The 140898-nt window shown below is 44.5% G+C and overlaps 1 protein-coding gene across 1 annotated transcript; it reads right to left on the bottom strand.

The window, feature by feature from the left end:
• Positions 1–25786: 25786 nt before the first annotated feature.
• LOC146354120 (alpha-1,6-mannosylglycoprotein 6-beta-N-acetylglucosaminyltransferase B-like) lies at positions 25787–92535 on the bottom strand. Its single transcript, XM_084829785.1, has 8 exons — positions 92487–92535; positions 88234–88378; positions 49392–49504; positions 37472–37545; positions 30481–30651; positions 28321–28485; positions 27980–28149; positions 25787–25877 (listed from the first exon to the last, which is right to left on the bottom strand). Exons 1-8 carry the CDS (start codon positions 92533–92535, stop codon positions 25787–25789), a joined length of 978 nt encoding a protein of 325 aa, XP_084685911.1.
• Between the last annotated feature and the right edge of the window lie 48363 nt (positions 92536–140898).

Genomic DNA, 140898 nt, shown 5'->3' with positions numbered 1-140898 from the left:
TCGAACTGCTGACCTGCCGACCTTCCAGTCTGCAGTTCAGCGTCTTAACCACCCCCCAACTAGATCCAAAATCTGTAATCTTCATCTGTAACCTGCCCAGCAATATACAATGAACTGGAAGTAGTTAGAGGTAGGAGAACTAAGTTGATGATAGGAGATAAAATGAAGGGGTGGAAATGAGCAATAGAGAGAAAGGGGAGAGAGAAGAACAGAAGATAAAATGGGGGTGGAGGCTAGCAACAAGTTCACGATTCATGAGGCAATGAGTCCTAGAAGCCAAACAAAAACAAACACTTAAACTATCTTGGTGACAAACATTTGACTCTTATGGGAGTCCATTACCAAAATCAAAGTGCTGTGAAATTTGAAGAAGTTCGATATATGCAGGTTAGTTTGAACATATGAGTTGTCAGACTTCCCCAACCTGGCACCCTCCAAATGTGTTGGAGCTATAGCTCCCATCATCCTTCTCCAGCAGGGCTAATGGGGTGATGGGAATTGTAGTCCAAAACATCTTGAGGGCACCAGGTTGGCTGAGTTTCGTATTTAAAACTGATTTTATATCTAGTTCCACAAGAGTCCTGTTTTCTCGTTCAGCAGATACTTTCCCCAAAGTCCTAGCCATCCTGAAACTGGCTTGTAACAGTAATGGGGAAAAAGAGAGAAAAACAGAAACACAGCAAGTATAAAGCAAGCTCAGGAATACCAACTCCTCTCCTCCAACCAAGCTGAATGCAGAGAGAAAATTGATTTATAATAAAAACAATAACACTGCTTGCCATCTTTCTCCATCATAAAACTGTGTAGGGTAATGGGAGGGATAGGGAAAAGGGGTAATGAATAGCAGGACAATCAGTGCTAAATTAAATCACACAATTTTGCTAGCTGCTGATCTGGCAAGATCTGTGTGTTGTTGTGGTTTCTGTCTCTGTGCAGAAGAGGAGGGACAAAATTGGCACAGGGGTGTCCTGGGATGATCTGTCCCCTCCACCTGGCTCGTTCTCTCCTCTTGTGATTCTTGCAGAACACACCTCCAGAGGACTGATATATTATTTACCCTTGGTCTCTCTCTCTCTCGCTCTCTCTCACACACACACACACACACAAAATCCAGCCCCCAAGAGTCTTTGCAGTCTCCAAAGAATGGGATATTGTTATTATTTTATTTAAGAGTGAGGTACGTGAGATTGCTCTTTCGCCTTTGAGAACACACCCCAGCATGTGGCAATGGCAGCCAGGAAACAGCATGGAGGCCATTTGCTGGGCAATTTACCAGCTGTCAGAGCCATGAGATAAACAAAGCAGAGGGAAGTCTAAATCTTGAGGATGCGCTGGAAATTTACTGTGGGCTGCCTGGCTTGAAGGATAAGGAAAGGCTAAAAGTTCAAGGGAGTTTTGGTCTTGATTCTATTCAGATTTTGGAATAAATGTGAATAGCTCCATCTTTGGGGGGGGCGGGGGGGAATAGCACCCTGCATTTTTGCTCTTTTGAATAGGCAAACAAAAAGCAAACAAAACCAAGCTATTAAGAGGAAATCCATTTAGATAAAAACTTTGTAATGCCTACCGTCGATATGTTCAAGTACTATGCATACCCATAATTTCAAAGGGATAGAAAAAGAATGGAAATGATACTGAAAAGGTCAATTTGAAAGACTCAGGGTATTGTATGCTATTCACCCACTCTGCCAAATTGACTAAAAAGCAGACGAATATTTAGAAAAGCACTGATAAGTGAACCTCATCATGAATTGTTTAGAAATTTAAAATGTGTCAGTTTCTTATGGTGGTGTAGCTATGCTGTGGCCACTGGGAAAGGACCAAAGAAGTTGGAGAGAGACAGGAATGTGGGAGAAATAGGGGAGAAGGCCCTTCTGACTTGCCTGCCACCAAGGACAGTTAGGTTAGTGAGTACAAGATAGGGGGCCTTCTCAGTGGTGGCCCCTGGAATCAGCTTCTGCCAGGGGTTCATCAGGCCCCCTCTCTGAAGATCTTCAGGAAAGCTCTGAAGACCCACATATTTCCATTGGCCTTCCCTTTAGTCAGGGCCATTGGTTTTTATTGGTAAGTTTTGTTTTTATTTAGTTTAATTAGCAATCTCAGTTTTTTAATGGATTTTATTGAAACATGTTTTTATGGACCTTTTATTGTATTCATTTGGGATGGTTTTTACCTTGTATGCCAACTTAAAGAGGATTCCCCCCTTAAAGGTGTCCTAAAAATAATTTGATAGATGGAAGAAGTAAGCAGAAGCTGGGAGTGACTGGAGAAGAAATGTGAAGTGGTCCATTGCTGGAAGCCTTTGGCATCAAGTTGACATTGATTCCAATAAGATACTGAAGCTGAAGAATACCCACAGGAGCCCAGCAAAGTATTTGAGATCCTGACCACCTTTCAGGAATTAGGTCCCATGGCCTTTTGAATTGCAACAGAGAAAAGACTTGCATGCAGCAAAACTATGGAAGTAGTTAGAGAATGTGCAGGATGTCTTTCAAGTGCAATGCATGCAGGAATTCTCCTTTAATTTTTCTATAATTATTATTAGACCAGAGGTGGGGTGGGGTTATTGTGTGTACACCCTCATTCTTAAAATATTATATGGGGACAATTAGGGAAGACAAGTTTAATACTGAAGGATTAGGGATTCATGGTTCAGGGCTGTGACTGACTTTTCACAGGACCGTTACACCAGGGATGGGCCAAAGGTAGGTCTCCAGATGTTTTGGACTTTAACTCCGAGAAGCCCCTGCCAGAATGGCCAATGGTCAGGAATGCTGGGAGCTGAAGTCCAAAACAATTGGCGGCGATTGACTTTCTGCCGACTTGTCCTGCAGTAGCTGGGCAAGTCTCTATGCAAGGCAAATACAAGGACAAATCCAATAGGTAAGTCAGGCAAATAGTCAAGCACAAAGGTTTCAGTCCAGTATGGGATCAGGCTAAGGCAGGAGTGGTCAAGAGACAGGCAATGGTCAAAGCACAGTATTACCAGGCAAGTAGGTGATTTCCAGAAGAGAGGTCCGAGGCACAGCCAAGGTCAAAACACAGAAGAGTAATCAAGCATAAATGCAGTTGACAAAGCAGAGTCAAGCAGGAGTCCAGAGGTCAGTAGCACAGAGGTTCAAACACAAGGCAAGGTCAGGGAAACAGAATACAAGGCACTAGGAGCTAAGGTAAGGTCTTGTTCCAACAGCTAGTAGGTATCCATTGAGAGCTTATACGCTGGAGCTTCCAGAGCTCCACTCAAGACTCAGTTGTATCAGATCAGAGGCTAGTATAAGAAATCATCCTCATGAGGAGGGTCCTACTCACAAGGAGCCCTTTCCTCACAAGGCACACTCTTCAGCAAGTGGGCATTCCTTTGCCTGGCCACTCTCCTAGCCTGAAACCTAGGGTGCTGGCATTCTTGGAGGCTAGGTAGTGGTTGGTTTGGCTTCCCCCTCTGTCATGGAAGCTGAGCTCTCTGCTTCTCGAGGAGGCAGACCTGAAGGCATCAACCCTGAGAGGCCAGGAACATCTTGTGCCAGGGTCCTCTGAGGCACCTGTTCCCTGGGGACATCTAGCTCTGAAGGTTCAAGCTCTTCCTCTGATGAGGAGTCCCTCAGGGGAGTGATGGTGCCACCCCTGTATTACACCACTGAACCACCAAAACCAAGACTGATGGAAAATGTCTGCCCAGACAGAAAGTGAGTGGTTAGCACAATGGCCCTAGTTCATGCAAATCACTCCTCAGCCTTGAAGATCCTAGGTAGGGGGCCATTTTTTTTTTTTTAAAGCCCTTTATTTTGATGCCTTTCCAAGCAGACACCATACCCTCCTCTTGGCCAGGAAACAAGTGGCTGACAAATATATCCAAATACTATTGGAACTGGCTCTGGCTGAGCCTCAAGCTTTACATGACCCCATCCATACCTTTCTCCCCATGGATGAGAAATCAGCTTGGAAGGAGGTGATTTTGAACAGGCCAGGAAAGGGAAAGCGTTTTCCATTGCCATGACTCCATCTCAGTCTCCAAGGTTGCTTTGCATGAAAACCCTGATGAGGGAAAAAATCACTCAGCTGAATGGCACCTCTACTTTGAGCCTGGAAGGCACCATAGGACAGTGAAGGGCTGGGTGCTTTGATGGCTAGAAGGATACGAGAGACGGTAAAGAAGGACTCCAGTGTACTGCAGGGCTAGCGGGGTGCTGTCTGATGTCTGGAACAGTCAGCTTTGCTACACTTTGTACAGCACCAGCAAAGATGTAGTGAATAAAATTGCACGCCAATCCCATAACTGTCATTCCACCTACTGCCTTTTAAAAAGGTACAAAAGATGAAAAGAAAGAAAAAACCCAGCCCGGGTCTTCTTACCTGTATTTTTTAAAGGAGAGGCCCATGTGTTGCTTCATTTGCTGTAGCCCATGGTAGTCTGTATAAATGAGGTCGAAGGGCAAAGGGACTGTCAGGGGGCAATTGCCCCGGCCAGGAGGGACTCCTAAGTGACTGGAGAGAAGAAGAAAGAGGTGATCTGTATTTCAGTGCAAAGGGAGGGAAGGCTGACCACAGGTTCGACATCATTGCTGCAGGGAAACGGAATGGGGAACTGTTTGCATGAAAGAAACAGGGAGCCTCAGTATAATTCAAAAGCAGCAGCCCCAAGTAAACAACAAAGGATCCTCCCCTGCATCCCCAAACACACACACACACACACTATGTCAACAGTTGGATACAAGCTTACTCAGAAGTCGGGCCTCTTTCCGTCTGAGGGCCGAATTCAGTTTTGGAGAAGCTCTCGGGGGCCACATTGCAGCAGTGGGAGGGGCTGAAGGGAAAATGGGGCAGGGACAAAGGAGAAGGAGACGGGACCAAAACAGAAGCATATTGTGGCTAAAAGCTCTTCCTGCCAGCAGCTAAGCCTTAGGAGAGGCATTTCAACCTTTTAGAATGGGGGAAAGACTGTGTAAAAGCTGGGAACCCACCACACAGTCAGAAGCAGAGGGAACGGGGTTTTGGCCAGGTGGCATGGCCATCTGGGGAACCCAGGAGAGCTGCACTGGGATCCTAGGTGGGCTGGATTTGGCTCCCTAGGCATTCGTGGCATTTCAGACTCCCGCAGTGGTCACTCTGTAGGTCCCCTAAAGTGACTAGAAAGGTGTATGAGACCAGTGTGGGCTGTGCCATCCGCAGTGCACGTTCCCCATGCTGAATTGCAGGGCTAAGCAACCTGGCGCCCTCCAGGTATTTTGGACTCCAACTCCCATAAGCCCCAGACAGCCTGACTGATGGCCAGAGAGCATAGTCAAAAACATCTGGTGGACACCAGGATGCCTACCCCTCATGTAACGAGTATTCCAGAGTCAAAAAGATACTAGCCTTTCCCTGAGACACTTCCCATACTCTAAGATGAATGTAGAAATGAAATAAATAATAGCAACCAACCAACTGAGAAAGAAACAAGCGTCTGCATGGATGAGCCCTCAGAACTACACATTTCCTCATCTTCTGGAGCTCACGGAGCAGCAGTTTTCAAGGGGATTCTTAGTTGTGGTGATCACACAGGATGGCTGCAGCACATTCAGGCTACCCATAGTAGGCTAACACAGTGTTTGCACAACATGACAAGCCAGACTATGGGTTGAATGTGGGTTGTCATTGAACCACAGGTTGTCACTGAACTGTGGGTTGTTGTGTTGTGTAAACCCAGCCATGCTAACAAGCCATGGTTTGTTAACCACAAACAACCAACAAAGTTGGGTTGTGAACTGTGGGTTGTTCATGGTTAACAAACCATGGTTTGTTAGCATGGCATGATTCAACAACCCATGGTTCAATGACAACCCACACTCAACCTGTACTCTGGCTTGTCGTGTTGTGTGAATGGGGTCTAAGTCTCACAGGCTGCCTTGGAAGGGTTACAAATAGAAGACCGCAGAGACAGGATGCGCCCATAAAATTATGTGAATCAGGTAGGGTGATTACACAATAAAAACCTTGTCCAGAAGCACCCCTAGTCTCAGAGGCTGAAGACCGTATCAGTTACAGCTTTTCACTGCTCCCTGCCTTTCACCCCTTCTCATTGATTCCTGCCCCCTTTTCACTTTTCCCTCTCTTTTACTATTGCCCACTGCTCCTTCTTACTCCTCATGGAACAGGCCTCACACAGTACTTCCCACCTTACCACTTCCTGCCTCTTAGCTCTGCCTCTTCTTTCTTCTTTTCTGCCCTTCATCCCCACCTCTGTCCTTTAGCAGCCACATCACAATCCTCTGATAGTCACATGTGGGGTAGTGACTGAAGTTCTCCTATACTCATGTCCTGCTGCTGTCAGCCAGGACTGATAGCCAATAAAAAATGGCAAAGCTGAGTTCAGCCACCTCTTCTCCTCCTCCTCACATTGTCTCCTTTTGGCTTATGAGACAACTGCTGGTTTATTTATACATTCATGCGCACATAGCCCTCCCTATCCATAAGCTCAAGGTGGAGGAAGATATACAGTCATTGCTTCCCCAACCTCAGGGACCCTAGCCCAGCTCATGCAGAAGGAAATGAAAAATAGAAGCAAAGTGGCTCATTTATCATTTTGGAAAGACAATCTTATTTAATGTATAGTCAGTATTATATTATCTGAAAGGCTGATTTTGATGTACTGTTGTCTTGACTTTGCTTCTTCTCACCAAATGTTGGAAACATTCTTCTGACTTGCTGTTTTCTATTTTGGTGTGTAAATTACATTCTTTATTCTAAAAAATAGAACTAAAATCCTCCTTTTCACTGTAGATTTGCACCCCAAGTCAGGGAGTACTAAGAAAAAGAAGAAAGAGAATCCTCAAATTCTGTCCAGGTACAGTGCAGGCCTGAGGTTTTGAGGTCTCTCACCAAAGAAGCCCACTAAGCTTTCACCGTTTCCCTCTGGAACCAGTCTCCACTGACACCCAGAGAGGAAGGACAAGCAAGTGAGAGGGTGGAAGCTACTCCCATCACCACCCACTGAGAGAGGGCAGGAGAGTGCCCAGTAATGGCCTGGAGGGGCAGCAGGGTTCCCCCTGCTGAGGCATGGGCCTCAGCAAGTTCCTGATGATGCCAGCCACTGGCACTGGCCCTGAACAGGTATTGTCATTGGGCTTGTCCATTGTGAAGGGGTCTGTGTGTGGAGGGGGTGGTGAGATAAGGAAGGTCTGTTTCATCTTCTCCACCTCAATCTTCCTCTAAGGGCCCACATTTAGCATTCGCTCAGGGGCAAGGGGTCAAGCACTGCCCAGTGGAACTGTTCTGCTGACACTAAGAAATGCTGAGAAGAAAACTAATGAAGGGCCTCACTACATTCTGAAACAAGCAAAAAAACAAGGATTTTCAATTTATGGCAACTTAGCTGGGGATAAGTGCTTGCAGCTGCTTCATTGCTCTTGTCACAAAGAATGTCAGCTCCAGCAACCTGTAGAACAGAAAAGGCTGGCAGCGGCTAGGATAGGCTGTGGCTTTATCACTTGTAATTTAAGTTCACTTTTATGGGCAATTTTATGCTAAGTGGCTGGCTGGGGCTGGCTGGGAAGATGACATGGACAGAAAGTCTCTTGTGTCTGACAGCCACCTTAAAAAAAACATAAATAAAAGGAAGCAATGCCGAAGGGGTTAGGTGCCCATTATGGAGTAGCAGATCAGCTTGTGAGAGCTTTCCTGGTGCTTTGTGAGAATCTGGCAAATACTAGCAGTTCAACACTAAAGAGTTAAGGTGCAAAATCAAGGAGGAAAGGGCCCCTTACATCCAGATCTTCAACTCAGAGCAGCTTTAAGCACACTTAGGGAGTAGCAGAGGGAAAGAGGAGCACAAGCATTGCACAAATGAACCACATATTGTGTTCCACAGGCATAAGCGGAAGCACCGCAAATTCTCCTGCATGCATCTGTTGGATGTACCATAGCACTGGTGGCAGTGACAGGATGCGACTGAGGAGATGGGATGCAGCAATGAGAGGGGTCAAAGGAGCAAATCGACCCTCATCTCTTTCCTGCATGATGTAATGGAATCACAAGGACATTCTGCAACAGGAAGGGCAGAACTACCTGCAATGCTAACAATGTGATCTGCAACCATGTTGTTGTTTTAAATTAAAATACCAATCCCACCTCACACGCACCCATGGCTATTAACATTAGGGGGGGAAATTCCCATCGGTGCCTCCAGTGTTGATGCCATTTAGGGAGGTTGGACAGCAGCTGGCACACCTTCTGTTTCAAATCCTTTTTTTTTTTTTAATTATCCTTCAAGAGTGGCCATATCTGTAATAACCAGGGCTCACTCTACTCCCAGGGTGAGTGAAGTTGTTTTCCAGCTGAGAACAACAGCACTAGAATAATTTAAGAACATGGGATAATTCTTCCAGAAACAGACCAGTTCCCATGTGGAAAAGATGCACATAGACAGTTGTCTCCAGGGCTCCCAATATAACCACTTGGCCTTTGGCAGGAGAAAGCTGCCCCATGAGAGACAGAGAGAGAGAGAGCTATCCCCATTGACTCTGGAGCTTTAAAGGACATGTACTGTCAACAGAGCCATGGTGGCTTAGTGGTTAAGACGCTGAACTGCAGACTGGAAGGTTGGCAGGACAGCAGTTTGAGACCCGAGTGCTGCATGACGGAGTGAGCTCCTGTCTTCAGTCCCAGCTTCTGCCAACCTAGCAGTTTGAAAGCAAGAAATTGCAAGTAGATAAATAGGTACCGCCTCGGCGGGAAAGGTAACAGCGTTCCGTGCACCTCAGTGTTCAGTCATGCTGGCCACATGACCACGGAAGCGTCTTCAGACAGCGCTGGCTCTTCGGCTTAGAAACGGGGATGAGCACCGCACCCTAGAGTCGGACACGACTGGTTGGGGACACCTTTACCTTTACCTTTTTACTGTCAACAGTAGCCTACAGGTGGCAGTAGAGTGTTATCAGCCATTTAGGGACTTTTTTTTGGTCATCCATCCATCCATCTCCAATTATAAATGGGAAATCTCTATGCCCAGTTTTTCAGGAAAATATGCCCTAACCAAAAGTTGGATTTGGGGAATATTCAAATGACAATGAAGGCATGACTATAGTCAGCAGGATTATAAGAAAAAGACACAAAGGTTGTTGTGAAGGTACTGGGATTGGTGTGTGTATATGTGTGTGTATCTGGATTCTGAATGGGTATAGTGCAATAGGTCATCAGAGACTTTAAAAAGCAGACTTATCAACTGGATGCTTTATCACAATGTCATTGAAATGCCCACAAGAGCTGCTGCCGGATCAGCCAGGAGGAAAGTGACTGGTGGTGGTGGCACTGATCATTGAGACATTTCCACATGTGAAGAGAAGAATGAGAATGGACCTCCTCTGCACTTGTTATTTAAAACACCCCCTTTGGAACCAGTCAACGTGCCTAGTTCAGCTTGCTTCCTGGTAAGCCGTGGCAGATGGTATCTTCTTTTTTTCCCCGTCACCCTAGGGACTTCCAATAGGGTGGGCTACATACTGAATAGGACATAGGTCATAGCAGGATGAGCAGGTTAGTTGTGGGAAGAAGCAGGGTGGGATAGAAATATTCATTCCTTCATCTACTATACATAACTTCTCCAGTCCTTTGCTTGAGAATGTTAATGACTTCTGACCTTGCTGGAAAGTTTTGTTCAAATACAGGGTCCTTACTATTTAGATGATAGAACTGAGGCCATTTGCCTGGGGTGGGGGGAGGTCTGCATACAGCATAGGAAGGTAGCACAATGGCAGGTGTGTGTGTGTGTGTGTGTGTTATACATACATACAGAGAGAGAGAGAGAGAGTTGCATAAAGCTGATAGCAGGGTCTCAGCTGAATAACACAGACATGAACCACTGTGCATACACTTTACAGGCTTCAGGCTTTATTGCCTGTGGAGAGTACAATTTTGTTACAAAGACGTGCAGTTCATTCATTCATTCTGGAGGGAAAAGTCCTATTGGGCTGTAGTGACAGTAGATGCAATTCAAGATCGCACAGGGGAAGACAGGAAGGTTAGCACTACCAAGGAGAAGTGTGATAACATTTATCTCTGTGTTTCCAGGAGTGCAAGGGTAATCGCCTAGCAGCACCATGACCTACAAGGCAAAGAAATTTCAGCCACTCAGGGTTTTGAAATACACAGAGGATAACTAAAAGTGGGAATCACAGAAGCTCGGCTTGCATTTTTTTTCTTCTCGATAGTGAAGAAAAGTGACAATCATGCACCTGATTCAAGTGACAGGGCAAGCTTGTATTATGCAGCCACTGAAATGGGGAACCTCTTTCAGCTGGAGTACCAAATTCAATTTTGGAGACACTCTGAGAAGCCACATTCCAGTGGTGGGTGGGGCCAGAGGCAAAAGGGTCAGGGCCAGAAATACACACGCACGCACATGCACACGCCAAGCATATTGTAGCTTCAAGCTCTTGCTGACAGCAACTAAACCTTAGGAGAATATTTCAACCTTTTAGCATGGGGAAAAACTGCACAAAAGCCAAATAACCAGTGGTCCAGGAAAAGGGGGCAAGGTCCTCTGGGGAACCCCACAGGGCTGGATCAGGATCCCAGAAAGGCCAGATTTGGCCCCCAGGCCTGAGTTTCCCCACCCCTGGTCACATGGGTTTATCATAGCCAATCAGTAAAATATATTGTCATCTCCACCCTTATTTTGCTCCAATTCTTATTTATTCCAACACCAGCAACTTGGTATGGTCCTGTGGATAGGTAAATGTGAGAGGGTTCTTCCTGAATTTAAATCATGATCTTGCTAAGTAGTATTTGGCAAGGCATCCTCCCTCAAAGCATCAGTTCCTTTCCTTGCAAACAAGAATGCTGATAGGTCTGACTATTATCAGGAAGCAAGGCCAGTTGCTCCTTAATAAAATGTGAAAATAACAGTGACCTACTTTACAAGGTTGTTGTGAGGATGAATAAGACAAAGCTGATGAAGCACTTTGCAAATTAAAGGTATGAGATAAATGAATGAATGGACTGAATGGACGACAGTCCGACTGTAAAAAGGGGTTCCTTCAAATATCAATCTGTTTTGCCATTCTTAATTTGGACAGTGCTGTCTGGTTGCAGAATTCATAAGAACCCACTGCGCTGTGGTTCATATTACATGAATTACTCAAGAAAGATAAAGGTACAGGCTTGAGATAGAGTTTCTGTACCATGACGGTGCATACAAATTATGGTCTGCCATCACAATATGTGCTTTTCTCACAAGAGCAAAGGCCAGCTCATCAGCTGGAGTAAAATCAGTATCACTTCCATACCATCGATGGAGCTATATTGATTGAACTGTGCCATTGGGCAATCTGGCCCCATGAGTCTTCTTGAGATAAAAACTCTGCATTCACTAGCAGCTCCCATTTATCTTTCACGTCAACTAACACAGTCTAACTTGAGTGCTGATCTCAATTCAGCCAGCACCTTCACGTTCCTTTCAGCAATCTCCCCTTTTTTTAAACATTCTCAATTCAAGCTTTCATCATCTGCCAGTTAAGTCAACTAATTTTCTACTAAACCCAATTTCACTCATGGTTGGAGTGAAATCTTGGTAATTTTTCCTCATGCCATGTACTATTAATGGTGCTTGAAATTATGCAAATAAAATTGAACACAAATGCTTTCTTCGCTGAGAGCTTAACAGATTTGTTTAGAGGGGAAAGCGATCTTTGCATCCGGGGCCAACCTCTTCTGAAAACCTAATCTTAAAAAATGAAGTATTGACTATTAAAATCTGCCTTTGATTCAATTCCCACAAAACTCCTTTCCTCATAAGAGGCTACAAACCTCTTATGAGGATATCATTAATTAACAGTGCTCTGGAACATGCTACAACAAAGCAGACGAGCAGGCAAGAGTCTGCGCAAGAAGACTGGGTTGCATTTATTAGATAAGAGCTAACATGAGTGATGGCTGACATTGTTTCCCCTTTAATTAAATTGGTTAGAGGCATCCTGTTCACCTATACAGCAAAGCCTTGAGCGTTGGTTTTGGACATCTGTCTTGAACAGCTGCACGTCTCCCAGAATAAATTTGCAGCAGGCTTTTCTCCCACCATTTCCCCCTTATAGGTAATTTAACCAACCAGGGGAGCCATTTAGCTCATACAAGAGATTCAGAGTACAGTGGATTATCTTCACATCCCATTGACCTATTTCCAAATTAACTTGAATTTTGCTTCCAAGTTATTGGTCCCTGAGCTGAAATGCCCAACACACAACTGATCTTGGCGGACCTCTGCTTCCTTACAGAGGACAGACCAATATACTAAGATCAGCATTAATTGCATCCCTGCTGCTAGCCCTTCTTAACTATCAGTTATGGTAACTTTGGAAAGGAGAGGAAGAAAAGGCTTCATACATTGATGACACAGAGTGTCTGTTTAAAAAATGCATTGGGGTAGGTTGTTTCAAGTCTTCCCATGAAAGCTGAGGCAGTTCTCCCAAATCTGACTCCTCTGACTTTCTATTTGTCACTTCCTCCAGTTAATCTTATTTGGTTCTTCTTGTGGTCCAGTCATCTTATTACTTTCACCCCAGTTACCAGGTCCTTCACTGCTTTCTGGGCCTCCACAGCAGACTGACAGTGCAATCTGAAACACCAGCAACAAAGAGCAGGAGTGCCAATTCAAGAAACCTCCTTTCCTCCTTTTTTATTTTTGTGGGGGGTGCAGAACTGTGTGATTTGGGTGCTCCTCCTGTTGGTCCTGGAAGTCAAACTCCTTCCTACATGAAGCCATGTGTGCCATGGATGGGAAGAGGAAGCACTTGCTCTCCCACCGTACAAAGAGGAGGGCTGCAGAAAGCAATATGCAGAACCAGGCTGCATTTATCATTCCTTCCTGGGAAGTGCAGAAGTGTGCAAGCCATCACTCAGGATTGCTCGTCTGAGTAATGCGGGGAGAGTTATATTGATTGCATGGACCATGGTGGCTCTTCTGTCAACTGAAATGAAGGTTGCAGGTATAAGGAGATCTTTCTTCCCTGAAGCATGTTTGAAACAGCTTGACACTTTGCACAATGTAGCATATTCAGAAATTGCTGTCTGTGAACCCCAGAGATAAGTCATCTCTGACAGAGACAGATTATGTTATGGCATCCCAAGTGTGGAATGAAATCCACTAGAGAAGGTAGAGGTGGGGGACTAGGGCAGCTCTTCAGTGTGGCCATAGAATTTTAATAAAGGGCTTCCACCTCAACTGCCATCACCGCATGTCTGATTCACTTTTAACATCTGCTTTGCTGCTCTGCTTCTACTTCTCCTAGAGTGGACCCATGGTGTGTACCCATCCTGGTATGGACCCATTTCAAATGTACACAGGTGTCGAATGATGGCTGAGGACAGAGAAGAGGATGCTGTCTGCACTAAGCTCACATAACTGCCTATTTAAAATACAAGGCAATTATATAATGAGGCTCTAGTTAACATTTATAAGTAGAGGTCTTTTTCTTCTACTGCAAAGAACCCATTTAAGTAATCCTAATTTGGTAACAAAATAAACATATTTCACAAAGAAGGAAAATTTAACCACTCACTGATTCCTTCTTATTCCTCTTCTTGGAGAGCCCAACCCCAAAGATCAAAAGTTCATCCCTTCCAGAATTTACAATGGCATAAAGCTGAACATCCCTCACGCAAGAGCATTCAGTGACTCTAATCAGTGATGTCTTCCAAGAAAGGGAGTTGCCCCTTCCATTAAAGGTATAGCTTTTATAATAATCCTAAACTGGCAACAGCTGGGTTTAAACAGGCATTTTTACAGTTTTGACATATACCATGGAATGTCTTTTGCCATGGGGGTTCTGGACAATAGTCAACTGTGCCTGCCAGGAGAAAACCAAGAGGGGCCTGCCATGTACCAATGAAAGAGCCATGCAAGCTACTGCAGTGTCCTTCCACAGGGAAATATAATATTATCAGTTGCTCTGCTCAGGGCCAGATTAGATGTGACTGTGGCAGATGCTTGCTTCCTTCTACATGTCTGTCCCATTCACATATGTGGGGGGCATGGAGAGGGTCTTGCTTGGACAGTACAAGACCACACAGGAGTGGGTTGCTGAACATTTCTCCTTCCTTGCCTTACCTCCCCTCCCCTCAGTCCATGGCTCGAGGCTCTCTCCTCCTGCCCCAGCTTATTTTTGGAATGAGGGATGGGAAGGGTGAGAAGTACCTGCAGCAATGGACTGAGATGAAGTGAAGTCAGGTGAGGTAAGGGAGGGTCCCACATGTTCCTTTGGCTCACTCTTAACATGTGAACAGGGCAGAGGCATGTCACTTCTAACTTGGCCTCAGGGTCAGGCTAGATATAATGTTAAACATTGTCTTTAAATCCCATGCTTGGGATCCTCCTTCCTTTTTAAAAACTAACAACAGCCAGGGAGGGACCTGATCCAGATCAAGACCATGGCACAGGGAAAGAGTGGGGGGTTCCTCTATTCCAGTTTCCAATACCCACCTCCCACTGAAGCTGCTACTTGGGGGGGGGGTAGATTTTCTTTGCAAGAAAATGGCATGTGAAAAGGATTAACCACCCTCTACCCTATGCCATGGCCCCAGGCCCACAGTCCATTTTGGAGGGCCCACAGAAGATGGTACTTTAAACTACTTTTTTTTTTAACAAGTAATTGTTAAAAAATCCCAACCATGAGATTCAAAGATGTGTTTAATGTCATGTCTAACTTGAATGTTAGAGCTAAACAAGATGATCCAGTAAAAGCATAGGGTATAACAGATCCTATTTATTTTTTTTACTTTAGTGTAATGGTGTGGGGTATTGATCTGGATCAGGACCAGTATACATGGGTGGGCTGTGGGGTATGTGTTAAACCTTCCCACCAAGCTGTTCCCCCCAGTTCACCCCCCCCCCACCTTCCGTATGGGCATTAAAGAAAGAAAAATATCTCCACTGGCACCATTTCTTTCTTCAACCCCAAAAGTGACGGGGGCAAATATGAGGGGGAAGCAGCTGGGTGGGAAAGTGTAAACTTCCCCTACACACACACCCATGCACGGTGATCCCAATCAGGATCGGGCCCTAACCGCTTAGTGTTAAAAACACTTAGAAAACTACAGCTATTCAGGACCAACAGCCTTTGGACAGCTCCTCAGTGTGTCAGAGAGAAATCTAATCCAGGCCTTCCAAACCACAATACCCAAAGGGAGCATGAGACACCCCTTCTACCCCTGCCCCAAATATGGGCATGGGGATCTGTGTGTGAGGAACTCGGAGCCATAGGGGTTCATCACACAGAGCTTTTATCCTGCTATTGAGATGGCTCTCTCTCAGAAGTTTGCGTGCCGTTACCCCTCCAGATGCATCTGATCCCCCACCCCACCAAGCTCAGAAGCAACGTCCTCTGTTGTTTCAGAGCACCCTATTACATTCAATGGGGCTTACTCCCAAGTAAATGTGCCGAGGGCTGCAGAGGGTGATCTTATGTCTACTTGAAAGTAAGTCCCATTGAGTTCAATGCGGTTTACTCCCAAGTAAGTGTGCCTAGGATTGCAGACTTATAGTGTGGTATTATCTCTACTCAGAAGTAAGTCAGAGGTTTCCTGGGGGCTGCAAGAAAAGAGTACAGCAGAAGTTAAGCTACGAAAACAAGAACCACACTCCCCCCTCCTTTGCACACATGCCAGGGAGGGAGAAAGGCACTCCCTCAGTTCAAACCACGTGTCTGCCGTGTAAAGGAGCCCTGAAAGGATTGGGTTTTTGTGGGGGTTTTGCTTAATGTAGAGACACCCATAGAATCGCCCACATTTGGGGACAGAGGCAGCCATGCTGCTTGCCCCTATCCAGCCTTTCTCTGTGCCCAACTGCAGACCTGAGCAAACTGCACCTGTCAAACCTCACATCACTGAAAAGGAAGACATCAATATTAGGGCCAGTCCCTCATTTCAAACAGTGCACATCCTGCCAACCCTCTTTTTCTGGCTCTTTTACAGATGATTTACCAAAGGAAGAAGAGAGGAATTCTGTGCATGCCCAGTCTAAATTTGCTGCACATCTATGCAGAGTTTCCCACACCCTGGGCAGCCATTTAAAGCAGTCCAACTGCTAGAGCTAATATTATTAAATCTAAACAATAAATGCAACTGGCGCTGGAGACAAGAACCCACAAGGGGACTGTGATAGAATCACTAGAATGCAAAGGCAGGAAGGGACTCAAATTTCTGCTAGTCTTGTACCCCCTGCATGCTGTCAGGATTCTTCACACCCAAAGGCTTCTGACACACGACTCTATATGGCAGTCTATGATCATCCACATTTTAGTATGTCACAAGCAAAGGGCAGAGGAAGGCAGCACACTGCACTCGAGGGGCCATATGGTAGGAAATATGTTTCAAAAAACGAACACAAGCAGTTTAAAAACATTTTGTGGAGAGGCACAAAACACGGACTATGTGCCATTTATGCTTCGGAGCTTAAGCAATAGATACCTTATCTTTTACTATTTTCCAGTGTGTGTGTGTGTATATATATATATATATATATATATATATATATATATTCTGTCTGGGCTATAGTGTTTCAATTACTATATAACATTCCTTTCTGCTATACATTTTGCCAAAGACAAAAAGGAAACCATATCTTACACCTTTATACATTTTTACAAGAAAAATATCTGAAATCCCTGAAATACTGCATATCTGTTTAATAACCTAGGATGCAAAGGGACAATTCACCATATAATTTTTACATACACCAAATATTACCTGGCATGCTGACATAGAGAGAGGATATAATGTGTGAATTGGAGGGTAACAGATCTAGCCAGTAGCAAATCCCATTATTATGGCAGCAGGAAATAATTCCCACCCTTTGCTCTTTCATAAATGGGGGGGGGGGACACACACCCAAGCCTGGACTATCCAGATGCTCAGATGTCTCAAGGCAGTAGCACAAATGGGACTCATGCAGCCAACTGTCAATCACTCTAGGTGTTTGCTTGCTTGTTTGTTTGTCTGTCTCTGAGGACGCACAAGCACCCAACACATGCCATGCAGCCTGTCTTTCTTGCTCTCTCTTACACACACACATGCACCTCATATTTTCTCAATCACTTACTTCACTGTCACTTACCAACTTAAAAACTGATCAGCTCTGTTACAGAGTGCAATGCAAATGGATTTGCCTGTACATAATAAGCAGGCTAGAAGCAATTGCATTTAGGAGGAAATTTGAGTCCTGAGCATTAGCTGTTAATAAAGTTATGTAAATTTCCACTGACTAAGAATCTTGAGAGAGAGAGAGAGAGAGATGGAGATGTGGTCCCTTGGTAATATCTCCATTAAGAGTAAACAGGTGTAATTACACCATCAATACATCTTGAGGTCTTATATTTTCCTGGAAAACACACCATCCTTCATCTGTGCCAACTGGGAGGCATGCATTTATTGAGAGGCACTACATTGACAGTAACACTCATATTCTGCTCCCTCTGTCTCATCTTCTCATCAAGATCCTTAAGGTTTATCTACATTTGAAGCTTTCTCTCTGAATGGGTCTGCTACCCAGGGGGCCACCAGAATGGTGGATCCTAGTGGTACATGATCATTGCTCTTCCACTGTAAGCAAAATACAGAATTGCAGTTGATGCCCCATACTTTGGGTGTCATAGAACTTTTTGTGTACATAACATCCTGCTAAGTTTCATGCAAATTCATGAGCATGACCCACTTGAGCATGACCATTTTAAAACCTATTTTCCCAAACAATTCTTTTAAAAAAATCACTTAAAATGTTCAGTATAGTGCTAAACTGCAGGGTCATCCAATAAAGCTGAATGACAGGAGATTCAGGATGGACAAAAGGAAGTACTTCTTCACACAGCACATAGTTCAACTATGCTACGCAATTTGCTTTGCCAAGATGTAGCGATTGTCATCAGCTTAGGGTGCAATCCTATTCAGATAGGCGGCTGCCTCCGAACTCTTCAAATCCCCAAGTTCAAAAAGTAATTTGGTGCAAGAATAGTTTAAAGGGAAACATGAAAACCAAGACAACATGCATTCTGGTGGCAGCTGTGCCTTAAACTGCCCTTGCAAGGAATTCCAAAACTGCCGGCTGAATCAGGGGAATGTAAAGCAAGGGTGTGGAACCTATTCCAGCCTGAGGGCTGGATTCCATTTGAGAGATGCTCTCGGAGCAGCATTCCAGTGATGGATGAAACCCAAGGCAAAAGGGGCAGGGGCAAAAATGTCAGCATGTTTTAGCTTAAGAGAGCAATCCAATGTCCCCTAGATAGAGTCTGGGGGAGGTAGGATTTTGCAGTTTCCAAGCTCTGAGCTCAGAGACATTGCTATGAGCTCAGAGCTGGGAAACCATGCTCCCTGCCCTCCCCCCCTCATGGCTGGGGCAAGGAGAATCGCAGTGGCTGCCCCTCCATGTCTGTCCATGCTCGTAACATGGAGCCTGGACAGGGTGAAAAGGGGGCATTCCTGGTGCAGGGATGGGAGGGGACCTCGGAAACTGTTTTAGACAGCTTCCCATGTGGTCTTCAGCCCTGTTCCCACCCCCTCCCCAAAGTCTTGCTTAGACGCCCAAAATCAGGCATCTAAGGAAAACTGCAGGGCAGCAGGAACACGGAGAGAATCCTCCCCTCCATGCTTCAGCCACCCTGCACTGGACAGGTGGTTGCTTCCGACCTCAGAGGAAGTCAGAGGCAACTGTCTCTCTCAATAGGATTGCACCCTAAAGCTATTTCTGCCACTGATTTAGCCTTAGGAGAGGCATTTCAACATTCCCAAATGGGGAACAAGTAACACAGAAGCTGGGAAACCGCCAAACAATCTGTGGCCAGGGAAAGGGGGTGGGGCTGTTTGGGGAACCCTAGAGGGCTGGATTGGGGGCCCATGTAGGCTGGGTTCAACCCCCTGACCTGAGGCTATGCATCCCTGGTTATGAGTGAAGACCTTGCATATGTACCCTTTGGATCACAGCCATGTTTTAGAAGCCCAGCCAGCCATTTGGCAGGGTGGTGACAGTGGCATAATATTCATAGCTCAAAGATGTGGCCTAGGTTTGAGGCTTGTGTTGTTGTTCATTAGCACACACAACAGATTGATTTGTACGCATGATCTCAGTGCAGGTACATCCAGTAGGTAATGTCAAGTGATTTGAAATTCTGAGCCTCAACGCCTCTCTAGTTTTGTGGGGGGGGTGGGGGACAAACTACGGAAATAAAAAGCTTTCATCTGCCGAAAATAATTAAAATGCCTCGCTTTGAAAGTTTGGTGCTTGCCTATGAGCCATGCATTTCTGTAGCATAATAAGCCAAACGAACTGTCAAAAGCATAGACAAATGCCGCCTGTATAATTAAACAGTCCCCACGCAAAGGGAGGGTAGTCAAAGCTTTGTTTTGCACTTGTTTATTAAGTCTCCATAGACTGCGCTTTTTCTTGGTGACCTCTAGATGCATGGAATGGAACAGCATTGTTGGAACTGGGGATGCTTGAGGATTTCAATTGGTCTACCTTTTTAAGTGAATCAGCCAGATTTGTACTTCCCAGACTAATATGCCTATCAGAATGCATTTCTCTTTTGGTTTTTGCTCTTCTCCAAATGGTGTGCTACAGCTCTCAGCTCAAAGGCACAGGGGAGGGGGGGGGGACCACATACCAAAATGCGTATCAAAATGCACATTTTAGGATAAAATTCACACAGGAAGTGTATTTTAGGGTAAAATACATACAATAATGCTTGTTTTGTGGGGAAAATACATTAAAAATTATGTGAATTTTCATGTGGTTTTATTTTTAAAATGCAGATTGATGTGGAAACTAGGGCTGTGCATGGACCCCTTGCTTCACTTCAGATTCCACTTCGGACCATCCGACACAGCCCCACTTTGCTTCAGACCAACTCAGACCCAATCTGCTTCACTTTGGATTGGGATCCAAACCAAGATTCAGATATCCGAATCATTTGGATTTGAGGTTTTCCCATAGACTTGCATTGGAAAACAGAAATGGACATAACTTTTCAGTTTTCATGATACAGACATGAAATTTGGGGAACTCTCAGCCCCGTGGAGGTGATTCCACCTGCCATATTTCAGAACAGTTTGGCCTAGTAGCTTTTGTGGAAGGTGCAGGTGAAATTTGATTTTTTTCAACAAAAACTTTCAAAGAGCTATAACTTTTCATTGTTTCCACAGAAGTGCATGAAATTTGGGGACCTCTCAGCCCCCATGGAGGGGATTTTATCTGACAAAATTCAGATAGTTTGGCCCAGTAGTCTTTGTGCTAGGCACAGGTGAAATGTGCTGTTCTCAGAAACTCAAACCAAAGGTCATAAAGGGATAATCAGAGAAGTCTGGTGTTTAAGCGGTGACTAGGAGGAGGTCACTATTCCTAATCTCTGGTGTAGGTTTCTTTGAAGTGCAAATAACCCCTCTCCCCTTTCCTATTCAGCTTCACAGTGGATGACCTCAGGCTCTCTTTGACTGAATGGAATACAATACACATTACCTGGGAAAACAGGCTGGTAGGCAAGCTGTGCTGTTTTCCACAGAAACTCTCAAAGCAAGGAGCTATAACTTTTCACTGGTTGTACAGAAATGCATTAAATCTGGGCAATGGGCAGCCCCAATGCCAAGACCCTGAAGATGCCTCATATTGGGTTTGCTTTGCCACACAGAATTTAAATAATAGATATTATGTGTGTTGTGCTTTGCCCATTGTATTTTGAAATGTGGACATGTGTAGTGCTTTGCTTGACCACAACACACACACACACACACATACACACACACAGAGAGAGAGAGAGAGAGAGAAGAGCAAAAGAAAAGCAAATGCAGAACTACCTATAAGCAAAGAAAGGGGTAGAAAAAAGATATAGAGTTCAAATATGGAAAGGGAATGAATACAGGAAATGAGAAGAGGAGAGTGGAGCTAAGAACAATGAAAGGAAAGTACTTTTAAAAATATATATTTTATTTTAAGGTTCTAGCTGGAAAACTACAAAGAAAGAGTTGACTTGAGAACTGCAGTGGGGGGGGCAAAGAATAAGGCAAGGCAAGGCAAGTAAACTACCTTTTAAACATTTTCTTGTATTTTTTATAAAGAATCGAAAGAAAGAAAGAAAGAAAGAAAGAAAGAAAGAAAATGGTTGAATAATTCAGAAGGGGGCAAAGAACAAGGCAAGGAAAGGAGAAACTAAACTACTAAAGTACTAAATGTTTTTGGTTTTTTAAATAAATAATCTAGAAAAGAAAACAAGGGAATAGTTGAATTGAGAAGGGCTGGGTGGGAAAGAATAAGAACAAAGCTGCAGTACAACACTCATGCGCGTGCACGTGCATGTGCACGCGTGCACACACACATACACACACACACATCAGATCTAGCCAACTAACTAACCAACAGCTCTCTCCAGTAATCACCTCTCTCTCGCAATGAAACAAACACAGGCTTTTCTCTCCAATATATGCAGTATTTCCTCCCCCAGCCCCCAACACTGTTACTGACTGGAGACTGCTGGTTTAAGTTCAGCCCTAATTTGGCAACTAGAGTTGCCATTTGCCAAAGCTCCCTCCCTCCTCCTTCTCTCCCCCACCCTGATCTTTCACAAGTTGATACATTTGGAGACAGGCTGTCTGGGCTTCAGAAGGCATCAAAATATCTCCGAATCTCCGAGATGGGCCGAGGTGCTTTGGTGGTGACCTCCTTCATTCTGGAGCACCTCGATGCTGTTCTGATCCACTTTGGATCTCACTAAGGCACCCCTGAAGTGCCCCAATTCGCTTTGGTATTTGGATTCGGAACTGAAGTGATGCACAGCCCTAACGGAAACAGGGTGGAATGGATTTAAGAATGAAAGTGTGAAATTGGCATGGGCCAGATACACACAGAGCTGTCCAACCCTATTTGCAATTGTCTTCAAGATCAACATTTTCCACTTCACCCTAGCTGAAAAGAATTCTTATGGCTAATTTTTTTTTAAAGGCGAACATCCCAGAAAACAGTTCCCATTGAGGACTTATAAAATTTCTAGTCTTTCTCCAACCAAAGTGATTTGTAATTCTTGATTAGTCCTATTCACCTCTGTTTTCCCTCTACCAGCATTGCCAGAAATATTTCTGCAATAGTTTCAGGGGGTGGGGATCTGCACCCTAGACGCTCTGGACAAGAGGTGAAAAGACCCCTAATCTTCCACTGCTCCAAAAGGAAAGTTGGTGTCATTACAGATCCTTGCTGCAATTGTTCCCTTTAGAGTGGCAGAAGATGGTGCTGAAAGCCTCTGCAGAGCTGAGTATCACCCACGTTGTCTCCCACACTTCCTAATACAGGGAGGAAGCCAAAGTGTGAGTGACAATGTGAACGACAGTGGCTTTTAGCGTGATCAACAACGCTTGCCCAGGAGAACTCAGGGTCACAAAATCAGCTGCAATGAAGCTCTGCGTGTAAAGGGTAGATGGAGGGGAATAGCAAGGTTGATCTTCCTCTTTCTGAAGGCAATTGCAGATGTTCGGCTGATTCTACTGGCAGCAAAATAGGCTAGTTCTAAAAGACAAGCTCATACATTCAAGCACATCACGCACTGTATCACCAGCAGCTCGATGTGTGAACTGACTCCACGGAAAAGCATTGCACTTTGAGGCAATGTGAGAAGCTATGAGAATCCTGGCTGTGGTGTTCTGTCTGGGACGGCCCATTTGCACATGTAAACTCTGATACTGCAGTCATGAGGTGATGATGAAGAAGGTGTGAACCGACTCTAGTGTCAATTTATTTGCATCTTTGTTCCACTGGTGTGTGTGTGTGTGTGAGAGAGAGAGAGAGAGAGAGAGAGAGACAGAGAGAGAGACAGAGAGAGAGACAGAGAGAGAGAGAGAGAGAGAGAGAGAGACAGAGACAGAGAGACAGAGGGAGACAGAGGGAGAGGGAGAGAGCTTTGTCCTCCATTGTACAATGTACCATGTCCAGCACCCATTTCTGACTGTGAACTCTCCATACACTGCACAAAAGTTAGCAGCGCAGGAGTCTCCAACCAAACCCTAACAGATTCAGCTTGACACTCGCACTCTCTTTTCCGGGAGCTGCAAATTGCTGTTGATGTTACAACCTTCCTTAGCACGGTTTGCATCAGATAATCATGTACATTTCTCCCCTTGGCTGTCAGGATGCATAAAAGGAAAGCTAACAAGTTCACCAAGAAATGCAAGGGAATGGAAAAACAATGAAAAGCACGCATGGACTTAAACTCCAAGAACCAGAGGGCAGCCAGATGTTTTGTCCTCACATCACTAACTGAGATCAGGATTGCTAGACACACAAAACAAAAATGCTATCCCTTCCCGTATGACTCTGAAGCCAGGACCTTATGAAATTCACACAGAAGGAATATACCACATTCAAGTAAGCCATTGTGTTCTTTGACCAGAATTTATTGGGTAAATTAAGGCAGTTATGCAAATGTGTTTAAGCTGCAGCATTCAGGCTCTCAAAGCTTCTAGTGAAAGTGGACTTTGGGGAGTGGAATAAATCAAATAAAGGAATCAGCTGGAGTTTTGGAAAGCACACACACAACCCAGAAAGGAAACCTGACTGCCATATTTTGCGGTGGAATTATAATTCGGTGGTGGCAAATGCCCACAAATCCTTCCCTTTGAATGTTAATGTCCTTGACTCATGGGGAAGCTCCACTGCCTGCACAGGCCGGGTGGGGGGACTTTGACCCTCCTCAAAGGAAGGGAGGATGAGTGAGTCCCTATGGCTGGAGCTGGACCAGCAAGCAGCCCTGCGTTGCCCATTCAATAGGAAGCCCATGTGGATGCACAACCTTAAGTCAGCAGGGCCTCAGCCAGCTGCAGTAACCCACCCATCTGACACAAGATTAGCTAGTTGCCGGGGGGGGGGGGCAAAACTGATTTTTTTTTTTAGGAGGGGGAGTTGCCTCCTTGCCCCATGGAAATGATTTGGGGAGGGCTACTGTACAGTGCTGGAGGAGGGTCAGGAAGAACTTAACTGGCACATTGTATTTCATTGCATTCCACTTATAACCACCTTTCCTCGAAGGAGCTCAAGGCAGCGCATGTGGCCAGCTCCCCTCACAACAACAAGCGGGGAGGTAGGTTAGGCTGAGAAGCAATAGTTGAGCCACCCAGTGAGAATCTCCCCAGTCCTGGTCCAACACTCTAACCGCTACGCCACAGTGGCTAAGGCACCTCATGCTTTCATTCGCTCACAACTGGTAGGCTCTGTGCAGGTCAGCAAACAAGAGGAGAACAGTGTACACCGAAGCGCACCCCAGGGCATCGTGTGGTTCAAGGAAGCTTACCCCCAGACAACCTCGCACAGCTTGCAGGCTTGCAGGTGCTGGGATGAGGGTCTTGAAAGACTCACTCACCGGCCCCCAGGCTTACTACCAGGGGGATACTGACACTGCCAGGGCCTCCTCAGCGCACCATACTGATCCAGTGCTTTGAGCCAGAATGGGGTTGCACAATCAAGCCAGGCAGGAGGAGACACTGTTTCCGATCCCTTTCCTTTGGCAGCTGTAACCTGCACTAAGAAAGGGGAAGGGCAACATACATTCACCAACAAACTCTATGATGACTCAGCAAAGTTAATTCATAAAGTTGTGGCCCCCAATTCAAAGCATTTCCTTGGTCTCGTCTTCTCATTCCATCTGTAAAGGGCAACAGCAGGTTCAGAAATAGGTCTTTGGAGAGGGGGATGTCTAATTTAATGAAGAAATGAAACACTGGGGTGTGGCAAATGGAATAACCCACACTGGGGAATTAAGAGCTTGTATCTGTCTGTGCAAACCAAAAAGGCTTTAGGTACATAACAGAAGACAGCACTGTGCACCTCACCCCATTCGCATTAAGGATGGGGACAGGGCAAGGGGGTCATATCTCCAAGGAAGCACAGTTGGGTGGGAAGATACAAAGCAGCTGCTCAAGGCATGGTGTAGTACAGAACCAATTCACCACATCCTGGAGGGATCATCACTCAAAGGGCCTTTTAGCTTAGAAAACAGCAAGGGAGGGAAGGTTGTGACAGAGGTATGAAATTATGCTTAGTGTAGAGAAAGTGGATAGAGAGGCATTTTTTCTCCCTCTCACATAATACTAGAACTTGGGGTCATCCCATGAAGCTGATCGGTGGGAGTTTCAGGACAGATAAAAGGAAGTCCTTCTTCAGACAGTACATAGTGAAACTATGGGATTTGCTGCTACAAGATGCAGTGGTGGCCACCAACCTGGACAGCTTTAAAAGAGGCTTAGACAAATTCATGGAGGAGAAGGCTATCAATGGCTACTAGTCATGATGGCTTTATGTTACCTCCAGTATTGGAGGTAGTATGCCTCTGAATGCAACTTGCTGGGGAACGCGAGCAGGACGGTGCTATTATGTTCATGTCCTGCTTGTGGGCTTCCCCATGGGCATCTGATGGTTGGCCACTGTGGGAACAGAATGCTGGACTAGGTGGGCCTTTGGTCTGTTCAGGCACAGCTCTTCTTATATTCTTATGTTATGTTCAATATGCATTAAAAATTTCCCTTCCAAAGGCCTCATCGCTCCTTGCTCTGCCCAAGCTCCTGCCTCTAGGCTCTGTAGTGGTAATTAAGTACTTCACACTCTTAACCACTACTGCGATGTGTTACTCATCTTTTCTGCTGAAGTCCCTATTAGTGACATCACCGGATGGCCTCAGTCCTAACCATTCTGTAGATGTCATATACAGCAAGTGGAAATTATTTGCAAGGAAAATTCCACCTAGAGCTAGAAAGCAAATAAAATGCAATTAAATTAAAAGTTTTAAAAAATGGATTGCTGGCTTCACTTGAACAGGAGGCCCTTCTCCTGCTCTTTAAATGTTACAAAAGGAGATGCTTCGTGGGTTTGCTCCATGACAAAATCTGACAGGAAACTAAGAGAGGAGCAGAAGAAATTATGCTTTTCAGATTCTCTGCTCACAGGAAGCCACTTGCAACAATAGAACCCATGGTTAGGAGTGTGATTGGAAGAGGAAATTGAGTCCAAGTGGGGGAAACAGCTGCTGAAAGGGACTAGGGTCTCCTAGTGGTTGCATGGACTGCTGATGAAATTCTGAAGGACAGCTAAGCATCCCAGAGGCACCAGAGAGAAATGCCAAAGTGCGAAGGCCAAATCCCCTTCTACCTATAACTGTTCTATGAGAGGAGGCTTGAGTTGTGCCAGAAAGTATGAGAGCAAAGGCAGCCGCTGCACTTTTGCTAACACAAAATGGAACAAGAGACTGGTGTCATCGCAGATCTTGAATGCAGCACTTCATGCCTTTTTCATCTTCTCCCACTTTGTAACGACTGATCCCAGGTCCCAACATCATTCTGCGGTGTGTTGCTCCATACCAGCTCCACAACACTGTTGACAGGGGCAGGGCAGGAAAAGGTACAGTCAGTCCCACCAGACACTGGGGCTGGGGAGATTGACATGGGTCTCTCTCTTGTAACATCTCACTTTGTTTCTCGCAACATTTACTTTGGCAGTACGCTTTATTTTGCCTTGTTTTGTATTTTAGAATGGCAAAAAGCTAGGGCCAATAAGGGAGCATGCTATTCAGACTGAATCAGCAAATGTTAAGTACTAATCAGCACAGTCCTCCTGTGATCCTGTTTGCTCTTTCTTGTTCTTAACCCCCATCAGGAGCATTCCCCATTATTTAGGATAACTGCTTTCTGTAGCTCAGCTGGAACTGTAAGTAGTGCTGAGCTGAAAGTGGGGAGGGGAAAGAAATCTTCATGAAGACTGTAATCATGGGAGATCACTGCAGAAGAGACAAACATGCTTGCCTGTTCAAAAAGCAGTGCCCTGAATAGCCTTTATTTGCCCTCACATTTCTGATTGGCTATGATAAACCCATGTGACCAGTCCCAGGAAGCATTGTTTCCTCATGGTAAACCTCAGCAGTTATGAAGTATTGTTACATCATCACTTTCACTATGTGAACCCTGATTAGCTGGGATCACACTAGGAAGGAAAAAGAAACCCCTAACCAAGGCGCAAAAAAAAAAAATGTGCAGAAGCAGCAACAGACTAGGGAAAACAGAGACAGTGAACAAGCATGAAAAAGGCAAATGTTTTTAGTGGCCAGGGTTTGTTGTGGGAAATATTTCAGGGCCCCTTAAAACAAGACTTTTGCCTCCCCCCAATTGAAATCGATGAACACTTGGCACAGCCTTAGTGATGAGCAGGTGGTGAAGGTATTTGAGAAGCTACTGTGCCCTGTATTGAGAAGGGGAACATCAGTTGTGGCTTTAAACACATCTCAGCTCCTTGCTGGGGGGTGTTGTTGTTGTTGTTGTTGTTAGCCACATAAGCATATAAACGTTCTGCCAGTTTGCATGAGTTGAATGAAAGGGGTGGGAGGAGGTGTGTGGATAGTGTCATTATATAGTTTAGTCACTAGGTGGCACTGGACCTGGAGTCAGGCATTCCCTGTTCCTGTTCTATTCTTATTGGAGAGAAACAAGAAAGTTCTTGCCTAGCTACCTCTACACCTTCAATGACAGGCGGGATTGAGCAAAATGTTCCAAACCTCCTGTCTCTAACTCTGTGAGAGCTAAACACAGTGAAACAGAAAGACCTTCAGTGCTCTTCAGACTGGTTAATAATGTGTTGTTGTTGTTGTTGTTGCTGCTGCTGTTTCTGCTGCTTCTGCTGCTTCTGCTGCTGAAAAAGAAGCCTTCTCTGCTCATCAAACATGATTTTCGTGCCACTGATACAGTGCTCAAATTATGAGAGTAAAGGTTGGGGGCCCTTTAATTAAATCCGCAAACCACCCCTGATTCCCCAATTTTAACTAGATCATACCCCTCTGTATCCTTCTAAAATGAGTAGCTATGGGTGCTGACACTAAAATTAAGGGAGCTGATCCCCTTCTAGCCACCCTGTAAGTCAAGCACTGTACTCATGAGGGCAAACAATGACGGACCTGGGATTTCTTTCCAACCCCAAATCATTTTCCAACTCATGTTTCATCAGCAAACCCACCTCTGGAGCTCTTTCAAAGAGACTGTGATTTTCAGGCTATGGCCCAGAATGAAAAGGACAGCTAAAATATCTGCCCATTGGACCATCTCCCCAAGTGGGCCCCCCTTTAACACACGGGGGCTGAAAACATCTCCTGATTCTTCTGTCAGAAAGCCAATGTGGATCAAAATCTAGAGAAGGAAAGAGAGAGGGGGAATGAGGTCTTAACATTGATGTACAAGGGAGAGGGCTGCTAAGGAAACAGAACAAACTCACAGAGCAGCCCAAATTCTCAGCCTTACCCTGATAATGCCGCACACAATAGACAACTTGGTTCAGAAGGTGCTGATGTGATTTTGTACCTGCTTCTGGTCTCTCTGTTTGCCCTCCAGCTTCTCTTCCAGTTTATGTGAGGCCTGCAGCCACTGCGCAGCCAAATGCCGGATCCGTTTCTTCATGAAGATCAAAGACTCTTTGCCACTGCCTATCAGCTCGAGGAGGTTGGAGAAGTCTCTCTGAAAAGCTGCCTAGGGAAAGAAAAAGAAAAGCAACAGACCCTTCCTTTGAATGCAAGGCCCAGGGACCGCAGAGAGACCATCCAAGCAAGGAGCTCTCTGGGCCCCTGTAGATCACACGGGAACAACAGTGTTTTTGTTCTCTCCATTGCCTGGGTGGTACCTTGGACAAAGCTGAAGATGCCTCTGGACTGGAGCTCTCTCATGCAAACAGTGAACGTAGGACAGAGGCAGGCAATACATTGAGGCCCATCGTGGAAATGAATTGTAAGATGGAGGCCACAGTTAATTTGGATATGAAATATACATGTATACACTGTAGAGCCAGTGTGGCGTAGTGGCTGGGGTGCTGGACTGAGACTCCGGAGATCTGGGTTCTAGTCCCCACTTGGCCATGAAACTCACTGGGTGACTTTGGGGCAGTCACTGACTCTCAGCCTCACAGGGGTGTTGTGTGGATAAAACGGAGATGAGGGGGACCATGTGAGCCACCTTGTGTTTCTTGCAAGAGGAAAAAAGGCGGGACATAAATGTAATAATAATAAATAATACAAATGGGACCTGCAACAAAGTATCGCAGTGTTGAGTGCTTCTGTTCAGGGTTCCAGCCAATCATGCCCTTCTCCTGGAGACTCCATTCCATCCCCCCCCCGCACCCCCTGGTTTTTATCTTTCCCACCCTGAACAGACACACAGCATTCTGTGGCCACTCCAGTCCACACTGGGCTGCCCGAGGGTCCCGAGCATGCTGACACTCTTCTTTCTCAATAGCCCCATTTTGGCTACAATTCTGCGCTCACCAGCTGAGTTTGCTATTAGAGGGAGTGATCATTCAACATGCCCAGTGGCAAGCAATTCGAATGTAATATGGTATCAGTAGATATAGTCAAGCACTTTCAAATATGCCAAAACTGTGCATGTACTTCTAAGTCACAGCTGGTCAATACTTTACATGTCCTCTGTAGTGCTCCATAAGCCGTAATTCTTTGGCTCATATAGAATTTCACTTTTTGGAAGCAAAGCCACAATAATGGCCAAATTCCATCAAAATGTCTGAGACTGGAGATCTGTAGCATTCACTGGGATTATATCCAGATATTAGTGCATTTCTCTTTAATCTAAGAAGGTAGGGGCTGCAGGACAAAGGAAGGCTGAAATTAAGCCTCACAGTGATTATACACCAGAGGACTTTCTAAGGGGGAATTTCTAAGGTGGGTGGAATGGGTTCATACACTGTTTGCACTGGTTTTGTTCATGCTATTTTTTGTTCATTGATATCTTTCCAAAATCTCAATAAAGGCTGCTTGAAAAACTGAGGATAGCCTTCTCCCCATGTCCACTTCCCCCCTTCAGATAGATGGTAGAGACTCCTGGGACCAACTCCCTGAAGCCACAGCTGCCACTTGAGGAAGTGAGACCCCTAAACCCCATCCCCGACTCCCCACCCTTGGCATTCTGCCAAGAGTAGTGATGGGTTGGCACCAACACCAATCCACCACAACAGCAGGAGAAGGGTGGCTGGAGGGCAAGAAGTCTATGTATTATTGCACAAGGTCAGTCGATCATGACTCATGACCTCCTGACTTGTGCTTAGTTCTGACTGGAGCACCCCGGTATGAGTGCAGATGGGAGACCATGTCCCGACCAGCCCCTGAGGCATAACCAAGACACAGCATAATTTCTCTCTTGCCCTTCTGATATTCAGCCTGGAGCAGTAACTTTCCTATTACTTAGCGTGCAATCCTATACATGTATAGACAGAAAAACATCCTACAAACCCCAGCATTCTCCAGCCAGCATGCCCTTCTCCTGGAGAATGCTGGAAGTTGTAGGATTTTTTTCTGTCTAAACATGCATAGGATTTCTGCACAGGTGCTCTCCTGTACTCCTGCGGTCTATTGCTTTTGTCTGAGAACATGTGAACCCACTAGTTTGAGAAGAAAACATCTTTGACAAACAGTTGAGAATGTCACCTGTTCAGCACAAGCATAGGCCTGAAGGGCTCACCTGCACCCTGGGAGGTGGCTTTGTGGAAGGTGCAGCTGCCGTCTGATTTCGCCAAGACAGCACAGGGCAAAACCATTCAACTTCACTGAGGTAGATGAGGAATGAGCATTCTGTGCCATCCACACCAAAAAATGCATAGCAGGGGTCCGATGTCCACCTGGCCCTCATCCACTGCAAGGCAAAGCAAATATTTAAAAAATGTAGGAGTCAAAGGAGCTTTTTACCAGCAAAAACAATATCAAGAGATCTTTGGCTTAAGACTAAGGTGTCCATTGAGAAGAGGCTGTTTGGATTTCCATCATGGGAAATGATGTGCTATTACTGGCAAATTATTGTTTCATAGGAAAAGCTAGTGTCACAAAAGAAGTGTTGCAAGACAGGTATGGCTGTTGTTTAAGGGAAGAAATTAAAAGGGTGTAGTGAAAAGGCAAACTTTTGGACTAGAAAACTGTGGCCAACGAAAGGTCTCTTGAATCTTTTTTCAGAGGAGCACATTTTGCTCAATAGAAACTGTAAAACCAATTCTGAGTAACCAATGAATTGATGAAATTCTAATAAAATTTGCTGGTGGCACCAATCTAAAATCCCTACAGATAAAGGTCAGGCATACTTGTATACATTTATGCATGATGGTATAGTAAACATATTTTCCCCCCCCTTCCTACATGTAAGGAAAATGCACTGTGTGAAGCAGCCTTAAGAAAATGAGTGAACAAAGTTACTGTTAACCTCTGCAAAGCCTTTTATCTAGAATGCAGAATGAATCTTGCCAAGGAGGTCAGATTGGATCTATCAGTTCACCTCTCACAAAGCTTATCTTGCTTCTCATTGTGGTCAGTCATCACAAGCTGCAGAAGAAATAAACAGCTTCATAGCACTTAAGATGAATACTGCCAGAACAAAAGCAAGCTGGCTGATAAATGTCAAAGCAGCAAGGGGAGAGATCCATACTAACACAGGCATTCTTTTGCCCAGAAAGGTAGAGCTAGCATCCCTGTGCTAAAGAAGCAGAAATTTAGCAAGGTGCTAAGGCGGTGATTTTGCATGCAAAGCAATAACCCCAGGCTTCTCCATGTAAATCTATCATCCTCAGTAATTGCTGGTGCCAGCGTCTTCCAAACTTAACTACACAAACAAACCCACTCAGGAGACAGCCCTCCACTCTCAATATGTAAAACACACCAATCATCCAGACAGGAGATCGAATTACTGCCTTCAACAATTAAATTTCACTTAAAATTTAAACCAGCCATGGAAGAAGATGGCAGAAAATGACCGCTATGTAGCTGGGACAATCTAAGTAATGCAATGGTTGTGTCTTGTTAATCTGGCAGTTAATTTGTTGTGTCAAGTAGCTGGATCAGTAGCATGCAGGTTTAAATAATGGCTGAAGTTTCTTGGGGAAGGAGTAATTAATTCATGTTCACCTTATAGTTAAAATACACAGGTACATGCAGATACAGGGCTCAACACAACACATAACACCCAATCCGGTGCTTCTGTTGTGTTCAAGCCAAGGCAATGTGCCACGCTAAGTAAAATGTGGTACTTGGAACTAACATGAGGTTACAATGCTTAGCTTATTCCCCAGGCCAGAGATAACACTTCAGATTAAAAACAAGCAAGACAATAAATCCATGGGTGCTTCCTTTGCATTGCTTGCATATGAATAATTAACATCAATATAAATGCTACGTTAGAACATTCATCATGCAAGGCAGGGCAACTGAGTTGCTAAGGCTTTATACAAAGAAGGTATGCATCTGCCTTGCTCCCTCTCAATGCATAGTTGTTTTTCTTTTTCATTATCCTAACCTGCTCCATTACTTGATCCATCTGAATAGGAAACATAAACTACTCTCCTGCTTCAGCAACACACGTACCAACAAAAAGACTGCATCCTGCTAGATTTGTCTGTTAATCATCTGCTTCTTTGGAAAGCCAGTAGTTTCACCCTAAGATGTAACTTTTTTTTTCATTAAGAAAAAAGCTTCTTAAAGTTCATGAACAACAATGGCATTTCAAGTCCTGTTGAAGAATCTTCAACATTATGATTTCTAGTATGGCTGAGATGAAATGCCCTAACCCCAATTTCGTCATCCTGTTTGCAGGCAGCAAAGTTCAAGGTGGGGCATTCTTTCAGCAATTTTGGGGTCGGAGTAAGAGAACAAACCTACAGCTTGCAATGGCTATTACATGTCCTGGCATCTTGGCAGCTAGCGGCAGCCATTTTTTTTCCTCCAGCAGGCAATGTGAGGGTGGGAAGACTGTTTTCTGGATGATGCTACATCATCATTTAGCGAATCAAAGTGAGGACAATGCTTTCCAATGCAGAGGGATGGAGGAATCAGCAAAAATCACCACCTGCCCCTTTCCTCCAGGGGGGAACCTCTATTGGATCCTGGTTCCCTCAATGAACAGAAAGAGCTCTTTCATTTGTGGAGGGGCAAGTCTGGATCCAACCCATTATTTTGAAGTTCAGAAGCTTTTACCCGCATATAATGAGCACCTTCCTTAAATAAGCTGGAACTCCCTTAAGCTATCCCACACCCTCTTTAAGCACCCTGCCGTGTTTCACAGTCATAGTAACTAAAGGGGGACTTCAGGATTGATTAGGCAAGATAAGGATCTTGAAAAGTCCATCCTGAGCCATGGGGAATCTTGAGTGGGCAGAGCTGAGCAGGTCAAGTAGCTTTTGTCAGTTTGTAGCACAATCACTCCCCTTCATTGATCACTGCCTTGTTGTGGTGAAGGGGCTTGCGTAACTCAGTGAAGCCATAAGCTATGCCATGCAGGGCCACCCAAGATGGACAGGTCATGGTGGAGAGTTCTGACAAAATGTGGTCCACTGGAGAAGGAAATGGCAACCCACTCCAGTATTCTTGCCAAGAAAACCCCATGGAACGTATCATAAGGCTAAAAGATATGACGCCAGAAGATTAGCCCCTCAGGTCGGAAGGTGTCCAATGTACTACTGGGGAAGAGCAGAGGGAATTTCCAAGTAGTGCCAGAAAGAGTGAAGTGGCTGGGCCAAAGCCGAAAGGACACTCAGCTGTGGATATGTCTAGTGGTGAAAAGAAAGTCCGATGCTGTAAAGAACAATATTGTTTAGGAACCTGGAATGTAAGATCAATGAATCAAGGTAAGCTGGAGGTGGTCGAACATGAGATGGCAAGATTGAACATCGACATCTTGGGAATCAGCGAACTAAAATGGACAGGCATGGGCAAATCTAATTCAGGTGACCATCATATCTACTACTGTGGGCAAGAATCCCTTAGAAGAAATGGAGTAGCACTCATAGTCAACAAAAGAAAAGCAGTATTGGGGTACAATCTCAAAAACGATAGAATGTTCTCAGTACGAATCCAAGGCAAACCATTCAACACCACAGTAATTCAAGTCTATGCCCCAACCACTGATGCCGAAGAAGCTGAGGTTGATGGGTTCTATGAAGACCTACAACACCTTCTAGAACTAACACCAAACAAAGATGTCCTCTTCATCATAGGGGATTGGAATGCTAAAGTAGGAAGTCAAGAAATCACTGGGATAACAGGCAAGCATGGCCTTGGTGTACAAAATGAAGCAGGACAAAGGCTAATAGAGTTCTGCCAAGAGAACATGCTGATCAGAGCAAACACACTTTTCCAACAGCACAAGAGGTGACTCTACACATGGACATCACCAGATGGTCAATATCGAAATCAGATTGATTATGTCCTTTGCAGCCCAAGATGGAGAAGCTCTATACAGTCAGTCAAAACAAGACCTGGAGCTGACTGTGGCTCAGAGCATGAGCTTCTTATCGCAAAATTTTGGCTTAAATTGAAGAATGTAGGGAAAACCACTAAACCATTCAGGTATGACCTAAATCATATCCCTTATGAATATACAGTGGAAGTGATGAATAGATTTAAGGGATTAGACCTGATAGACAGAGTGCCTGAGGAACTATGGACAGAGGTCCGTACCATAAATCCATCCCAAAGAAAAAGAAATGCAAGAAAGCAAAGTGGCTGTCTGATGAGCTTTACAAGTAGCTGAGGAAAGAAAGGAAGCAAAAAGCAAGGGAGAAAGGGGAAGATATACCCAACAGAATGCAGAGTTCCAGAGAATAGCAAGGAGAGACAAGAAGGCCTTCTTAAATGAACAATGCAAAGAAATCGAGGAAAACAACAGAATGGGAAAGACTAGAGATCTTTTCAAGAAAATCGGAGATCTCAAGGGAACGTTTTGTGCAAAGATGAGCATGATAAAGGACAAAGAAGGCAGGGACCTAACAGAAACAGATGAGATTAAGAAGAGGTGGAAAGAATACACAGAAGAACTATACAGGAAAGATCGTAATGCCCCTGATAGCCTTGATAATGCGCTCACTGAACTTGAGCCGGACATCCTCGAGAGTGAAGTCAAGTGGGACTTAGGAAGCATTACTAACAACAAAGCTAGCGGAGATGACAGTATTCCAGCTGAGCTATTTAAAATCCTAAAAGATGATGCTGTTAAAGTGCTGCATTCAATATGCCAACAAATTTGGAACACTCAATAGTGGCCACAAGACTGGAAAAGGTCAGTTTACATTCCAACTCCAAAGAAGGGCAACGCCAAAGAGTGTTCAAACTACTGCACAATTGCACTCATTTCACATGCCAGCAAGGTTATGCTCCAAATCCTACAAGCTAGGCTTCAGCAGCATGTGAACCAAGAACTACTGGAAGTACAAGCTGGGTTTCGAAGAGGCAGAGAAACTAGAGATCAAATCGCCAACATTCACTGGATCATGGAGAAAGCAAGAGAATTCCAGAAAAATGTCTATTTCTGCTTCATTGACTACGCTAAAGCCTTTGATTGTGTGGATCACAACAAACTGAGGCAAATTCTGAAAGAGATGGGAGTACCAGACCACCTTACCTGTCTCCTGAGAAACCTGTACGAGGGTCAAGAAGCAACAGTAAGAACCGGACATGGAACAACCGATTGTTTCAAAGTTGGGAAAGGAGTACAACAAGGCTGTATATTGTTGCCCTGCTTATTTAATTTATATGCAGAGTACATCATGAGAAACACCGGGTTGGATGAATCACAGGTTGGAATTAAGATTGCCGGGAGAATTATCAACAACCTCAGATACGCAGATGATACTACCGTAATGGCAGAAAGCAAAGAGGATCTCAAGAGCCTCTTGTTGAGGGTGAAAGTGGAGAGTGCAAAAGCTGGTTTGAAACTCAACATTAAAAAAACTAAGATCTTGGCATCTGGCCCCATCACTTCCTGGCATATAAAAGGGGAAGAAATGGAAGCAGTGATAGATTTTACCTTTTGGGGCTCCAAGATCACCACAGATGGTGACTGTACCATGAAATTAAAAGATGCTTGCTCCTTGGGAGGAAAGCTATGGCAAACCTAGACAGCATAGTAAGAAGCAGAGACATCCACCTTGCTGACAAAGGTTCATATAATCAAAGCTATGGTTTTCCCAGTAGTAATGTATGGCTGTGAGAGCTGGACTATGAGGAAAGCTGAGCGCTGAAGAACTGATGCTTTCGAACTGTGGTGCTGGAGAACACACTTAGGAGTCCCCTGGACTGCAAGGAGGTCAAATCAATCAATCCTAAAGGAAATCAACCCTGACTGCTCATTGGAAGGACAGATACTGAAGCTGAAGCTCAAATATTTTGGCCACCTAATGCGAAGAGAAAACTCCCTGGAAAAGACCCTGATGCTGGGAAAGATTGGAGGCAAAAGGAGAAGGGGACGGCAGAGGGTAAGATGGCTAGATAGCATCACCGATGCAATGAATATGAACTTGAGCACGCTCCGGGAGACAGCAGAGGACAGGAAGGCCTGGCGTGCTATGGTCCATGGGGTCACGAAGAGTCGTACATGACTTACCAACTCAACAACAACAACAACAAGCACAATCACTTGAAGGAAAGTTAACACCAGGTGCCCCTGGTTAATACTTGGTCAGAAATTTCCCAGTTCGAAAAATAAGTCGTCATTTTGTCACAAGACTAAGTCTGTTTTTTTGGGGGGGGAATTAGGTTGGGTGAATCCTTATCCCATTGCCCCCATGCTGGCTCATGAATGTCTTGGCTTAATAAGCCAAGATACATACTGTATGTCTGAAATGAACCAAGTACCATCCTTTGTTAGGATAGTGGATTGGAGGGAGATATATAGGATTGCATTAGTAAACTGAGATATGCACAAGACTTGCGATTGCATGGTCTCTCTTCACACTGCCCCTTTCATCCTCCTTTCTTGGCATGACATAACTGGAAGTTTTCGGGGGTTATGAGCTACAATTTCCCATTATGTCTGAACTAGGGAACTATGGTTGCTAGAATCAGAAAATACTAGAAGCTTAAACTGACTTCAAACCAATGTATCAGATCCTGATTTGTTACAGACCTGGACATCATGGTTTCCCTGTTCTGATGTAATGGGAAACTGTGGTTAATTAAGTCAAGAAATCTTCAGTCATGCCATGCTGAAAATGGAGGAGGGAATGGGTGGTGCAATGATGGAGAGTGAGGACACAAGACCTGTGCATATCTTGGCTTAATAAGTGGAGATGCATATATCCAAATTGGGCCTGTAGCTCCTCCTAACCTGACACTGTAGTCCTGGACATGAAAAGTCTGTACCTTTTACATCTCCTTGGTACTGCTAGCTAAATTGTTCAGGGCTTAAGATGTAATTCAGTTGTATTTCAGTTGGGCAGTGAGGTTCTAGTAATCTTTGAAAGACTGTATGTGCACCTAACTCCCTTTACATCTCACAGATTTGCTAGTAATCAGAGAAAAAGCTCCCAAATACTGATAGCAGTCTAGTTCAGTCTATTGCTGTTTTCATTGCTGGAAAAGTGTGTGAATGCAAAAGTGTCAGACTTTTTTTAAGTTGTCTTTCAATAAGAGACATTCTCTTGACTTCTACATTTATTCTGATTGGACCACGCATTTGAATCTTGCTTACTCTTACTCACCTCCACTTTTCCAGAGCAATCAGGATACTTGGGGTCTCTGGGCACCTCACACTGGTCTCGTCTGCCTTCTATTGCTGTTGAATACAAATATATAAAGGGTGTACATAACAGAGAGGGTAGTTAATCCAGGATTTGGATTCTAGTACAAAAGGTGGCTTCCTAAGAAAGTCAGCTTTCTTTCTTTGTAAAGGTAAAATTTAGTCCTCACATTATTGAAATAAGCAACCTGGCTGCTCTTTGCAATTGCTTGTGCCCACCACCGCCACCCCACATACAATTTGGATTACCAGCTGACCAGAAAAAAAACCCAGCCTGGCCCACTGTGGGCCCACCCAAAAAGTACTGGGTTCTAGTTCTAGAAATCCACACCTGGGCCCATTCTGGACTCCTCCCCATCTCTGAGAGGCCTCCACCCCTGGTCCTGCCTAGATACCAGATTTTTAAAATTTTATTTTAAGGGCTGCCAACCCTACCCCCTTTAAACAAAATTATTTGTGATCTTGGGAACTGTAACTATCAGGAACTCAGCTCTGGACTCTGGACTGGCGTATTTAAAAAAACACAAGACTATTCCTATGGGCAAGTTTTTCTTTTAACGTATATGGTATAGCTCCACAACATTTTCATGAGTTTTGAGTGTCTTTATTTAAATTATTTATAAGCCATTTAACATTCCAAAATACCTACGCAGTGAACCAAGTAAACATCAACTGAGTAAACCGAGTAACCGCCCTCCCCAAAAGAAAACAACAGACAGGCAGCTTAACAAGATCAGCCTCGGATGGCCTTCTCTCTGTCCCATCAGCCAGGGCAGCTAGACTGGTGGGGATGAGGGAGAGGGCCTTTTCTGTGGTGGCCCCCACTCTGTGGAACTCCCTCCCTAGGGAACTCCGCCATGCCCCCTCTTTAATGAGCTTCCGCCGTGCATTAAAAACGTGGTTGTTCAGGCAGGCATTTGGGGTGGGTTAGGGTATTTTAGAAAATGTTTTTATTGTAGAATTTTATTGTTGAAAACTGTTTTATTATATGCTTGTACATCACCCAGAGTGGCTGGGTGACCAGCCAGATGGGCGATTAATAAATAAATAAATAAATTAAATAAATAAATAACTCAGTGCAATGCAGTGGCTAGTAATATACCTAGCTAAAATCTTATCTCTAGGAAGGCTTGCATGAACAGAAATGTTTTTAACAGGCACCAAAAACCCAATATCATTGGGGCACACCTTATTTCTGTGGGAAGAGAGTTCCATAAAGCTGGAGCTACTACACTAAAAAGCCTGGCTCCGAGTAGTCACAAGATGAACCTCAGTAGCATGAGGCACTACTATGAGGACTTCTATGGATGACTGCAGTGGCTGGGCAGAAAGGAACATAAGGGGTCACAGGTCCCTCAAGTAACTTGGTCCCAGATTGTTGAGGGCTTTAAACACTAACAATAAAACCCTAAACATGGTCCAGTAGCAAATACGCAGCCAGTGCAGTTCCTTCAGCAAAGGGGTCACATGTTGTGTTAGCATTTGGCATGATCAGTGATGGGGAACCTTGAACTGAACAGAGAAGTTGATGGCCCCTAAACCTCTGCTTCTCCAAGTCCTGGCCAACTAATTCCAGTTTGAAAAGAACTGTCCAAAAGTATGCTCCTCCCACAAAGGTCTGGCTTTGGGGGCTCCAAGGAAACTGTGCAGTCTCTGCAGTAGCCCACAGGACACAGCTCATAAATACTGTGAAGCCTTGAGATCAAAAAGTCTGAGTTTAATTGACCAAGCTTGGGTACATTCTCCCATAACAGAGCTGAAGCACAGAGTCCCCTGTGTAAGCCTTTCCCTCAGCCCATGCGACTCTGTATGCTAGTGGGAGGATGTATACAGAGTATATATATACTCGGGTGACCACATGAGAGAAGACCTTTTCCTCAGTGGCCCCACACCCCTGGAATAAGTTGTCATCGGCGGTCCGCCAGGCCCCATCACTGCAGGCTTTTAAGAAGGCCCTGGAAACATACTATTTTACTTTACCTTCCCCTGATATGTTTGCTGTTGTTGCTCTTTTTATTGCTGTGTTTTGCTCTCTTTACTGTGAGTTATTTCTGGGGCTGTTTTTTTGACTGTATTGGTTTTTATTATGTGTTTTATTATTCTACGCTGCCTTGAGAGGGCTTCTGCCCTGAAAGGTGGCCAAGAAATATTTTAAAGAATAAGAATAAGAATAAGAAGGCACTCTGCTTAAGAGACATTAAAAATGGGTTCAGACACTATGCCCTGTGGACCAAATTATACTCAAGGGCTGCACAATTCTCCAGACCCTAAAATATCACCCTTGAGCAACTTTTGCATGCTTCCTTTTGTTGTCTACAACTTGGACCAATGCCTGACCCCCAATTGATAAACTTTCAAGGGGCAGTTGAAAACACATCAACAAATTCTGCACTCCTATTTGCAACTCTAATTAAAGCAAAATGGAAGTCAAAAGAGTTTCTTGGCTCATCTCTGTTCTCTAGTCATACATTTCTGCTTCTGAGACCACAAAGCACCTTAAAGGTTGGCCCAGATTTTGCCTCCAGTGACTGGCCATTCTTAAAGATTGCATCTAATAAGTCTTGTGCATCAAAGGGAATACTTGAAAGCCCTTCAAAATATAGACATTTTCAAATTGCAGCAGAAAATTTCGCTAGCAATCAGTTAAGTACAGAGCCATCCAATGAGGCAAACAATGACAATACCTACAGGCACAAACATCTTCCAGAGAAACGTAAAAGTAAGCAAATGCCAAAGGAAAGCAAAGAGCTGTGTCTCTGAAATCAGCGCAGACATACTAAGCACAATATAAGGGAATGCTTGCTCATGGCTTCCACCCTTAAAGGTGGCCTCAAAATAATTTCAAATAAATAAATAGATTTTGATTGTTTTATCCTGAAAGCCGTTCAGCCTTAGATCACATACACACCAGCAATGTAGCTACTTGGTTCCTAGGTGGTAACAGACTATCCCAGACTTCCAGAATGCCCAAGTTTTTTTGAAGACATGTATCTTCTGCCAGTCCCACATAACCAACAACATCTAATGCATTCTTTGGCCAAGCATGGCAGAAATCTAGCAAGGATTCACTGTTATCCACTAGGTCCTGGGTATGGGTGCACCATTCGCCTCTGATCAGCCTTTTGTACACCCCAGATGTCTTGTGGGGCTAGGCTGGAAACAGCTAAGCCTAACTGCACAAAGTGTGCCTTCACTGGCCTGACAGTATTTCTTATATTCCCCAACTATGCAGCAACACAATTATATTCTGAAATGTAATTAATCATGATCAGCTCAGTGCCATAAATACTCTATATTTCCTTCCCATACCTTAAGTAAGAAACAAAAGTATTAACAACCTTCTATGACAGAACAGTGTTGTAGTCCATTACGAATCAGGGAAAGCATGTGTAAACAAATATGTGTTCAAGAGGCTAGTCATTAAGCTACAAGACTTTAGTAAAAGAAATCTCAGGTAAATATCTGGCAACGTAACGGCAGTTTCCTCTTCACATCTGAGGTGCATGTATGAAAAGTAATACAGCCTCATCTGGTTTTGGCCCATTTAAAGCACACCCAAGCAATGCCAGTTCCAGGTTTCGGAGGTCCTTGGGCAAGATGAGGGCTGGCATTATCATTAGGCAGAGTGAGGCCATTGCCTCAGGTGGCAGAAGTTGGGAGGTGGCAGCAAGGCATTAGAGGTGTTTTGTGGCCTGCCCTGTGGCCCCTAAACTAGCCTGCTGCTCTCAGGTGCAGTGGAGGGTGCTGTCCCCTCATCAGGGTTGAAGACAGATCCAGCTGGCTTTAGTGCATGGGAGAGGAGGAGGCGCCTTCTTGCTCTTTGCCTCAGGGAGCAGAAGGACTTGCTCCAGCCCTGGGCAAGATGTTCTCAGTGGCCCCCTCCCTCCCAGAGGGGGCCCACCTCTTCTTCCTCATTGCTGCTGTTGTTGCTACCCATTCACTTGCTTGTCCCTCTGGGGCCACAGAGACAGAGAGGACAAGGTATGTGGAAGCAATGGTTCCTCCTCCTTGCTCCTCTCATTGCCCGCTCACTCAGAGAGGGTGAGTGAACAGGCAACAACAGCAAGGAGAAGGAGAAGCAGAGCCGGAAGGCTCTAGGGATTCGTGGTGCTCCCCCCTGCCTCAACTGGGCTGTGGGCTTCGGCAGCTGCCCAACGACATGGACCCTTAATGCTGGCCCTGAAACCAGGTATGTATGTATGTATGTATGTATGTATGTATGTATGTATTTATTTATTGCTAAAAGACTAGGAAGCTAAAATGCTAAAACACTGGGAGAATAAAAAGGTCTTCACCTGGCACCTGACGGAGTACAACGTAGGTGCCAGGTGAACCTTTCTAGGGAGCTCATTCCACAGCCGGGGTGCCACAGCAGAAAAGGCCCTCTTCCTGGTAGCCACCTGCCTCACTTCCTTTGGCAGGGGCTCCTGGAGAAGGACCCCCTGAGGATGATCTTAGGGTCCAGGAAGGCACATATAGCAGGAGGCGATCCTTCAGATAACCTGCCCCAAGCCGTGTAGGGCTTCAAATGTTAATACCAACACTTTGAATTGGGCCCGGAGATAGACTGGCAGCCAGTGCAGCTGGAAAAGTATGGGCGCAATGTGATCTTGTTGGCCAGTCCCTGTTAACATTCTTGCTGCCCTGTTTTGGACTAGCTAAAGTTTCCAGACCATTTTCAAAGGCAGGCCCACGTATAATGCATTGCAGTAATCCAGACAAGCGGTTATCAGAGCATGAATAACCATAGCTAGGCTATCTCTGTCCAGATAAGGGCCTAGTTCATATACCAACCAAAGGATGCTGAAGTAAAAAGGGTAACTGCTGCCACTCCCCAGGCCGGGTGCTCTCCTGCTCTGTGACACCAGCCAAGACCAATGTTGGTTAGTTCTCCATTATTCATACACTGGGAAAGTTAAAAGGAGGCAACCAGGAAGGGTGTTATAAACTATTTATAATGTGCTCCATTTGTTTTCATGAACAAATTGCTGAAACCTATGCAATTATTCATGTCTTTAATGTTAAATAAGGTCTTTGCCACCCCTGGTTCATTAGGAACCCTAGCTGCAGATTAAAGAGAGACATTAAAAATTGATATCTGAACAGAAACGGACAATCTTTTATTGACTTTCTTGCACCTCTCCCAGTGTCAAGGAGAGATGGCCACAAAAGCCATTTGCAGCACTGAGCCACAGCTGGACGAAGAGCGATGAGTGAGTAAGCCAATATTTAATATTTGAGGGTCACAGCATGACAGCATGGTCAGACAACCAGTCGTAAGATGCTCTTACATCTGCCACATTAATCATCATAATGAAACCCATTTGTGATTTCAAAGATTTAGTCTTTGATTCAGGAAGGCAAAGGCTTCATTTCCAAGCTAGGATGATAGGGCTCTTTTGAAAAAACACACGAAGAGTGGTCAAGTGGCAGGGGTATGAACCTCTAATTTGGAAACAGTAGGATAATGATAGTAGGATAGTAAGTGTTCAATGGGTGAGAGGGAAGGAGTTCTGGGGAACACCAGTAGAGAACTGGAGTCTAGGGCAGTGGTTCTTGTAGTAGGAGCATAGTTTTGGCCATAATTTGTTTTCTTGTGGCATCATATTACAAAGTCTTCAGCAGCAAATACGTGGAGTCAGAAGAGTGAAAGGTATTATATTATCATTTTATATAGCACCCTTAATGTGCATGGTACTTTGTAACAAGAATGAAAAGGCAGGGCCCTGCCCCAAAGAACTTTGCATTTAAAATTCTACACAGGATAGGCATGGGAGGAAGACAGAGGCTAGGTAAGTGGGAAATAATGCTTCCACATACTTAGAGTTAGGTTTCAATCCTCTACCCTTTTACCTGGGCGTAAGCCCTTTTGAATGCAGTGGGATGTACTTCTGAGTGAGTGTGTGTGTGTAGATATAGATAGATGATAGATAGTTAGATAGATAGATAGATAGATAGATAGATAGATAGATAGATAGATACTCAGACAGACAGACAGACAGACTAGTACTGTTAGTTTTGGTAGGGGAGAGTAATAGAACGTAACAAAACAAATGGACCAGCTAGACCAAAGGTGGGCAACTTGTGGCCCTACAGATGTTTTGGCCTAGAACTCATCCCTCAGCATTGGCTATGCTGATTGGGACTGATGAGGGTTGTAGGCTGAAACAACTGGAAGCCATTGTCCACCCCTGAGCTACACTGAGCCATCAAGACATTAGTGAGAAGGGCATGCTGCAGGCACTAGAGAGGGTGCAAACAGGTTTTTGAGTTATACTGCATTGCAATTGGAGGGAATAAGAAAGATGTGAGACTTCAGCCAGCACCATTTATTTATAAGGTGGGTGGAGAAGCAGGAGGTATTTAATACTTTTCAGTTTAACAGTGAACACAAATAAGAAATAATCAAGTATGGATCGATAAATTTGAAGCATGCTGTGCAGCCAAAAGAAATATTACATATAAAGGACCCCAAAGGCTGTAGAACTCAAAATGAAGGAGCAAACACAGGCCGATATGTGATTGCTTTAAGCTGCTTGCACAAATGGGTGAATTTGAGGGGCTGTGTGAATCATTTATTAAAGATCACGCACTGTGTGGCATGAAGGCAGAGAGGCTGAGATCCATACTGCTGCAAGGGGCTGATTTAACTCAAAGCTATGCATTGCATATTATAACGAGGGCAGAACAATTGGTTATAAAGCAGTTGGGACAGCTGGGGGCAACTGAAAACAAATTGATTCCCCACAGTGCAAAAATATTTGAAAAAAGCTAAGGCAGCCCCACCCAAGAACACAGGAAGTTTGAACACACACACACACACACACGCTCCCAAAGAGAAGTGAATGCTGTATGTAGAAGAGGTAGTCCATTCCCAGCCAGAGACCAGAGGATTTGGGCAGAGATATCTTTGTGGGCCCATTGGAGGAGGAGGTGGGGCCATGTCAGGGTAAGCGTGGCAACACAGGCTACGCTGGGCTCTAGGGTGGGCCGGGCTTGGGCTTATTTAAGGCAGCTCCACCCCTGCCACAGCTCTCTTTCCATCCCGTGGCTCCCCCCGCCCCTGATCTCTAGGTAGGATTATTAGGTAGTCACCTATTTAGAGGTTGAGTTAGAATTTTTGGCTCACTAACTGATTGGCTGGGTTGGTGAGGTTTTTTTCGCCTGCATGACATTGGGAAGGATTGATTGGTTTGGAATTTGTTAGTTTAAGGGTGCAATCCTATGGTCCCTAGAGAGTGTCCCAGGGGCCGTAGGATTTTTCAGATTCCCCCTCCCGAAGCCATAGACAGTGCTACAACTTCGGGAGGGGGACTCCACAATCTGATCCCTCTCCCCACTCCCTCACAGCCACTGTGGAAAGAACCTTGGTGCCTGCTTTCTCAAGTTGCAAAAGCATCCTTGGAGGATCCTGTAGATGTAAATAAGGGGGCATTTCGGTGGGTGAGAGGGGAGGGGACAGTTTACTAACACTTCTATAGCCTCCCCAGCCCCAGTAGTCCACCTCCTCTAGATTTGCTCAGACGGCTGTCTAGAGGAAAAAGAGAAAGGGGGAAGATGGTGAGACGAAAATCATCTCTGTCTCTCCTCCAGCCTTGCTGGCAGCAGTCCACAGGGCACTGAATACTCAGAAGTCTCCAAGTTTAGAGGCTTCCTTCTAACATTGCTGGATTGGCAAGTTGACTTGGTCACATTTGACGGGGATGTGCAGTCTGGGATAGGAGAGGGATACACATAGGTCAGCATCCTGAGTCACCATTAAGGTGACTGGCCATGCTCGAGACCTGCTGCTCTAGGGCTGTGGGACCCATGGGCCATATAGCGATAGGGCATCTCTACACCAGCCTAAAATCCTGCATTGAAAACAGGCTTTCTGCTTCCATTTTAAATGCAGGATCACAACGACTCCCTTTTTCACCCACTTCCTTTTCCCCCTAGCATTTCCCCCTCCATCTCCCCGTATCTGAGTCTTCCATTATCTTTCATTGATCTCACTCCTCTTCTTGCCACTTTTCCTCTTTTCACGGAGGAAACACAAACAGAACACAATGGGGTAATCTGATAACTCATTATCTGCAGTCTATTTTAAAAAGTAACAAATGGCATTTAGTGCAGGATATGCCCTGGAGGGTCACGGCATCATGTAAAGAGCCCACAAACTTCCATGAAGGAGAAATCTCAATCGCAGGTTAAAAGCTCCATGTGAAGAAAGCCATAGACTCTGGGGCCAATCTGTCTCATTCCCTTGAAGTGGTGGGGACCAGGTGGGAATGATTCAGAAAGGCCACTCTCGCAGGGGAGGATTGCCAATGCCTGCAGAGGTGTGGCCTTAGATGAAGGGTGGGAATTGGCCAGTTAGACATTAGACTAGTCGCCTATGGTCCCTGAGTTCAGTTAGCACCACACATGCATCCCCGCTGCAGATCCGTCATAAAATGGATCAATAAACATGGTCCTGTTTTAAATCCAGCTATGGTTTCTCATCTCTTTCTTCTGGTTCAGTCTGCAAAAGGCCTGCTATAGATCCATCATCAGCAAGTCTTTTAAAAACATACAAAGCATTGCAATGTGAGCCATTTCATCATTATCATTCAAAATCATCAGATTGCTAACCAAAAAAACCACCCCTCTAGTAAAAGATAGCTTTGGCAACTGGGTGGTATAGAAATACATACATACATACATACATACATACATAAATGTAGTGAATGCAGTCAGAATTCCAGGTATGAAATACATGACACTCAGTTGAAATTCCAGGGAATAGAGTTTCATGCACAACCTGCAATAGTTCTAAGGCATTAAAAAAAAACTGGTATAAAAAGTTAATTTGTAGGCCAAACAATGTTGAAAATTTCTCAGGGGTGGGGAACCTTTTTCAGCTCAGCCATCACATTTCCTTCTGGCTAGCCTTGGGGCTGGGGGGAGGAACACAGCAAGAATGTGTTGACCAGCTACCTTTCCTCACACACTTTCTGAAGTTGCATGCTTTCTCTTTTGGGAATGGTCTGAAGCAACCTTGCTCATACATGACTTGGAAAACATTGTGAAAGACATAGAGATACTAAAGATCAAAATTGCATATTATACAAATGCATGTAATGTAACCCAACAATTCACTTAGATGAGAAAAGGCTGCTTAGATGAGCAAAAGCATGGCTGGCTGGGGAATGCTGGGAGTTGTAGGACTTATTTCTGTCTAAACATGCACAGGATTGCGCTGTTATTTATTTGAATTATACCTCACCTTTCTACTAAGGAAATGGCACTCAAGGTGGCTGACAATAATAATGCTTCTGATGAGGGCAAATAGAGAGGTAGCAGGGAGAGGGGATGCTTAACCCTTTCTCTGTCCATGTCATCAGCTTCCCATTGGGATCAGACTAGAACCAGATCAGGCTTCTTCTGAGAGGGATCCCATCACTGGCCCTCATATATATGGAGATCCAGGGGATCCATATATAGAGAGATAGGCCAAATAACAATACAGGACCGAATAACAATTCCACTTCTATTCTCAATTTAAGGCACATAGGAATAAGTGACATTACAAGCAAGCCACAAAACAGTGTGAAAGATTCAAAGGGCATATCCAGATTGCCCTAAATTAGGGAATTGGATGAGCTGCTTGAATGCTTCTGGTAATATTTCTGCTGATATTGGTCCCCCTCCAATTCCACACAACTGCTGGAGGACAGCAATGGACTTATACAGATGGTGCAGTCTGCACAACTGGTTTCCCATATCTCCCCAGGGACATTTGCTGTGGTGATTAGGTACTGTAGCTCTCGGATGGAAGCATGAAAAATTGCCATAGGGAAGCCATCAACAAGGGGTTATTCGACATTAATCCTAGGGTGATTCTATTGCCTTCAATGGGATTTCACTTAAGAAAGCCAATCATACAATATATCAAATGCCGTAAATGGATCACGCAAACATTCAAACATAAACAGAACCAGATGCAGGAACATTTTATCAATGAGTCAGTAATATTGAGGTCATCAGGGAGCAGTCTGTTAATGCTACAAGGTCCAGATTAAAAATTATGCTAACAGCTATAGAGTAGGGTGCCCAGCTAGCCTCGGTTACCCATTGTAAAGTGCGGAGCATATGAGTGGAGTGCTGTTTGGATTCCTGTGGCCTCAGGGCATGGTAGATGTTCACTTTTCCTATTATAACAAGTTGGTAGTATGTGATGAAATTTAAAATAGAAGTAGATTATAAATCACACAGCAAAACCTTTGCTGCCTGAGGCAGAAGAGCAAATGGCACACGTGCATGCATGCGCACATGCACACATGCACACAGTGTCTCTAAGTGAAGGTGCATACTACCCAAGCCTAGCAAAGTTATTCTGCCTGAGGCAGAAATCCCACAAGTGCTTCTCCCTCTCCCTGACAGTAAATATACACTAATAAATAAATCAATACGTTGCCTTTGCATGACACACAAAACCAGCTGCCTGAGGTGGCTGTCTCCCTCTGCCTAATAGTAGAGCTGGCCTTCTATTACTGTATAGTAGGATTAGGCAACCTTGTGCCTTCCAGATGTTTTGGATGACAACTCCCATAAGCCTCAATCAGCATGGCCAGGGATTCTGGGAGTTGTAGTCCAAAACATACAAAGGGCACTAGGTTGCCTACTCCTGTTCAATAGAATTAAACAGGCAAGATGGCTGCCTGACTAACTCTGCGTGAATGTGGGCAGGGAAGGGTGGTCTTCAACATGGGCCAGCAGGGTGTGATGCACTCAGGATTTCCTTCAGCAAAGAGCCATATTGCTTTTCTGTTACATAACTACTGTACATTGCACTGAAAATGTTTCAGTGCTGGCACAGCTTTGTTGGATGGACAGTGGGATGGCCTAGAATTTAGGGTGGCCACTTATGCATCCCCCTCAAAGAGGAAACACATCACCCAAAAATAGGACAAAAGAGAACACAGATTGGCATAAGATTGGCACATGCTAATTTAGATATGTAGATGCAAAATTCAAGATAATTACTATAATGTAAACCAGTGCTTTTTTTCTGGTGGAACTTACTGGAACTGAGTTCCAGCACCTTTTCATTCATTTATATATATATATATATATATATATATATATAGAGAGAGAGAGAGAGAGAGCACTTGTCCACTATTTTAATGCTCTTTATTACAATTCAATCGCCATCTACTCCTGAGGAAGTAGTGCTGGTACCTTTTTCTCCAGAAAAAAGCACTGATGTAAACAGAAATACAATACATCTCATCATAGTGAGTAAGGCTGTGACCAGGTGACCAATGTGCCTCCTCAGTCTGCTGTTGATGGGTAACTTTCAAGTGTCCCCCCCCACCCGTGCCCACGCACGCACGCACGCGCACGCACGCACACACACACACACACTTCTGCTTTCCCTTCTTATGTTTCTTTATCTTTAAACCAGACTTGGACCAGAGGGCCCTTCAAACAGAGGATAGTCCTCTATAAAAAGTAAAACTTATGGCCACCATCCTTGAGTGCTACCATTTTGAATCAGTATCCCTTATAAGCCCTACAAAGCGTAACAGATTTCCTTTATACGAGAACATCACCCCTTTGTAAGGCATTGCTTCTAAAGTAAGAGATGTCAAGGCTCAAGCTTGCCTGGAAGTCATAGACACGGACTTGGAAACCCTAGCATTAATCCCAGGAGATGGGGAGGAAGCGGCTGGTTTGGCTGCTCAGGACTCAATAAAAGACACCCTGAACATACCAAAGCACCCCCATTAGTTAAAACAGGCCAGGACTAAGCCGCAGGCAGTTCTGGCTCAAATCAAGCCCTTTGTATCATGCTGTGTAATAAACAGAGGCTACAGTCCCAACCCAGCCCCTTTTAAAAAACCTGATGGCGCTCTTACGTTTTCCATTTAGGAGGCTGTTCCGAAGAATCTGATCCACCTTCATTGCGATGTCTGAGACGTTCTGAGCAATTGCTTGGATCCTCTCCATCAAGCCAACTGCTGGATGGAACCTGAGAAGTAAGTAAATAGATACAAGCCATGATTCATTCTTGTCGGGCATCCAGACTTGTCAGAAAGAGTGAAGAGGGTCCCAAAACAGCAGAGTCCTTCAAAACGGCAAAGCCGATTGCCAAAGAGAACAGCACTGGCAGCCAAAGGGGTATTGTAGGGAAAGGCTGGCAGATCAAAACTCCTGCAGTGTTTTGACAAACTGGCTGTAACAAGAGCCTTAATTTGAGAGAATAGCAGAACCAAATCAATGGCCATTTCTGAACTACACACAGATCTGCCCCCATTCTGGATGTGATTTTATCCTGGTTTTTCTCTGACCAATCTGTCTATGCATTTCCCCTTCCCCAACCATAATTTGGCCACCCTTAACCTGTCTCGGGTGACTTCACATGCTAGATTTTTTCTTAACGTACACTTATTTCAAGGATGCCTCTCAACAAGGCAAAGTGAATGTGACAATCATATGCTTTCAAATACATGTTTTGTACAGGTACACTGGTCAGGGAGCTGACTCTTTGTGACTCTGTGAAAACAATGTACACTCAGTAGCAAACATGAGTTTGCCTCTGTGTAAGGTGTGAGATGGCCCCACTTGCCACCCCCAAGAAAGGAGAGATGACTCTTGAAATTAAAGCTGTGTCAGAATGTGCTCTTATACAGGTTAGATGTACATTACAGAAGCCACAAACAGAAACATGACTACGGAAAATGAATAGAGCCATACTCTTTCTGTGTGCCTTCCGAAGGGGAATTGAAGATCTTAGATTGAACAGACAAACAAAAACTACTTTAACTCCCAAGGACAGTACTCTGCCAAGAGATTCTAGCTATTTTAAGAATATAAACAGAGGATCAATTATACCTGTGGAGTTTTTAAACTTTTGTGGCGTTAGTAAAGATACCTGCACGAAGGAGCCTTGGACTGCCTGGTATAATAAATTGGCATTGAAAGCAAAAGAAAAAGAAAAAAAAGGCCACATTAACTATCACTGAGTATTTTGTCTTACTCTAGTGCTGTGACTTAATTCAAACTCTTGTGCCTGTCAGGGGAGCATTTGTGGCTTTTTCCCTATTCAAAACCCATGCAGACATCCTGTACTGAAACTCCCTTCCAAGTTTGGAGTCTTGCTTAGGGCACAATGTTGAAAGATGTGCAATGGAATCAAAAACCCAATCCATCCCCCTCCCACAAATCCAGAATTTTAAAAAAGCATCCAGAAGCAGAGTGGGAGACGGCATGAAGAAACAGATTGTACAGCTTATATTTTATCCTGGATATCCTTTCAGGTTAGAGATTCTGGCTGCTTTTGCATGACACAAATTTCCTGCCCAGTCTGTCCAGTTTGGGGCAGGGTAGGAGCTAACGACATGATCTCTAAATCTGGTAAACGAAGAGCAAAATGATAGCTATTTTCTGAGAGCAGTTCACTATATCGGTGCTGTTAATAAATCCTTTCCAGTGCTGTTAAATCCTTTCAGGCTGCCTTCTCCAAACTAGAGCTCTTCAGTGGTTTTGAACTTCAACTCCCATCAACCTCTGCCAGCATGGCTATTGGTCAGGAATGCTGGGAGTTGTAGTCCAAAATATCTAGAGGGCAGCAAGTTGGGAAAGGCTGCCTTTGGGTCTAAGTACCAAGCACCATATTAGCAAAAAGATGAAGAGCCCTCTAGCAGAAATTGCCCTCTATCTGGCATTAGAGAAATGGTTCGCTATAACTTAATACTCCAGAAAATGCACATTATCTTTCGATTATGTATTGTTATCATGTTTTACATTCCAGCTATTGGGAATTTTTCTTTCACATTTGTTACCTTCAGGTTTCATCTTGTCAGCTTGTTCCCCAACCTGCACTCTATGTCCCTCAACCTTTGCATGTGTGTATGTCTCCACTTTCTCTGCGCATTTCATGCATCTGATGATGCTGCACAATCACAGTCCACACTCAACTAATTACTCCTTATGGTGCCACCAGGACTCTTTCTGTTTTTATGCTAATAGAGACTAACAAGGTTAACCCGCTGGAAGCAGCTGGCAGTACTTGTAGAGGAAATTATACCGGCCTGTTGTGTGGAGAAATGTTTCCATGAAAAATGCTCACACACCACCAGAGTTGAGGGGAAAATACCACGTAAAGGCTGGTGCTGTTATTCCGCCACTGTGATTAATCCTTCTGAGAGAGCATGTCAGCAACCAGTTCAATACGAAACTGAAAACAAGCAAACAAGCAAGCAAGTGAAACACTTGTCACTTGTCACTTCCATTATACCGAGGGTGTATTCGGTCTAAATGGGGGTGGGGAGAAGAAGAGGCTTCAAGGGTTGTGCCTTTCTTTATGTTGTAGTTTGAAAAAAGTTAATAACACTGAAATAGCAAATATATATGGCTGTGAGTCAGACGTTCTCTGGAGGTGCCTTCCAGATGTTTGGGATTTCAGCTCCCATCAGCCCCAGCCAATGTGGGGAATGCTGGGAGTTGTAGTCCAAAACATCTGGAGAGCAATAGCTGGGGGAAGGCTGGCTTGGTCTTTTGGCTTGAGTTTAAAAAAGCCATCTTATCTCCTTCATCTGATGAAAAGGCCTCTGGCCAACAAAACCTACACCACAAATATATTTGTCAGACTTCTTAAGGTGGTATGAGACTTGTTATGGTTTGGACAGCAAAAAAAGAACACGGAGAGCTTAATGAGCTACTTCCTCCTTTCCTTTATTGTAACCACTTGGGCACTAGAATGGAGATGTCCCCATGCTAGTTGCTGGCGGGTGCCAAGTTTCCCCCAGGATGCTTCCCCTGTAATGAAAGAGCAGTCAGGCGACCTTTGTGCACCATGTTTCAGTGTTTCCAGAGGAGATCTAATCTTTGAATAAAGACCACATTGACCTCTGTAAAGGTAACGACTGAGCAATCTTCACAAAGAAGATGTTCTAACTGTCAAGGATCCAAAAGCATTTCTCATGTAATCTCAGAGCAACAGCAAGGGCAGCTGGTTGGATTTTTTTCTAAGAGAGATGCAATGCAGCAAGATGGCTTCAGGAAAGGGGAATAATTAAGACCATTATTAATTTGTATCATTAAGGCTGGCAATCACAGGCAAGCTGACTGGGGAGTAAATCAGATTGTACTCATTGAGACTTATTTCTGAGTAAACATGCATAGGATTGACCTGTCAATGGTTTTTAAATGATGGGATGGAACCTATTCAGCCATTAATATGTGGGGTATAGGACTTGCTTAAAGTTCAGTAAAGAGTGTAACAGCACGATCCTATACGTGCCTACTCAGAAGTAAATGAGAGTGTTCTTGCTCTCATGTCCTACTTGTCTTGCCGGCTTCCCACAAGCAGCTGGTTGGCCGCTGTGTGAACAGAATGGCCTTTGGCCAGATTCAGCATGGCTCTTCTTATAGCTTAAGTCCCACTTTTTGTATCCTATTGATGAATTTTAGGGCAATTATATTTCATTTCATTTATTACACTTCTATACCGCCCAATAGCAAAAGCTCTCTGGGTGGTTTACAAAGATGGAGGGAGCAATCCTATGGCTGCTAGATAGCAGCTAGACAGCCATAGGATATTTGGTTTCCCAGGAACTGACCTCCCCCTTGGAGGCAGCGCAGAACAGCTCTGTCCACTGCGCTCGCAAGAGGAGCACGGAGTGGCTGAAAAGGGGCATATCTGTGGGCATTCAGGGGCAGGGAGGGTGGAAATGTCTGTACGACACATTCAATGTGTCATACAGCAGCATCCTCTCCCACTCCGCCCTCCCACAGCTAGACAGCCGCAATTGGCTCTCCAGCTGAAAATGCAGGGCAGGAGAAGCATGGAAGGAACAATCCCCTCTGTGCTTCTCCTGCTCTGCTTTGGATAGGCCGCTGCCTCTGAGTTCAGAGGCAGCCGCCTATCTGAACAGGATTGCGCCCTTAAAGCCTTAAAAATACAGTATTGTACATAATATAAAAACAGTTTACATTCAAACATATAAACTGACAGTAGATGCATGCACACACACATGCACACACACAAACAAACCATTGTTTCCACCTTCTGAGCCTCCCTCAGAGGTGGCTCCTGAAGGAGGGCCTTAGATGATTAACGTGGTATATGGGTAGGTTCAGGTTGGAAGAGGCTCCATCAGTGCCTCTTCCAGTATTGTGGTCCCGAGCCATGTAAGGCTTTATAGGTCAAAACCAGCACTTTGAACTGGCTTGGAAACATACAGGCAGCAAGTGCAAGCAGGCCAGAATCACTAAATTTTGTGAGAGCACCCATGACACTCTCTCAAAACTCCAAAATCTGCCCACTGACCCAAAAAGGTTATGGACCAATGGCTTGGGCCACTGAGGAGAACTACTGTCTATAGCACAAATGGCCAAACCATAAATATTAGGGTGCTGCCTGTACTAGGGATGTACAGATTTTGTTCAATCCATTCCATCTGTGTTTCATGGATTGTCAGGCATCTTTCATTCTGTCATTCGCTCATTGACAGGATCATATTTTTTAGGGATGTACAAGACTTTTATTCTACTTGCAGTAATGGGCATTAGTACTCATTCACACTTGAGCTTGTGCATATTAGCACTAGTGCAAATTTGCACTAGTGTGAATTTGCACAACCCCCCCCCCAGTAAAAAAACTGCGGAATCCATGCAACTTGGGGAAAGCCAATCCACAGTGGAATCTGCAGGTCAATTTCAGAGAAATCTGAACTGCTTTGAATCTGCTTAACAATGGTACAAATGAGGAGATTTCAAGATATGAAGCTTGTTGTGTCACCATGCAAAAGGGATCTGGAAAGATGCCCCTGACCCTACACAAAGGTACAGCGGCTATAAGCCTGTTGAGAGGTTGGGCATCCCTGTTCTATAGAGCATCTCGTTAAAACCAAAGAGTCATATTCTTGTTGACAGAATGGGCCCCTGCATAACTCACATAACATACAGGAGAAAGGTTAGTGCAATGGTGTGGACAGATGTGAATAGGAGTTGAAGTTATGCTTGTGACCGCAAGAGCAACTATGGGGAGTCAGTGTGGGGTCCTGTGAGGTAATACACTGCCCCTGTACTAAGGACATCTAGATTAAAACCTCAGCAGCTCAGCTCAGCTCTTGTTTCCCTGGGTAAATCACTACCTCTCCATTTTTCACTTCTCGAACTGTAAAAACAGGTCCAATAATCAGGCCACTTCACAGAGTGGCTTTGCTGCTGAAAGCACTGAGCAATTTCAAAGCACTTTGTGGATTTTGTGCTAAATGATTAGTAACAGCAGAGTCCTTCTTACACACAGGAGCAAAAGCTGTAGGCCCCTCTTCTCCCCCCCCCAGCCCTGAATTACTGAGAACAGAGCAGGGGGTCCACTTTGTTCTCAGGAACAAAGAGGACAAAAACAACTGAATAGGTTGCACCTCTTAGATACAGAACCTAAGAGGAGAATATCACTATACAAGATCCTATTGTTCTGGGCCCATTTCTCTTCACCTACGATGTTCAGTACAGCTGACCTTAGTGCAGAAGGAGCTGGATTTTATTCAGAAGTTCTTCAGGTGGTCTCCCATGTGGCAGATGTAATATTTTCAAAAGTGTTCGTAATTTTTAAAGTGTGGTCTAAGTGTGAGTTTAGGTTCCCCATGAAAATAATGGAAATAACAGGGGTGGGGGGGACTGAAGGCCTTTTCCAAAGTAGTGACCAATACTGAATTAAAAAACACAACTCCTTCTGCATTCCAATGCAACTGTACTAAGAACATAAGGATGTAAAAAGAGCCCTGCTGGATCAGACCAAGGGTCCATCTAGTCCAGCATTCTGTTCACACAGTGGCCAACCAACTGCCCATGGGAAACCCACACAAGCAGGACATGAGTGCAACAGCACCCTCCCGCCCATGTTCCCCAGCAATGGGTGGAGTAAAGGGAAAGGGGGAGCACAGCTAGGAGGAGGAAGGCATTGCTAGGCTACATTCTCAGTTGCTGGGACATTCACCAGTCAAAACCCTATTATTCCGGCCTCTTTTCCTTCACCTATAATATGTTCAGTACAGCTGTCCTTGCAGCACAGAAGGAGCTAAATTTATTCAAAAGCCTTTACAGGGACAAATTAGTCCTGAAATTGGGGCGGGGGTAGCCCCCTTACCTTTTGTGAAAATCCCTGAGGTGCTCCTTTTAGAAGGCTATGGGCATATGATTTGGAGAAATAGGGGCGGGGGGAGCCAGAGGGTAGGCCTTGTGGATTTCACCACTCCCCCACTCTTTCCACCATGATTTCAGCACTGTGCAGAGCAGGGGTGGGGAACCTCAGGCCTGTGGGTCAAATCCAGCCTTCCTGGGGGTCCCAATCTAGTTCCCCAGCATTCCCCAGATGACCACACCCCCTTCCCTTGGCCACACCCCCTTCCCTTGGCCACTGATCATTTGTTGGCTTCTCGGCTTTTGTGGGGGGTTTCCTCTGTTCCGGAAGGTTGACATGCCTCTCCTCAGGTTTCATTACTGGCAGGAAGAGCTTGAAGCTGAAACATGCCAGCAGTTTTGGCCCCGCTCCATTTTACCCCACCCACCACTGGAATGTGGCCCCTGAGAGCTTTTCTGAAATGGAATTCAGCCCTAAGACTGAAAAAGGCATAGAGTAAGACAATGGGATGGTCTGCCAATAGCAGCAAACTAGAGTACTAGTCCCTAATACAAAGTTTAAGAATCATTGTCCTATATAATTAAACAAGGACCACTTTATACGTTATGCTTCTAGGTGTGCATCTACAATAGTTCATATGTACACCTAAACCTGTCAAGTGTTGCAGCCAGTGCCTTGGTGCCAGGTGGACATTCGTCAGAGCACCAGGATTGGCTGGGGCTCCCTGCACACTGTACACTCAGTGACTGGGTCCGCTCGATACAACACGTAACTGCGGCAGTAACTGCTCTGAAAAGGACCTGCCAAAAGTCAGGGGGAGGTGAGATCAGGAAAGTGTTGAAAAGGTGGAGGACACTGAGAAGTGTCAGTTCAACACTTAAAAACCAGAGGATCACATTGCCAAGGCAGAGACATTGTCCTCCCCACGCCACCCTTTTTAGTGCGCTTATTCCCTTGGCTCCCCACCACTATTTTTGGTGCTTCTGAATTGCACTAATGAGTCCCTCCTTTCTCTTACTATTATTTCTCCTCCAGTCCTTCACAACTGTCCACAAATTAGCCTATATGCAACCCCGTCTTGTGAATTTCCTTGCCCGGCACCTTCTCCACTTTGCCCCTGGCTTTGACAGCTGAAACGTACAAGGAAATTGACCGGGCAACACTCCACATATCAGATCGCTGTTAGTGTGCACTTGCAAAAGACCAACAAAAATAATAATAATTTTTTAAAACTACAACCCCAAGGCACTGAAATACAAAAATAAAAAAGCCAGGGAACAAAAAGCAGTAGCAACTGGAGCAGGGAGAGGGAGACAACACAGATTTTGCCACAAAGGCACCTGGGATACATGTTAGAAGAACCAGCTGGAGGACTGAGGGGGAAGGTGGGGGAGAACAAGCCATGGAAAGCCCAGTCATCTCTGGGGCGTACCGTGGGTTGTTCTGCAAACGGGCAACCCACTGTAGCTTATTTATTTATTTATTTATTTATTGCATTTCTACCCCGCCTTTCTCCCTCTCGCAAGGAACTCACGGCGGCTTACATTATCCTCCTCCTCACCGTTGTATCCTCACAACAACAACCCTGTGAGGTGGGCTGGGCTGAGAGTCTGTGACTGGCCCAGAGTCACCCAGTGAGCTTCCATGGCCGAGTGGGGACTAGAACCCGGATCTCCCGGCTCCCAGTCCAGCACTCTAGCCACTACACTACACTGTCTTATGCACAGGGGGGCTTAGTGTAATGTAGGGATGTCGCAGAAATCCACAGAGGAACCAATTCAGTTCAGATTTTCATAAATCCGACCTGCGGAGTCAGCAGCAGACCAGCTGTTCCCCTGTCAGGCAGATTCTGTGGACTTGTAGATTGATTTTCTAACTTTCCCAAATTTTGCAATAGAAAAATAAGCAAATTAAAAAAAAGCAAAAAACCCCACAGCCAAAAATATACATTTCCCCCATAGGCTAAAGCACGAAAATGTACACGGGGGGATTTGCACATTTGCACATGTGAGGATTTGCACAAATGCGCATTTGCACAAATTTGGAGACTAAAAAAATCCAATCCCATTGCTGGGTGGATGATGGAATGAAAGACACCTGACAATCCACAAAACGCAGACAGAATGGATTTTACATAATCTGTACATCCCTAGAGTGAAATTCAAACCTGTCCAGTGTCAGATCTGGGTCTGCTGATGTGGAATGTATGGAACAGCCCCCAAAGAAATGGAGAGTTATAAAGCATTCAAAGGAGTTGCTAGAACTTGAGAATCCACATGTTTTCTTTCTGGAAGTCCTCAAGCTGCATTACATGAGAGTAATTCCGATTGGCCTCACTGGGATGTATGTCTCAGTAAACGTGGACAGCAGGATCAGGGTGCAGCTGTCTTAATTGGGGTAGAAAAGGGCAGACTACTGGTGAAGGGATCCATAGTTACTTTTGTATATCCAAAGATGTTAAAATAAGGAACACCCCAGAGTGCTGGTGTCTGCTAACAAGGAAATGTTTTCATAGGTAATATTTTGAAACAAAGTGAAACCCATATTTGTCCAACAGCGCATGGGATCCATTGTTGTGGTGGTGGGTAAAATGTTGGGACTGAACCTGATCCAAATTTGCTCAGACAGGATGCCCACTTAGGCAGGCTACTGTTGCATTAGGCTTGGTAAAGACTAGGGATGTTAGAGAATTCCGGCACGGATCCCAGGGGGGCCGAATTCCAGTGAATTCAGCCCCCCGGAATCCGTGGTGGAACAGAGCAACCCGCCCCACCACCCTGTGAAAGCCCCACAAAATGGAGCCTACCTGGCTGTGGCTCCAGCGGCGGCTCGCTCTGGTGGTGGATAAAGCGGCGGTGGCAGCGACGGTGGTGGCTCCAGCTGCTGCCAGGCTGCTGCGGCTGCAAATGGCGGCTGTCGTAGCAGCCACCATTTGCGTCCCTACGCTGGCCATGATAGGTATATTTTTATATTTATATATTTACATAGCCTATCACGCCTAAAGCAGGGATGCAAATGGCATCCCCTACACCATTTGCGTTCCCACTTTAGCCATGATAGGCTATGTAAATATATATGTAGCCTATCACGGGCTGGCCTAGGGATGCAAATGGCATCCCCTACGCAGGACGCCATTTGCGTCCGCAGCAGCCCAGCAGCAGCTGGAGGCCCCGCTGCGGGTTGGCCCAGCCGGTGGCTCTGTGGACTGGCTGCGAAGCGGAGCTGGCTGGGCAGGATTCCGGGGGGGAGGAATGGATCACCTCCCCCTACCTGCTGACCCCAGCGGAGCCAGGTATGTGGGGTTTCGTATTTTTCAAAATACTTTGTTTCAAAATATTTATAAAGTACTTTGTATTCAGGAAAAGTACTGCAGAAATGACAATTTCACACACACACACACACACACACAGAGAGAGAGAGAGAGAGAGAGAGATCAGGCCAGTCATGCAATTGGAATAAAACTGTCAAGAGCACAAACTTGCCAATAAAATATATGACTCACTATTCCCACCAAGGATGAATATTGCAGCAGATCCAATTCTGCCATGCACCACACACACACCCACACACCCTGCATCATGACTGTAAGACTTTTCTGCAACTATCAGGATAGTATAAATAGAGGAAAATGTTGTCGCAAAGAGCAAAACTTTAGGAGGGCTGTCCTGCAGTAACTCAGCAGGAAAATGTGTCCTGATTTCAGGTCTCTTCTGTTTAAGTGTTATATTTGCTCTTGAACAAATCAGTGAACCTGAAGGCTAGAATTTAAAGTAGCTCAGTCCTCAAGGCTAAAAAAAACCCCATCCTGCCTCTGGTTTTATGAACCTTTGCAGCTCGAGCGCTTGATTTAAAGGCCACTCTCTGGCAGCAACCAATCCACTTTCCCCCCGCTTTCAAGGTGGTTTATGGCTGCCAGTGTTGGCCCTTCATGCTACCAGAGTGGAACTACATATCCCGAACTTCCAAAAAATACCACACACTATTTAAAATCAGATCAGGAGATTTAGAGCTGTTCCAAGGGAATGGCGTGACAATTGTACATTATATCTGACATTATTTATGGTCGCAATCCTATATCCATTTGCCTGGAAGTAAGCCTCACTGAATTCAGTGCAGCTTACTTCTAAGTTGACATTAGGGATGTCGCAAACAGTCATTTCCAGCTTCGTGTTCGACGAATGTCTTGCAGTTCAGTCTCCCGAACTGGAGTTCACAAATCCTCCCTCTCACCCAGCACTGCTCAGCTGCAATTGAGCAATCCCCCGAAGTCTCGGGCGCTATGGCGATCCTTTTGCACGCTTTCCCCAGCTCTTGCCAAGTGGCTGCTGGGCAAACGGCTCCGGCGACTATCCCTTTTTTTTTGCGCATTTGCCCCCAATGTGTGCATCTGGATATATGTGAATTTTCTGTGCCTAAAAAAAAAAAGTGCAGTTCCCTGGGCCCTTCTGAGTTTGCACTTTTACTTGATTCCATATATACACATTTTCTGGGTGAAAAAAATTAATACCACAGCTGACAGGTCCCTTCTGGTTTTGTGCATTCAATGAATTGAGAAATGCCACAGCCACAGAGAGATCCAGCATTCAGGTGTTGTGGAGGGTGGGGAGTAGGGGTGCACGAAAGCCACTTACCTGGTCTCGCAGCTTGCTTCGCGGTGGGGGAGAGGCGCTTCGCTGCTTCCCCCGAAGTTCAGGCCGGGGGGGGAGGCTTCCCACCTCGCCCGGCTGAAATTCAGGCCGGGGAGGAGGCTCCTCGCCTCACCCGGCTGCGAAATAAAAAGTTAAAAAAAAAACGCCCCTGTGATAGGCTACGTGACGATCAACGTAGCCTATCATGGCTAGATCTGCAAAGTCAGCTGTGATAGGCTATGTTAATTGTCACGTAGCCTATCACGGGTGACTTTAAAAAAAAAAAAAGCACGTACGCAAATGATGGCTCCCATACGGAGCCGCCATTCGCGTTCCTTATTTGGTCGCTGTAGTCTACGTAAATCTTTACGTAGACTACAGCGAAAATAAGGGCAAATAGCGTTGCCCTTATTTTTGCCGTAGTCTACGTAATCTTTACGTAGACTACAGCGATCAAATAAGGACCGCGAATGGCGGCTCCCTATGGGGGCCGCCATTAGCCGTACGCACTTTTTTTTTTTAAGTCACCCGTGATAGGCTACGTGACGATTTACGTAGCCTATCACGGCTGACTTTGCACATCTAGCTGTGATAGGCTACGTTAATCGTCATGTAGCCTATCACGGGGGCGTTGTTTTTTTTTTTTACTTTTATTGGAATGGCGGCGGCGGCAGCCGGTCAAAAGACTGGCTGCCGCCTCTGCCCCTGTCGAAGACCTGCCGAACCGCCGCCGGGACCCGCCGCTGGGAGGGACATTCGGGAAAGGTAAGTCCCATCCCGGGGGGGGCGGGGGGGTGGAGAATTTCTCCCCGAAACTACTTCGGGGGGCCGAATACGTTGGCACTCGGCCCCCCGAAGTTTCGGGGAGAAATTCGCCCCCATCCCTAGTGGGGAGACATGGAGGAGGGGAATAGAAAAAGAGGAGAGCAAGCAAGCCCCTTCCTACCTGAATGACGGTTTCATTCAGATTGAAATGGGCCATTGTCCTCAATTTCTGCATAGCAATTACAAAGTACTATTCCTTAACTCGTGCAAGTTGATAGCCACCGAGCAAGAAGATGTCTGCTATTATGGGGCAAATCTCTCCTAGAACTTAGAATTTTACTCCAACATTTGAGAGAATATGTTCTTGCACAGTTACAAGATAGGGATACATGGCTCAACAACACTACAAGTGAGAAGGATCTTGGAACTGTTGTAGATCACAGGCTGAATATAAGCCAACAATATGATGTGGCTGCAAAAAAGGCAAATGCTATTTTGGGCTGCATTAATAGAAGCATAGCTTCCAAATCCCGGGAAGTACTAGTTCCCCTCTACTCAGCACTGGTTAGGCCTCATCTGGAGTACTATGTCCAATTCTGGGCACCACACTTTAAGAAGGATGCAGACAAACTGGAGAGGGTTCAGAGGAGGGCAACAAAGATGATCAGGGGACTGGAAACAAAGCTCTATAAAGAGAGGCTGAAAGAACTGGGCATGTTTAGTCTTGAGAAGAGAAGACTGAGGGGAGATAGGATAGTGCTCTTCAAGTACTTGAGAGGTTTTCACAGAGAGGAAGGCCAAGATCTCTTCTCGATCATCCCAGAGTGCAGGACACGGAATAATGGGCTCAAGTTACAGGAGGCCAGATTCTGGCTGAACATCAGGAAAAAATTCCTGACTGTCAGAGCAATACGACAATGGAACCAATTACCTAGGGAGGTGGTGGGCTTTCCCACACTGGAGGCATTCAAGACGAGCCTGGACAGCCATCTGTCAGGGATGCTCTGACCTGGATTCCTGCATTGAGCAGGGGGTTGGACTCAATGGCCTTGTAGGCCCCTTCCAACCCTACTATTCTATGATTCTGTGACAAGCAGAAAATACAGAAAGAAAAAGATACTTCCCTCATTCATAAATTACAAAGTACTATTCCTTAACACTTGCAAGTTGATCGCCACCGAGCAAGAAGATGTGTGCTATTATGGGGCAAATCTCTTCTAGAACTTAGAATTTTACTCCAACATTTGAGAGAATATGTTCACAAGCAGAAAATACGGAAAGAAAAAGATAGTTCCTTCATTCATAAATCAATATATGTGCACATATCTTTGGGCAGTGCTTTTCAATAGGGAAATAAATTATTGTTTTACTGTATGCTTTTTGGTAGTAATGTTTGTGAACGGCAGCCCAGAGAGCTTTGGCTATTGGGCGGAATAGAAATGAAATACCTAAATAAATATTTTTTTTAAAAAAGGGCAGTGTGGCCTTGGTCTCTTGGTTGTGGTGGCATTTTGTGTGTTTGTGTTTCGGCTTGGCTGGGGTGACCACCGGGCTGTGAGAGAACCAAAAGGACAGCCCAAGAAATATGCCCATAATGGTGATACCACTGTCATGCTAGCGGGAATTACATACTATATATATTTGGAGAAATGGGAAGTTCCCTTTCCAGCTGCAGCAGGCATGGTGCTAGGTAGGCTAGACTTTGCAGCAGGAGCCAGTGCCTCCTTCCCAGTCATGCAGACTGGAAATATGCACAAACCTCATTTTCCACAATTAAGCTTCCGGCAGTTCTTTCAGTCGTGGTGAAATGCGCACAAACCTCATTTTCCATATTTCTGCTTCTTGCATTTCTGTGTGTCTGTTGCAGTGTGAAAGCCATCAGAACCCCACCCCCCAAAACAAGGGTCCAGAAACAGCTGGAAGACCTTCATGAATAGGAAGAATCAGTCCCCTGCCCCCACAGCCAGGCATGAATGAATATCTGGATGTGAGTGTGACTGACAACAGTCGATAAACATTCAGTTATATCCCCAGGGAGTCAGCTAAGGAGAATTAGGGGTGTCAGAGAATTTCTCGCCGAAACTTTGGGGAGCCGAGTGCCAACGTATTCAGCCCCCTGAAGTAGTTTCGGGGAGAAATTCTCCACACACACACCCCCGCACCCCCCCCCCCGGGATAGGACTTACCTTTCCCAAATGTCGCTCCTGGTGGCGGGTCGCAGCGGCGGTTCGGCAGGGCTTCGACAGGGGCGGGGGCGGCAGCTGGTCTTTCGACCGGCTGCCGCTGCCGCCATTCCAAGAAAAGTAAAAAAAAAAAAAAAAAAGCCCCCGTGATAGGCTACATGACGACTAACGTAGCCTATCACGGCTGACTTTGCAGATCTAGCCGTGATAGGCTACATAAATCGTCACGTAGCCTATCACGGGGGCGTTTTTTTTTTAACTTTTTTTTTTTGCGGCCGGGCCAAGCGAGGCGCCTCCTCCCCGGCCTGAATTTCGGCCGGGTGAGGCAGGAAGCCTCCCCCCCCCCGGCCTGAACTTCGGGAGGAGCAGCGAAGCGCCTCCCCCCCACTGCGAAGCAAGCTGCAAGACCAGGTAAGTGACTTTCGTACACTCCTAAGGAGAATGAATGAGGTACTCAGTCACCTGCCCAGGCCCGTCCTTTATCATGGAAATCCTTCTTAAAACAAGGGAGAGGTGATTTTGCTTATTGCCCTCAGTTAGCAGATGAACAGTATTGCTGATTTCTGAGTGAGTGGGTCTTCCCATGTTCTACCAAATGAACCAAAAAAATTGTAATGATTGAGAGAAGTGGTCAAACTGTTAGTTCAGAATTGCAGGGATGGCATCAGGAAGGCTAAAGCTGAGAACGAGCTGCGGTTAGTGAGGGATGCTAAAAGCAACAAAAGCTTTCTTCAGCTACGGGAATAGCAAAAGACAGAGGAAAGAAATGGTGGTTCAGCTATTAAATAAGGATGGAAAAATGATAACAGATGACAAAGAAAAGGCAGAGGTGCTCAATTCCTACTTTGGCTCAGTCTTCTCCCAAAAGAGGGTCTATGACCCCCCTGGCAAAGACGAAGTACAGGCTGAAGGGGCAGGACTGCAGCTTGAGATCAATAGGCATATGGTCAAGGAACACCTAATTACTTTGAATGAGTTCAAGGGCCAGATGAACTGCACCCTAGAGTAATAAAGGGACTGGCAGAAGAACTTTCAGAACCACTGTCTATTATTTTTGAGAAATCCTGGAGGACGGGGAATGCTGATCAGATTTGCAGATGACACAAAATTGGGCAGGATAACTAATACTTTGGAAGGCAGAAAACAACAGAATGAAATTTAATAGAGATAAAAAGCCAAGTTCTGTAGCCTGAAGCCTACACACACACACACACAGAAAGAGAGAGAGAGAGAGAGAGAGAGAAGGAAAAGTAGGGGTGTGTGGAGAGGAAGCAACAATTTGTAAGAGCCTCCTCCCAACAAACAAAAGCAATATATTTTCTTCACTGAAACCCTCTTGTGCAGACAGGAGCTAGTGCGCATTGCAACCCACACATCTTCTGGACCAGAAGTCTTCCGTTTTCAGACACAGCAGTGCCAGCATGCACCTAAATCAGTTCCCCTCCCCCCTGCCCTTTCCACAGCCAGACAGCAGTCGATAGACATTCAGTTATAGCCCCAGGCAGTCAGCTAAAGAGAATGAATGAGGTACTCAGTCACCTGCCCCGGCCCGTTCTTTATCATGGAAATCCTTATTAAAACAAGGGAGAGGTGATTTCGCTTATTGCCCTCAGTTAGCAGATGAACAGTATTGCTGATTTCTGAGTGAGTGGGTCTTCCCATGTTCTACCTAATGAACCTCCTCCTCTCCATTTCATCCTCACAACAACAACCTGTGAGGTCGGGCTGAGAATCTGTGACTGGCCCTAAGTCACCCAGTGAGTTTCATTCCAAAAATTCCCATGTCTGCTAATCTGCGATAGCACTGCACTGACCCCTGACCCCCCCAGCATATAATTGTGCATATTCTCAGACAACAAAAGACTGAAGTGCCCAGTGCCCCAGAGGCTCCTTGTCAAATGTCAATGCATTAGCAAAACAAAGGAGAGGAGAGGTGGCAGAATCAATGAGCGAGTCATAGAGATGACTCATCATGCTAATGGCTTACAGAATGAAAAATGGCTGGATTCATTCACTGCACGGAAAGATCATTGTTCAATTGGGAAACATCATCTGTCTGATCAGGAAAAAAAAATAGCACATCGCAGCAACAACTCAACACTCCTCATGTTCCCTCCTCCCCAAAATCACTGCAATGGCAAACAGATGACTGAGCAATACTGTATACAAACGTTGCGCAGATATAGCTGAAGGTGCGCATTTCAGAGATTTAAAAGTGTGCAAATTCGAGGCTTTGTGTGCGAACATCCCCTTTTTTGCACATATCAATCACCGAGTCAAAAAAAAATCACCAAAGCCACAATCAGTTCGCAAGGCGATTAACAGTGATCATCGATCGCTTGAGTGCTTCGATGAACAGGAGGAGAGGCGAGCAGCGGGGAGTTCTCACATCCCTAGCTGACATACACGGGGTTCCACTGTAAACTATTAGCAATCCTGTCAGTCCATCTCCATTCAAGAAGCAGATATAACATGTGACCTACATACACAGCATGCCACAGGAAAAGGGTCCGCACCACTATATGAAAAACTAATGTCTTCAGTCAGTGTGAAAATCCCACTCAGACAATGCTCTGTGACCCCCACAGTACTCAGTGATACTTAACCCCTGAGTAAACACGCATAGGATTGCACGTGACTTAATTTTCTTCTGTAGGCCCAATGCCAAATGTTTGGTTTGGAGGGATTTAAACTTTTGGACCGCAACATGGGTGCTAAAGGACAAGAGGCATATGGGGCCTCTGTAGATCTGTCCTTCCTTATGTCTCCTAGGGTGGCCATGTGTCCTCTTTTACAGAGGACAGCCCTTCTAGTTGAAGGCATCCTCCATTTCAAGGACTGCCCAAGTTCGATTTAATTATAAAGGACCATCAGAAGAGAGAGCTGGGCCTTGAAGTTGCCCATCAACAACACCTGGACAGAAGACTGAGCAAGGCACACACAGTCTTCCCCACTATGGTGAAATGTTCTATATTTCTATTTAAATTTTAACAAATAATTTCTAAATTTGCATGCATATATATATATATATATATATATATACACACACACACACACACACACTAGCATATGCAAATTTTATGAAAATCGGTTTCCTTTTTTGTTCGCTGTTTTGATGGGATGCATTTCCTCTTCATCGTTGATTCATAAGTGCTATCCTAGGCTCCAGGCCTCTTTGCCCTGGGACAGAGGAAAAGAGTCTGGGAACTAATAGGAAGTATAAACTGCTGTGCCACCATGCTATACGCTGGCCAACAGAAGTCCCATACTGACTTCCATTTTCTTTCCGATTGCTCTTCTGTGTGTTTGTTTTGTTTTTCCATAACATTCTTGGGGGAACTTTGCTTGCAAATCTTGCAGACTACGAGGACTTTGTATCCAACTACAAGCCACTTGGATAAGCTACCTAAGTGGAACTGAACTTTGCTATTAGTATTCTGATCAGTGCTAATTCAGATGAAATCAGAATTGGCTTCTGGGGGGACTTTTTAGCTGGAAAATAGGTTACACTTCTAATGGGGCCTAATGGTCAAGATTCCCAGCTGGTACAAAATTGCTACAGCTCAATAAAAGCCCCCATTTTACTACAGATGGCAATCTGGTCTATTACTCAAAGATTTTCACCAGTTCCATTAAGTGTCAGCTGTTCCTTTATCAAAAAGTATTAACTTAGAAATGAATGTTTGGCTATCATGCTGAAACACTTCTTTAATTTCTTCCAATTGAGAATGTTGTGTTACATTAGCTGTTTCACAAGATTTTCTGTGAAACGTGCTAAGGATATTTCTTTGGAAACAGACTTCAGCGTCTGGTCAAGAAGGCACAGGAAACATTGCCTTCCCTTTAGCTATTTAGGGGCCACATAAGAACAGATAGTCTCTGATGGGCATCTTTGCATTTTGTCACCTAAGTGTTGAAGAATGATATTTTAGGACAAGTGACTGATCTCAATTCTAGACCGACCCTATCTATCCTTTCTATTTGTTTATGAAAAATGATGGACCAGCAGCTAAGGCACTTCAGTGCAGGTTTGAGTTCATCTGATCTTACACTGGGTAACTAAGAGTTAAGCTACACATTACATTAAGTACCCTTTTAAATAAGCATGCTGAAGCTGGCCATTTTTGCTTGGCTCAACCAAAATGTGGCATCAGCACCCAGCATGTAGGGGTCAAATGCTGGGGCCCACTGTGGCTGATGCCAGCCTCCTTCTCCTTTTTTTAAATTAATGGACCAGTGCTGCTTTTTTTCACACACACACACACATATACACACACACACAGGTTGCCTGTAAGGGCTTCTTTTTGCAGCACTGGGCCAAGCTCTGCAGCTTCTGCCATCTTATCTTCAATGGGCTCCGCCCCCAATATGTACATATTTGGGACAGAGCCCAGAAGCAATGAGAATGAGGAACACAGAGCAAGCTACAGATGCCTTGCCCAGAGATGCAAAGGGACATGCTCAGCTAGGTGGCCACCATCCTCATTTCCCTTATCCTCAATGGTTCTGGGCCCCACTGGTAGCACCCACCTGGCTGGTGCTGTGTTGCTCTCAGTACTGCATCCATCCTTTCTCTTGCCCATCATCACCTACCCCCATATGCATTTTGGTTAAAGGCCAAACTACACACACACACACACACACATGTACATGCATGTACATCCCTAAAAAGCCCCTATGATGTCGAAAGAGAATGTGGAGTCCTATTTTAACAACAACAAAAGGGGGTATGTGCAGACAGGTGATGCTAAACTCTCCCCTCAATCTGTCTGGTGCCTGTTCAGAACAGCGGTGCATGCCAGCACATGTTGAGTGCCATTAGCTTAATTACCCACCCTGGAAACAACAGGCCTTGGGTTTTCTGATGGTTGTTTCCCCCTCAAATGAGCCATGCCATCTGGGTTCAGACCACATGATAAACTGTGCCTGGGCAGGTAATTAGGCTAATGGAACCCAGCACACACTGGCCACAGTGGTTTGTTTGATCATGCAAACCTGGTCACTGTGGAGATAAGCAGTGGGCACAAGAAGGATTATTTACATAGCATTTGTTTGTTTTTATTCTGCTTTGTAGGCAAAGCCTCCCAAAGCATTTCTCATAATTTAAGAACAATCTATAGGTGTACAAACAAAACATCCTAAACACCCTCTGTTCCCTTCACCTGTGCACCACTTTTGTTCAAAAATTCTCTCCCTCCCCCCACCATATATATCTCCATCATTAAAAATAAAGAACCATAAAATCTCAGTTGGACTGACTTCTTGGTGCTGCTATTATTAAGCCCCATCCAGTCAAATGTAAGTTTTCAAAATAACCGGAAGATAGCATGGCATTAGGTACAGTCACAGAAACATGAAATCAGCAATGACCACACAAAAAATGCATACAAAGGTTGTTGGAACTGCTGCATCCCCAGCATGCTGGCACACCATTCTGGTGCATCAGTAAGCTCACAGTAGGAAAGCAAGAAATGTTGTTTGTTTATATAGTAAAAGCTTGTTCTGTGCAGATAATATAAATCCCACCCAAATGTTCTGGGAACTTGCCAGCTATTGAAATTATAGTAAATGTCTATACATTCTCTCAAATGAATTTTTCCCTGGGACCTTCAAAATGTTTACTAACAAAAATATAGTACTTTTATTTCTGAGCATCAATATTGATTTTTCCTTTATTATTTTTAGATTTATATTTTCATGTCTTGATTAAGATTCAGCTCACATTGCAGTTTATAATACACTGAGTACAGTATTTATCATCCTTCAAAAACTCCCAGGAAGATATATCTTTCCCAATGGCAGATCATTTTCACTATGAGGTAACTGGGAGTTGACTCTTCTTCGTCTTCTTTTTAAAACACATTAATTTAATTCTCCATTCCCCATGCTTTGTCTCATATCTCCAGTTTTGCCATTCTGGCTTAGTTATAGCATGTTTATCTCTTTACAAGATGCTGTATCTTTATTGCCTCTTACAAAATGGGCATTACAAAAAGATGAATCTCTTTCTATTTGTGCATTGTCTCCACAGTACAAACTCTATATACATTCTCAGCCTAATCTGGTATTCTTAGCAGCTCGTTGTCAAAAGCAGTGATTTCAGTGCATGACAAATACAAATGGCAGAAAATAGGTATTTTAAAGATAGAACGTGAGGGATGCAGCGAAATTGAACTGTTATAAAAGTATCATTCATTCACAGCTCTCAAATGTCCCTTTATATAATGTGTAACATTTGCCTTCTTAACAAGGAAACTAAGGCTTGCTTAAAAGAATCATGTGCAGTGTGGTGGCAGCCAAAGTTCTCACTGTGTGACAGCTCTAGTTTTGTAGAAAACCAATCTGCTGTTAAGAACATAAGAAAAGCCATGCTGGATTAGACCAAAAGTCCATCTTGCCCAACATTCTGCTCACACAGTGGTCAACCAGATGCCCACAGGAAGTCCACAGCAGGACATGAGGGAAATAGTATCATCCCACTCATGTTCTCCAGCAAGTAGCATTCAGAGACATACAGCCTCTGATACTGGGGAAAAAAAATAGCCATCATGACTACTAGCCACTGATAGCCTTATCCTCCATGAATTTGTCTAGTCCTCTTTGAAACCCATCCACATTAATGGCCATCAGTACATACTGTGGTGGTGAATTCCATAATTTTATCTATGCACTGCGTGAAGGACTTTCTTTTATCTGTTTCTGAATGTTCAGCTTCATAGGATAACCCTGGGTTCTAGCATTATGAGATCCACTTTCTGCACCATGCATCATTTTTTTATACACCTTTATCACGTCCCCCCTTACTTGCCTTTTTTTCTAAGCTAAAGAGCCACAACCTTGCAATTTTTCCTCAGAGGAGAGTTGCTCCAGCCCCTTGATCATTTTAGTTGCCCTTTTCTGCACCTTTTCCAGCTCTACAGCATCTGTTTTGAGGTGTGGTGACCAGAACTGTACAAAATATTCCAAATGTGATTGCACCATAACCACATTATTGTGTATAACCACAATTATTAATTATTATTATTATTATTATTATTATTATTCATCATCATACTGCCCTTCTTCCCAAGGGAGTCCAGGCAGTACACAACATAATTAAAATACATCATTTATACAGAACTTAAAACATTAACTATAACACTAAACTAAGAACATAGCACAACACACACACACACAGTATTATTTTTTATTCCTTTCCTGACAATCCCCAACATGGAATTTGGCTTATTCACAGCAGCTGCACACTGGATTGAAATTTTCATTGAGCTATCCACCAGAACCCCAAGTTTCCTTTCTTGATCAGTAAATGCCAGCTCAGATCCCATCAGCGTATATGTGAAGTTAGGATTTTTGCCCCAATGTGCATCACCTTACACTGTTTTATACAGAACCGCTTTTGCCATTTTAATGCTCATTCTCCCAGTTTGGAGAGATCCTTCTGGAACTCATTGCAATCCCTTTGTGTTTTAACCACCCTAAATAATTTTGTGTCTGTCGCAAACGTGGCCACCTCACTGTTTACCCTTAACTTCAGATCATTTATGAACAAGTTAAAAAGTATACAGATCTTTGGGTAGTCCCACTGTTTACATCCCTCCATGGTGAGAGCTGTCCATTTATTCCTACTCTCTGCTTCCTGTTCTTTAACTAGCTACTGATCCATAAAAGGGACTCTCCTCTTATCCCATGACTGCTACATTTGCTCAGGAGTCTTTGGTGAGGAACTTTGTCAAACGCCTTTTGATAGTCCAAATAAAAAATGTCTACCAGTTGACCACTATCCACATATTTACTGTCACTCTCAAAGATCTCTAAAAGGTTAGTAAGACAGGATTTACCTTTGCAGAAGCCACGTTGAATCTTTTTCAACAGGACTTATCCTTCTATGTGCTTGAAAATTTTATCCACAATAATGCATACCACCAATTTGCATGTAACAAATGTAAAGCTAACTGGCCTGTAATTTCCTGGATCCCTTTTTAAAAATTGGCATTACATCGTCCACTCTCCAGTCCTCTGGTACAGAGGCCAATCTTAGGGACAAGTTTCATATTTTTGTGGAATTTTTTTAAGAGCTCTCAGATGGATACCATCTGGATCCAGCAATTCATTTATTTTCAAATTGTCAATAAGGTCTAGAACTTCATTGTCTGTTACCAGTATTTGCCTCAGTTCCTCAGACTCCCTTCCTGAAATATCAGTTCTGGCCCTACATATTCTGCAGTGAAGAGAGATGCAAATAATCCATTAAGGGCATAATCCTATGCTTGTTTAGACAGAAAAAAATCTGTTACTCCCAGCATTTCCCAGCTGGGGAATGCTGGGAGTTGCAGGACTTTTTTCTGTCTCAACAAGCATAAGATTGCTCCCTAAAGTTCTCTACAATTTTCCTATCCTCTTTTGGTATTCCTTTAAGTCCATTGTCATCCAGTGGTCCAACTGCCTCCTTAAGTGGTTTCCTGCTTCTGATATATTTAAAGGGGTTTTTTTTAATTGTTGATCTTAATGTTATTAGCGATATGCTCCTCAAAATCCATGTTTGCATCCCTTATTGTCTCTTGCATTTCCTTTGTGCAAGTTTGTGTTCCTTGTTGTTCTCCTTGATAGGGCAAGACTTTCATTTTCTGAAGGAAGCCTCCTTTTCTCTAATAGCTTCCTTGATACTGCTCATTACCCATACTGGTGACCTCTTGGATGTGCTCCTTTCCCTGACCTGCAGCATTCATTCAAGCTGGGCTTCTATTATTGTGGTTTTGAGTAACCCCCAACCTTTCTGGAGACATTTCACCTTCTTGACTTTCCCTTTCAACTTCCTTAACAGTCTCCCCATTTTAGAGAAGTTTCCTCTTTTGAAGTCAAACATGACTGAACGTATTTTAGGGCCAATTCTTCCCACCTCACATTCCCCACCACAACCCATCTTCAAATGCAGTTAATTCCCAGACCCCCACCCCAATAAATTCACTTGCATAAGTTAATTCACACAATTGTATGCTACCACAGAATATTTTTGTTGTAGTCTTTGTGTGTTTAGCAAATAGAATGAGTGACAGATTTTTTTTCTTTTTGCCCCAGCATAATTTATTTGTAGGGCTCCTGGCTGACCCAAGCCCAGGGGAGACCTCTTTGGAGGAGGAGGATTAGGGCTCCATAGCAAACGCCACTCCCACAGACAATGTGAGGCAGCCTGAGGGGTGTAAATTCGGTCCCTATTGGATTGTTCCATAGTTGGAGGACCTGGGGTGCTTCAGACCCATTTGGATTTTAGATTACTAAAAAATAATATGTTAGATTAGAAGAACATTGTGACCAATGGAAAAAGAATCAGTGGGTTTGTCCAACACTTACATGCTCTGAAGAAGGTTGTAATGTAAACCATAGTTCTGCAGTGTGTGAATGGCAAAATTTAGCCCGTAATGATACTTGTGTGTATGATAGTAGACAAGGTTGCATGTGTGTAGTAACTATGTGCCCAGAAGTATATTGAGGAACTTCCACTGCAGATTATGGGCCAACTGAAAGTTGTAGATGCAGTGTTACTGAAGTTACTGTGTGTGATCACGTTTTCAGGATTTCAGCCTGTGAAAGACACCAGACCATCTCATTGCTCCTTGGGCCCCACCTTTGACCAGAGGAGGGGCATAAACGCACAGGCAATGGGAGCTCCGGGGGGTGCTCTTCTTCCTGTTGCTCTGGTTCCTGCTGCTGCTCCACTTCACTCTTTCTGCCATGCCACCAGACCCAAGGATTTGGGCAACTACGGACCTATTTAGACTCTTAGACTTAGGATAGTTTTCCGCAAGTAGAACTTAGAATTATTTCTGAGTTTAGGACATAGAGTGCTTTCTAAGCTTGAGACTTGGAGGGTATTTCTGGAGGGGATTTGGAATCCCACCTTCAGAAGTGGCAAATGGAATTATTTCCAGGTCTTGGGTTGTATGTTCACTCCAACTCCTACCTCTATTGTTCATATGCCTAGACTTAGTAATGCTTTAGCATAGCGTTTGTATTCAAGTAAGAAGCAGGAGGAGGTAACAGGAGGGTTATCACTTAGTTTAGGTTGTTTTAGTTTAGCTTTAGACCACAAGCAGTAAACAAGAGAAAGTTGGAAAGAGGAGTCATAACAATGTTAGAAGCTCAAGCCGTTATCTTATGGGCCAAATTCATAACACCAGCTTTGGCAATTGCAATTCTTTTGATTAATCTTCTATTTTTGTTGCATTCTCTTTCCCTGTGATTATAGAGAAAGTTTCTAACACTCATATAACCACCATGCCACTTGCTTTATTTTGTATTTTTCTGAAATAAAGCCTTGGATGGATTTCAATCTTTTGTCTGTAGTGATGTTTGTTGAGATTAGCTTGGTTACCCACTGGGGTGCTTCAGACCCATTTGGTGCAGGTTCTGAGGTTAAACGGGACAGAATTTACATTGGCGCATTGGCCGGGAAACCAAGCCATTCCCACGGTATTTACAAGGACAGGGAAGCCAATTCCCAAAGATGGAGCTGGCAGAGCCAGGTGAAGCCAAGCCGCTCTGCAGACATAGTTGTTGAATATTTGCTGTGTCTAGAGGGTAACCTGAGATTGTCTCCATAATGATGGGTTTATTGAAAAAGCTGTTTCATACTAAGAAAAAAACAGAGAATATGGGGAAGGAATCTAACGCTCCTCTGAATGAAGTCTTAATTAGTAAAAAGAATCTTCCAATAGCAGTGAAGTCCAAATTGGTACAGATTTGTGAAAGCACAGGACCTAACCCTTGGGGAAAAGCACCCCTTCCTATACCATTTGAAGAGGATAGTGTGAGTAAGTTGCTTGACTGGTATGTGGAGCAGGAAAAGGTGAAGCCAGGTAGTATGAAGGAAATGAATGCATGTCTTTGGCTTAGCACAGGCAATTGGATTAGCACAGGCAACTGAGGAACGGGATCAGGCAAGGCTAGCTTTGATAAACAAGGCAGGGGACTATGAGAAATTACAGTTGAAATGTGAATGTTTTGAGAGGGAATTAAAGCAAGCAGTAATTCAGAATTTGAGCTTAGCCACAGAGAAAGAGGGACTGAGGGAACAGGTAGACCTGTTGGGCTCTAGCTGTAATCAGCTGGAAGTGCAACTAGAAGCATCCAGTGTGAGGAATGCAGATCTAGAAGGTGCCATTAAGGTTGTGATGCAGCACTTGAAGAAAGAGCAGACTGCACAGAAGTGTGAGGAGAATCGTGCTTCATGCATAGCTCTGATAGGTAAGCTGAAGGGAGCTTTACGGGCACAAAAGACAATTTGTTCCATAGTTGGAGGACCTGCCTTGGATTAGGGGTCTAGTCACAGGGATGCCTGCCTCCCCTTTGACCTCACCCCAAGCCCTGCCTTGCTACTGGGCTCTCCTCCCTCATCCCACAGCTTTCCAGAGCACAGGAAATGGCGGACCAGGGGGGAGACTTCGAGTAATTGTCAGAGCACCTGCCTGACAGCCAGAAGACCCCTTTGTCCAGGGCCTTCTCAGGAGAAGCAGTTTACTCAGGAGCAAGGGTCTTCTCAGGAGGAGGGAAAAGTCCCAGCTGCAAGCAATGAGGAAGCTGCCCAAGCTGCAATGGCTGAACCAGGAAGAGAGGTGGTTGAGATCATGGACAGAAATCCTCGGCCTCCCCCAGATCTTTGCTGGGTTAACAGCTCCCATTGACTCCTAGCATATGGACAATTGCGCAGCATTATTGGAAGAGATGAAAACTAGAATCGTGCGCGAGAGATCAAAACCACTTATTTTTAGAGCTTTATGGGTAGGTTATGTCCTAGTAATTAGGGTTCCTACTGCTGTTGCCCATAGGGAGTTTGCTGGATGGAAGGACCCTGCTCACAATTCCTTGCTTCAGGTACATGCTAGATAGGTGTCCAGACATGTCATACATATTTCAAGCCTTTTTCAACTTTCTGGGAGTGGAGCGGAGCCTGAATTTGAAAGTCAGAACCAAATTTGCGACACTTGTGGTGAGGCTGTAGGAGCTCGTCCCCCAGCCTGAGGGGCATGGTATATGCCACCCTTCCCCATCCTGGCGCCCTCCAGATGTGTTGGACTACAACTCCCAGCACCCCAGCCAGTTGTGCTGGGGGTTGTAGTCCAACACATCTGGAGGGCACCAGGTTGGGGGAGGCTGGTCTAGGCACTGCTTCCCAGATGTAAGGAGAGCCATAATCCTATCTTTGTAAAAGCTGCTCCAGCACAGAAGAGACCACTAAGAAGCATAACACTCCCATTAAGCTGAAGAGACACCTTCTTGGTATCTGCCATCACCATCAGAATAGCCAGCTATAGGATAAGTCTGCCAAAGTATTGCAGTTGTCATCCCTAGTATACTTTGCTATTGGCGCTTCACGTCTCTGCTTGCAAGAAGCTCTGAAGTGCCATGGCTTTCCTCTGTAAATGGCCTGAGATAATATGACGAGTCCTGGCTCCAACTGTTCACAGTTGACACTCTGCCACTAAAAATTAATGCAGAGAGAGACTTCATTTGCTCAAGTCCCATGATAAATAGGCTCTCAGTATATTGATATTTAGAACTAGTAGCAGCCCCAAAGCAAAGAAATGCTGAGGAGCTAGCTCTCAGCAAACAGGGAGGGAGGAGACAAGAAGAAGAGAGAAAGTGAGGTCTAGTGAGAAATGAAGAATCAATCATAAGTATGAAAAACAAACAAGTCCACAGTCAATTTCAGGATAAAGCCCATTTTTAACATGAAATTATAGCTGTGCACAAACTGCTTCTCAAAATTGCCCACCCTATTTGTGGGCTGAGTAACTGAGGAATTATTTCACCAAATTTCTCCCGGGGGAGGAGAATCCAACAGTTTCTCAAACATAGGGCTCACTATTAGCATTGGCTATAGCATAACTTCTTTTTTCCCCTAAGGATTATTCTTTTTTGCACTGCCATCACAAGCAGCAACTGTGTTTGCAACCTGGCCACCATTTTGCATCCTCCACAATGCCCCATACTTAAGATCTTCCTTTTTGTGCGGAGGGAAGAGTGGCCACCACCCATAAACAAATGGTGGAGAAAATACAGAGAACATTCTGCCAATTGGCCTTCTATTTCTAGGGGGGCAAGAAAAGAAAAAGCTCAGAACGTTTCTCAAAGAAGCGTCTTCTGAGCAATTTTTGCTCAGCTCTAGTTGTCATTCTTTATGGTCCATCATCTTCCCCAAGGTCTTCCAACTGTTAAATTTCAGAGGGATATATGACTATGGCTATGACTATGGATATATCTTGTGTAATGCAGATGCTTGTAATACCACTTCTTTCTTGCAAGCACTATAGCAAGTGTGAAGGGGGCAGTGTTGTGTCCAGTTGTGGGGAGGAAGTGGATCCAGTGCTGTGCCAAAATCTATCCTCCAATTTCCCCAAAGTTTTCTTCCCTTGTGAAAGAGGCTTCCGTTTTTCTGCCTCATTCTTTAGAATTTCATTTGGTGGCATTTTGACCTTACCTTATCATTGGGAGATAAGGTCAGCTGAGAGTGCTGTGCATGTTTTTTCTTTCTATTACACATCTGTCTATCACTGTGCTGTCTCCCCCAGTTGCCTGTGCTCCCTGATCTGAAAAAGTCCTGTCGGGGAGGAGTTACCTCATGATGTCTTCCTCTGGGATTTAACTGAAGTGTGGGAAGCTGGGGAGGCTACAGACCGCTAGAGGGATGATTGTACAATGAAATACACACACATTCCTCATCCACTTCATAACCAAGGTAAGCACAAGAAACGTGAACTCACCCCACCCCCGAGAATTTCACCAACATTTTCTTCTCCTTTGGAAAAAAAAAATGAATGCAATTCCTTTTCTGTCAAATGGAAAAAGAATGGTCAAAAAACGTGGAAGATATTTTCAGGTCAGCACTATGTGAAACACACTAATAGCATCCCATAAGAACTGGTTGGGGTTGGGGTTTAGCCTTGCTCCGAAGTTTCTCATTCAGCCGTGGAATCACTGAGTCATACTGAGAAAGATGCTTATTCTCAGGTCTACTGCTACATATGTAAAGCAGTAACAATAACAGTGATCCCTCCTTCTGCTGAGATTGTTTAAGAGGAATGAGTATTGCTTTTTTGGTAAGTGAGGATTTATGCATATATACTTTTGTGTGGTGCACATGATGGATGAATAATGTTTAGATACTCTGAACCATGATCTACTTTAGAACATCATCTAGACTGGAAATCAATAATGTCAGCGCAGTTCTATGGAAGCAGAAAATCTCTTTGTGGCTGCATCAATAAAACCACAGGCCTTGGCTTCCAAGCAGGTTCCATTCAAGGGTTTTTATGCTAGTAAGGGCAGTGTCATGCTTACAAAATATCTAACATGGAGACTTGTGTTGTGCATTGGCCTCTTGAGACACGTACTCATGGCAGAACTATGCTTCGTACATTATAACTACAATATGTATGTGTTCCTATATTACATTGAGAGGAATCTCTGGGTAAAATCCAACATCAGTCCTCCTTAGAGTAGATCCATTGAAAGGAATGGGACTTAAGTTAGTCATGACTAACTTAAGTCTCATTCATTTCAATGGATCTACTCTAAGGAGAACTGATGTTACCCTCAGTGTGGAAAATGGTAGCATATGAAGCAGGTGTTTATACAGCCAACATTTCAAAAAATAAAAACAGCCCACTTTCTGTGCTATTTATCCAGGAGTCTTACCTGGGCAAATGGCATTTCCGTGGCCAATTGACAAGGCAAGGCAGGAAACAATCACCCTACATCTTTCTGTTACACATACAGGCTGGGGCTAGCAAAATCACTAGAGTTACAGATACCGTTAGCACTACTCTTCTGTCTTTTTCAAGAGGCATGTTTTTGATGTGGTCAGTAACACATCAGGCAGGCTATCACAGCTCAGTGCATACTCACTGTAACATTTGCAGGGAACACCATTATATCCTGTAAATTATTTTTTATCAAAATGATAATTAGCACTAAAATGCTTTGCCAGCATTCTGTCTCTCTCTCTCTCCGTCTCTCTCTCTCTCTATACACACACACACACACAGCAAAATATTGCTAAAATGAAAGTGTGTTACAGCACTGTCGCACTATAATGCTAATTTTAAATATAAAGTGTGGGGGCGGGGGGCAGGGAGTGGACTTCCCAGTCACCACCATTTTACCAAGATGGTTTTCCCCATCAATAAACAGTCTACATTTCTGATGCTAAACAAACATTAAAACTTCATTTTTTGACATTTCATGGGCAGTCATAGGCAGTCACACTTAAGGGCTTAGTGCTAAATAAGCAATTGTTCATCTTTAAGCATCTCTAAGATTTCTTTTCTTCAAATGGCTGCTCAGGTGACTTGGATGTTCTCCAGCCACTATGCCATGTCTGCTGGTGTGGGCAGAACATAGAGGGATGAACATACAGAAAAAGTTCAGTATCCCCAGTGGTGTGGGAATAGTCAATAGCTATTCTGTTTATAGCTTACAGCAGGAGAACCATGATTTATTAGCAGTGGGACCACTAGTCTGCAAGCAGCCACGCACACACTATACATTTAGAATTTTTCTCCCCTACTTCATCTGTTTCTTCTATCAAAATTCTGGGATGCTTTTGCTATAGTTGAAATGACAAGAAGAGCTATGACACCACAAGAGGCAAATGACTCATGTACAACGCATTTTTCCTGTCTTCACTTAGACATCTAATGACTCTGTAGAGGTCCTGTGGGAACAGGTTAGACAAGAAGCTGGTTTCTGGGAGGCTTCAGTTTCCCTGCCATATTTTCCATCCTCATCAACCACTTTATGGGTAGGTGCAGGAAATCATTTATGCTTAAGTGTGCCCCATGCTGGGTGCATTCAAAACAAAGAAAAAGAGCCATTACTGGATATGACATGTTGGTATAGATGGAAAAAAGACATGGTAGTGGCTTCCAAATATTTCCAGACTTTGAAAACTATCTGGCAGCTTGATGTCTCCAGAAAACTCAGTACTTCTACTAAATGTGTTTTTTACCCCCAAATAGCTTGCCAGGCATACAGAGTCTCATGGCAGAAGGCAAGAGCAGGAAAACGGATCAAGGGGGGTGGGGCAAGGAAGGATAGTTGGTGAACCTTATGCAAGCATGTCACACCAGTTGTCTAGACTAGACAAGGCGGGAGCTAGTTGAGAGAGAGAGAGAGAGAGAGAGAGAGCACCTTCATCTCGCTTTCAACCACTTTAGAAAAGTCTAGCCTTTAAGCTTTTCTACACAAGGCTTTTATTGTGCCCTCATGATTCCTCACTCATGGTAGTTTGTGGATGCTTTACACAGCATCCTCCTCCTCCTCCAGGGACTCTCCCACACTTTGCAACCATTATCCTGGTTTTTGTCCTAATGAGGAAAGTGTGGTATTTTTTCTGAATGGCATTATAGAACCCTCATGTAATAGCAAGGAGAGACAAGAAGGCCTTCTTAAATGAACAATGCAAAGAAATCGAGGAAAACAACAGAATGGGAAAGACTAGAGATCTCTTCAAGAAAATTGGAGATCTCAAGGGAACGTTTTGTGCAAAGACGGGCATGATAAAGGACAAAGAAGGCAGGGACCTAACAGAAGCAGATGAGATTAAGAAGAGGTGGCAAGAATACACAGAAGAACTATACAGGAAAGATCTGAATGTCCCTGATAGCCATGATAGTGTGGTCACTGAACTTGAGCCGGACATCCTAGAGAGTGAAGTCAAGTGGGCCTTAGGAAGCATTAGTAACAACAAAGCTAGCGGAGATGACAGTATTCCAGCCGAGCTATTTAAAATCCTAAAAGATGATGCTGTTAAAGTGCTGCATTCAATATGCCAACAAATCTGGAACACTCAACAGTGGCCACAAGACTGGAAAAGGTCAGTTTACATTCCAATTCCAAAGAAGGGCAACGCCAAAGAGTGTTCAAACTACCGCACCATTGCGCTCATTTCACATGCCAGCAAGGTGATGCTCAAAATCCTACAAGCTAGGCTTCAGCAGTATGCGAACCGAGAACTACCGGAAGTACAAGCTGGGTTTCGAAGAGGCAGAGGAACTAGAGATCAAATCGCCAACATTCGCTGCATCATGGAGAAAGCAAGAGAATTCCAGAAAAACGTCTATTTCTGCTTCATTGACTACGCTAAAGCCTTTGATTGTGTGGATCACAACAAACTGTGGCAAATTCTTAAAGTGATGGGAGTACCAGACCACCTTACCTGTCTCCTGAGAAACCTGTACGAAGGTCAAGAAGCAACAGTAAGAACCAGACATGGAACAACCGATTGGTTCAAAATTGGGAAAGGAGTACGACAAGGCTGCATATTGTCACCCTGCTTATTTAACTTATATGCAGAGTACATCATGAGAAATGCCGGGTTGGATGAATCACAGGTCGGAATTAAGATTGCTGGAAGAATTATCAACAACCTCCGATATGCAGACGATACCACCCTAATGGCAGAAAGCGAAGAGGATCTCAAGAGCCTCTTGTTGAGGGTGAAAGAGGAGAGTGCAAAAGCTGGTTTGAAACTCAACATTAAAAAAACGAAGATCATGGCATCTGGCCCCATCACTTCCTGGCATATAGAAGGGGAAGAAATGGAAGCAGTGACAGATTTTACTTTCTTGGGCTCCAAGATCACCGCAGACGGTGACTGTAGCCATGAAATTAAAAGACGTTTGCTCCTTGGGAGGAAAGCTATGGCCAACCTAGGCAGCATAGTAAGAAGCAGAGAAATCACCTTGCCGACAAAGGTCCGTCTAATCAAAGCTATGGTTTTCCCAGTAGTAATGTATGGCTGTGAGAGCTGGACTATAAGGAAGGCTGAGCGCCGAAGAATGGATGCTTTCGAACTGTGGTGCTGGAGAAGACTCTTACGAGTCCCCTGGACTGCAAGGAGGTCAAATCAGTCCATCCTAAAGGAAATCAACCCTGAGTGCTCATTGGAAGGACAGATAATGAAGCTGAAGCTCCAATATTTTGGCCACCTAATGCGAAGAGAAAACTCCCTGGAAAAGACCCTGATGCTGGGAAAGACTGAAGGCAAAAGGAGAAGGGGACGGCAGAGGATGAGATGGCTAGATAGCATCACGGATGCAATGAATATGAACTTGAGCACGGTCCGGGAGAGAGCGCAGGACAGGAAGGCCTGGCGTGCTATGGTCCATGGGGTCACGAAGAGTTGGACACGACTGAATGACTGAACAACAACAACAACAACAAAAGGATTGTCATGTCATTCTTGTAACCATGAACTATTCTGAAAAAGGGGCCACATGAATGCTTATGAAGATAAGCACTCAGCCTATAAGATATTTTTTAAAGCCGTTAAAAAGAGTACCAAATGCCACACGGCAGTGGTGCAACTAGGGCTGGACTGTGGGTCCAAAGGCCAGGGCACCATGGACCCCCCCCAAATGGCCACCCAGAGAGTCCCAGGTGGGGGCAGGGCCAAACAGGTAGAGTATCAGCTCCTGGGCCAGCATAGGCATGACGAGGCTGATACTGCTCTCTGCAGCATCTTTTCTTTCTTATTATTTTTTGGGGGAAAACATTTTACAGTCAGCTGGGCATGCCCATGGTTACAGATGCTACATTATTATTGTTGTTGTTGTTGTTGTTATTGTTGTTATTGTTATTATAAATATATATTAGTTTAGAATGTGAATCTGCTCATGCTTGGAGTATTTGGTTTTTTAAATTAGGGTTGACAATTTGTTTTTTGTTCCCGCCTCCCAGCTGAGCAGAGCAGAGCAGAGCAAGCTGCTCCAGCTGGTCCAGGGACTACAGAAGCAGGCAAGCTCCCAGAGAGCGAGCGAACAGAGCGAGCGAACAGGGGGAGCAAACAGGAGTTGGCCAGGGGAGTTGCAGTGGTTGAAGAGACAAAGGAGACAAAGGAGACAGAGGCTAAGAGGTAAGTGGGTTGCAGGAAGCCCAGGGGGCTGCCCTTTATCCTTCTGACTGGCTGTGAGCTCACCAGGAGCTTCTGAGAGCTCCAACTGAATTGGAGGGGTGTGGCCTGAGTACTCCCAGCAGCTGACTGGGCGGGAAGCTTCAGTCTGTTTCCCGCCTCCCAGCTGAGCAGAGCGGAGCAGAGCAGAGGAAGCTGCTCCAGCTGGTCCAGGGACTAGAAAAGCAAGCAAGCTCCTAGAGAGCGAGCAAACAGGGGGAGCAAACAGGAGTTGGCCAGGGGAGTTCGGCAGGGGAGGTCAAGGGGGAGGCCCCTAACATTTTTTTAAATTATTTTTATTTTTTATTTTAACTAACTTTTTTCCATTTATTTGTCTTGTAACACACACTTTCACACCAGTGGGACTCTGCTTTTAACCTCTACTGAGGAGAGGAGCAGGCACAGGCTAGTCTAGAACAATCACAAAGCTAGACACAAAAAGGGAAAAGAGGCTATGGAAGGACAAGACTCTCCAGTGGTGGTGACCTGCAAGGTGTGTGCAATGTTTGTTTTCTTGCCTGAGAACAACATGGCCTACACCTGCAAGTTGATCACGCTGCTGGAGGAAAAAGTAAGTGGACTGGAGCGGCGACTGTCGACCCTCCGGGGAATAAGAGAACACAAAGAGTTCTTGGACAGAATGGGGGAACTACAGCAGCAAAGGGCAGACCAGAAGCTTGAAGAGCAACAGCAAGAGGAGGCAGTGGGAAATGCTGAGGTGAAGAAAAATGGAATAGAGGATACTCCTTGGAAAAGGGTGACAGTTAGGAGAAGAAGAACTAGACGCCACTCTGCACCAGTGGAAGCAGTGGAGCTGTGGAACCGATTCCAGGTACTTGCGGATGAGACTGGAGGACAGCCTGCAGAGGAAGAATCACAGGGGAACCTGCATGAGAGTGAGCAAGAGGCTAAAGGTCAGTCAAACAGAGGCGATGAAACCCAGGCCTACAAGAAGAAGAAGAGAAGAGTGGTAGTAGTGGGAGACTCCTTGCTGCGTGGGATCGAGACCCAAGTATGTCGCGAAGACCCATGGACTCGCCAGGTATGTTGTCTCCTGGGAGGACAGATTAGAGACGTGACTGAAAGGTTGCCTGCACTCATAAAGCCCACTGACAGGTATCCCTTTCTTCTCATCCATGTGGGAACAAATGATACCGCCAAGCGGAGCTACGAAGAGATCACGTCAGACTTTGAAGCTTTGGGAGGAAACTCAAGAACTTTGGGGCCCAGATAGTTTTCTCATCCATCCTTCCAGTAGTTAGAAGAGGGATAGAAAGGGAACGAAAAATACTCTGGGTGAATGACTGGCTACAAAGATGGAGCCGACGAGAGAGATTTGGATTTTGGGGCCACGGGCTATACTTCCTGGAAGATGGGCTGTTGGCTAGGGATGGGTTGCACCTCACAAAGGATGGGAAGAATGTGTTTGGCCACAGCATGAAGAACTTCATCAGGAGGGCTTTAAACTGAATCCTACGGGGAAGGGAGATGTAATGTTGGGGGTAACAATGGACATAGGCGCATGCACTGCAATGGAGAGAACAGCTCTGATAGCACCCAGTAATAGTCTTCAGACACATGTAGGAAGAAAGCCAGACTATGAAGCACATGGTCTTCGATGTCTATATACTAATGCCCAGAGTATGGGGAACAAACAGAACGAACTTGAACTCTTAATACAAGAGGGAAATTATGACCTGATAGGTATAACTGAGACTTGGTGGGATGACTCTCATGACTGGAATACAGCAATTGAAGGATATAACTTGTTCAAAAAGAACAGGAGGAACAGAAAGTGAGGTGGGGTTGCACTGTATGTGAAAAATACAGTCTACTACCGGCCATCCAATCAAGGAGAAGACAAGGATGAAACTTTTGAAAAGCAAATAGCCAATGTTTTAAGGAAGCATGATGTAGTAGTAATGGGGGACTTCAATTTCCCCGATACTTGTTGGGAGACAAATTCTGCAAAACATGGCCCCTCCAGGAAATTCCTGAGTTGTGTGGCGGATAACTTCCTCCTACAGGAAGGAATTAGAGGATCGGCTATCCTTGACTTGATCCTAACCAACAGAGATGACTTAGTGGATAAAGTAGCAGTTACAGGAACTCTGGGGGAAAGCGACCATGTTGCACTTGAGTTCTTGGTTCTAAGGGAAGCAAAATCCGAGAGTAGTCAAACGCGTACCCTGGATTTTAGGAAAGCTGATTTTCATAAACTCAGAACAATGATCAGTAAGGTCCCATGGCAAGCGTGCTAGTGAGAAAAGGAGTCCAAGATGGGTGGGAGCTTTTAAAAAAGGAAATTCTCAAGGCACATTCACAAGCAATTCCAACAAGAAGAAAAGGTGGAAGACAACAGAAGAAGCCAATGTGGCTTCAAAAAAAGCTTAGGGATGACCTGAAAACAAAAAAGGACACATATAGGAAGTGGAAAGAAGGCCAAGTAACAAAGGAAGAGTACAGGCAGATAGCACAGAATTGCAGGGATGGCGTCAGGAAGGCTAAAGCTGAGAATGAGCTGAGGTTAGCAAGGGATGTTAAAAACAACAAAAAGGCTTTCTTCAGCTACGTGCATAGTAAAAGGCAGAGGAAAGAAATGGTTGTTCAGCTATTAAATAAGGATGGCAAAACAATAACAGATGACAAAGAAAAGGCAGAGGTGCTCAATTCCTACTTTGGCTCAGTCTTCTCCCAAAAGAGGGTCTATGACCCCCCTGGCAAAGGCGAAGTACAGGCTGAAGGGGCAGGATTGCAGCTTGAGATCGACAGGCATATGGTCAAGGAACACCTCATTACTATGAATGAGTTCAAATCTCCAGGGCCAGATGAACTGCATCCTAGAGTCATAAAGGAACTGGCAGAAGAACTCTCAGAACCACTGTCTATTCTCTTTGAGAAATCATGGAGGACGGGGGAAGTGCCAGATGACTGGAGGAGGGCTCATGTTGTCCCTATCTTCAAAAAGGGGAAAAAGGAGGAACCTGGGAACTACAGACCAGTCAGTCTGACATCAGTCCCTGGGAAAATTCTGGAGCAGATCAGAAAGCAATCCATCTGGAAGCACCTTGACAACAATGCAGTGATTACTCGAAGCCAACATGGATTTGTCAAAAACAAGTCCTGCCAGACAAATCTGATCTCATTTTTTGATCAAGTAACCTCCCTTGTAGACCGTGGGAATGCTGTAGACATCATATACCTCGACTTCAGCAAAGCTTTCGACAAAGTGCCCCATGATATCCTGATGAGCAAACTAGCTCAAAGTGGGCTAGATGAAACAACGATCCGGTGGATCCACAGTTGGCTACAGAATCGGACTCAAAGAGTGCTTATCAATGGGACCTTCTCAAACTGGGGAGAGGTAATGAGTGGGGTACCGCAGGGCTCAGTCCTGGGCCCAGTGCTCTTCAACATTTTTATTAATGACTTGGGGGAGGAGGTGCAGGGAATGCTGATCAAATTTGCAGATGACACAAAATTGGGAGGGATAGCTAATACTTTGGAAGACAGAAACAAAATTCAAAGTGATCTGGATAGACTGGAGCGCTGGGCAGAAAACAACAGAATGACATTTAATAGGGACAAATGCCAAGTTCTGCACCTAGGAAAAAGAAACCAAATGCACAGTTACAAGATGGGGGATACGTGGCTCAACCACACTACAAGCGAGAAGGATCTTGGAATTGTTGTCGATCACAAGCTGAATATGAGCCAACAATGTGATGTGGCCGCAAAAAAGGCAAATGCTGTTTTGGGCTGCATTCATAGAAGCATCGCTTCCAAATCCCGGGAAGTACTAGTTCCCCTCTACTCAGCACTGGTTAGGCCTCATCTGGAGTACTGTGTCCAGTTCTGGGCACCATACTTTAAGAAGGATGCAGACAAGCTGGAGAGGGTTCAGAGGAGGGCAACAAAGATGATCAGGGGACTGGAAACAAAGCCCTATGAAGAGAGACTGAAAGAACTGGGCATGTTTAGCCTTGAGAAGAGAAGACTGAGGGGAGATATGATAGCACTCTTCAAGTACTTGAAAGGTTGTCACAGAGAAGAAGGCCAGGATCTCTTCTTGATCATCCCAGAGTGCAGGACACGGAATAATGGGCTCAAGTTACAGGAAGCCAGATTCCGGCTGAACATCAGGAAAAACTTCCTGACTGTAAGAGCAATACGACAATGGAACCAATTACCTGGGGAGGTGGTGGGCTCTCCCACACTGGAGGCCTTCAAGACGAGGCTGGACAGCCATTTGTCAGGGATGCTCTGACTTGGATTCCTGCATTGAGCAGGGGGTTGGACTCGATGGCCTTGTAGGCCCCTTCCAACCCTACTATTCTATGATTCTATGATTCTATGTGTTTCTCTAACACACTGGGAAGATAGAAGCAATTGCAAAGCATGGAATGGCAGGGGACGGGGGGAGAGAAGGGAGATGCTGGTTGTGCGCTTCATAACTGAAGTAATACACAAGGCCACCTAAAGGGACACCATTAAGTTCAGGGTCTAAAATTACCCAGGTGCACCACTGCGTTAAGGCATGGGAGGGAGGGAGGGAGGGAGGGAAATACTCATGAACATTATCCAACAAGTGCCTATGACAGTCAGTCTAAAACTTACACACATCTGTGTCGGCAGTAACAGCTGCACATCTGGGAGTGATTTTGAGTTTTTCCAGAGTAAGGCTTCAAGTGCTAGAAAAACCTGCAAAATCAGTTTAACCAGAACCATGGATAGATAGGAACACACACACACACACACATCATGAACAGTGTTGGCTCTACAATACCACCTCCAAGTCTCTCAAAGCCTGCTGGCTTCAACTCAGGAGAAATTTGTTGCACTGAAATTCCATTGAAATCAAATGGGTCAAGATAGTTGTGAATAAAGTCCCATTAATTTCAATGAGGCAGCTAACTTTCTCATGATTGGAGCCACTGCCTGTACTCAGCCTAAGTAAGCAAGTAAAATTATTGTCTGAATACACATAATACTTTGAGGGTAATGAGTAAGAATGAGAGGGGAGGGAGTTTCTTTTGACTAAACGATTGTGGTGTTAATTACTTTGGATATTAATTTTGTTCCATGACAATGCCCAACTCAAAAAAAAAATGTTATTTCCATTGTTAACAATTGCACAGTCATCAAAAATTAATCATCCACATTCTCATGAGCTAGATCAAGCTGAAATCAAATTAAAACCCTACATTTTAAAATGTGCAGTCAATCCATCATACAAAGTAATTGACACTTTTAGCCTTACTAAAAAGTACATTGCACTTCCAGTCATTATTTTAAACCCACTCTTTTACATGGTGGTCATTATTCATTTTACGGTACTTACAGCATTTTTAATTCCACTCCTTTTCTGGAGGCGGTGAGATAGTACTTTATCCAAGGGTATACACACACACAGTCCAGAGTTTAGTCTTGGATCAGATCCACCAGATAAATAATTTTGTTGGATGGTCAAGGATTTTGTTTGTGATTGAAACTCAGAAGCCTCCAGTCTATAATACTGGAGAGATCCAAGATACGTAACCCACTGGTAGTGATGTGAAAATATTGACTTGTCAGATGGTCTCGGCCTGGAGAAAGGTACCTTACTAATGTTAACGATGCCGGAAGAGATGGTGTAGCTGTTCCACCTCCCACCTGTGCCTCTTGGTCCTCTTGTTTACCCTTCTCCCTCCACTCGCAATGCACAATACTGAAGCCTGGCTTGCGAAACAGGAAGACCAGGGAAAGAATACAATGGAGGCATGGCAGCTGCAATCTCCCACTGCATCGTTAACCTCAAAGGTAGTGTCCAGTTCTCTGGTTGTAAGAAACAGGGCAGCCTTATGAACAGAGGTTCATAGTGACCCATCTCATGATTTAAGCTGAACTCCTGATCCCATAAGGGCCTGTGGTCAGAATCAGTATGCCGAGAAATAAGGCCTGTGGTATTTGGGCTAATCAGTCCTTTATAAAGGTGAACTGTGTGTGCAGAAATGGCATTTCATTTAGCTCACTCCCTTGAGTTCAGAGGAAGAGGATCCTATATTGGTGAATCCCAGATCAATGTTTCAGACCTACTGGGGTACTAACCTGTCGGTAGGGAAATGCACCTCTTCCACTTTCCTGAAGTCCGTGCTATTCTCCAGCCTGGCTAGCACATCCATCCTCTTCACCATCACCTCCAGCATATCACTCATTTTCCTCAGCACCCCTCTGGACTCCAGGGCACCCATCACTGCAGTCACACAAAAAAAGGCAAGAAAAAGAGAAAGGAAGAGAAGGACAGTCTATGGTGGTGCTCAGTAAGCAGCAGAAACACATTCAGATGGGCTTGCAGCAATGGTGGGCAGGACTTTGGGGCTGAAGTCCACAGGCCCACTGAGCAGAATGAGCAGGAGGACCTGCAGTCGCAGCAGGGCTGGCTGACCGCATGCTGAAGAAAGTGAAATAATATACATTATCATCTACCAAGCAGGGCTCTCCTGCTACCATTAAGTAGCAGAATCTAAAATTACCTAACTGCATCAATGACTTGCAGATTGGAATGATGAGCACTGACCATTGTGAAAAGGATCGTAGGGAGGTGGGAGAATGGGGGAAGGCGGCTCAAGAACTAAGGCAAAGTCTGAAACCGGCCCACATCATGCCTTGCCAGTTTGCTCCTGGAGGGCTGTGTTTTGAATGTGAATAATGTGATATGTAAATAATATTGTTCAAGAGGTGAATAATATCAACGATTCAGTGTGTCTAGCGTTTAGGCTGCACTCCTATGCACACTTGCCTAGCAGCAAATTCCACTGAACTCAGTGGGAGATACTTCTGAGTAAACATTGCAAATATTATCAGCTTCCATTGCTTAATATTTTTACACTGAGATTCATTAGCATGATGGCTGAAAATCCAACAATACAGAATCCATTAAATTAAGGGCAGGTCTACAGTAAATGCATGGATACCCTCAGCCACTGACCAATGCATGTCACCTGGCGTGTTTTACTCTGGTCCTACCTGGTTGTTGTTTTTAGTATCCTTCTGTCTATTTTAGTTCCACCTCAAGGTAAACAATCCTTCATTTGCATACATTTAAAAATGAACATTTCTACATACATTTTATTTACTTAGAGAAGTAGCAACTGTAGCTTTTAGTGCTGAAATTGACTCTAGCTTTAATTCTAACTTGAGCACTGCAAATTGAACATCAACTTAGGGGCATCTTTTTTTGAGGATCAAGTGTGGGGTAGGGTGACCTCATAGAATCATAGAATCATAGAATAGTAGGGTTGGAAGGGGCCTACAAAGCCATCGAGTCCAACCCCCTGCTCAATGCAGGAATCCAAGTCAGAGCATCCCTGACAAATGGCTGTCCAGCCTCGTCTTGAAGGCCTCCAGTGTGGGAGAGCCCACCACCTCCCCAGGTAATTGGTTCCATTGTCGTATTGCTCTTACAGTCAGGAAGTTTTTCCTGATGTTCAGCCAGAATCTGGCTTCCTGTAACTTGAGCCCATTATTCCGTGTCCTGCACTCTGGGATGATCAAGAAGAGATCCTGGCCTTCTTCTCTGTGACAACCTTTCAAGTACTTGAAGAGTGCTATCATATCTCCCCTCAGTCTTCTCTTCTCAAGGCTAAACATGCCCAGTTCTTTCAGTCTCTCTTCATAGGGCTTTGTTTCCAGTCCCCTGATCATCTTTGTTGCCCTCCTCTGAACCCTCTCCAGCTTGTCTGCATCCTTCTTAAAGTATGGTGCCCAGAACTGGACACAGTACTCCAGATGAGGCCTAACCAGTGCTGAGTAGAGGGGAACTAGTACTTCCCGGGATTTGGAAGCGATGCTTCAATTAATGCAGCCCAAAATAGCATTTGCCTTTTTTGCAGCCACATCACATTGCTGGCTCATATTCAGCTTGTGATCAACAACAATTCCAAGATCCTTCTCGCTTGTAGTGTGGTTGAGCCATGTATCCCCCATCTTGTAACTGTGCATTTGGTTTCTTTTTCCTAGGTGCAGAACTTGGCATTTGTCCCTATTAAATGTCATTCTGTTGTTTTCTGCCCAGCGCTCCAGTCTATCCAGATCACTTTGAATTTTGTTTCTGTCTTCCAAAGTATTAGCTATCCCTCCCAATTTTGTGTCATCTGCAAATTTGATCAGCATTCCCTGCACCTCCTCCAAGTCATTCATAAAAATGTTGGCTCATATTCACCTAATGCAAAGGAGGACAGTCCTCATGTACCTTTCACAGTTGTGTAGAAGAATAGGTTTTGGAAAGTGTGGCTTGTCATGTGAGGGTGAAAGGGTCAATTTAGCATGGATTTCTAAATCAATATCTGAATTTCAAGCAGGCAAAACCAATCCAGAATGTTTCACTGATGGATTAGAAAACCTGACATTGCCATATGCCTCAGAATATTCACCAGCAGAGTTTCATCCTACAGCTGATCCTGCTTTTCTCCACTTTTTATCAGTCCTATAAATGCATACATATCAGTGCCTAAACTGGGGTGGTCTAATAAGAACACCCTGTAGTTACAGCTAATGGCCCTGTTTGGATGTAATGGCAGCTTTGGGCAGCAACGTGTGGGTTAACTAGAACAAGCCATGGGTTAACTTGGAGTTGCTTAACCCACAAACAACCCCAACAGCCTGGTTTCAGACATCATGGAAACAACCTACGATACGAATGCCACATTTGTAGGTTGCTGCTGGAAAATGGAAGTGGCTAGTGCACACTGCACATTCCCTCAATGCATGAGTTAATTAACCCATTAATTGCTGCCAAAAGCCACTGTTATGTCTTTTATTGTTTCCCTTCTGGAAATGCCTGGAAGACCTTACTATGAAATCAGAGTGAGGTTCTATTCACATAATACTTGCATGCAGGGTGTTCTCTTTAAGCTAATCTTGGGCACAATCTTATGCCGATTTAGACAGGAGAAAAAGTCCTACAACTCCTTTTTTCTGTCTAAACAGGCATAGGATTGCGCACATACTTATTTAACTTATCTTCTTTATTCTTTTCCTGTGGACTCCTTTAAAGTGCATTTTCGTTGTCAGAGCAGCAGGAGGTTAGAGGACAAAAGAAGCAATCTGGGTCTTCCAGACATACAGTTATGCAGTGCATGTTTTTAAAGTGCTAAACACAGATCTACAATCTGGAATTGAATTTTGGGGTATCCCAATATCCCAGGATTAAGGGAAGAGGCTTTTTCTGCTGCCTGGGATATTATGTACATGAGTTTTGCTTGCCAGTTTATTTCTTCTCAAGGCGAAGACCCTAAGATAGTCTTCAGCGGTCCTTCTCTGGGGGCCTGCCAAAGGAAGTGGGGTAGGTGGCTACTAAGAAGAGGGCCTTTTCTGCTGTGGCAACCCCATTGTGGAATGAGCTTTCCAGGGAGGCTCGCCTGGCACCTATGTTGTGCTCTTTTTGGTGCCAGGTGAAGACCTTCGCATTTTCCCAGGCATTTTAGTCTTTCACTTTCTGTTTCTAAATACATTACTGCATTTTATATCTTCGCAGTGCTGCTAGCTTCTATTTGGTTATTATTTTTGTTTTATACTGTAGTTCGAAACTTGTAAATATTGTACTTTATCATCTTGTGTTTTATGGTTTTAATTGTTGCGAACTACTCAGAGATTTTCGGCTATTGGGTGGTATAGACATGTAATAAATAAAACAAATAAAATAAATTGGTGCCCATGGGCACCACACTGCCTATCCCTGAATTATGAGGCCATTCAACTAAACATTCTTGCTCACTATTTTGAGCAAGAATGTTTTAATAATCACTACTAAAAATGTGTTTTTCTATAAAACTGAACTCCACTCACCAGGGATAACAACCTTGTTACACAATCACTTTTCCTGGGCTGAGAGGGAAGATAATTAAGGATCCCTGGTTTTGCTAGGTTTGCCGACTTCATTACTAGCTCTGCTCCAGTGCCCTTAAAAGCAACCTGACATGCAGAAATTAAGCAAGTGGAGCTTTCCCCATCATTTTGTATCCAAGCCAAGAAAAGGTATCACCTGCTTCATTTACGCATGCCAGGCTGCTCTTAAAAGCACTGCTGCTCCTACACATGGGATGAAGACACAAGGCAACTATGTGGATTGAACTAGGTCCAAAACTTCATTGATTACAATGGCTGATGTGTAACATAACTAACTATCCGCCTCCCTTCCATCCTTCAACATGGGCAATCCATCTACCAAAAGAGAATGTCTCCCACTGCTTCTTTTGGTGGGGTACCTCCACCCTGGCTCTAAGTCTCAGAATGGTTAAAACAACAGTTCCTTGCCCACACACCTTAAAGCTGTGCTGAGGAGGTTATGCTGGTGTAAGTACCTGCTGCCCCAAAGGTGGCAACCTTGCGAGGGGTCAGCAAGTCCAACATCACCCAAGGATGCCTTCTATCTAAGGCCTCCTTTGCCTCAGTGGACAACCTAGAGGCCTGCTAGGCTTCAGTGAACAACCTAGACCTTGTTGTTTAGCTAAGCCAGCCTTCATCAGTTGGATGCCTCAGGAGTGCGCCCATAAGTTTATCTGTGAAACATCTCTCTCCCCAACCTCACTGAACCTTTCTGGAAGCTAAATAGAGTCAAACAGGCCAAATGCAAAGCAAGAATCCCTCCTCCACTTAATAGTCCAGAGTAGGCAAAAACTCCCTTCCTGGGCCAATCAGGACAAGAGAGCCAAATAAATTCCAACTAGGCATCAACGGGCAACCAACAATTCCCACACTGCTTCAAATAGGGCAAGCTGCCAAGAGCTCCAGAGGCTACATGGAGGAAGAAGGGGAAGCTTTAAACAGGTATGGCTGTGCTATCCTCTCACTGGCTGGACCAAACAAGACTTGGGCCAAGGGCTGGCCAAGCCCCCATTTCTTCCTCCTCATGTTTCCCCAAGAGGTGGGAGCAAAGAACCTCCCCCGCCCCGATTCGGTTCTTGAATGCGTAAACAAATCAGAAGTGAAAGTGAATTCTCAAGACAAGCTTTCACATAAACAGCCCCCAGGTCTCTTGAAAGGTTGTTCATACATTAATTTTTATCTGTACCTTGCCTTAAGCTATCAGAGATGGTCAGGGACAAGGAAATAGTGTTGAATACACCACAGTTCAATACAGAGTAAATACAGCTCACTGAATGTTTGCAGTCTAAATGAGACACTAGACAAAGAAAAGCAGAAGCATGAGGGCAAAGCGGAAGGATTAATGGAAATATTTGCAAAAGAAATACACACCTAATACTTTTTTAAAAAACAGCATGCATGTGTGTGTGTGTGTGTGTGTGTGTGTGTGTAGAGAGAGAGAGAGAGAGAGAGAGAGAGTAATGCCCTCTGCATTCTAGAAATGAACACATTCCATGCCTTCAGAACTCTTATCTGCAGAATTCACTGAAATGAAAAGATTGACTGGCAGAACTGCAAAGCTGCTGCCTTATATTAAGTCAGGCCATTGGTCCATCTAGACTGATGTTGCCCTCTCTGGCTGGCAGCAGTAGCTCTCTAATGTCTCAGGAAGAGGTCTTCTTTAGTCCTGCTGAAGATGGTGGATCTAGGACCTTCTGCAAAAGAACAATGTGCTCTACGATTAAACTATGGGCTGTCTTCCCATCCCACCCCAAAATTGGAAGAACCCTTCAAGGATAGACAGAAAAGGTGGCAGCACCAAGAGGTCTAGCATCCCCCCCCACCACCACCAAGGATGCAAATTCTCGAAATAATGCTCAAGGTGAAAAATTTTATTCTGATATAGTATGGCTAATACATTTCAGTGTATTGCCTTTCTCAAGAAGAGAAAGGAGTTGTTCCACTTACTAGGATAGTTCAGTTTTTGAAACAACATGCCTTGATTGAACCACTACAGTAAGGCTGCAATCCAGTAACTGCTTACCTGGAAGTAAGCACCATTTAACTCAATGGGACATATATTGAGTAGACATTCTAGGATTGCACTGTAAGTGTTACAAAATGGTTTTGCCCCTGAAGTGGATAATACACCGAAACATTTTGGCCATATGATATCTCCTAATACATCTTTTCACTTCAAGCATCATCGTGAGACTTATTCTGCTGGGGCGAGTAGGTTCCAGAAGCTCTCAGGAATACCATCTCACAATGTTACACACTGAAGACCACACCATGCTTTTTGAACATATGAAAAATCCGTGCTTCAATATCCAGCTGATGCATGGGTCACAAAACATGCCTCACAGGCAGCCTTCAAACTGCAGGTCTCACCTTGCTGACCTCCAGTGGCAGCTGGTGACTCCAGTTCCAGAGGGGCTGTGATTCCATTCAGGGTTTTAGTTACCACCAGTCAAAACTCCGGTGGTGCTATCCAAGGCGCTGAAAGGTGTTATCCAAGGTGCTGAGCACATTTTGCTGAGCACATTATGTTTCAATATATTTCCTCACAAAACAAAATATATTTAGAAACATGTATCTCAAAGTACACATTTCTAAAAGTCTTTTATCCTAAGATATGCATCTCTAATGCACATTTTGGTACATTGCTTTGAGCCAAGAACTTGTGTTGCAAAATCTGGAGAAGTGTGAAATTCAAAGGATAACTACATTCCAATCTGCACATTAGTCTTGCAGATACAGATCAGGTCAGTTCGTATCAGAATTCACAAAGGATGAATTCCTCAAGCATCCCTCTCTGCCACAAACCAGCATCAAGATGGAGGACTTCTCATATTTTCTAACTCCAAAGTTAATGAAAGCAGTTTCTTTTACTGAGAAAGACAAACAACCTCCAGTCCTCAGGAACTTGTATAGAGAGCAGGTCATCACATTCTGTCTATGAGGGCTTTAATATATTGCATCTCCAGTATATACAAACCCATCACCAGTAGACTTTCTCCCAAGGGATATTGGTAACTTGCAACTCTCAGCATTGCACAGGCCAGGCTATGTCCTTGTGCATACATCATTTGTAAAATCACACAATAACTTCCGGCTCCAGACTCTCTTTAGGTGGCAGTGATGTATGATGAGGAATAGACACCATTAAATTATCTGGCTCCCAGGTAGAACTTTTGGATGCTATATAAACAATAGCAGCTTTGGTTGGCTGCTGAAAGAAAAGAATGGGGTGGCTGGAATTGTATAAAATGCCCATTCTCAGTAGCAAAATAACTGACTTCATGTCCAGTTATAAGAACTGCATATAAGAACACTGTGACATGCTTGTATTTATGTTTCTCAGATGTGGTGAGGCACAGAGGTGGAAGTGGAGGTATGAACAATAGATGACAGCTTCAGCCAAACTAGCTAGCTAGCCAGCTGAAATATTTCTTGGCTGCCTTTCAGGGCAAGAACCCTCCCAAGGCAGCATGCAACAATAAAACTTGCGTAATAAAAACTGATATGATGAAAACAGTAAAAATAGCAACAGCAGCAAACATCCTAAAAAACAACAGAAAAACAAGACCGACTACATACACTCTGTCTATGCCAATGGACTGGCAATGGACTGGCAATGCCAATGGACTGGGAGACTGTTAGGGGGGTGAGCAGTACACCAAAAGAATCCCAATCCTAACTCGGTTACCCAACACTAGGTACCACTGGCTCCCCCACTCACAGATCATTTCCTCCCAGTCAAGCACAGAAAACCCAGACCAAAGTGTGTCCTGCTACATCTGTTGGGCCAGATATTATCTGAGGCAGGCCCATGCTTGACATGGTGGCCATGACATCCTGAGCCGCTCCTGACAAGGTAGTCTCAGCATGAATATTAAAGTCCCACAAGCCTTGGGGACTCCTCAATACTATATTCGAGACCACTTCGGTCAGCTCAAGCTGGGAGACTGTTAGGTAGGGGGGTGAGCAGTACACCAAAAGAATACCAATCCTAACTCCGGTACCCAACACTAGGTACAAACACTCAAAACTGACTGACAGATGGATGGCATATAGGACCAGAAAGATGGAATCCCTATAGACCAAGGCTATCCAGTCAAGCTTGGTGCTGTACAAGAAACCTTAGTGGACACAACTGGGAGAGGCTAGCCTCCCCTGCTTCATCCAAGCAGGTTTCAGTGACTCAGGCCAGGTCAGCACGCTCTTCATTTATCAGGTCAGACATGGTGCAGCCTTTCCCATTAGCTGACCTGGCATTCATCATCAGCACCTTCAAGCTAGAGGGACTGCAGGCAAGCCACCAAAATTACTAAGGCTGGAAGGTGGACTGGAAAGGGATTGCTGTGTCCTTTCTACCTTCTTTGGCTAGACAGACACAGGAGTCAGGAGTGGGGGTTTTCTGCTGCTTGCTTTACTGAAACTTCTAGAAGAACTGAGAATGCAAAATAGGGCTTGCCTGGATCTGTTTGCAGGCAGCCCTAAATAATCAAAAGGAGAACAAAAGATTACAGGCACACTCAGTCAACTACAGTCACAACAGTTGTGGCCCAATACACTACAGAGATAAAGTACACAGATGACTCAATCACCTTCCCCTCCCCTGATGTTGTCACCTCCCACCACTATAACACTCTTTGCCCGGCACTACATCTATAGTGGCCTCAACTTCCTCCACTGCTAAACACATTACAAGTCTCAGTTGATACCCTGCCCCCAAAGCCCACCAGGATCTCAAGCCCAGCAAACTAAACTAATACCAGCAGTTTCACACCCCAACTAGAGGGGGGGAGGAAGATGGAGAGAACCCCTTCTCTATCCTGCCATTTTACCAGAAGCTCCTCTTCAAAAGAGTCTGCCCTTGCCCCTCCCTGAAGGGACGCCCCAAAGGGACAACCCCCTTTGATGGTGACACACCAGAGGCAACATGCCACCAGAGGCAGCCTTCCAGATACGCCCCACCTCCCAGGAATTTCCTCAAACAAGCCGAATTAACCTCAAATTTACCTCAATTTAACCTTGAATTTACCTCAGACAAAATGTTTACCTCAGATCAACGTCAAATTTACCTCACCTCCCAGGAATTTCCTCAAACAAACTGAATGAACCTCAAATTTACCTCAGAAAAACCAAAATACAGTTAAGTCCTTACTGGGTGGGGCTGGTCCTCTAGGCCTTGTTTGCTGTTTCCAAAGCTGGTGTTGGCTTTCTCCTACAGATCCATTTGCACCCTGGAGGAAGTGAGATGGCAGTATCTCCAGCCAGGAGCTGATGTTTCAGCTGCTAAGGTTGCTGCTGTTCTGTTCTGGGTCCAAATAAGCCCCACCTGTACTCCAAGAAGCTGAAATCAGAATTCTCCACTCCACCCCATTTTATCCTCACAACAATCATGTGAGGTAAGTTATGCTGAGAGAGGGGGGCACTGGCCCAAAGTTACCCACTGAGCTTCTTGACCGAGTAGGGGTTTGAACTTGGGTTTCCCTAGAATTAATCCAACACTCTAATCACTACACCACAGTAGCTGCAGCAGGTACACCTTTGAGAGTACATGTCCCTACTACCCTATTCTCTTGGGGACCAGAATCACAGGATTTGGGGCAGAGTGCAAATGTCTGTCCACCCTCTCCACCCACCGCACCCCCACTCTATGATTGTAGACCCTTTTCCTTTCTCCATATAGATATATTCCACAATCACATTTATACAACAAACATATCCAGTTTAGGCCAGTTATACAATGCCTTTGCTTCTCCCAAAGAATCATGGGAATTGAGGGATGTCTTTGCCAGAGACCCCTAACTCATGAGATACAGTTCCCAAAATTCCCTGGGAAAGGGAACGAATGTAAAACCAGCTTAAGCTGTAGTATAGGTATGCCTTGCATAGTGCTGTCTTTGAACAAGACACAGTGTGGGGTGGGGTAGATTTTCCCAGAGTTCAGCACCTATCCATGAGGGGGATTCTCCAAAATATTTCATCATTGTACACTAGCTGGCACAGTACAGTTGGTAGTTATAGAATATTGGGAGATGTATGGGACTGGAAGCCTCAAAATGTCAATCTCACACAGATGGCAAACCCTGTCAACACTGCTAAATGTACAAAAGTAAATAAAACTTGGAACTATCAGGGCTCATACCTGCCTGTGCATCCTCCTTTCTGGTCTTGAGTCCCTTCCTCTCAATACTAGCTATGTCATAATCATTGTCATAATCAAAGAGGGGAAGGCATTCCTTCTAAAAACAGAAGGGACAGCTGGACCTTGGAAGTTGCCCATCAACAGTTACTAGCATCTGAACAGGAGACTGAGTAAGGCGCTCAGGTCACCTGGTCACATTGTTCCCTGCTATGGTGAAACGTATTGTTTCTATTTCACTTACAGTCATAATTTCTAAATTTCCATCCATACATAGAGAGTTAAATTCAACATTGTGCTAGTGGATGTCTGCTAGCACAATGGGACTTTCTCCATCTCTCTTCCCTCCAGCAGCCCTTCTGTCACACAAAAATATGCTCTGAAGGGTTTCCCAGCCTTCCACAGCAGATTTTAAGACATGCAGGCAGCTGTAGGGGGAAGGAAGAATCACCCCACTCCCGGCTCTGCTGATGGAACTGCTTCCATCAGCTGAATGACACCATTGGATACAACCAATACAATAGCATATGCAATGTCATGCAAATCAGTGCACTTTTTTTGGATGATGCATAAGTGGCCACCCTAATGTGCTCTTTCTCCGTCTGCCCTAGGAAACTGCTCCTTTTGTGCCATAAGAAAGTTCCTTGTCACTGGCATTTTCATTACTCGCATTCAGAATCAGAACATTAAACCAGAGTACACAGGAGCTGAAGAATCAGTTCCCAAAGCCCCACCTTCTTTGGAAAGTGCTTTGGGACTGGCATTTGCAGAGTGCATTGCACTGGATTATAGAGGTGGAGAGATCAACCAGCTGTTAATTATACCATAAAAACATGCATTAACTGAAAAGGTGGCTGCTAGTCTGTAGGCACTATCTGTGCCTTGCCTCCTTTTGCATCTGTAATATAACCACCAAAACTGGACCCTTTTCCCAGGTATCAGGGAGGGAGAATAATAGCTTCCAGCAGGCAGAATATTTGCAAAGAAAGCCGGCAAAAACAGAATCAAATTGCAGCTGAGTATTTGAGACTGACCAGTGATGCTGCATGTTATTAAATCTTCAGATCTGCCAAAATTTCTGCTGCAGGCTTTAGTGGAGACTGGGTTAAGCAACTTAGAAAGGGAGGAGGAGGAGGAGGAGGAGAAATCATCTGGATGGGATAAAAGCACAGACAGCAGAGAGCAGCATCAAAAATGCTGTAAGTTAGTTATTAAACTAATGAATGACATAAAAGCTGAACGGAATGTTCCCTGGAAAATTGCTATCTAATTGGTTGAACAGATTTGCATAATGCAAATTGGAAAGGAAGATTCTTGTTACATTTTCAACATTCTGGTTGAGTAATACACATGGATCATTCGAAAATATCCTGCATTGGGGAGTGTGTGTGCATATGTGTGCGCCAACCCTCAAAAATAGCAGATACTATTGGTGAAGTGCAAGGAAAGGCAGGTTCTTAACTAATTTTCACCATGCAATTGCACATGTACACACTTCACACAGTTGCTGGAGAAAGTTCCTTGTAAGCCAATGATACGTGAGTACACTTCAGCCATGATTTCTGCCAAAATGGTAGCTCTATAATTTTATTGTTCTACTGGGTTGGGTACTGTTTATTTCTTTTATTGTTGTGTTTTTAATTTTAATATATTAGTGATTTTAATATATTTGTTTTTATTATTGTTTTTATTATGTTTTTCTTTTAATCTTGTTTTTATTGAGTGTTATTTTTGGGTGGAAAGGCAGGAGATGCATCAAACAAACAAACAAAACAAAACATGGGAACTGGCTCAAAACTGGAGGGCGGGGCAAAATGAAAAACAACCCCTAGCTCACTTTATTTATTTTGCTGCTACCACCAAAATTTTTGGTAGCAGTGCTCCTCTGTACAATTTCAGGATGAGGGTGCTTGTTAAGGCCCTGCTCTGCCTCAGTGGTGGCAAGGTGAGGGCTTCATGTCACCAGGCATTGCTGCAGCTTGGATTGCAGGATTCTACTATGGGTCAGATCTTGAGCAGGGATTTGAGTGGATCAGGTTTTACATGGAAGCTGGATGGGAATATATCAGCACCATGGAAAGCTCCAAGTGAAGCTGCTGCTGGAAGCCAGACATATAGCAGAGCAAGACTGAGCCTTAAATAAGAGTTTGGTGGCATTCATGCTGGTTGGCCCTGCCTCCATACCGACTGAGGCTTTGTCTCTTAAAGGGGCCAGGCCTGTTTTAGCAATCTCAACTTATGATGACATAGAATTGGCTGTGCCATGCTACTGATCTCACGGTCTGAGTCCTCAAAGTCTGAGGATGGTAACACAACCTCCTCTGAATGCAGGGGAGCCAATCCTTGGGGACTTTCTGGAGAATTGGGTCCTGGGAAGGTAGAGGCCTCAACACCATTCTGTGGCCGAGTTCTCTCCCTGAACCATTAACTCCGGAGCCCTTCTTCTGAGGACAAGGGGTCAGGATCCCCTGAGGATGAGGATTCTGGGTCTTGATCCATGACATCCCCCCACCACTGCTAACTCCACTCCTTTGGGTGGCTGGCAGTCACCGTTTCCCCCCATAACTCCCCTCAGAAAGATGTAGCACACTTCCCAAGCGAGTTACAAGAAATAAAATGGTAGTACTGCCACTGGTACTAAGATCCCACCTTAACCCCCCCCCCAATGTCACTGCCTGCAAATGGGTTAGTAAAATTTGAGGGGAGTGATTACTCAACTCTAAGTCAAAGAGGCAAGTTTCAGCCCATGCTCAAGGATCCAGAAAGCCTGAAAATAAATCCAATTTATATTCAGACTGACTACTGAGCAGGGAAGCTCCCATCTTGCATCCACAGAGATAGGGGAACCAGCCCACATTCTGAAAATCCTTATTGTCCCCAGCACTACTGTCCATGTATGCTCTTGTCTTGTCCTGAAGATACCTTGTTTCCTTTAGCAATTCACCCACCTTGCATGGCACAGTCAGAAATGTGATGGGTTCCTTTAAATAAAATTATACCAGAAGGATTTTAAAAATAAACAACTCCATCCTTTTGCTCATTTTTTTCCATTCATGGATTGTTTTCAGTGCTAGCGGATGGGGTTGATGGAAGTGGACCACATTATCACCTGCCAATTCCAGCAGACAAATACAGAAGCTTTACTCTTGCAGGGATTCTTTGTCCATCCTCCCATATTTTTTTCCCCTGGGGCTTATGGAAGATAACAAGATATATATGACAGAACTTGGCAACAGTTATTATTGGGAAATGTGCTGCTGCTTCTGACTCTATATATATAGAGGGGGGGGGAGAGAGAAGATGCTGATGCAACTCTTTTATAATGCAGGAGCCAGGATTAATTTGTCCTAAACCCAAAGCATATTTCTGGACACCTGCAGAATTAGAGCTCAGTTAACTGACAGCTAGTAAAAAGCCCATCAAGCTGGGGTGCAGTGCAGTGTGTGTGTGTGTGGGGGGGGGAGATATAGCAATATTTTTTCCCTGCCCCAGTTTTGTTTCAGAGCTATCAGTTAGAAAGGCAGCTGTTGACAGGCGGCTGCAAAACTGCAGTGGCAAGCTGCAGGCTTCCAATTGGTCCCTTGCCTGCCTGCTTGCCTGTCTTCCTTCCACAGACCTATTATCACTAGGATTGCCCTTTTACTGGTCTAACCAGTAAAACCATTTTCTGTTGGGCAGGAGTCAGCACCTAGAACACTCAGGCAGCTACCAGGGCCTCACCATCCTGGCAGCACCCACCGGCCCTGGGACCCTTGTACTGGACAGCCCAGTCTGTGAGCTGCCATTTTAAATTTCCTACAATGTCTTGGAGCAGCAGTATTGTGGGAAATTTAAAATGGTGGCTTGTTGCTACCCAGTGCCACCAGGTCTTCCACACAGCCAGGGATCACTCATGTAGGGAAGTCCATGAGAGGGCACTTCTCTAAGGTTCCTTCAAACCTGGACCTGCCAAGTAATGTAATTACATTTCAAATTATACAAGACTTTGCAAATGACTGACTATATCAGCTCTGCCCCTGCCCTATCAGGTTTCACCCTGCTTTTATTCCTGATCCAACAGGTGGACCCAGGAGATTTACTCCTGGGTCCACCTGCTCCACATCTTGTGCCACCTAGAGGACAACTATTTATTTAAATTAATTGGCCAGCCCAGTGGCTGTCATAGAAGAACTGGCTGTGATGTATCTGAGTAGACCAGGGCAGTATTCCTATAGTCCCCTGGGTCTTGAGCCAAGCATGTAAATGCAGTACAGCAATACATAGCACAGTGCTACACAGAAGAATGAGAGCCAGTGTAGTATAGTGGTGAGAGTGACGGACTGGGAGCCGGAAGATCTGGGTTCTAGTCCCCACTTGGCCATGGAAGCTCACTGGGTGACTTTGGGCCAGTCACAGACTCTCAGCCCAACCTACCTCACAGGGTTGTTGTTGTGAGGATACAACGGTGAGGAGGAGGATAATGTAAGCCGCCTTGAGTTCCTTGCGAGAGGGAGAAAGGCGGGGTATAAATGCAATAAAGAAAGAAAGAAAGAATGGACAGTGCAGTACAGTTTTGGGGCTTTCACGATAGCACATTGAAGTTGGGTTCAGGGACAACTGGGAGCCATGTGGTAGCAACCTGAAAGCTTATCATATCACATGCACACACACACATGCAGGAAGTAGGATAGCCATATGTCCCGCTATAGGACAGTCCTTTATTGGAAGGGCTGTCCAGTGTAAGTCCAGTTTAAAGATAAAGAACCATCAGAGGGAGAACTGGGCCTTGAACTTGTCCATCAAGAGCTCCTGGACAGCAGACAGAGCAGCAAGGCACACAGGTCACCTGGTCACAGTCGTCAACACTATGGTGAGTTGTACTGTATTTCTATTTAAATTATAAGAATTACTTCTAACTTTGCATCTATACAAATAAATTAGCATATGCAAACCAGTGTCCTCTATTGTCTTATTTTTTGGTGATGCATTTCCTCTTTTTTGGCAATTTCTAAGTAGCCACCATAGCAGGGAGAGAATGGTCTGTGTCCTTCAACCATGTGGTGAAGCCCAACATTAGCACATTTCTGGTTCCCCAGATTTCTGAGCAGCTGTGATGGGGAGGTAGAGTTGGGTTTAGTCTTTTTCCAACTATCTCCACACATAGCTTTTTCTTTCATTCATTTTTATACTGCCTAATAGCCAAAGCTCGCTGGACAGCTCACAAAATTATAGCAGCCATGCAGCTTGTCAGTTCTACAAACATGGCTCCTGGTCATTTGAACCCACCCTAGGGTACTTTAAATGATAAAACACCTGAGCTTACAACTAAGAGGTGTACACATGACAGAGAATTACAGCCAATGTTCACTCTCTTAAGAGCATTTCTGTATGTTATATGGGCTTCCGAATGCATTTGTCTCTTTCACATATTACCTCTCTCTCTCTCTCTCTCCCCCCTCGCTCCCTCGCTCTCGCTCTCTGTCTCTCTCTGTATGTGTGTGTATATATGTATGTATATGTGTGTGTGTGTGTGTGTGTGTGTGTATATATATATATATATATATATATATATATATATATACACACACACACACACACACCCCTAGGCATCAAATATAGTGTGTGAATTGGCACTAAGTACTCCCAAGTGAGATGATCAGAAGTCCTGTGAGCATTGCTTATTTCTTAAAACAGAAAGTACCAGAAGTCAAGCTTATCAGGAAATCCCACCCTGTATCTTTGTTAGCGAACAAAGGTAGATAGTGTGACCTGCAAAAATCCTGATCTCAAGAACCAGCACACAGTGCCTGAACCAACACACAAAGGAATGAACAACATGTGCATTCAAATTTCTTCAGAGAACAGGTACGTGGTATGACATCACCCAGGTAGAAAGAGGGCTGACTAGAATGATCTGGTTTTAAGCTACTTGATCTGACAATGGAGAAATCAAAAATGAAGTAGACATCTCAGAGGGCATCACTAATTATGTAGGAGTGGGGGGAAAGCTTATAATGAGTCTTGATAATAAACAAGGGCAAGCAAGAATACACAAGTTTTTTTAAAAAAAACATGCATGAAATTAATTGGAGTTTGCTGATGAATGACAGGGTGTTTTTTTCTGAAAGGCTGGCACTCTTTAAGACAGTTAATGAATAGGGTAGAGATTTTCATATGGTACTTTGAAATAATGACCATCATCAATCACCTCGCACTATCTCAGGAGATGTGACAACAAACACAGAGGAGGTTTGAGGGAACAACTTATGAAGCTGCAGAGGGGGCAGAGAGCTAAGTAATTAGAAGTAATCGGATGAAAGCAAAGGTGGATGAAGACAAGTCATGAGCCTGATGCTTATTTAAATGTGTGGCATTTTCCCCAGGGAATAAGAGGAGTGCCAATCTAGTTAAAAGAGATGGAGGGTTGGAGGGATGAAAAGAACCTGGATCTCTTATTAGCTATGCTGAGACAAAATTCTCTACATCCAACATCCCATACAGATTGATTCATATAGGTCAACATGTAGTGTACTGAACAGCGATAATAGAAAGGACCTAAACACCATGCCAAAAGTACAGGGAATGTATGCTGCCATCACAGGCCACCCTTCAGCCAGTAACACAGACTCAATGGGGACTATTAGCTGATGAAGAGAGATTGTAACTTGCAAGACTGCTGAATGTCTGAAGATATCTATGTTGGGACACTGGGGGGACTTAACATTAGACTTTTAACATAGAAATATCCACAGACAGCAGGGGCATAGTAGAGAAGATATTGGCAACTTCCTGTTCCATTTGGAAAACAGAGAGCCCCTCTGCCCCAAAACCTGTTGACTTATCTTTCTATCTCAGAAAACAGTGCCCAGTATCAGATACCCCAAATGAGGAGCAAAAAAGGGCAACCAAAATAATCAAGGGGATGGACTAATTTTTCTGTGAGGAAGGGTTACAACATTTAGGGTCTTTAGCTTAGAAAAACAAAGAGTAACAAGGTCCATGAGCAATAAGGGAAGGTCTTTGAACCTTGCTGACTTATAGGCCAGCATCAAGAATAGGCATGGTTGGGCACCTGCCAAGGGCTCACACCCCAGTTAGGGATGTCAGAGAATTCCACCACAGATCTCGGTGAGGCCAAATGCCAGTGCATTCGGCACCCCGAACTCCGTGGCGGAATGGCCTGCCACCCCCCCCACCCCCGTGGATCCCCCCTGGGACGAGACTCACCTGGGGCGGATCTTCCGGGCGGCGGCAGCAGTGGCTGCAGTGGCTGCGGTGGCGGCAGTGGCCGGTCTTCCGACCAGCTGCCGCCGCCACCATTTCCAGGCTTGTGTAAAAAAAAAAAGATGTGATAGGCTACGTAAAGATTTATGTAGCCTATCATGGCTAGGTTAAAAAAAGAAAAAAACGACATGATAGGCTACGTAAATCTTTATGTAGCCTATCATGGTTGGGTGGGTTTAAAAAAAAATGTGTACGCAAATGGCGGCAGCTATGGCCGCCGCCATTTGCGTTCCTTCTTTTTGGCCGTCTTAATCTACGTAAATATTTATGTAGACTATGATGGCGAAAATCAAGGGGAACGCAAATAGCGTAGCGGGTGCTATTTGCGTCCCCTTTTGATTCTCCGTTTTAGCCTACGTAAAGATTTATGTAGGCTAAAACGGTGAATGAAAAAGGGATGCAAATAGCGCCCGCTACGCTATTTGCATTCCCCTTTATTTTCACCATCATAGTCTATGTAAATATTTACGTAGATTAAGACGACCAAAAAGAAGGAACGCAAATGGCGGCGGCCATAGCCGCCGTCATTTGTGTACGCGGTTTTGTTTTTTTTTTTTACCCAGAGCCCCCCGCGGCCGGAAATTTGGCTGCGGATGGCTCTGGCTGGGCCGGGCTGGGCCTGGCTGGCTGTTCTGCGGAGCTGCCGCAGAGCACAGCCAGCCGTTCGAGGATTCCGGGGGGAGGAATGGAGCACCTCCCCCCCGGCGAGGATTCCGCGGGAGGGACAGAACGCCTCCCCCCCCACCATCAACATAATCCGCGAACACATAAGTCATTTTCGTACTTCCCTAACCCCAGTAGGGGCCCAGTGACAATAACTCCCCGGACTTGCTCCTCCTCCTCACCACTGCAACCTGCTTGTTCACCTGCTTCTCACTCTGGCCCCGACAATGGTGGTGGTGATGCTAAGGAGGAGAAAGAATACATACCACAGCCTACTTGCTCACTGGCACTCTGCCAGTCAATCAAGCAAGTGGTATCAGTGATGAAAAAGAGAATGAGGAGCAATAGCAGCTGGTAATAACAGTGGTGAGAAGGAGACCTACTGAGGGAAGGGGCCCACTGTGGCTATCTTGCGCAAGGGCGCTCAAAAACCTGGAACCATCACTGTACCTGTTTTTGGTTTTTTGGTTTTTAACTATTTGCAAGATTCAAGTATGACAGAAAGAATACTCTATCTTCTTCACAGGACAATTTGTAGGAAGGAAATTAATTCCAAGGAATTGTGAACCACCTGTGTTACATAATACCTTTCATTTAGGTTATTTCTTTGCTGTTCTGTGTATCTTATGGATGCGGAATATATTTGTAACTTTTTTCTTTTATAGAGAATGGGGTTGTTCCTTAATCAGACTGTTAAAAATACTGCAAATTAATACTAACACATAAATGCTTTGGTTATATGGTTATTTATATTTAAACATCTGTAAATTCTATATTTGTTGCTATTATTAGTATTAGTATTATTGTTGGTGCTGAAAATGAAATTCAGGCTTGGGATAGTGCAACCATGTCATGAGCTCCACTGTCAAAACAGACTGAACCCACCTACTCCTCCTGCAGATGTTGGGATGATAGTGGGTTTCATTTGGATGGGACAATATGATTGCAGATGACATGAAGATGGCTCAAGCAAATAAGATTAGTCACACACTGTGGGGAAAGGTGAAAACCTCTATGGTCTCTACTCAATATAATTTGTTGGACCATCCAAACTAGGGCAATGGCAATCTATTGAGCATGCAAATGACAAATGTGTCTGCTGAACTTCTCTAAAATATGACTCTCTTTAGCACAAGCTCATTCCGCTCAGTACCTCACTGACAATTGTAACCATCTTCAATGCTTTACAGAAAAACAAAACTAGAACTAATCTTGTGATAAAGAAAAAACCCAAAACAAAACAGCCTTCCTCCTCCTAATGAGCCACTATAGTTTGGAAAGGATCTGTGGCAAGTTCTCAGTATGTTTAAGTATTATATAAGCACTGCAAGATGTTCAGTTCGACTTTGATGGAGGCTCACTCAAAGCCAGATCTTCTTACAGGCCTTTCTGAGAACTGAGAGAACCCCCACCAGTGTTGCAAGAACTGGCCTTCTGCACATTTTGAAGAGCAGTGCAAAAGGTATGCTGGTCATTCGTGTTTCTTCTTTTCATGTGTTTACAGCTAACCAACAAAGAAGGAAATTGCCCATCTCCCCTGTCATGACCTGCACAAGTCACAGGGAGATGCACACCTTCCATTTTTCCATGTTATCTGGCTGCACAAAAAGTAAAAGAACAAATCACCTGTGCATCCAATTTTTGCCATTTTGCCAAACACAAAAAGCTACTCTCTTCCCCTATTCATATGTTATACTCCCCCCCTCCTCAGTTTCCTTGTGGGTTGAAGAGCTCATATGAGTGGTTTCCTCATGTGCACAGTGAAATGAATGAGAAGGAAACTCATGAGGTCCTGCAAGGGTGTTCACTTTCTCACATCTCCATGAGAGTTTCCCATCTGCCTTAGGGACACAGGTTGCTGTCTGATTCCAGGTCAGACTATTTGTCAACTGCTACCGGCAATAGCTCCTCAGGGTCTCAGGCAGAGGATCACCTGCTGCCTCATCCTTCTAGCTAGAGCTCCTAAGGACTGAACCTGATGCCTCCTGCATGTTAGCACTAGCTTGTGTTTGGTTGTTTTGTGAACCACCCAGAGAGCTTTGGCTTTTGGGTGGTATAAAAATGCAGTAAGTAAATGCATACATAATACTATAGTTCAAATGGCTCATCCAAGCAAAAGAAGCTGAACTAACAGAAACAGAAAAAACTGACAAAGCAAGTCTTGACAGGGACTCCATTCTCTTCCTATCTATTCAGAACAATTTGCAGGCATCAAACCATCCCCACTGACATTTACAGTGTAATTATACAATATTTTACTGTTGTTCGTAGCATGGATGGCTTGTTTTTGTTTCTATTACAGGGAAATATTCTTATTTGTCTGTTCTGTACCAGCCGGGTGCTTAGTGGAAGAAGGGAGCTTGTCCAGAGATGGAGACTTATTATTACTTGTGTCTACCAGCGGATTTCATCCTTGCACAAATTTTTGTATGCTAGGTTCCCATCGTCCCCCTCCTGCATTACAGCCCAGCTGATGAAATCATCCACAGAAGTCAGTCTGTGTATTTGTGCCACTTCCTTGAAGAGGGGGAAGAGGCAATTGCACCTGATGCTTCAGCCGCCTGGTTGGCAACCCTTTCCCTTATTTCCAGCAGGGTGGTCATTCAGAACTGACAAGCAACACTGAGGGCCCATTGCCTGCTCTTCATAAGAGGAGCCCTGGTGGATCAGATCAAAATCTATAATATAATGGGTGGGGAACCTGCAGCCCACAGAGTCTCCCCATCCAGACTGCAGCCTCACCTTCTTGCCTCACTCCTCCCCTCCCTGCACAGCAATTATGCTTGAAAAAAGCCTTTGATTGACTTCAAGCGCCAGGCCTAGTTGCAGCACAGGAGGTGACTGGCGGCGGGGGGGTGGGACGACAGTTGAGGAGGGTATGGCTAATCCTTTTTCCAAGCCTAGTTTCAGCATGGCTGAAGGAATCTTCATGTGTTTGTACACATGGGTGGGCATGCGAGAATGGGCTTGTGTTAAATGTGTGTGTGCATGTTAAATGTGTGGGAATAGGCATGTGTTATGTGTGAAAATGGACATGTGTATGGATACTTGTGTACGTCGTGCGTCAGTGTGTATTAATGCATGTGATTGTGTTATGTGTTGATGAGCGTGTATGTGAAAGAGAGTAGGGTAGCCTCAGCCACTTCAGCTTTGACCTTGCCCACTTTTGTAGAGTGGTGGAGGAAGATGATTTTAATTTGTGTGAACCACCCAGAGAGCTTTGGCTATTAGGTTGTATAGAAATGTAATAAATAAAATAAATGTGGCCTATGGAAGATTCCCTCGGAGGGGATGCGGCCCTTGGGCTAAAAAAAGGTTATCCACCCCTGGTCTATGTAGTTCACCATTCTGCTTCAAACTGTGGCCAGCCACATGCCCCTGAAAACTCATAAGCAGAGCCTGAAGTCATGGTCATTCCTTGTGGTTAGTCCTGAACATCTGGTTTACAAAAGATGTATGCCACTGAACATGGAGGTACCATCTAGCTAACATGGTGATAGCCACTGACAACCTATCCTCCATGCTTTACTCAAGCTCTGGCCTCATCCTCCCAGAGTATAGTCTGAAAGCACATGAGGCAGCTACCTTGCTGAAGCTAAGCAGGTCTGGAACTGGTCGGTGCTTGGAGGGGAGACCGCCTGGGAACCATATGTAGCCACCTTGACTTCCATGATGGAAGACAGGTGGGATATAAATGTAATAAATAAATAAATAATCAATCTTGTTGACCTTGCCTCCTTCATTCTCCCCCCCACCCCCTATGTTCTTGTTTCTGTTTTTCTTCTCTGTGGTTTTCCCAAGTTCCCCATTGCTAGCCTTGTCCTAAATATATTGCACCTTAAATCTCAACCATTTCTCCTTATTTTCCAGAGTGTTTGATTGGCCTTGTCCTCATCGCTCCATCAGTATTCCAAGACTGCACAGCTCCCAATCTTTCGAGTCACCAGCAGTCCCACTCCTCCATAATCTGCTCATATCCTAATTTAGGGGCAGCATCCTGGTTAGGGATATATATGAGAAATTAGTTTCCATTCGCAAATCATCCAAACTTGCCCCATCTGCAATTCCAAGTGTGAAGGCAAATGGGAGCGCATTTTGAGGGGGAAAGTTTGCAAATTCTGGAACTTCTGATTCCATTCAAAAAATGCATATTTTGAAATATATGCACTTTTGAAAATGTCCACACAAATATGCATTTTTTCCATTCGAACAAAAAGGAAAAGGTTGCACATGAGAATGGGGATGAGACGGACCAAGCTTTGAAGTGGAGTTTGGAGAATCTCAGTGAAATGAAGCATCCCTGGTTTACCCATCTCTAATCCTCGTGCCCTCAGGTGTTTTGGACCACAACTCCTACAATCCCTGGCCTTTGGCCATGCTGGCTGGGACTGATAGGAGTTGTAGCCCAAAACATCTGGAGGACACCAGGTTGCCTACCAGGTATGGCTCTAATGGTTGCCATATTCAAGATGGGAGAGGCTTTTAACACTTGCATAGAATGAACTTTTCAACAAGTATGGCTTCTCCAAGTCATAATACTGCAGCAGTAGAAGACACTCCCTCTCATGTAACTTAAAAGCATAGGCATACTGACATCTGTGGCGTATGATAACCATTTTGGCCAGAAAGGGGTTTTTTTTTTAATGCCTGCCTGTGTCATACACAGGAAAACATAACATGCAGAGCAAGGGAAACATGTGTAGAAACATGTGATGGAAGGCTACGTGCCACTGGGAGCTCTCAACTGACCACAGTTCCCTGTGCCATGTAGCCATAATAAAAGACTCAACTTGTCTGTGAATGCAGTGCATGGAGTAGGATACACTTCACCAAGGAACCTGTACATGGCTCTAATTCAAAGCTAATGTAGGAAAGGGATGGCGGATTATTCCACCACGGACTCCAGTGAGGCCGAATTCCAGTGAATTTGGCCCCCTGGAGTCCGTGGTGGAACGGAGCAATCCCCCCCGCCACCCCACGAAGTGTTGGCAGACCGGCTCCTACCTGCCTCCAGCAGGTCCAGATCCAGCCGCTGCTGTCTGCCATCCGGTCTGCGGCCGCAAATGGCATCCTGCGTAGCACACGCCATCTATGTCCCCACTTTAGCCGGGATAGGCTACATAAAGATTTACGTAGCCTATCACAGCAAAGAGCAGGGATGCAAATGGCATCCGCTACGCCATTTGCGTTGCTACTCTTTTCATGATAGACTACATAAATACTTACGTGGCCTATCACGGCTACAGCAGGGCGTCAGCTACACCATTTGCATCCCTGCTCTTTGCTGTGATAGGCTACATAAGTATTTACGTACCCTATCACGGCAAAGCAGGGACGCAAATGGCATCCCCTACATGGGATGCCATTTGCGGCCGCAGCCCGGCAGCGGATGGAAGTCTGGCTGCCGGCGGCCCCGGCCGGCAGCTCTGTGGATTCACTGCGGAGGATTCTGGGGGGGAGGAACTGATCGCCTCCCTCCCCGTCGAGGATTCCGGGGGGAGGAATGGATCGCCTCCACCCCCGGCAGACCCCCCCACTGACGCAAGTAAGTGGGGTTTCATACACCCCTAGTGTAGGAGCTTCACCATAGCTGTCTGGGAATCGGCTAGAGGTTCAGACTCAGAATTACAGAATCATAGGGTTGGAAGGGGCCTACAAGACCAACCCCCTGCTCAATGCAGGAAGCCTGATTCCCAGGCAGTCTCCCATCCAAGCACTAACCAGGGCTGACCCTGCTTAGCTTCCAAGATCAGATGAGATCAGGCACATTCATCTACTCAGATTGGGGAGAAGTTACATGTGGGGTACCGCAGGGTTCAGTCCTGGGCCCAGTGTTCTTCAACATTTTTAATAATGACTTGGAGGAGGAGGTGCAGGGAATGCTGATCAGATTTGCAGATGACACAAAATTGGGCAGGATAGCTAATACCTTGGAAGACAGAAACAAAGTGATCTTGATAGGCTGGAGTGCTGGGCAGAAGACAACAGAATGACATTTAATAGGGATAAATGCCAAGTTCTGCACCTAGGAAAAAGAAACCAAATGCACAGTTAAAAGATGGGAGATACGTGGCTCAACCACACTACAAGCGAGAAGGATCTTGGAATTGTGGTAGATCGCAAGTGGAATATGAGCCAACAATGTGATGTGGCTGCAAAAAAGGCCAATGCTATTTTGGGCTACATTAATAGAAGCATAGCTTCCAAATCCTGGGAAGTACTAGTTCCCCTCTACTCAGCACTGGTTAGGCCTCATCTGGAGTACTGTGTCCAGTTCTGGGCACCACACTTTAAGAAGGATTCAGACAAGCTGGAGAAGGTACAGAGGAGGGCAACAAAGATGATCAGAGGACTGGAAACAAAGCCCTATGAGGAGAGACTGAAAGAACTGGGCATGTTTAGCCTTGAGAAGAGAAGACTGAGGGGAGATATGATAGCACTCTTCAAGTACTTGAAAGATTGTCACAGAGAGGAAGGCCAGGATCTCTTCTCGATCATCCCAGAGTGCAGGACATGGAATAATGGGCTCAGGTTACAGGAAGCCAGATTCCGGCTGAACAGCAGGAAAAATTTCCTGACTCTTAGAGCAATGAGACAATGGAACCAATTCCCTAGGGAGGTAGTGGGCTCTCCCACACTGGAGGCATTCAAGCTGGACAGCCATCTGTCAGGGATGCTTTGACTTAGATTCCTGAATTGAGCAGGGGGTTGGACTCGACGGTCTTATCGTCGATAAGACTTCCAACCCTACTATTCTATGATTCTATGAATCTTTTGCATCATCCACTTCTTTGCTTTATTAACCTTTGGCCTGAATGACTACACTTTCCTAAACTATGCACTAAGGGGCGGGGGGAGGATCTTCAGGCCTGGAGGCCATATCCAGCCCTCCAGGCTTCCCCAGATGGCCACACCCCCTTTTCCCCCAACCACCAATCACTTGGTGGTTGCTTGCCTTTTATGCAGTTGTCTCCCCATTCTAAAAGTTTGAAAAGCATCTCCTAAGACTTCGCTTCTGCTGTAAGCTACAATAGGCTGGCATATTTTGTATTTTTGGTCCCACCCCTTTTGCCTTCATCCCTGCCCACCACTGGAATGCTGCTCTCAAGAGCTTCTCTGAAATGGAATTCAGCCCTCCAGCACTAAGGGAAGAAAATAGTCCTGGCTTTGGAAGCAACATGCCATTGGCCCTGTCAGTGCAGCCAAGACACATCCCGCTCATCACCTTCAGCTCACATATGAAGTTTTGCAGCAGTTGCAGCAGTAAGACGGAGCTGATTTTCTCTATTTCCTTCACAAACAGCTAGCCAGAAGCCTGGCTCGCCTTTTCTGAATAGCCATTTTCAAATGGGCTAAATCAGGGGTGGGCAGATTTAGGCTTTGTAGGATCCACTTTGTTTTTCACTAGAAACCCAAGGTCTAGCAACTGGAGCCAGGGTGAAAAAGGAAGGCAGGCAGACAAAGAATTGAGGAATAAGGTGCCTCTGGGGCTTGGCACATACTCAGCCCGGGAATTAGTGTTTTCAGTATCCTAACCAGAGCTCATGCACAAATCTACTGCTGTTTCCACCTGAGCCTTCTTAGCTTTAGCAGCCTCACTTCAGAGGAGGAAAAGGCTTTTTGTTTTTGCTGTTGTTAAACCACTGGAAATTGAAAGACATTGCTGATCTCCTGCAAATTTCCAGGAGATCTACCAATAGATTCCAATGTACCCTCCACCCATACCTGGACTAAATGAACAGCACTTCCAAATTTTGCTCTCTTGGTCATTTCACTCTATTTTTTAATGAACATTATCTCACCACCACCACTTGCACAGCTAAAAATAAGATCTGCTTACAAATTGCCTATTGTTCTTGTAAAATGAAATATTTCTGGGGGAAGGGAAGTCTTCAAACCCTGCTAAAGTGGTTTCTGTCTAGAAAGCAGTACAATCCTGAATTCTTCTCAAAAACATAAATTGGGTTTATTTTACAAATAATCAGAAAAGTTTGGGTGAACAAGAAATATGAAATCTATTCAGTATAAGAACAGCAGCATAAATAATGCATAGGCTCAAAGAAAAATATCTTTGAGTCTATAGCTCCCAATTGTCCAGACTCTTGTTGTTTTCCTCTGCTTTCTAACAACTGCCCACCTTAACTGACCGAACTGCTAGTCTCCCCTGTCTCCCTGGAAACCAGTCGCACTCATTCCTATTCCACCCCTCCCAACTGGCCATTTCCACCTAGGGATGGGAGGTAAATTAATTCAGTTCACATCTTAATGTGAACTCACCTAATGTCACACTTTCAAATCATTATGTGAACTGTAGCGCAGTTATTCTTTGAAACTGACATGTCCCTGAACTTGGCAATGAAACGCTCTAATCCAAACATGAATGCAAAAATGCATTTATTCGGGAAAATAACATTAAAATCCATTATATTAAGAAAATTGCTTACACAAATATGTGTATTAGGCAAAAATGTATGTATTAGGAGAAATGTGCATTAAAATGCATACGAATTTTCATGCATTTTTTTTTTTAAACTCAAAGTTCAAGATGAACTCAGTGTGAGATTTGAAAAATGAGAAACTGGGAGCAACAAAAATTGAGATCCATCCCTACTCCCACCTAAGGTTCCCTAGATGCTGCTAAGATTGGGATTTGAATGACAGTTTCCATGATACTGCCCTCCTACAGCCTTTGAAGGAAGAGACATTTACACAGGGTACAATGACAATCCAGTCCAGAGTTGCACTTTTCAAACTATGTCTCAGAGGATCCTGGGTGTTTCCTTGAAGAATTACTGATAAGCTTCTATGAGAAGGTTGTGAACAAATTTATCTTAAATACAGTTTGCCCAGTTTCTACCAATGGGGAAGGTGTATTTCCAGAATCTACTGCTTTTCTCCTGCATGGTTCACATTCAGGGAAGTATTCCTTGTATTCTAGGTCACTCCAGGGTAAAGTAAGGCCCAATAAGCCTAGGCCAGTACCCAGTATGAACTTAGTATGCCTATGCTCTATATCCTAGAATCCCAGATTCTAGATCGCTTTGCAAAGCAAGCAATGGGGTTCTGAAACAGACATGTATGCAGCTCTTTGCCAGACAAGCTGAAATGGAATGAATGCAGAAAGTTTGAGTACCAATGGATATATAATACAAAACAAAAAGGATTTTTTTTCCTGATCTTCATATGTTAAAAACAACTACAACCACACCCCACATTTATATCGTCTTTTACATATTTTATTATCTATCCCTCACAACCCAGCTTTGATGTCAAGCCATCTATACCACAATAGAGTCTGAAACATTCCCTGAAAGTTCTTCCTGCCTAAAGTATACCGGTCCTCCTCTCCCAAGTTTTCCCTCCAGCCAAACTAGATTTTCACTTCCCTAACTGTAGCAACTAGCAGTTCGAAAGCAAGAAATTGCAAGTAGATAAATAGGTACCGCCTCGGCAGGAAAGGTAACAGCATTCCGTGCACCTCGGTGTTCAGTCATGCCGGCCACATGACCACGGAAGCATCTTTGGACAGCGCTGGCTCTTCAGCTTAGAAATGGAGATGAGCACCACACCCTAGAGTCGGACACGACTGGTTGGGGACACCGTTACCTTTACCTTTTTTTAAACTGTAGCAACAGCATTTTTCAGTCATTTGTGGACTTTACCCATTAGAATATTTGTGAACATTAAAGCTGTGGAGCATGGAATACTTCATAATAGGGAGCACTGCAACATCTTTAAAACTAACATATCCCAAAAATGTATTGGTTGTTGGTATCCACCCCATTCTTTAATCTACCATAAGCTCCTCAGTCCCCTCAAAAGGATTTCAAAGTATAGAGGGATGGGGCTGCTTGAGGAATCTTGAAAACTATAGATATAACAGGGACGGCAGTGATCCAGTGATTGGCAGTGCTTCCTTCCTCAAAAACTCCCCTGAATCAATCTTCACTTTTTTTGCAGATGTCAACTTTAATAAGGTTGTGACCACATCAATCCTATGAGCTAGTTGACTCTTCTTCACGCTTCTTGGATAGAAAACTGAGTTGCAGAAATCATAGTAATTCTTGTGACTCAGCTACATTATACACCCAGAGTTTAATTCCAAATCCAATGCTTTACCCATAGGTCCATACAGTAACCTAACCTAATTTTAGCAGGCAGAAGCCATTAATGGAAATGTGTTTCCAGGAGACACTCTCTTGCAATTTAAGGGGCTGGAGTGAGAGGGAGCATGGCTAAAAATGGAGGTTCCAGCCATTAGTAGAGACCAATTTTTCTCCCTCAAGAAAAACCATCTATTACATGCACCTGATTAGCTAAATTCCACAGGGAGCAGGGGGTGGGAGGTGGATGAAATGCCTCCACAGAAGTATGGGAGGAAAAAAACTTCTCACCTGCTGTTAATGACAACATTGCTTTGACAGACCAGTCATATAAATGTATCCTGCCTGCTTGGGTGACATGTTCTACAGATACTTTATGCAAAGGACAGTGTCTAAAGTGAAACTGAGAGCACCTCCAGCTGTATCAGATATAACAGGGCTCTTGCTCTTCAGCCTTCACAATGACAGTGGTTATCATTCATCCCTGTCCACAACTCTGATCACTGAGCTGGCTGCCCTCCCCTCTCCTGCTGCCAACCTCTCACAGGTATGCTGACAGCAATGTGTGGGAGACACTCAAAATAGTTAAGAGTCTTTAGGCTTGATACCTTCTGTCTCCTGACCATTTGCAGAGGCAATTAGCACCCCTCTGTTGTTCTGACATGTTCTCAGCCAGGAACTACAACACTGACTGTTTCGAGCCACATATTCCTGCAATAAGGAGGCTAGCTTGAAGATATCCAAGAGTCACAAATTCACTGCTATAAAACCATCTTTTCCCCAGGTTTGGCTTTCCTTGTTTTACTAATGACAGTTAATTCTACATTGTTGGTATCCTTGGGATATAAAATCCTTCCGTAAATTTGGAACCCATTATTCTAAATTTTTCAATGCAGATGGCTAACTCTTGCAAGCAGCCTCTGTCACTCCTGCAAGCAGCCTCTCCTGCAAGCAGCCTCTGTCACACGTCCTTCTGGAAACTACATACAAGTTTAATCAAGATGCGCAGATTCACTTTGATCTGACAAGGGAGGTCTGCACACTGACTTGCTGTGCATGTGTTTGCAGATTAATATCATGCTGCTCATCCAGTCCCACTGAATGCATCACTACTATAGACTGGAATGCACATCCCCATCTGCTTTATAGAACATGGAAATGTATGTGCCAGAAACTAGAATGGTTCTCATTTGGACAGTGGTCTTGAATAGGGGTATACACAGAAAAAAGTTTCAGTTCGTAGTAGTGCTGTGCTGAAAATTTAAATTCTTCCATTTCCGGCATGGGTGGTGGGTGGGGGGATGAAAAATCTGGTGAAACAGGCTGGGACAGGTAAAAATTTCAGAGAATTTTCTCACTGGGGAGAGGGACAGGTTTTCTACATACCTTTTTAAGTGTAGGTGGTTGTTGAGGGGTCTTCTTTCTATTTCTATTTAAAAAAACAACAACAACACCCCCTGCACTTGCAGGAGCCCAGGACTCTTCTCCAACTGAGAGTTCTTCCTGAATGCCTATTGGAGAGGGCAAGGTCACATGGTCTCCTGGGAGTTCAGAAAGAACTGCCAGGCTGGAGAAGAGTCCTGGGCTCCTGCAAGTGTGTGTGTGTGGGGGTGTTTTTTTAAAAATTAAAAATATAAAGAAGACCCCTCAAGAATTGCCTAGACTTTAAAAGCTATGTGGAAACCCTGTCTCTCTCTCTCCAAGGAGAAAATTCTCTGAAATTCTCCCCCTCCCTGAAAAAGAGACAGAAAAATCAATGCCTCTTTCTCAGGGAGAGAAAAGGTTCCTGAAAATAGGGGCAGGATTCAGCACAGCACTAGCTCAGAGCCTCAGGTAGGCATTGTGCTTCAGGTCATTTTACAAAGCTTCAAAGGTCTCCCCATTAACTATGATGGGGAAATCAACCAATGGCTATAACATTTTTACTATGTTTTGTCAGAAACTGATGACATTTGCATACCTGGTAGCTCCTCCTGAGGAGATGAGGCCTTCCAAATTAAAGTCAAATGTGTACAGGGGTTTTAGTGTAGACACTGGTGCTTGACTCATGCACCTCTGGTTATGCAGGAAACATGAATCGGGGTCTAGAAAATCCTTTGTGCCTTCCTTTTACCATGAGTGAAATGCACCTGATAGTCACTGAGCTTGTGCATTAACTGCCCCATCCAAGCTAAATCCCTCCCATGCGGACTTAATGCTTCCAGCACAACGACAATCATACCAGTCCCAACCCAACACTTCCAAAGCCCAGACAAAGGTAATGCAACCTATGCCGCAATGTGTTAAATGTTCGTTTTCCTTGAGTCTCCCTTAAGGCACAGTCACAAATTTATTCACCTCAGCCTGTCCACTGAACTCTTTGTGTCGTGTCACTTTTCTACCTTCCGCTACACTGAGGGAGAAGAACAAGTTTTCAAAAGCGAAGGTAGTTAGGAAGGGATAAAAGAGAGTGGGGGTGCTTCCAGAAGGGGGGCTCCTAATGTTAACCATCAGAAGGCGTTGTGCGGCTATTCCACTTTTTCTTCCTTCTTGAAGTAAGAGAAAAGAAGGAAGAAGTGGTGGGAAAACATGGGAGGGTTACAATTGGATGTCTGGACCCCCCCTAAAATTCCATGAATGAGACAGGGCAATGGCACAACACAATCCTAGTCTAGAAACACACTTGGTTCAGCAGAGCTGCTCAGGAGACAGAAGCAGAGACAAGATTGATAGGATGCGTACCACAGGAAGGAGGGTGGAGAGCACTGGAGGGCCAGACAGGCCAATCTGTACTCTCTGGGAATTTTGCAGGGAAAGGAAAAGTGCAGCCATCTACACAGCAACCAAATTGCCTGTGACTGCCTGGTCAGCTGACCTGCCAGCCAAAACAGTTTTACCTTTGTGGTGGCAAGGAGAATTTATCTCTCTTGGTTGAATCCCTGTTCAGACCCCTGTGACAGCTTTGTGTAGAAACCAGCAAAGGAAAGGTTGTGTATGTCCATGTGTGGTGGGTGCTTGGAGAGTGGGGTAGGGGAGAGAGAGAGAGAGAGAAAAGGGTTTTCTGAATTTCACCACCAGTGATTATTTATTTCTTTAACCACATGGAGAAAAAGAAGATAAACCTGTTTAGTAACTACAATAAAATGAGGAGGCAGCGTGAATGAAAGAGCTGCGCAGGGGGTCTTTGTACCAGCAACATTTGATTCACACCTGTAAATGCCTGTGAATTGGCCTGCAGGCTTGCTTTTCAAATCAGCATTTCACAACAGCTCTAGATGCACCATTAATATATCGCTGAGCATCACTGAAAAGGACCAACTCTGTCTGTCCCCTTGCAAATGGCCAAATTAAGCAGACTTAAGTCTTCTGTGAGGGGGGCAGATTAGGTGGGTTGTGCTCCATCTATCCAGCCCTTGCCTTTGCCCTCCAGCAGAAGCCGTGCAAATTGTTCATTTCTCCTCTGTTTTATTTGCCAGTGACAACAAAAAAGGAGAAGCTGCCACCTCACCCTCACTTCTGTGTGTCTAGGCTGCCTTTCAGGGTTGCCCTCTCAAGCGGCCTCACAACCCCTATTGTGTTGCTTGCTGCAGAGGTGGCACCACCATTTTGGACCTAACATTTGGTACCCCGCAGTAGCCACCATTAACCATGGGAACAGCAAGAGGGGAAGGCATTTCTGTGTAGCAAAACAGAAGAGGAACTATTCTCAGCAGGTGCCTGAAAAAACGTTTATTGTGCCCAATGCGTTTCGAAAAGCGCTTTCCCTCCTCAGGGGCTGTACTTGAAATACCATTGCAAAACATTATTAACAGTTTAAAAGACTCCTAAAATCTGTAAACACATCTGTTGTACAACAAATAATGTACTAAAATGCATCCACAATTTACAACGTATAAGACATAATAATTAAAGAAAAAATTGCTTTAGGTTATATTAAAGTTCTAATTTATTCCCTTACCTACTGATATATTAAAATGCACCCACATGTCGAAATAAAAAACCTTCCCTTTCACAAGACTGCTTACAGCACACATCTAACGTGAATCTAATCCAGTAGATTCCCTTGGATGATAAAACAAACCTTTCCATAACACTAAAACTTTATGGCCTTATTAGCACAATCCTCTACAGAAATATTTTTCTCCATGTATTTCTGTCTTCTTCCTCCCCCACTTATCTTTCTCCAAATATGTCACAAAGAATCTTTCCAATGCTTCTGTCTTAAAATGCTCAAAAAGCATGGGGGACTGATTTTATAGCCCTAAATTGGCTGCAGGTGAAATGAAGGCAATACCACTTCATTACAGGGCAGATTTCTTGTTGTTGCATTTACCTCCTCTACTTATGAGTAAACTAGTGAGGTTCTTTCCAAACTGTCCCGCTACAGAATCCAGAATACCTCTCTTCTAAGGAGGAGTTTGGCATTTGGTTTATGTAATTTTTCAGTCACCCAGAAAGCTAATTCTGCAACAGGATGGTTTTGCAAATGTTTAAGTTTCAGTTATAAGATAGTTAGATAGATAGTAATTGTATGTGTGGGAGTAGGGTGAAGGAGAATAAAAATTTACAGCAGCTTTGGTGAGCACTGATGGGTGCAGTGGAGCCCTCAGAATCTACTGACTTCCCCAGTTCTGCTACCCCCTCTACCTTCTGTTGTTTCTGTCACAGAATGAAGACTGAAAACCAGGAGGGCTCCCCAATTCCAGCTGCCCAGTACTAGCACAGTCTCAGCAAAGTCTAAAAAACTATTTCTATAACTGTTCACCAGAGAAGATAAAGCACTGACTAACTTGCAAGTCTTATTTTACTCAAGTATTTGTAGAATCCATGACCATAGACCATAGCCCTGGAGACAAAAGTCACCTTTGGCACTGTCTAGAAGTACATCCTTCCCCATCCTGATGCCCGCCAGATGTTTTAGATCACATCTCCCATTATTCTGACCATTGGCCAAGACGTTTGCAGCTGATGGGAGTTGGTCCAAAACAATTGGAGGGCACCAGGTCTAGTATGAAACACCCATTCCTCAGCAGTGGCCTTTGGGACTCCTACTATTGCTGTTTCTCTAGAGGACAAATATATCCAAGTTTAAACATGCAATGGCAATTATAATCAGCAAAACAAAGCAAAGGTCCCGGACATTGTTTCCCCAGCAAAAACATCACCTCTCTTGACTCTGGCTAAATTGACACATATTTAATATGAAGCTTCAGCTACTCACCTCAATGTGAATACACATTCCCTCCATATTTCCATATAAATAAGAAAAGTCAAGGAGCTAAGCAATGACAATGGGCTGTTACATTACAGCTGGGTGTGTTTGCATTACTGCTGGGTAGGAGAAGGACTTGCCTCTCCTTTTATTTATTATTCCCTCCCTTCACGTTCCACAGCTGAAGTTTGGATGTGGAAAGGAACCTGGGGCACAATCCGCAGGGGGTCTCTTCTGAATAATCCTCGTTGGACTGTGCTCCTGGGCATGTCAGAATCCACAATGAATTCGAATGGGTTCAAATTTCTATGAATCAGACTTGTGGATTCCACCGCTGACCCAAGTCATGCAGATTCCGTGGACTTGCAGGATGATTTTTTACTGGGGAGGGGGAATTTGCACAAATTTGCACTTGCACTAATGCACATTAGCGCAAGTGCACATTAGCACAAATGCACACTTGTACATTGCCACAAGGGTGAATTTGTGCACATGGAGCAAAGTTCTCATACATCCCCCAAAAAACCCTAATTGCATCAATGAGTGGACAACGAACCGAAAGAAGCCTGACACTCTGCGAAACACAGACAGAATGAATTTAACAAAAATTGTACATCCCTACATGCTCTTATGCGTTCCCATTCCTTTGGAATGGGATTTGGACAGGGAAACCTTGGGTGGATCATGGTGATTCTGATTTCATTGGCTAAGGAAGGCTGCTCTCTTACTGTAAAGTAGGGGAGGGCAACTTGTGGCCTTCCAAATGTTTTGGCCTACAGTTCCCATCAGCTGTAGCCAGTATAGCCAATGGTGTGGGATTATGGGAGGGAAATCAACCCTGAGTGCTCATTGGAAGGACAGATACTGAAGCTGAAGCTCAAATATTTTGGCCACCTAATGCGAAGAGAAAACTCTCTGGAGAAGACCCTGATGCTGGGAAAGACTGAAGGCCAAAGGAGAAGGGGACGGCAGAGGATGAGATGGCTAGATAGCATCACGGATGCAATGAATATGGACTTGAGTACGCTCCAGGAGAGAGCGCAGGACAGGAAGGCCTGGCGTGCTATGGTCCATGGGGTCACGAAGAGTCGGACATGACTGAATGACTGAACAACAACAACAAGGCCAAAACACCTGGAGGGTCACAAGTTGTCTGCCACAAGTTGTCTACCACTGTTTCTCTTAGCCCTCTTGGTTGGAATGGAAGGAATTCATTTGTTGGCAAAGCAAGCACATTTTTGGCCTATAGGTAAATAAGGAAGATAACTGGTTTGCACACACTCACATCCATGGATTCTGCTTGCACGCTTTTACAAATAAGAATGTATATATCATAACTATTAATTGCATTCTTTATCATGGAACATTGCCACTGTTCAGGTCTGTTGTAGACTTTCCCGACTGGATGCCCTCCAGGTGTGTAGGACAACAACTCCCATTATTCCCCAGCTAGCATGGCCATTGGTGATAATGGGAGCTATAGTCCAAGTACATCTGGAGAGCACTCCATTGGGGAAGGCTAGTCTAATGTAACTGTGACTTAGGCTGTAACTTGCCTCTACTATTACTGCTCAGGAGGGAGGCAGGAAGACCTGCATGACTACCAAGGAGATCATAACAGGAAGTGGAAATTGAGTGAATTGAGAAACCAGTCTTTCAGGCAGTAGGACCCAGAGGGGGGGATGGAGAGAGAGAGAGAGAGAGAGAGAGAGAGAGAACGAATGCTGGCATCCACAGCATCGGAAGGGAATAAGACTTCATTAGCTCAAGTATAATAAAACCACAGAGTGAATTCTCAGCACTGCTTCATACAATGTAACTTATTGCATGGACATTGATCTCTGTGTAGTAGGAAACTCTAAGCAAATAAAGCAGCCCTGGGAGCAGTTTCAAACACACTGATTGATTTCCTACACACAGAAAGCTGCCTTACAGCTGTATCCACATTCCATGTAGGTCGTCATGCAAGATGACGTTTTCACAATAAATTACTTCCCCATGTGGAACATGGAGTGAAACATCTACATGTGTAATGTAGTGAAGCATTGGCATGTGCAGTCAGCAGATGAGATGTTCTCCACTGAGGGATTCTCCTGCTCCCTACCCCCCCCCCCAATACACAGAGAAGTATTATCTATGGAGCAATTTCACCGTTTTTGAAGCCAATTCATATATTATGTTTTGCCTTTGAGAAATTATTGATAGGTACCAAATATGTATACAGAGAATTATTTATTGAGGGTCCCTGCCCCAACTATATAAAGCATGGATTTCTCCAGCAAAAAAAAAAAGTGTCGATCCTCTCTTGATCACCAATTGTGTGTTTACCACCAAGGAAAAATCCCTGCAATTTATATATACAGTATGGCCATACCTCATCAATGATGCTGTGCATCTATTGTTTGGTTCTCAGGAATCAGATCATTTGGTTCTCAGGAATCCGTTAGTAATGTATAGAAGGCTGTCCTTGGTGTGGGAAAAACATTAGATAAAAAAGAAAGGAACTGAAGGCATAGGCAAAACTATTAGGGTCTAATGTAACCATGAACGTGGCTGCAACTTGCCTTTCCTATCCCTGTGTTATAGGTAGTCATGCAGGACTATCTTTGTGACTTGCACAGGACAACATCATTATGTGATCATATGTATGGCTGTATGCATGACATAGCAAAATACCACACAATGTGCATAAAACATGGCACAAAAAGAAATATGATAAACAGTCATACATATGATCACATCAAGATTGTTGTGTGGTTTTTCTCTTTGTTTGTTGCAGTGCTTTCTCAATATGCACAAGTGTATTGGAAAAAAATGCCTTCTTGAGAGGGTTCTACACTTAAAAGCAGCCTAAAAATAATTAAAAACACCTTAAATAATAACAAAAATTAACTGAAAACTGAAGTAAACTGTCTGTGGTCCAATTTTAGAATTGATTTTAGAAATTCTCCTAGTTAATTTAAAATTAAGAACAGTGGATGGCAGTGCAGCATGAACATTCAGATCAGGAAGGAGTTAGAACTTAACATTTAGAGCAAGGTCCACAAATGTGTCTGTAGCATCTGTTTGTCCAGTTTTGATGGATAGCTTTCAGCTTATTTCAACCTGAGGGTGAAAACAAGTTGCTTGCAGGGTTTGAAGCTGTTCCTGTGCTTGCTTATTCCTTGGGAAGGCTTGTGAAGTTGTGAATGTGGACAGAGAAGGCTTGACTAGATGGGTGGTGGAAATTGCGAACACCTCCCTTGAGGATGGTCTTGTGCCATCCATTTACAAGCAGCAGTGATTAGGCCTTTGCTGAAAAAAAAATCATTAGATCCCACCTTATGGATATCAATGGCCCTGCCTTTAATTTGCCATTCTTTTTCTCCCTTAGTGCCCAAGTGAAAACTGTCATATATATTCCAGGAGTTTCTTATCTCAGCACCAGGGAGAAACATTTTAGTTCAAAGTCAACAAACCAGTTCTAGCTGTATTCATCTCCATCAGGAGCATGTCTCTTGTATAACTAATGGGTCTCAATTGCCTATTCAAGACCAAGCCACCCCAGAATATTTTGCATTACAACAGAGATAGCTCACAACAATATATTGCTGCTGGGAAATTCCATTCTCTCCCCCCTCCACACCCCACAACTACTGTGAAGATTGCAACTAAACTCAGAAGGAACAGGGAAGTGTGGGCAACAGGGAGAGGGGTGGCAGATGATGCGACTGTCCCTCCTAATCAGAACGTCCCAGTACTTCAGCCCTGGGAGCCCTGTCTCCACTGCATGACCGGGTGCCATTGAATTGTTTATAGCAGACCCTTGAATCCATGGTAGGTGGCTTATGGGCATTTTTGATAATGAAATAAGAACATAAGAAGGGCCACGCTGGATCAGACCAATTGCAGCGAATTCCATGGTTTCACTATGCACTGTGTGAAGAAGTTCTTCCTTTTATCTATCCTGAATCTCCCACCAATCAGCGTCATGGGGTTACGCCTTTGGGTTTCAGTATTATGAGGGAGAAAAAATGTCTTCCTATCCACACTCTCTACACCATGCATAATTTTGTATGCCTCTATCATATTTCCCCTTATTCACCTTTTCTCCAAGCTAAACAATCCCCGCTGTTGTAACCTTCCCTCATAGGGGAGTTGTTCCAGCCCCTTGATCATTTTAGTTGCCCTTTTCCATAATGGAAATACTCCCCTATCCATCAACAAAATTATAACTACTGTTAATACCTAAGGTGGTAGTTGGCTGTGTGCACTCCCAACAGGAATTAACGACACAGGTCTTCTATCAGTGGCATTGAAACTCCTATCAAAAATTGGTAGCTTATATAAAGGCAGGGAAGTCTTTGGCAAAACAAGGAACTGAGCCCAGATTTCCTGTAACCAAAGCTGGTTCCTTAAACTGAGCCCAGATTTCCTATTAGCATGCATTGATCTCCCCATAACCCATTTTTCGATGCCTTGGTGGCTTGGCTAACAATACAGGAGATAGAACTTAACCTAAAATTTTACTTGTTTTATTTTTCTTTATCTAACATATCTCAGACAGGGTTGCAGGTTCATCAAGCCCCCTTCCAATCATTGCACCCTGTGCTTCCTGTTTTCTTCCTCTGGTGTCCTTCGCCTCCTCCAGGTACATGCCCTCTTTCCCCCAGTCCTCTCTATTTACCGCTTCTCTGGCAGATGTCAGGGCTGCAGCAGTAGCTACTGACACAGCTGATGCTGCAGGATATGCATGCTCCATTGCCTCTCGATCATCTTGCCCCCTGCGGTGGAACCTGGTGGGCTTGAAGCAATCATCAGCTTGCCAAGTCAGGGAAGTGTGTGCTGAAGCAGACAAGGTCTTCTAAAGAACACTGCCTCTCTAGCACTGTTCTCACTTGGTGGCTGCTCCCTGGTCATGCAACTGGTTTCTCAGCCAAGCGCCTCTCCGAGAGGGGCTATTCAAATGAGCCAGCGATAACGCAATCCAATAAACTACAGATTCTAAAAGAAACAAACATTTGTACACCTAATGCAGATCATTATATTAACAAAGTATATGTAGGATCTATAGAAAGAAGAACTTCAAAGTGGAGAATCTCCCTGTATTTACGTTTCAGGATCTGTCAAGATCCATCAAGGTCAAGAGGTCTCACTACACTTCCATTTCCAATCAGCACCCTCACTCCTGCGAGAAGAAATCAGTCTTTCAAACCAGGTTCTGTCAAATTTGGTAGCCAGAAATGCAGGAAAGTATCAAGATGCATGGCATTGCACATCCCATGTAATGGACTGCAGTCCTTCACATTTTGGGAGTTTGTGACTTCATGATATTTCAAAAAGGGCAGGGCTACAACAGAAGTGGAGGGACCCACCGCCACTCCATCTTCATCACCACAATGTAACATTGAAACAGCAACATGTATTAAAATGGAGCTGGGGCAAGAGCCACGTATAAAGGTATTTATGGCTCCTCTCAAAAAAGAAATGCTTAACAGTACGATCTTGCTCATGTTTACTCAGAAGCAAGTCCCATTGTGTTCAGTGGGCTAGGTAAGTAGGATTCCAACCTTACTGATCCACTTGGACTGGATTTAAGGCGCACATGCCTGAGAGCAGAATGTCCCTACTCAAGCCATGTTTTGATGCATCCAAGCAATCCACTGTCATATGGATAATATAGACTCATCCAAAAAAAGTGCTCAGACTTTGCCAAAGTGAACCTTGGAATCAAGAAAAACATATTTGTTCTTCCCAAATAAAAGATCTGTTTTACATGGCCCACTTAAGGTCTAGTTTTCAAAAAGTTGTTGGCCAAACAAGTGAACACAAACCAAAACCCAACATGAATCTGCACATGATGATCTGATCTGCTGAACACATCACTGTTTCACTGGTGTGCCAGTGACATGAACTATGTCAGTTATGAGACTCACTGAAGACTCTTTTTTGATCTAGACTTGATGGTTAACCACTCAGGTGACATTTACTGACACCATACGAGTGAAAAATCTACTCTCCCAGCAAAAACCATCATTTCCAAAATGTACTGTGAGCAAGGAATTTGGGAGCAGAAAATTACTCCCTCTTCTCAACTCTTTACATTTTCTATAAGCAGATAACAAAGAGTGTGCAAGAACATCCCCCACACATGTGTCACAACAGTTGTACCAGAAAGCAAAGGAGACAGAGCTGTCCCCAGCGCCTCAGCAGACTCTGCCTGCCAGTTAGTGCAATTTCTGATAGATTTATTTATTTAGCAAGAGGTTCTAGACTGAACTCATGAGCTCATTCCCTACTGGCTCCAAAGCTGCCACTAGATAATGATGAGTTTCAAGTGCCATTCATTCAGCACTGCTTTTTATTATTGTTATGAGACACCAAAAAATGACAATAAATCTCAGTCGAGCCTAGTGCCAGGGAAAAGAATCTAGGGCTGTGCACAGACCCCCCCAGTTCGCTTCGGATGTCAATTCGGACCTTCTGAATCAACCCCACTTCACTTTGGACTGCTTTGGACCTGTTCTAATTTGCTTCGGATCCAAAATGAGATTTGGATATCTAAATTATTCAGATTTTATGTTTTCCCATTGACTTGCATTGGAAAACAGAAATGACCATAACCTTTTCGGTTTTTATGATAAATACATGAAATTTGGAGACTTGGTAGCCCCCATGGAGATGATTCAACATGCCAAACAACAGACAGCTTGGCCCAGTAGTTTTGTGCTAGGCACAGATAAAACATGCTGTTCTCAGAAACTCAAACCAAAGGTAATAAAGGGATAATGAGAGAAGTTAGGTGTTTAAAAGGTGACTAGGAGAAGGTCGCTATCCCTAATCTCTGGTGTACATTTTTTTTGAAGTGCAAAATAACCCCTCTTCCCTAGTACTACTTTCCTTTTCAGCTTCACACTGGATGACCTCAGGCTTTCTTTGGCTGAATGGAATACACATTACCACAGGTCTGCCCTAGACCAGGACACACTATCTGGACTGGGGGCAAGCCAGCCTGGCTACTGGTGCTGCTGGTCCCACCAGCACTTCATCCATCTCTGCTCCTGCCAAGACCCCTTAGATGCCTCATATTAGGCTTGCTTTGCACCACAGTATACAAACAAATTGTGTAGTGCTTTGCCTGCTATATATTATATGTTGTATAAAATGTATAATAAATGTGTAGTGCTTTGCTCACTATATTGTATAGACTTGTGTGTAGTGTTTTGCACACACACAGAGAGAGAGAGAGAGAGAGAGCAAAAGAAAAGGAGATACAGAAAGAAAAACTACTTGCAAGCTAAGGGCAAGAGGAGGGAGTACACTATAAAGCCTAACAGAAAAGGATGTTTTGTTTGTGTATATATATTTTTAGAAAGATAAGAGTTGAAATGGGAAGGGGATGAATACATGAATTGAGAAGTGGGAGCCAAAGAACAAGGCAAGGAAAGTATTTTTGGTTTTTTTTAATAAAGAATCTAGAAAAGAAAGAAAGGGAAGACTAACAGTAACAGTTTAATTGAGAAGGGCTGGATGGGAAAGAAGAAGAAAGACAAGTGAAACTGCAGTAGAACACACACATCACAGAGATCTAGCTAGCCAACTGTCTCTAACCAACTCTCTCTCACAGTGAAATGAAAGCTGCAGCAGACAGATCTGTTATATGCAGCATCCCCACCCCCCACTCCCAGTCACCGATTAGAGACTGTTGGGTTATGTTCAGCCCTAATTTGGCAACTAGAGTTGCCATTTGCCAAGGCTCACCATTTCCCCCCTCCCTCCTCCTCCTCTTCTCCCCTCCCCCCTCCTCCTCCTCGCCCCCTTCCTGATCTTTCGCAAGTTGAGACATTTTAGAAACAGGCTGTCTGGGCTTCAGAATGGCTTCAGAATAGCTCCGAATCTCCGAGGCATGCCGAGGTGTTTCAGGGGCAATCTGCTTCACTTTGGACCTCCTCGGAGCTATTCTGACCCGCTTCAGAGCTCAATGAAGCACCCCCGACAATTCACTTTGGGATTCAGATTTGGATCCGAAGCAGTACACAGCCCTAGAAAAACCCATGACTGGCAACAGGTGCACTCAACATTACATCTTCTAACCCTAGGCAATGAACTGAGGTCAGCCTGCTATGTGAATAAGGGCTTACTTCTGAGTAGATGTACTGGTTAGCACTGCAAATGGACTAAGTTACAGAAAAGGGGTAGGTAGGCAACCTGGTGCCCTACAGGTGGTTTGGACTACAACTCCCATTAGCTCCAGCCAGCAAGGGCGATGGGAGTTGCAGTCCAAAACATCCGGAGGGTACCTTTCATCCAGTCCAGCCCCTGCTGTAAGGCAGGTCCATCCATCCACTAGCCCCCAGAGAACAACCTTCAGGACTCAGTGAGCCATCAGCAGGAAGCAAGTGAAGAGAAACAGCTCCAGAACATGCAAATCAACACAAGCCAAGCGGAACAGTAAAGGGGAAAAATAGGGGAAAGTGCCAGTCTGACCTTAGGGATGTTGTCTTTTGGACCACAGATGCTCATTCAATATCCAGTTGTTCCATCATCAGAAAATATACCCTGGCTTGGGAGCAACTGTGCAGGGCAAAAGGTTGATTTCTTGATGTGTAAAAGTACAGTTCAAGCTATACAGTCTGGTGTATCATATGGGATAGATCTTGCTGGACTATACCACTTTAGGCTTCACTACAGGCAGGGTATGTGAAGTCCGAATCCTTCCCCATATTAAAACAGGCTCTCTGAACATAGAAGCTAACGCATCAGGGGGGAGACTAAGTTAGCACTCTTCTCCCTGACAAGTTTTCTATGTTCATGCAGGGGTTTTTTAAAAAAAGGTGGCAAAACACACCATTCCCACTACAGTCTGAAATACCATAATCTAACAAGAGCGACATCACATAATTTTTGTTTTCATATAGCTAATAGAGGCATGCACCATCCATGAGATTAAACTCAGACCCCAATTTGGTGCTTTGAAAATTGGACTGATTTAGCCTGGACTGATCCAGAGGTCATCTGCTTCAACTCAGGTACTGAACCAGAGTCAAGATCCGGAAATACGAAGTGTTGTGCCTCCCATTAGGTAACATGGGAAATCCAAAAACGGCTATAACATTTTTTTCTGTTTGTCACACATGGTTAAGTGTTTCAGGCATAGCAGCCTCTTAGGACAGGATTATGCCTGGCAGATTTCAGAAAAATGGCTGCTGTGGAGTTCATGCCACATGCCTTTATATTCCAGGTGTTTTTTTAAGGAAACTGCCAACAACTTTTTTTTATTTCTTGGCAGAATTGGATGAGATTTGCAGGGATCATTGCCCCTTCCAAAGTGATCAAGCCTGCCAGGTTTCAGATGAATAGGTGCAGGGATTTCTCTGCAAGAGCAGCCTTGACTGGATCTCCTGCTAGATCCTTGACTGAAATGAAGTCTGGGAGGCAAGCTGCCGATTTTCTTGGACTGCTTTGGGAGTAGGGGGAGATGAGTGTTTAACTCTTTCTCATTGTGCCAGTTTCCCAATATAATTCCCCCCACCCAATTACTATTAGTCCAGGGTGGGGTGGGGGGAATAGAGGTGCATGCATTTCTTTCAGCCATGGGTCTAACATCAGTAACAAGGGTGCACAATTCAGATCAGAGAAATGGCATGGGGAAAACTGTTAAACACCCCCTTCCCCCTTCCTCCAGTGCTGGAACAGTCCCCCAGAGCTGTATTTGGGAAACATTAGAATTTCTTTTTAGCAATTCCAATCATGGATCTCCTAAATAAACATGCCATTTGGCCCTCACTGAGGTGATAAACCTGGGCTGCCCCACCTAGGACTGCTGCAGGCAAGGGCTACTATAACTGAATTAAAATTAGGTATTGTTTCTGGACACATGCAGAGATATATATCATGGGGAGGGGCATTTAGTCCCATGAACCCCTGCTGCAATCTGAAGTGGTAAAATATAGACACAGTTTTACTACCTCAAGGGGAGCTATACCTCCAGATGGGAACCACTCCTCTCTGTTTGCATTCCCTAATCCAGCCTGGCTGGGAATGATGGGAGTTGTAATCCAACACATCTGGAGGGCACCAGGTTGAGGAAGGCTGCCCAAATCAAATTCCACACTATCCTACTACCTGTTATCAAGTAACTTTCCCCTACCTCTGTCCTTGGCCTCACCACCTTAACTGGATAATGAGCCAAGGTGAAATGGCCCCATCCCAACTTTGTTGCCCTGTCTGCAGGATGTGAAGTGAATAGAAGATTTTGTCGGTTTGGGGTGGGTAGAAAGAGGGGCAAAGTAGTCCTGACTTCCAGGAGCAGGGTTGCTATGGCCCAGAACCCAAATCAGGTGGTGATTGCAGTGCAAACAGTATGTCGGGACAGTTTTGTTAAATTTCTTCCCCTTCCCCCAGCTGCCCAAGAGGCCCCTTCCTGGCAGCCTTGATCACTTTGGAAGGGGCAACGATCCCTGCAAATCTCATCCAATTCTGCCAAGAAATAAAAAAAGTTGTTGGCAGTTTCCTTTAAAAAAGGGGGCCTTTTACTTTACTTCTAAGTAAAGAAGTTCTGCAGAGAACAGGCTGCTCACTTAGACATCATCAAAATAGAGGAAATTCATCAACGAAAAAGAGGGCACATTTGCATGAAATTTGAATATGCTAATCTGAATGAATAGATGCAAATTTGGAAAAAAATCACTATAATTTAAATAGAAATACAATACTTTTCACCATAGTGAAGAAGAGTATGACCAGGTGATCTCTGTGCCTGCTCAGTCTGTGGTCCAGATGTTAGCTATGGATGGGCAGCTTCAAGGCCCCTTCCTACTCCCCCTTCTGATGGTTCCTAATCTTTAAAGCAGATGTAGACTGGAAAGCCCTTCAAATAGGGGCACCTTTGAATAGAGGATTGGCATCCGTAAAGAAGGACACATGGCCACCTTAGCAGAGAACCTTTAGCTCAGCTCCAGTGGTAGTACTGGGAAGCATTTTTCTGAATGGTTATCGACCCATCTGTGCAGTGGAGCAAATGACTAGTTTACTGAGCAGCACAACAGTTCTCTGAGCAGTAACTAAAATGAATTCCAGCAACACAAACCCATCCCTTCAAGACCTGTTTTGATTTAGATGCTAAAGCTCCCAAAATAGCTTTTCTGTTTCAGAAACTTCTTTTCATTCTCAGGATCTCTGCAAGAGTTTTGGATTTCAGAGTGAAAAGGCATAATAAAAAAAAAGCATAAAAGGTCCATTCATTTTCCTCCAGGCCTTAGTCTGGAATTTGCTGATAGCAAGTTGATGGAAATGCTATATGACTTTTTTTTAGGTATGGAGAATCAATTAATTGATTTAATCATTCCCATGGATCCCATTGCTTCCGAGAATAATGAACTGCCATGGCAGGTCAGGTTACTTATTTGCCTCTCCTGTTCCTCTGTACTGAGAAGTCTTGGAGACTCAAAACATTCCTGAATGTAAGAGGAGCTGCAGAGGGAAATGTTATGACGGAAGGTGTACATGTGGGGCTGGGGCTGGGTGATTAGAGAGAGAGGGGTGGGGGGAGAGAGGTAGTGCGACTATCTGTGACTTGGCAGAGGACCACCCTCTGTTTGAAGGCATCCTCTGTTCGAAGGGCTGTCCAGTCCAAGTCCAGTTTAAAAATAAAGACCCATCAGACAGGAGAGGAGCAGCAGAAGCTTTGAAGCTGCCCATCCACAGCTGACAGCACAGGGATAGCAGACTAAGCAAGCACACATGTCGCCTGGTCCCATCCTTCCTCCCCTATGGTGAAATGTATTATATGTCTAGATATTTTAAAGTAATTCTTTCCAAATGCATATACATCATATCTAGATCTATATAGATATAGATATAGATATAGATATAGATACATACATACATACACACACACAGAATTTAAATATATAATTGCATAAATAAATATAAATGCGTTGATGCATATAAATGCAGATTTTATGCAAATCCATACCCTCTTTTGTCCTGTTTTTTGGTGATGCATGTACTCCTTTTGAGCAATATGTAGATGGCAGCATTAGAGAGAAGAGACTGGACAATGCTATGGAGCGAGGAAGGACAGTCAGCCACAAAGAGTCAAGAGAGTGAGTAAAGAGAGTGAATACTGACTACCATTTAGATGCACTGCCTAATGGTCCCCAGTGCTGTCTTTCCAGCTGCTCACACTGAATAGAACCTCTGCCAATAAACAAAGCTGTTTATTTAATACATTGCAAGCCCATCTCCTCCTTCAGTATATTCTTAAAGTGGATTCAAATGAGCAGCTGAAAGAGGCGGGGGGAGAGAGATTTTGGTTTGGTGCAGGCACAGCTAGATGATAGTACCTCTATGTTTTCCCCTGCAAGGCAATCAAATGGCAGCTTGGAAAGGATGTGACTGTCATTGGGAAAAAGCATGGGGGGGGGGAGGTTATCACACACACACACACACACACACACACCCTTCCCTATAACTGTGGTCCCTATCTAAATTGGGGCTCTGCAGCTGCTATTTGGTTTTATTAAAAGTGTAGGAGATTTAATCACAGAATTCTGTGATTTGGCCCTAACTTGTTCATTTAAGTGCTCCAGCACTGCAGTGGTGAGTGCGGGGATTGCAGTTCACAAAACATCCTGGAAAACATACACAATCGGGACTCAGACAGAAGGTCATCAAGTGCATCAGGTACCTCCAAGGAGGTGGGAGGTGGGATGTAATAAAAAATAAGCAGCACCAAACATCATTCCAAATGGCCACAGGAAATCACTGGAAGATTTGAGGAACCATCTTCAAATCAGAACACTTGCAAACAGTAAGCATTAGTTGTTCTTAGGAATCTTCTCCAAGTCAAACTTCTTGCTTAAACAGTGGTTTTAAGGATCATTTTCACAGCAATTTCTAGGGATCATCTCCAAACAGACAAGTCCCTTGGAATGCATTAAACCAAGGGTGACTGGAGACTTACATGCTGGCCTTACGCACATTCTCCAAATGGACTAAACTTGGGGGGGGGTCCCCAAATTTGTATGGAATAACGTTCATGCTTACAGACACACATACGCTTCGGGCAATCTCCCCTTATGAACAGCATGTCCTTCCATATGGCTATATGGATGCATTGGGCTGATGCAAGCAGCCCCCCACCCCAGGAAAAAACAGGAGTTCCAAAGTTGCACATGGAGCACCAAGGGAGCACCTCCAAATACCCTAAGGGCCCCAGTTCCATAACAGTGTCATAGCAATGGCCTCTCCTTCCGAATGGCCATAAGATTCAGCTGTCCTTCTGAAGGCCATAGGAATGCATTGGACTGATACAAGGAGACCCACTGGAAAGAGCAGGAGCCCTAATACTCCTCACAGGAGCACTGAGGGAGTATCCCAGAATGCCCCAAGAGTCCTAATGCCACAAGCCCTCCATAACACAGTCCTTCCACATGGCCATAGGAATGCACTGGACTGATACCAATGTACATCCCGGCGGTTGTATGTTCAAGAATCAATCTTCCCAGAATGACAAGCCGATTTGTTTATTTATACATTTAGAAATATCTAAAAAATATTCTCAAGTGGTGAACAGTGGGGGGGAGGGGAGCTGGGGAATCAAAATACAAAAGAATAAAACATATTCAAAATCAAAATATATCAATAAAACTGTGGCTGGCATTTTAGTCAGGGAAGACTTGCTTAAATGTCTTTAACAGATGCTGAAAAGAAGGCAACATTGGCATCTGCCTGACATCATCTGGCAGGGAATTAGTATAGAGCCAATTCACTAAAAGCTCTACTCCGCGTGGACTCTAAATGGACCTCAGTCATAGAGATGTTGGAGAAATCCACAACAGATTCAAATGAGTTTGGGTTTGTATGAATCCAGCCTGTGGATTCCGCAGCAGACCAGCTTTTTCTGAATCACACAGATTCCATGGATTTGCAGACCTGTTTTTCACTTGGAGGGTGGGATTTGCGCAAATGTGCATTAGTGCAAATGTGCATTTGCAAACAGAAACAAAATGATCATACGTCCCTAAAAAAACCCCAATTCCATTACTGGGCAGATGATGGAACGAAAGATGCTTGACAATCTGTGAAACACAGATGGAGTGGATTTAACAAAATCCATACATTCCTACTTGGTCCCATGTGGAACTACCAGGAGTGCCTCATCCGAGGACCTCAGTGACCAGATAGGCTGGTAAGGGAGAAGGTGCGCTTTCAATAAGATTTCTTATTCCCATGTCAAAATTGTTTCACCATTGTAGGAAAGACCAGCCAGCCAGCCTGCCACACTATAGCCAGAGTAGACCAGAACCACCACAACCCATGTCTGTATACCAGGTTTGATGCCCTGGGAGGGGTAGTGGTGGATGCCCAGGTTTGCCAAATCCATGCATTCTCCCATGTGAGGCATGCATGGACTCCCCCATTAGATGTGCTAAAAGAGTGCATAGGATGAGAGGGGGGAGAAAAGATATGCAGAACCTAGCATTCAGCACAAGATTGGGGTATTTCTAGAATCCAGTGGCAACTTCAATTATGTGCCAGAACATTCCAGAATAGACAAGCCAAATTTCATTGGAGTAGAGAAAGAGCAGGAATCTTTGGCCAATTCTGTAAGCACAACCAGAGGGTGGAGAGGGAAGGGACAGATAGATAAGATAAGCAAGTCAGACTAGTCAGAGGATCCAATGCAATCTGCCATTCTTACGATTCCCCTGTGCAAAGATTCTTGCCAACCAGCCAAAATGTATCAGGCTGTTCTTCTTTCTTTCATTGTACTCACCCATCTGTTCATCCTCCCTTTTCACCTTTTCTATCTGCTACCTTCATTACCATCAATCAAAATTCACATCTCCAGAAGGAAGGGGCGGTGTGCAAAAAGTCCACTTTCAACAACGTTCATCAATTCATTTATAAGAATCATTTGAGGAAAGTTTAGTTCAACAGTAGGCTACACAGGACCAAATTCTATGTTTGGTTACTTGGATAAAGAGTGATATTGTTGGGAAGCAGAAGTTTCTTTACGGCCAAACTAGATGTGATGTGGAAGAATCTTCTCTCTCTCTCTCTCTCTCTCTCTCTGCTTGTTTTTAACTTTGAAGCAGCTACTTGGGGCTGATAACCTGACTGAGAAAGTGGTACTGGCAGAGTGGTGCTTAACCCATTCCTCTCATGCACTTCCAACTGCATGGGAAGAATGGGTTAAGCATAGAAGGAATGGGTTTCCCTCTACAGAGGGAAATCTACAGGAACAGAAGCAGGAGCTAAAGCTAGATTCTTCCTCATCTCTTTCTACAGCATGTCACATCAAACTCAGCAAAGATCATACAAGTGCAAAATTGCATGAATCCACATTTAAAAAGAGAACAAAATTAAAACCCAAGCCCATAGTTCCTCTAGGAAGAGGAAGTGCTTATGAATGAAAAACAGGCAAAGATTGTTAACTAAGCAATAAAAAACCCCAAACCAATATGAAGCTAAATGAAATGCAGAGTTCCAGTCTGGATGAATCCTTACTCTTTATCATTCAAATTATAGTTATTATTTATTTTTCTTTAATTGGAGTTTTAATCCTGCTTTTCTATGAGAATATATTCAAAGCAAATAATAAAAAGTTACTATTTATACCCCCCCCATCCCCACCCTATCCCATGAGTTCAGGGTAACTTACAGTAATTTTATCAGTATCTTTCTCTGTCCCCAAAGCTAACAGTCTAATTATGAAGTTTGGATGGCTTGAAGAAATAAAGGAGGGCAATCTAAAAATTAAAAGGGGCCGCGGTGGCTTAGTGGTTAAGACGCTGAACTGCAGACTGGAAGGTCAGCAGGTTAGCAGTTCGAGACCCGAGTGCTGCGTGACGGAGTGAGCTCCCGTCTTCAGTCCCAGCTTCTGCCAACCTAGCAGTTCGAAAGCAAGAAATTGCAAGTAGATAAATAGGTACCGCCTTGGCGGGAAAGGTAGCAGCGTTCCGTGCACCTCGGTGTTCAGTCATGCCGGCCACATGACCACGGAAGCGTCTTCGGACAGCGCTGAAACGGGGATGAGCACCGCACCCTAGAGTCGGACACGACTGGTTTGGGACACCTTTACCTTTACTTTTAATCTAAAAATAATAAATGTTATCCACTCCCTGGCATTTCTTGTTGCTGTTACTCCTCCTATCCCAAAGTGAGGATCCTAAGACAGACTTGCTACCATTTTATGTTTCTTTCTTTCCTCTTCCTGTTAATGTGCAATAGAGCACATTGTTGTTCTGTATACCTCCCCTCCCCTGCTCCCCATCATTAGCAGTGGGGACATCAAATTGCCGAGCACAAGGATGCATTTGGTTGTACTGTATGTTAGCAGCAGCAGCGCAGCTAGGTAGTTTTAGACTCTGAAGTCAATGGTCTTATGCAGGGGCAGGCGGGAGCTTTAGATGGTCATGTGTGTTACTTCAGTTAGGAAGTTCATAATTAACATGTCTCTCCTTCCCTCCTCCTCTGGCAGCATTCTGTGCTTTACAACTGCTTCTACATTCCTTATGTTAGAACAAAACAAAACAAGAATACCTGTTCACCAACTCTGATTTATTAAAAAAGCAAACAAACAAGAAACTCTGAGCATGTGTAATTTTGCATTTTTAAGGGCGCAATCCTATCAATATAGGTGGCCGCCTCCAAACTTGGAGGCGACCGCCTATCCAAAGCAAGGCAGGAGAGGCATGGGGGGATCGTTCCCTCCGCGCCTCTCCTGCCTTGCTATTTTTCGCTAGACAGTCATTTTTGGCTGTCTAGCAGCAGGGGGGCTGACTTGGAGAGGAAGCTGCTGTATGACCCACTGGATGTGTCATATGCGCAGCTCCACTCTCCCTGCCCCAGAATGCCCCTTTTCAGTCGCTCCACGCTCCTCTTCTGAGCACAGAGGATGGGGCTTCTCCATGCTGCCTCCGAGGCAGCACGGACCAGGGGGGAGGTCAGTTTTCCAGGACCCGACCTCGGAGCATGGGCTCCAAGGTCGGTTCCCAGAAATGAGCATATCCTGTGGCCCTCTAGACAGTGTCTAGCGGCCATAGGTTTGCTGCCTAATTCACTTAAACCATCATGACCACAGGAACAAAATATACTGCCCTAATGCTAAACAGATTTACTTGGGAATAAGCAATTCCTACATTTTGTTGTAGAAAAGAATATATTTTAAAAGTAAAAATAATTGAATGAGCATCTGCGAACATGTACATGCCCAGCCAGTGGGCCCCCTGACTATAAAATGTTTGTTTTTTAATAAGAAAGAAATGAGGCGGGAGTGTGGGCCCTCAGCAGGTGCCAAATCATGCCTACCCTGGTCCTGTCTCTTGGGAGGACTGGAAAAACCCTGCCTGAAATCCCAGAGAACTGCTGCCTAAGCTAGTTGGACCCATGGTCTAACTTCGTATGAGGCAGCTTCCTTTGTTTCTAATAGAAAGTCTTTTAGTGAGCCTTCCCAAGAGATTGTTTTATTGGCCCTCTAACTCCATAACGCATGATAAGTAAAGCTGCTATTGAAGACCATTCAGAAGCATCAACAGGTATAGAACGCTGCTGTCAGAAATCTGACTGGCACAGCCTGTTTGGATCATCTCTCGCCAGCATTAAAATAGCTGCCTGCCTGTCTGCTCCCAAGCCCAATTCAAACTACGAGCATTTAAAGCCCTATAAGGCTTGGTACCTACATACCTGAAGGACAGGCTGCTTCCATAGTGTACTGGTTCTAACTGTGACTATCGGATGTTTCCTAAAAGTGCGGGGGGAGGCCCATGACTCTCTCCCCCTGTCATGCCTGCTTTCATTTTCTTTTAATTTGCCTAAGAACAAGCCATTGACTATCTTCATCACTCAGGGCTTGCCTTCATATCTCATCTGCTGGATGCCTAAGCCAACGAATCCCCTCAACACATACACAAAAACATCCCCGGAGCAGAAAATGGGAGCCATTACACAGCCGGCAGCAGCACGACTCTCCATTCTGAGTTTGCAAAGAAAAGACGGATGTCATCCCCAGTTGGAAATGCAGGGGGGAATTCAGTGAAGCTGAATGCAATTATCTGAGCTGAAATTCTGGCCTGCCTGCTGAGCAAAAAATCTGTGGCAAGATGGCTTTTACACTGAAATTTTGCTGGCACATCAGTTTAGGACACTTGGATTAATACCCTTACTAGTTCAATGGGATTTAAAAAAAAAAAAAATTAGTGACTGCATAGACTGGTGCAGCAGACTTTCTCCCTGGGTGAATTTAGAGTCTGAATAGTGCGGGTTATTCTTGCTACCCTTATGAGCATGCTGCATATTTGATCTACCATGCATACAGCTGGCAGAATCATATGCTACCAATATATAGTCAGTTACACCTGGGCAGACCCAGATAGTGGCCAATATACTACTGGGGAAGAGCAGAGGGTATTTCCAAGTAACGCCAGAAAGAGTGAAGCAGCTGGGCCAAAGCCGAAAGGACACTCAGCTGTGGATGTGTCTGGTGGTGAAAAGAAAATCCAATGCTGTAAAGAACAATATTGTTTAGGAACCTGGAATGTCAGATCAATGAATCAAGGTAAGCTGGAGGTGGTCAAACATGAGATGGCAAGATTGAACATCGACATCTTGGGAATCAGCAAACTCAAATGGACAGGCATGGGCGAATTTAATTCAGGTGACCATCATATCTACTACTGTGGGCAAGAATCCCTTAGAAGAAATGGAGTAGCACTCATAGTCAACAAAAGGGTGGGAAAAGCAGTACTGGGGTACAATCTTAAAAACGATAGAATGATCTCAGTACGAATCCAAGGCAAACCATTCAACATCACAGTAATTCAAGTCTATGCCCCAACCACTGATGCCGAAGAAGCTGAGGTTGATGGGTTCTATGAAGACCTACAACACCTTCTAGAACTAACACCAAACAAAGATGTCCTCTTCATCATAGGGGATTGGAATGCTAAAGTAGGAAGTCAAGAAATCACCGGGATAACAGGCAGGCATGGCCTTGGTGTACAAAATGAAGCAGGACAAAAGCTAATAGAGTTTTGCCAAGAGAACATGCTGATCATAGCAAACACTCTTTTCCAACAGCACAAGAGGCGACTCTACACATGGACATCACCAGAAGGTCAATATCGAAATCAGATTGATTATGTCCTTTGCAGTCAAAGATGGAAAAGCTCTATACAGTCAGTAAAAACAAGACCTGGGGCTGACTGTGGCTCAGATCATGAGCTTCTTGTTGCAAAATTTTGGCTTAAATTGAAGAACGTAGGGAAAACCACTAAACCGTTCAGGTATGACCTCAATCATATCCCTTATGAATATACAGTGGAGGTGAGGAATAGATTTCAGGGATTAGACCTGATAGACAGAGTGCCTGAGGAACTATGGACGGAGGTCCGTAACATTGTTCAGGAGGCAGCAACGAAACCCATCCCAAAGAAAAAGAAATGCAAGGAAGCAAAGTGGCTGTCTGATGAGGCTTTAGCTGAGGAAAGAAGGGAATTGAAAAGCAAGGGAGAAAGGGGAAGATATATCCAACTGAATGCAGAGTTCCA

This window comes from Heloderma suspectum, chromosome 2 (genome assembly GCF_057233095.1).
Source record: "Heloderma suspectum isolate Gila_16-S chromosome 2, 16-S_ref, whole genome shotgun sequence".
Taxonomy (NCBI): domain Eukaryota; kingdom Metazoa; phylum Chordata; class Lepidosauria; order Squamata; family Helodermatidae; genus Heloderma; species Heloderma suspectum.
This window is presented reverse-complemented; position numbering and strand designations above follow the sequence as displayed.

Excerpts from the sequence above, each read along its gene's own strand:
- LOC146354120 (XM_084829785.1), bottom strand. The coding sequence starts at position 92,535 with ATGTTGGACTTGCTGACCCCTCGCAAGGTTGCCACCTTTGGGGCAGCA. Across the intron at positions 88,379-92,486 it reads TGCCACCTTTGGGGCAGCAG|TGATGGGTGCCCTGGAGTCC; the intron begins GTACTTACACCA and ends GTGTGACTGCAG. Across the intron at positions 49,505-88,233 it reads GTGCATTTCCCTACCGACAG|GTTCCATCCAGCAGTTGGCT; the intron begins GTTAGTACCCCA and ends CTTACTTCTCAG.